This window comes from Aegilops tauschii, chromosome 2 (genome assembly GCF_002575655.3).
Source record: "Aegilops tauschii subsp. strangulata cultivar AL8/78 chromosome 2, Aet v6.0, whole genome shotgun sequence".
Lineage (NCBI taxonomy): Eukaryota > Viridiplantae > Streptophyta > Magnoliopsida > Poales > Poaceae > Aegilops > Aegilops tauschii.
Window position 1 is genome coordinate 627,865,982 of NC_053036.3, and position 142,406 is coordinate 628,008,387.

A 142,406-nucleotide genomic window follows, 5' to 3' on the forward strand; every position below is an offset into this window, starting at 1 on the left:
TGTTTTTAAGACTTCCATAAAAATCGCCTATTCACCCCCCCCCCCTCTAGTCGATATCCAGCTCTTTCTATATATATATATATATATATATATATATATATATATATATAAAATATTATAAACAACCGAATTTTAGAAAAGCAAAAAAAGTGAAAAAAAAAACAGAAAACAGGTTGGTGTATCCGCCGCACGTGGGCGGGCCCAAGTGGAATTTGCCTTCAGCGAGGGGTTCGCTCCTATCTCACTTAATGCGAGACATAGGGCACCCCGCAGAGGTGCGGCGCGCGCAATGCATTACGGCAACTCGTGCGACCCTATTTGGTCCGTCTCTACCCGTTTGGGACGAAACGGACACAGAACGTGGCCCAATAGGTGACCGCAAATGAACGAGCGTCCGTTTTTTGTCCGTCCACGACCCATTTCCTAGGGCCATGTTTGCGTCCAAACGGACAGGGTGCGGGCGTACGCGGGTGCTCTCTTTATCCTTCCTTAGCCCGCGCGTCGGTGAAAACCTACCCCTTCCCCTGCCATAGCCGTCGCCGCCCATTTTTCGGCCGCTCCGCCGCAGTCCAGGCCGGCTGCCCCATCAACCGCGCCGCATCCACAAAATCCCCCCACCCCACCCTCCCTCTTTCGGAGAAGTTCTTGCCGGCGTTTGTGGGCTTTCTTCGTCGCCGATGGTACTAGAGAAACCATGGCCGCCGGCGACGTCCATCGACCCCATACCGCCCTTGTCTCCGCTTCTACAGTCATGCTGCCTGCATGGGAGGCCGTGGTGCTCTTCATTGGCCGTGTCTCCACCACGACTGCAAGGTGTTCGACACTTCGCTCGCAAGGTACCATGGACAGTGAGGGCGAGTTCACCAATTTTATCATAAAATGTGTGATTAGCATAGTCATATGCAACGTCAAAATGACTTGGCTGAGCGAGCACATGTGCAATCCCGTTGGCAACCGGTAGATGTATCCGTTCATTTTCTTTTCGATGTATTTGTGACAAACTAAATTTGGTTGTAAACTTTGTGTTTTTTAGTTGGTTGTAAAACTATTTATTATTAGGATACTATGTTATTTATTTGGTTGTAAAATTGTATGCAATGTTTTTGTGGCCAAGAAATTGTTTACATTTGACCGGACGGACCAAATGCATCAACTGCCTTGAGCGCACTGCCTACGTTATCGCAAAAGAGGCCGGACGGCGCCCGTTTACGGACAGAATCCGTCAGTTTGAGGTAGCGTAGAATCGTTGGCCAATCATTGGTTCACGGGCAGGTGCTTTTGAACGGTCGTGCGCCGGTCCGGCAGCCGGCACCGCGGGGCCGACAGATTCCACAACGGATCTTGCGGCCGGGTAGATTTCGAGCTGGAAAAAAGAGATAGCAGACGATGCACTTGCACGGTTGCATTGCACGCCCAGCTTCCGCGCCCCACCGGGCCACCGGTCCCGGTCTGCTGCGCGCGCGAGCTGCTCCACCGGAGCAGATTCAGGGCGCGGCTTGAGTGCCAACAGGAAAAAGTTGACGGCGTCAGTGGCGTCGCCGTGGTGCGCGCGCAGAGGAGCGTCGCCACTTGGGCAACCGGCCAGAGCAGAGAGCACTCAACTGCCTGCCACGCACCCTGCCAAAGCTGTGCCAACCGCTGCGGCGTCAGCAAAAAGCGGCGTAATGGGAGCAGGCGGGTGGGTGTTCGTATCTGAACCTGAACCTGAACCCGCGTCGAGCAACTTCGCTTACCCAGCCAGCTCACAGTGTTTCCCAGTGGAGTCCATTCTCTAGTTTCCATCAAAAGAAGGAACGAGGAGAAACTGCCCCCATAGAGCTCAGCACAGTGCGCCCACACAGCGCGCACTCATCATCATCACCACCAACGGCACTCTGTGTCGGTCTCACACTGTCACACACTCTTTCTTTATACGTACACAACGGAAGAAAATTTATAGGAGGCCAAGGAGCACCACACTGGGCTGGGCGGCAGTGATGACGAGCACCGCTTGGTCGAGCAGCATGGCCAGCCTGACTGTGTCGTCTCCATTGCTGTTGCATCGCTATAATGCGACAGTAGTACTTCACCTCCCCCAAACAAAGCAAAATCTGAAAAGAAAGAAAGCTGGTCCTAGCTATGGAATGTACCGCCACGCCGCCGTCCCACGCCGCCAATGTAAAGAAAGACTATGCTTCCACCTTGCCGGTGATGCCGAGGGTGAAGTATATCAGCACCATCGTCCCCACGCTCGACCTGTCAGGGGGGCACAAACAAGGCAGGAGGAAGCAAACGGGTTAGAGAGCAGCAGCCATCAGTACCAAGTAAGTAGTATAAACGAAGTAAGACGAAAAACGCGGGCACAATTCGGTACAAGAAACATCGATATCCACCAATGTATATATATACAATCAATCTGTGCTATGGATCTATGAGCATGGTACGTCTCCCAGGACATGTCCTTGAACAAAATCTGTCCCATGAAATGCACAAGTAACCACTACTAGTTAATTCAGAGAGGAAAAGTGGCATCTTGGAATGCCATTGCTTGATCGCGATTGGACGGCGTTCCTGCTAGCTACTGACACAATTGCCATCGGGCAGTTCTTGTATGAATCATCGCATGTTGTATTTCTTTAATTGTTTTTGTTTATGCAGAGAATATTTATAGCATGCTATACATACGGCCTGTGTGTGTAAAAGCTCAGATCAAACCAGGGCAGACAAGCTTCAGCATAACAGAATGACAAACTCAACAAGGTGGGTGACTTACAAAGTTGCAAAGAAGAGAAGAATTCTCCGCGGATGAAACGCCGTGAGTCGATTAAATCTCTTGGACCTTCCTTCAACAGAGTCGGTCAGAACAGGTGCGGTGGCAGTGCAATGTGGAGTGACCAAAGTTTTGTTGTGCGCTAGCGGCAACTTGAGCTGCTCCAGCTGAGATGGCACAACTGCAGTAAAGAAAGTTCAAATAAATATAAGCACCAGTGGTTATTACTGTCGAATTGCGGCAGCAGTACTCCAGTACAAGAGAGGGGGGGGGGGGGGGGGGGGGGGACTATTGTTCCAAATCGGAAATTGACTCTGTGGATATATGCTTAAAGCAGTATACACAGGTTTGTTTGTCAACCATAAAATAGAAGTACAATTTGTTGTATCCTCACAGGATCAAGTCAATAGCATACCAGCTAACTGTGAAGTAGCAAAAGGAATTTCAGAAAAAGCTTTCTCACTTCAGAATGGTGCTTTAGAAATTAGGACATTTCCCTTTTTTTTCTGGTCTAGATTCAGGTTAATGCTCAAAATATGTATGTCCATGGAGCAAAAGCGGCTGGGATCGAAAGGATCTTGCAATTATGTGTCACAAAAGAATAGGATGTATGTAATTGTATATTGTATACCAATAAATGCAAAATTGTATAAAATACTCCCTCTGTCCCATAATATAAGAGCGTTTTTGACACTACACTAGTGTTAAAAACGCTCTTATATTATGGGACGGAGGGAGTAGTTCCTAAAAACTTAGACCAAAAAAACTGTAGTTTGTCACCTTTAATGACAACTTTTTTTGCCAAGTCATCTGGCTCCTGCTCTTCACCGCCCCTCCTCTCCATGCGGTTTGGACCCTTACGCGACAGGGCTCTCTGCAGGAAAAATATGGCAGGTTAAGACCCTTTCAAATAACTACTGAACCTTCGTGTTCGTTATGTAAATTAGAGGACATACGGTCATCTTTGGACTTCCAGTGCAGCATTTATCAGGTTGTTGAGGCAGGCCCTCAATATCCAATACCACATTTGCTGTTCTCTCCATGCTTGTGATCTGGCTCTGCAACAAAAGTCTGATCAATACAGTGGCATGTACCAAATCTCGTTTTATTGGCCATCAAGAGCTTGAAGCATACTAAAAGTACCCCAGCAACCGATATGATTACGGTGTTGAGTACCATCTAATACTGCACCAAATGGAGGGGTGCACTAACATGCCTGGCCTACCACTATCGGTACAATTCCATGAAAAGCAACCATTAATTTGCCAAAGCACCACCAGCCTAAATTCATCAAGGCACCAGACCCACGGCACTGCCGTACCGGGCAAACATGATTTCCAAGAAAAACTTTCTGATGTACCAGCTATGAAAATTTGCCAAAGCACCACCAGCCTAAATTCATCAAGGCACCAGACCCACGGCACTGCCGTACCGGGCAAACATGATTTCCAAGAAAAACTTTCTGATGTACCAGCTATGAAAATTTGCCAAAGCACCACCAGCCTAAATTCATCAAGGCACCAGACCCACGGCACTGCCGTACCGGGCAAACATGATTTCCAAGAAAAACTTTCTGATGTACCAGCTATGAAAATTTGCCAAAGCACCACCAGCCTAAATTCATCAAGGCACCAGACCCACGGCACTGCCGTACTGGGCGAACATGATTTCCAAGAAAAACTTTCTGATGTGCCAGCTACGAAAATTTGCCAAAGCACCACCAGCCTAAATTCATCAAGGCACGAGACGCACGGCACTGCCGTACTGGGCAAACATGATTTCCAGGAAAAACTTTCTGATGTACCAGCTATGAAAATTTGCCAAAGCACCGCCAGCCTAAATTCATCAAGGCACCAGACGCACGGCACTGCCGTACTGGGCAAACATGATTTCCAAGAAAAACTTTCTGATATACCAGCTACGAAAGCAAACGAAATTACTCCATAATTGTTTAGCACCTCTCAGCTACATCTCCAGCCATTACCCAATGAATGTGCAACCCTTGATTCTTTAATAACATCTTTCCCGAACTAATCCATTTTTCATACATATGCAAAGGAAAGGTGATCAGCCGACTCTGTAATAACAATACCCCTCCAAAAATAGCAAGCAGATGTGGTGTGTGTATCGACAGTGCTAACCTGCAGTAAATCGCCGTCCAGAAAAAGCATACCCCAGAAAAATATCAAGCTAGCACAACACCAACTACATTCATGAAAAAGGAAGCAAATAATAAATGAGTGCAACCTGAGTGAATCTAAAGGGAAAGAGCAAACGGGCAAGAACCACAACATGCCACCAACCGTTGAGTATTATATACATCAATCACAAACAACCTATGGGCATGCTTGCTTGTGAAACCTCCAGCTTTCCAACCGTGCAAGCAAGCAAGCAAGATCCCCTTTTCATGCAAGATTTCAAGCAGACAGGACAAGTGCGTGCATACAAAATGCAGGACAGGATCCACATTTGACACATGCTCCGGAGCTAATTAAGACTATTTTGGAGCCGAGCTTTCTTGGCTCACTGCGGCCACCGAGAATAAGGTGTGTAAACATGACACTAACAGCAGAAGTGTCACGAGGTGGGTCAGATCTGAGTGAAAGGTACCTTTCAACTGGCTTTCGTGTTCCCCTGGTTGCTTCGAGTCGAGATGGATGTGGATGGTCCCTGAGGTTTCTCCAGCCGGGTCTACAACTGGCTTTGTACTTGCGTTCCGAATTTTCCTGCAGATATGTGCCACAGAAGTTCAATACCATTTTTCCCGGCCATGAACTTGAAATGTATGCAGCAATCAGCAAAGAGCCAGAAGGGCCCAATATTTTATCCAGGTGAAAAGAAAAAGAGGGCCTGAAACTAGAGATTTCTTTTTGATCCGGTTCACTGAAACTAATAAAGAAAAAATGAATCAGCAAGAACACTGATGCAAATCCAGTTCACTGGTGGAGTGGAGGAACACAAAATTGGATCCTTTTTCTTCTAGCGGACAAAAGAAATAACCCCACAGAATCCCACCCTGCTGTCCAGACTCGAGAGCGTGTACAGAGGAAAACACATGCCTCAACTAATCTTCTACCTAACAATGCAGCCTCCGCGTCACCCCTGGCCTCTGAATCTCTGATCAACGGCAGTTAATAAGAACACTGACCACCTACTAATCCCCAAACCCAAAATGTCCCTTGGTTTAACCGCCGGCGACAAAGAGTCGGAAATCTCCGTCGGGCCGCCGTAAATCCGAAAGAAAGCGCAGGCGGGCGGGCAGGAATGCCGTCCGGTCCGGGGAGAGAAACTAGAAGGCGAAACCGGAATGAGATTGCGGCGGGCCGACGGGGGGGAGAAGATCAAGAGAGCACGTACCTGGTTCTGGTTCTGGTTCTGGCTGGATTCTCCTCGGATTGCTCGGTCGCGAGCTCCTGGCGGGGATCCGGATGACGCTGACGACTGACGCAGTCTGGGAGAAGAGAAGAAGCGGCAGGAGTAGCGGGGATGACGATGACGAGGGAGCTGTGGGGGAGGGGGAGAGAGGAGCGGAGGGGAGGTGGGGTGGTGGACTGAACTGACTGGTGAGTTGGGGGACTGGTAACTGCTCGATGATGGTGGTGGTTCACGAGGCGCGCGCAGGGGTGGCGTCTCGGAGGGTGGACCCAGTCCACGCACGGCACCAGAAGCGGGCACTCTGATCTAGCGGGGGCCTGGAGCATGGGGACCTGTGGACAGGGTCCAGGGCGTCGGGACATGGGTGGGGTCCTCTGCCATGTGGGCCCGCACACGGGGGGCGCGCGCCGAGTCTACGGTCAGCGGCGCAGGCCACGCAGCGAGCAGCGAGCAGCGGCGTGGCGGAACGGCCTCGCTGCGCGCGACTGTTGTCGCGTTGCCGGGAACGTGCATATCATCGGCGCGTCACGTGGACAGGCGATCGGCGTCGGCGTCCCACCGCGGCGCCACGGGTGCCTGCCGGTAGCGGACGACCGCGACCGCTATTCCCCCTGGCGCCTGGCCGCCTCGGTGACCGAGCGCGTGCGTGCCATGGTCGGGTCGTTGGCGAGCGTGCATGGGCAGCTGGACGAAGAGCGTGCATGGGCCGGCGTGGTTGGTCAGCTCGAGCCTCGTTGGTTGGTCCGTGCGACGCTCGCCGCCGCCGCTGCTCGGCCGGGCCGGTGACGGTGCCACGCACGCACTCGTCTCTGGTCGTAGGATGATGTGACGCGGAAGGGTTCGGTGGACACGATCTCGGCTGTATCACCGTGCATGCCATGCCAACCTGTACGTACGAGGTCCAATCGCGCGGTATCAAATGACCGGTATCTGTTTTCGCTCCGCTTTCGACCCATTCCGGATTCAACGTTGGACGGCATTTGCAGCCGAACAGACACATGCGGATGGCACGTGGCGCATGCCATGTCCTCCCTGGCCCGCCCGTCGGGGACACATGAGCCCTCTTTTTCTATTCCCCTCCCCGTCTCCGCCCCCCTCCCGGGCCCCACTCTCCTCTGGTCCCTAGCCGCCACCGCCGTCAATTTTCTCGTCCAGCACGGCCGCGAGCCCTCCCCCTCCACTTGTCGCAACCCCCGTTTCCTCGACGCTCGAACTATCCAACCACGGTTGTCTGATTTCAGCGCATCCCGCGGTTGGATTTGGAGCAGATCCGGCCGGATTTGAGCTCACCCCGGCTGCCGGAGGCCTCGTCATGCCATGGAGTGGCCGGGTACCGGACCGCACAGCCCCGACAACGCCCCCAGGCCGCATGGAGGTGTTAACTCCGCCTCTAACCGCTCGGATCTACCCCGTCGCCGGTTCGCCGGCAAATACGCCAACGACTGTCGGCCGGGCTCGGTGCTGGCCCAAATGCTCATCGGCGCACCGTTGCCGCTCATAAAAGTGCGACGACTGTCCACGAAAGGTCTTGCGCCGCATGTCTACAATGCCGGAACATCTCGGATGGGTTTCATCAAGTGCAAAAATGATGAGGTATGTGCTAGTTTAGCTTCGGTTGTGCTCCCGGTTTCGGCTTGTTTGGCTTACACTCAAATATTTATTGTGTAGGATGGATGCAAGTTTTGGTATTAGGAAAAAGAGTACATCGATCTATTTATAGATATTCGTGCACTTGTTGCTAGAATAGAGGCTAGAGATGAGATTAGATACGAAGAAGTAACATCTACTTCTTTAGACTCGAAGAAGAAAGAAGCATACAAGATCGAGACTCCGCCAGATCAACAATGAAAGCATCGAGAAGGCACTAATCCAACTTGCAGGAGTAGTTATGGATGTTGGATATCTTTTAAAGTGCCACTTGTTTTCTTTGGTCTTACTATTCTAGTCAAGATTTGAGGATGTACTTCAATGTATCAAAAATATTAAAGATGAAAATAATAATAAAAGTGTTGTAAAAAATGTATGCAGACGAGATGCAGCCGAAATGCGGCCGCACGTTGGGCGCACGGCCGGGACGCATCCGAAAATCAGGGCGGACGCGGCTCCATTACCATCCTAAACGGACGAAAAGCGGGCCAATGTCCGATTGGGGTCATTGGAGTTGGCCTCACCGTCGGTCGACTTCACTCACGGGCGCGAGATCGAGCCATGACCCATCCCACATTGGAGTCCGATGATGTGGGCGATGGGAGATGGACCATTGTAGGGCAGTACTGTACTGCACATTACCATGCATGCATGCAGTAGCGCCAAAAGAAACAGAACTCTCCATCGGCCACGATCGCCGCATCAGAAGTTGCGTTCGGGGACTGAAGAACGCACATGCGTGCCTGGTCAGCAAATACCGCTCCAGACACTGGGTTTTGGAAGCGTGCACGACATTTCAGCAGACCAAATCCAACGCCAGTTTTCTCCATCTGATGAGGCGCGAGTCGATCGATCACGGCCTCCGTCGCCCGTCGGCCGGACACAGCCAGCACGCGGGTTACTCTCTTTAAAACGACTCCAACGCGTCGACTGTCCGCGCACCTTTCGTTTGAGTTGAAACAGACACAAACTGTGGCACAACGAGCCGACCCAGACGGACGAGCGTCTGTCTTTTGTCCGCACGCGATCCATTTCAAACCTAAATTTTGAGCCCAGTTAACGTCGACGCGGAAATGAAGCGGACGCACGTGACACCCGCCCTTGTCCTCCTCCTGGTCCGTCAGTCGGTGGCACATTGGCCATTCCCCTCTCCATCTCCCATCTGCAGCCAACACCCGGCCACCCCCGCCATCGCCGTCATCGCCCAGTTCCGACCGGTGGGACGCTGCCTAGGCCGTCGTCCTCGCCCACACATCTTTCCCAGCAGCACGCCACACCCCCGACGGTTGAACTTGCCAGCCTTGATGGCTTGTGCAGCCGCCGCCGTAGCACCCGCCACAACCACGCCACCACCGCCCTCTGCCGCCGCCGAAAACGCTCCGAGCTCGGAGCCTCCGTCGCCATTGTCGCCTCCACGCCAACATGCCTGTTTGCCTGGACTGGGGGACGGGCGGTGCTCTTCGACGAGTGGCTTCTTCCACCACGCCCCTAAGCTGTTCAACGTTTTGCCCGCAAGGTACAAATGGATAGTGAAGATGAGTATTTTTTTCAACAACTTCATTTGTGATTCGGACGATTCGTCGCCGGACAATGAAGAGATGGTGGTTGCTGCGTTGGTCGTCCATCACCACATTCCTAGGCAGCGACCGATGTTTAGGGGCTCGATCCCGAGCCATGTTCCGGCGTTGAGTCGCAACAGGGAGAGGGGCCATTGCCTACTTTGGGATGACTACTTCGCGGCCGGTGATTAACTGTTCAAACACAAGTTATTCCGGCGGCACTTCCGGATGGCTAGACATTTGTTCAATCATATGCGGGAGGGGGTTGTGGCCTAAGATGATTATTTTGAATGCAAGTCGGATGCACTCAGAAAAGTTGGCTTCTCCTCTTTTCATAAATGCATCACACCTATTTGGATGCTTGCATACGGAATACCGGTGATCTTACTGATGAGTGCGTCCGCATGAGTGAGTCCACCTGCCTATATTCGATGTACAAGTTCTGCAAGGCTGTGGTGGCAGTGTTTGGTCCGGAGTACTTGAAAGAGCCAATTGCTACAGACACAATTCGGTTGTTGGAGATCATTGCAGCTAGAGGTTTTCCGGTTTTGCTTGGTAGCATAGATTGTATGCACTGAAAGTGAAAGAACTGTCCATCTGCTTGGCAGGGGTAGTATAGGGCCCAAGTGAAAGCTTGCACTGTCATTCTTGAGGATGTGGCTTCACAATATCTCTGAATTGGCACTTTTTTTAGCATGGCTGGCTCTCACAACGACATTAATGTGCTCCAGTGTTCTCTGGTGTTCGGAAGGCTTGCAGAAGGCAACTGCCCAGATGTCAATGTTGATATCAATGGCCACCACTACAACAAATGATACTACCTAGCTAATAGTATCTATCGTTAGTGAACTATCTTTGTGAAGACAATCCCCAACCCAGTAGGAGAGAAGAGGCAGGGATTTTCCTGAGCACAAGAAAGTGCTAAGGAAGGATGTGGAGCGTGCGTTTGGTGTTCTTCAATCTCGATGGAGCATTGTTCAATATCCTGCTAGAACTTGGAGCACCAAGTTGTGAAAGGTGATGATTGTTTGTGTGATCATGCACAACATGGTCATAGAGGATGACCGTTCAGATGAAATATATGACCAAGGGTTTCAATTTCAGGGTGAAAATGTTGTCCTTGAGCATGGAGGAGCGGCAACATTTGCACAGTTTACCCAATTTCATCATGAAATGCGTGATTGAAAAACTCGCATACAACTATAAGATGATTTGGTTGAGAATATGTTGGCTCACCTTGGCAACCAATACATCTATCGGCTCATTACTTTCAAATGTATTTGTAACAATTTAAATTTCATTTGGCTTGTAAACTATGAGATTATTATTTGGTCGTAGCATTGTGATATTTTAATTTGGTTGTGAGGCATAAGCGAACTTTGGGCAATGTGTTTATATGCAAAAATAGTTGTAGAAAATGGCCGGCCCGCAGACACAAAATGTGTCAGCGTGTTGGGCACACCAGATTCGGGCAAACGCCGACCCAAACAGATAAAAGTAGACAAACCGCGCGTCCGATTTGCGTCGACGCGTTGGAGTTGCTCTTACATGCTAATTAGGGTTGGGTCCTCATAGCATGAGTTGGGCGCCTTAAACACCCATCAAATGTCGGGCAGGCCGTCCGGTCTATGACCGGTAAAAAAACTCAACCCACCCGGGCGTCTCATACTGACCTCAAACGCTGGGGCGCGTCCGCCACGTCAGCCCGGCCCACCCCGACCCCACAAATATCCCCTCCGATTAACCATAGACCACAGTGCGCTCAGTCCAGTCCTCTCTCTCCGTCTACTCCACTTCCTAATTAGTCGCTTCCTCTTCATATCCGATCCATGCATGGCGGATGACCGCAAGAGCTCTGGCTCCGGCAAAGACGACGATGCGGTTGCTCTCCGCATCGCTTTTTGCGCTCACGTCTAGATCAGGGTGGTAGCAGCTCGCGGAGCGACCCGTCGTCACCCTTCGCTCATCGTTGTCCGGACCTCCCGTCCAACGCGTAGCACCGGTGGAAGCGCCTCCGACTCCGCCCAGTCCATGTACGCCCCCCCCCCCCCGGCCACCACATCCCATCTACCTCCAGAGGGTGTCCACGGGCACTGTTGGGTGCTTGTTGAAGGAAATATGCCCTAGAGGCAAAAATAAACATGTTATTTATATTTCCTTATACCATGATAAATGTTTATTATTCATGCTAGAATTGTATTAACCGGAAACTAAATGCATGTGTGAATACATAGACAAAACAAAGTGTCCCTAGTATGCCTCTACTTGACTAGCTCGTTAATAAAAGATGGTTAAGTTTCCTGACCATAGACATGTGTTGTCATTTGATGAACGGGATCACATCATTAGGAGAATGATGTGATGGACAAGACCCATGCGTTAGCTTGGCATAATGATCGTTGAGTTTTATTGCTATTGCTTTCTTCATGACTTATACATGTTCCTATAACTAAGAGATTATGCAACTCCTGAATACCGGAGGAACACCTTGTGTGCTATCAAACGTCACAACATAACTGGGTGATTATAAAGATGCTCTACAGGTGTCTCCGAAGGTGTTTGTTGGGTTGGCATAGGTCGAGATTAGGATTTGTTACTCCGTGTAACGGAGAGGTATCTCTGGGCCCTCTCGGTAATGCACATCACTATAAGCCTTGCAAGCAATGTGACTAATGAGTTAGTTACGGGATGATGCATTACAGAACGAGTAAAGAGACTTGCCGGTAACGAGATTGAACTAGGTATGAGGATACCGGCGATCGAATCTCGGGCAAGTAACATACTGATAACAAAGGGAACAACGTATGTTGTTATGCGGTTTGACGGGTAAAGATCTTCGTAGAATATGTAGGAGCCAATATGAGCATCCAGGTTTCGCTATTGGTTATTGACCGGAGATGTGTCTCGGTCATGTCTACATAGTTCTCGAACCCGTAGGGTCCGCACGCTTAACGTTCGATGACATTTGTATTATGAGTTATGTGATTTTATGACCGAAGTTTGTTCGGAGTCCCGGATGAGATCACGGACATGGCAAGAAGTCTCGAAATGGTCGAGAGGTAAATATCGATATATTGGAAGGCTATATTCGGACATAGGAAAGGTTCTGAGTGATTCGGGTATTTTTCGGAGTACCGGAGAGTTACAGGAATTCGCCGGGGGAAGTAGTGGGCCTTAATGGGCCATACGGGAAAGGAGAGAAGGGCCTCAAGAGGTGGCCGCGCGCCCCCCCATGGGCTGGTCCGAATTGGACTAGGAGGGGGCGGCACCCCCCTCCTTCCTTCTCCCCTCTTCCTCCTTCCCTTCCTTCTCCTAGTTGGAATAGGAAAGGGGGGGGGCGAATCCTACTTGGACCGGGAGTCCAAGTAGGACTCCCCCCTTTGGCACGCCCCCTCTAGGGCCGGCCTCCTCTTCCTCCCTCATTTATATACGTGGGCAGGGGCACCCCAAAGGCACTCCAAGATTTGTCTTAGCCGTGTCCGGTGCCCCCCTCCACAGTTACACACCTCGGTCATATCTTCGTAGTGCTTAGGCGAAGCCCTGCGCCGATAACTTAATCATCACCGTCACCACGCCGTCGTGCTGACGGAACTCTCCCTCGGCCTCAACTGGATCAAGAGTACGAGGTACGTCATCGAGCTGAACGTGTGCTGAACACGGAGGTGTCGTACGTTCGGTGCTAGATCGGTCGGATCGTGAAGACGTACGGCTACATCAACCGCGTTGATAAAACACTTCCGCTTTCGGTCTACGAGGGTACGTGGACACACTCTCCCCACTCTTTGCTATGCTTCTCCTAGATAGGTCTTGCGTGATCGTAGGATTTTTTTGAAATTACTACATTCCCCAACAGTGGCATCCGAGCCAGGTCTATGCGTAGATGTTATATGCACGAGTAGAACACAAAGAGTTGTGGGCGATAATAGTCATACTGCTTACTAGCATGTCATACTTTGATTCGGCGGTATTGTTGAATGAAGCGGCCCAGACCAACATTACATGACCGCGTTCATGAGACTGGTTCTACCGACGTGCTTCGCACACAGGTGGCTAGTGGGTGTCTGTTTCTCCAACTTTAGTTGAATCGAGTTTGACTACGCCCAGTCCTTGTTGAAGGTTAAAACAACACACTTGATGAAAAATCGTTGTGGTTTTGATGCGTAGGTAAGAACGGTTCTTGCTAAGCCCGTAGCAGCCACGTAAAACTTGCAACAACAAAGTAGAGGACGTCTAACTTGTTTTTGCAGGGTTGTTGTGATGTGATATGGTCAAGACGTGATGATATATAAATTATTGTATGAGATGATCATGTTTTGTAAAAGTTATCCGCAACTGGCAGGAGCCATATGGTTGTCGCTTTATTGTATGAAATGCAATCGCCATGTAATTGCTTTACTTTATCACTAAGCGGTAGTGATAGTCGTAGAAGCAATAGTTGGCGAGATGACAGCGATGCTACAATGGAGATCAAGGTGTCAAGCCGGTGACGATGGTGATCATGACGGTGCTTTGGAGATGGAGATCAAAGGCACAAGATGATGATGGCCATATCATATCACTTATATTGATTGCATGTGATGTTTATCCTTTATGCATCTTATTTTGCTTAGTACGGCGGTAGCATTATAAGATGATCTCTCACTAAATTTCAAGGTACAAGTGTTCTCCCTGAGTATGCACCGTTGCTACAGTTCGTCGTGCCGAGACACCACGTGATGATCAGGTGTGATAAGCTCTACGTTCACATTCAACGGGTGCAAGCCAGTTTTGCACACGCAGAATACTCGGGTTAAACTTGACGAACCTAGCATATGCAGATATGGCCTCGGAACACTGAGACCGAAAGGTCGAGCGTGAATCATATAGTAGATATGATCAACATAGTGATGTTCACCATTGAAAACTTCTCCATCTCGCGTGATGATCGGACATGGTTTAGTTGATATGGGTCACGTGATCATTTAGATGACTAGAGAGATGTCTATCTAAGTGGGAGTTCTTAAGTAATATGATTAATTGAACTTTAATTTATCATGAACTTAGTCCTGGTAGTATTATCATATCTATGTTGAAGATCAACAGCTCGCGATGTAGCTCCCCGTTTATTTTTATATGTTCCTAGAGAAACTAAGTTGAAAGATGATAGTAGCAATGATACGGACTAGGTCCGTGATCTGAGGATTATCCTCATGGCTGCACAGAAGTATTATGTCCTTGATGCACCGCTAGGTGACAGACCTATTGCAGGAGTATATGCAAACGTTATAAACGTTTGGCAAGCTCGATATGATGACTACTTGATAGTTTACTGCACCATGCTTTACGGCTTAAAACTGGGACTTCAAAAACGTTTTGAACGTCATGGAGCATATAAGATGTTCCAAGAGTTGAAATTAGTATTTCAGACTCATGCCCGTGTCGAGAGGTATGAGACCTCTGACAGTACTTTGCCTACAAGATGGAGGAGAATAGCTCAACCAGTGAGCATGTGCTCAGATTGTCTGGGTACTACAATCGCTTAAATCAGATGGGAGTTAATCTTCCAGATAATATAGTGATTGATAGTGTTCTCTAGTCACTATCACCAAGCTACTAGAACTTCGTGATGAACTATAATATGCAAGGGATGACGAAAATGATTCCCGAGCTCTTCGCGATACTGAAATCGACGAAGGTAGAAATCAAGAAAAAGCATCAAGTGTTGATGGTTTACAAGACCACTAGTTTCAAGTAAAAGGGCAAAGGAAAAAAAAGGGAACTTCAAGAAGAATGGCAAGCAAGTTACCACTCCCATGAAGAAACCCAAAGTTAGACCTAAGCCTGAAACTGAGTGCTTCTACTGCAAAGGAAATGGTCGCTGGAAGTGGAACTACCCTAGATACTTGGTGGATAAGAAGGATGGTAAAGTGAACAAAGCTATATTTGATATACATGTTATTGATGTGTACTTTACTAGTGTTTATAGCAACCCCTCGGTATTTGATACTGGTTCAGTTGCTAAGAGTAGTAACTCGTAGGAGTTGCAGAATGAACAGAGACTAGTTAAGGGTGAAGTGACAATGTGTGTTGGAAGTGGTTCCAAGATTGATATGATCATCATCGCACACTACCTATACTTTCGGGATTAGTGTTGAACCTAAATAAATGTTATTTGGTGTTTGCGTTGAGCATGAATATGATTGGATCATGTTTATTGCAATACGGTTATTTATTTAAGTCAAAGAATAATTGTTGTTCTGTTTACATGAATAAAACTTTCTATGGTCATACACTTAATATAAATGGTTTATTGAATCTCGATCATAGTGATACACATATTCATAATATTGAAGCCAAAAGATGCAAGGTTAATAATGATAGTGCAACTTATTTGTGGCACTGCCGTTTAGGTCATATTGGTGTAAAGCGCATGAAGAAACTCCATGCTGATGGGCTTTTAGAATCACTTGATGCTTGCGAACCATGCCTCATGGGCAAGATGACTAAAACTATGTTCTCCGGAACAATGGAGCGAGCAACTGACTTTTTGGAAATACTACATACTGATGTATGCGGTCTGATAAGTGTTGAGGCTCGCGACGAGTATCGTTATTTTCTGACCTTCACAGATGATTTGAGCAGATATGGGTATATCTACTTGATGGAACATAAGTCTGAAACATTTGAAAAGTTCAAAGAATTTCAGAGTGAAGTGGAGAATCATCGTAACAAGAAAATAAAGTTTCTACGATATGATCGCAGAGGCGAATATTTGAGTTACGAGTTTGGCCTTCAATTTAAACAATGTGGAATAGTTTCACAAACTCATGCCACCTGGAACACCATAACATAATGGTGTGTCCGAACATCATAACTGTACTTTATTAGATATTGTGCGATCTATGATGTCTCTTACCGATTTACCACTATGGTTTTTGGGCTATGCATTAGAGACAGGTGCATTTACGTTAAATAGGGCACCATCTAAATCCATTGAGACGACGCCATATGAAATGTTGTTTGGCAAGAAACCAAAGTTGTCGTTTCTTAAAGTTTGGGGCTGCGATGCTTATGTGAAAAAGCTTCAACCTGATAAGCTCGAACCCAAATCGGAGAAATATGTCTTCATAGGATACCCAAAAGAGACTGTTGGGTAAACCTTCTATCACAGATCCAAAGGCAAGATATTCGTTGCTAAGAATGGATCCTTTCTAGAGAAGGAGTTTCTCTCGAAAGAAGTAAGTTGGAGGAAAGTAGAACTTGATGAGGTAATTGTACCTGCTCCTGAATTGGAAAGTAGTTCATCACAGAAATCAGTTCCCGTGATGCCTACACCAATTAGTGAGGAAGCTAATGATGATGATCATGAAACTTCAGATCAAGTTACTACCGAACCTCGTAGGTCAGCCAGAGTACGTTCTGCACCAGAGTGGTACGGTAATCCTATTCTGGAAGTCATGTTGCTAGACCATGACGAACCTACGAACTATGAGGAAGTGATGACGAGCCCAGATTCCGCGAAATGGCTTGAGGCCATGAAATCTGAGATGAGATCCATATATGAGAACAAAGTATGGACTTTGATTGACTTGCCCGATGATCGGCAGGCCATAGAGAATAAAATGGATTTTCAAGAGGAAGATGGACGCTCATAGTAGTGTTACTATCTACAAAGCTCGAATTGTCGCAAAAATGTTTTCGACAAGTTCAAGGTGTTGACTACAATGAGATTTTTTAACTTGTATCGATGCTTAAAAGTCTATCCGAATCATGTTAGCAATTGCCACGTTTTATGAAATCTGGCAAATGGATATCAAAAATGCATTAATGGATATACTAAAGAAGAGTTGTATATGATACAACCAGAAAGTTTTGTTGATCCTAAAGGTGCTAACAAAGTGTGCAAGCTCGAGCGATCCATCTGTGGACTGATGTAAGCATCTCGGAGTTGGAATATACGCTTTGATGAGTTGATCAAAGCATATAGTTTTATACAGACTTGCGATGAAGCCTGTATTTACAAAAAGTGAGTGGGAGCACTACAACCTTTCTGATAAGTATATGTGGATGACATATTGTTGATCGGAAATAATATAGAATTTTCTGGAAAGCATAAAGGAGTATTTGAAAGGAGTTTTTCAAAAAAAGACCTCGGTGAAGCTGCTTACATATTGAGCATCAAGATCCATAGAGATAGATCAAGACGCTTGATAAGTTTTTTCAATGAGTACATACCTTGACAAGATTTTGAAGTAGTTCAAATGGAACAATCAAAGAAGGAGTTTTTCCCTGTGTTGCTAGGTGTGAAGTTGAGTAAGACTCAAAGCCCGACCACGGCAGAAGATAGAGAGAGAATGAAAGTCATTCCCTATGCCTCAGCCATAGGTTCTATAAAGTATGCCATGTTATGTACCAGACCTATTGTATACCCTGCCCTAAGTTTGGCAAGGGAGTACAATAGTGATCTAGGAGTAGATCACTAGACATTGGTCAAAATTATCCTTAGAGGACTAAGGAAATATTTCTCGGTTATGGAGGTGATAAAGAATTCGTCGTAAAGAGTTATGTCAATGCAAGCTTTGACACTAACCCGGATGACTCTAAGTCTCAATCTGGATACATATTAAAAGTGGGAGCAATTAGCTAGAGTAGCTCCGTGCAGAGCATTGTAGACATAGAAATTTGAAAAATACATACGGGTCCGAATATGGCAGACCCGTTGACTAAACTTCTCTCACAAGCAAAACATGATCACACCTTAGTACTCTTTGGGTGTTAATCACATGGCAATGTGAACTAGATTATTGACTCTAGTAAATCCTTTGGGTATTGGTCACATGGCGATGTGAACTATAGAGTGTTAAATCACATGGCGATGTGAACTATTGGTGTTAAATCACATGGCGATGTGATCTAGATTATTGACTCTAGTGCAAGTGGGAGACTGAAGAAAATATGCCCTAGAGGCAATAATAAAGATGTTATGTATATTTCCTTATATCATGATAAATGTTTATTATTCATGCTTTGTATTAACCGGAAACTTGATACATGTGTGAATACATAGACAAAACAAACTATCGCTAGTATGCGTCTACTTGACTAGCTCATTAATCAAAGATGGTTAAGTTTCCTGACCATAGACATGTGTGTCATTTGATGAACGGGATCACATCATTAGGAGAATGATGTGATGGACAAGACCCATCCGTTAGCTTGGCATAATGATCGTTCAGTTTTATTGCTATTGCTTTCTTCATGACTTATACATGTTCCTATAACTATGAGATTATGCAACTCCCGAAAACCGGAGGAATACCTTGTGTGCTATCAAACGTCACAACGTAACTGGGTGATTATAAAGATGCTCTACAGGTGTCTCCGAAGGTGTTTGTTGGGTTAGCATAGATCGAGATTAGGATTTGTTACTCCATGTAACGGAGAGGTATCTCTGGGCCCTCTCGGTAATGCACATCACTATAAGCCTTGCAAGCAATGTGACTAATGAGTTAGTTACGGGATGATGCATTACGGAACGAGTAAAGAGACTTTCCGGTAACGAGATTGAACTAGGTATGAGGATACCGACGATCGAATCTCGGAAAGTAACATACCGATAACAAAGGGAACAACGTATGTTGTTATGCGGCTTGACGGATAAAGATCTTCATAGAATATGTAGTAGCCAATATGAGCATCCAGGTTCCGCTATTGTTTATTGATCGGAGATGTGTCTCGATCATGTCTACATAGTTCTCAAACCCGTAGGGTCCGCACGCTTAAAGTTTGATGCCGATTTGTATTATGAGTTATGTGATTTGATGACCGAAGTTTGTTCGGAGTCTCGGATGAGATCACAGACATGACGAGGAGTCTCGAAATGGTAGAGAGATAAAGATCGATATATTGGAAGGCTATATTCGGACATCGGAAAGGTTCCCACTGATTCGGGTATTTTTCGGAGTACCGGAGAGTTACGGGAATTCGCCGGGGGAAGTAGTGGGCCTTAATGGGCCATGCGGGAAAGGAGAGAAGGGCCTCAAGAGGTGACCCCCCCCCCATGGGCTGGTCCGAATTGGACTAGGAGGGGGCGAGGCCCCCCTCCTTCCTTCTCCCCTCTTCCTCCTTCCCTTCCTTCTCCTAGTTGGAATAGGATAGGAGGGGGGGGCGAATCCTACTTGGATTGGGAGTTCAAGTAGGACTCCCCCCTTTGGCGCGCCCCCTCTAGGGCCGGCCTTCTCTTCCTCCCTCCTTTATATACGTGGGCAGGGGGCACCCCAAAGGCACTCCAAGATTTGTCTTAGCCGTGTGCGGTGCACCGCTCCACAGTTACACACTTTGGTCATATCGTCGTAGTGCTTAGGCGAAGCACTGTGCCGATAACTTCATCATCACCGTCGCCACGCCGTCGTGCTGACGGAACTCTCCCTCGGCCTCAACTGGATCAAGAGTACGAGGGACGTCATCGAGCTGAACGTGTGCTGAACACGGAGGTGCCGTACGTTTGGTGTTAGGATCGGTCAGATCGTGAAGACGTACGACTACATCAACCGCGTTGATAAAACGCTTCCGCTTTCGGTCTACGAGGGTACGTGGACACACTCTCCCCACTCGTTGCTATACTTCTCCTAGATAGATCTTGCGTGATCATAGGATTTTTTTAAATTACCGCGTTCCCCAACACTTGTGCCCTCGCCGGCGCCGGACTGGTTGAGCACACCCGAGTCAAGAGGCGCGCGCCGCACGGCACGAGGGAGGCGACGCATCAGCGAGGTACCGAGAAACCACGTGCGTGCCGGTCGACCCTGAGGACGCGCTCATCGCGTCCGTCCTCCGGCGCTCCCTGACAACGGCGGAATCTGATGTACAGTGGCTCCAGCGAAAGAACACCAAAGTGCTCCGGCTCGCCATCGAGTTGTTGTAGCGCGAGGCGTCGGTGGAAACGGCGGCGAAGGCAAAGAGGCACGCCGAGGAGCAGGAGCGCTAGCTCCGGAGGCTTGCCGGAGTGCAGATGGACCTGTCTGACTACGACAACGACGACGGGTCAAGCTCCGACAACAACGACGACGACTCTCCGGCGGCCGACGCCTACACTGATGTCCAAAGCAGTACCGCCGACCGCAAGGGGAAGGCGGCGGCCAGGGAATGGTGATTTCCTCGGCCATTCCTGCTTAATTAGGTATTTTCTCGTTTGCAGACGTACTATCATATTTTAGTTGTCCGATGATCGTTTATGCGTGAATTTTGTTCGATTTAAGTAGATTTATTGCTAGTCCATTGATCTACGTAGATTTATTTTCATACATGTATGTGTTGCATGGATACGAGGGATCGAATATAAAATATACGGATACAGATTCAAAATGAGAAGTGTCCGATCAATGCACGCAGACAAGTCCGAGCACATCGGCGGGGCGTTTGAGGTGCGGATTTGGTGTCCGTCTGTAGATGTCCCTACTCTCATGTACGTGGGGCTAGATCAAATTTACTGATTGATTGAGTCATCGAGCTGTAAATGCTCTCATGTACGTGGGGCTAGATCAAATTTCGTGATTGATTGATCCATCGTCGAGTGATTCGCCTCACGGGCTCTCTCGCCCAGGTCTTGGTTTGGCCTTATCGATGGGGTCAGGCTAATTTCACCGTGCGACTTTAAACGGACGTCCATTTTGTTCGGATTCTGTCCGTTTAGGTAGGGCAATGGGGTCGTGTCCGGGCGTGTCCTGGGATACGGTGGCCGTGCGCCCAGCGCGCGGCCGCATCCGTTTGCCCCATCATGTCCGCGTCTATTTTAAAAAGGAGCAATGTTTCAAATGCCAAGCCCTAGTTCATCAGACCAGCGGCCCCAGTTCATCATGCCGGCAACAGAGCCAGCGGCCTACACGTCCATCGCCGGCATCAGCCAGCGGCCGGCAACACAGCCAGCCTCCAAAATGAATAGTTGTCCTCGCCGGTAACACAGCCAGCGGCCAGCAACACAGCCGGCCTTCAAAATGAATGTTTTTCTCGCCGGCACACAACCAGCGGCCCAACGGGCGGGCGCCACCCATGCCAGCCTCCAAAAAACGGCCACGGCCGATCGGACGACCTAGTTCAAGCCGTCAGCGTCGAGCATCTCCTTCTACCTGGCCTCGAATCAGGCCCTCGTCTTCTTGCTCATCTTGGACAAGTCCACGCTCATGATCGCAAGGGCCACTTCCTTCGCTTTGGTGGCGGCATTGGTGGCCTCGATGTCGAGCTGCCTCTGCCTGGCCTTGACATTGTCGGCCTCGATGTCGAGCTGCCTTTGCCGGGCCGCCTCCTCCATGCCGATCTTCCTCCTGTTGGCCGCCTCCTCCATCTCAAGCTTCTTCCTTTGAAGGTCTAGGTATTGCTTCATTTGCTCGTCCTTACTTTGCCGCTTCTTCTCGTCTCTCACATCTTTTTCAGACATCATGCCATGCAAAGTGCCATGCAATGCCATGGATGAGGCATCACGTATGTCCTCAACCTTGGAGTTGGTCTTGCCCCTCGGCCTCTTCAACGCCTCGCCATCTCCACCTTCGGCGAACTTGGCCGTCTTCAGGCCTCTCTTCCTTTGAAGTTCACGGTATTGGTCCTTGAACTTCGGGCAATTGTTGATGATCGTCCAACAATGCGTAAGAGTGAATGGCTTGTCATTTGTGCCGGGCCTTGAATGCCTCCAAATATTGAAATGCCTACATCACATGATCAACAACAATTGAACATGCAAACATATACAAGGCCGAAGTCTCATGGCCGTAGCAAGGAAAGGACTAGGATGAGGAGAGCATACCATGTCCCCAACGCCGAGACCACTCACGGGCCGTGCTTCAACGCTCTCAAATGCGGCGCCCAATACTTGTTGCACTCTTGTTGGATGAACAACCACCTCTTTTGAATCGAGCCGATGCCACAGTTACTTGTAATTTGGTAGGGCTCAAACATCTTCCTTTCATGGAATGTTTTGTGGACTCTCGTCCAAAAAACAAGGCCCTTTTGTTGCACGCCCGTCCTCGGATCTTGGCTAATCTCCATCCAACATTGGCAAATCAACTTGTCCTCATCTTGTGTATATGAACCCGTGCGAATGCTCTTCCTCCTCTTTTGTGCTTCCGCTCTTTGGGTGAGCTCGTCGATGAACAATGGCTCGCCACTAATATCAACGTCATTGCATTCTTCTTCATCACCATCACCTTCGCAATAGATGTCATCGTCTTCATGCCACGAGTCACCATGGTCGTAGTCAGCACGGTCGTCGGCCTCTTCACTGGGGACGTACTGGGCGCGGCCATCCTGACTTTGGGTCTCGTCGGGGTCATAGGCACGGCTCTGCCCACCCTCGAAGATCACGTCCTCCATGTACTTGTTGTAGAAGGGGTCGTCGACCGGTGGCGTTGGTGTTGGCATTCCGTCAAAAAAGACGCGGGGGGACGTCATGGTGCCCGTGAACGGTGCCCGTGCTTGCTTTCTTTGCATCTCGACGGACGGCCGGTCGCCGCTGCTGGACCCAGGCGTGACATTGAGGTCGATGACGGCCGAGGGGCGCGGTGTGGACGGCGCGATCACGCCAACGTCCGGCGACCCCGAGAAACGGGTCTGGCCGTCGTGCCTTGGCGGAGGAAAGCCGGGCGACATGGGCGTGGTCCAGACGTCGGCGACTGGCAGTGCGGAGGCCGGGCGACCGACGAGCGTGTGCTCGCCGGGCCGACGACCGTTGCAGGGAAACCGGCCGGACGGCCCATGCCAAGCATGAGGAGGGCGTGCGCTTTGTTGACGATGTCCTCCTTCTCGTCGACCGCGGCCTTGCGCCGCGCGGCCTCCATCGCATTGCGCTCGGCGGCGAACTTGGCCGCGGCGGCATTGACTTTGACGACCGCTCTCCGGTCCCTCCTCTTCGCCGATTCCGCGTCCAACTTGGCGATCTCCTCCGGCGTGCACTCCGACCGCGGCTTCCTTGGCGCCTTGGCCGCCTTCTTTTTCACCTTTCCGGGCGGGTCGACGGCCAGGCCGCCGGAATTCGGCTGGGCGTCGGCCATGGACGGGGACGGGGGGGAGGGGTGGCCGGAAGGACGTTGGAGGGTTTGGGGGAAATGGCGCCAAATGGGGCGTGGGGGGGGGGGGGGTTGCTTTCTCCCACCGACAGGCAGGACAGGGGAGGACAAGCACGTGCGTCCCGCCCGTCCGCGCGATGTCCGTTTCACCCCAAAATCGACGCAAACTTGGGCCGGGGATGGGTCGAAAGCGGACACAAAACGGACAAAAGTCCATTTGCGTCCTCGCGCTGGGCCGTCTGATTTGTCCGTTTTACCTCAAACGGACGTAAAACGGACGGGGACGGACTAAGATGAGGTCGCGCGGTGGAGTTGGCCTCATGTGGCGCATTCGTCGCTAGCGTATCAAGTACAGACAAACCCACACCTGCCTGCCCGAGATGTTCCAAAACACATGACTGCATTTTAATTTTTTTTTCTTGCTTTTTTGAAAGGGCAACGTCCTGGCCTCTGTATACCTCGGCGAGGTGGCGACGAGGCTACGGTCAGCGGGGCGGAACGCTCTCGGCGCGCGCGTGACCGAGACGCGGCGTCGGCATCTCGCAGCGGTGCCGCCACGGGTGCGGCTAGCGAACGAGCGCGGCCGCTCCCTCCTGCCCGTCGCCGCGTGGCGTGCCCGCCTCGCCTCGGTGCATTGCATCGGTCGGGATCGAGTTGCTTCCGCGGCTGGGCTGGACGACAAGGCCGCACCCACCGCTTTTTGGCGCGATCCGGCCGGATTCCGTTAGCTTCGCCGGTGACGCCTCCCGCTCCGCCACCGTTTTCCAACCGACGGTTCCGGGTACGATGATGCGACGGGTCTGGTGGACGGTGCACAGTCCCAGATATTTCACGGCAGATGCCACTCGTGTCCTCCTGTCGGCCGTACGAGGTCACCGTCGGTCGACTTCGGTCACGGGCGCGCGGGCGCGCGAGATCCGCCTGTCTCTCCGTGCATCGACGCCCGGATGCCTGGCCTACACGTACAGGCGGCCACGTAGCCCTGCCATGTCTGGATCGCCGCGGCACGAGCGCGCGTTCGGGGTCAGGTGCTGTGCATCGCGACCTCTGCTAGCACCGGGCGTAGAACGGCATGCAAAACAGTTTGCTGTGTTCTTCGGGGCCTCGCGCTCGGTCCACCATGACGCTTTGGACACGGGATTTTGGAAGCGTCCACGCGTGCATATTAATAAGCCCATTAAATGAAAGATGGGCAACCATGAGATTGAGAAGATATTTGAGGCCATGGGAAAGACGACCTGAGCTAAAGCACACGGGGGAGAAGATGTGCGTGTTGGATTCCACGAGATTAAGTCGGGGGTTCTCGTTCCATGGCTGGGAAAAGCGAATGTGCTCTGAAGAAGAGATGAGACTTTTTGACCTGGTCAAATTCGTGAAGCAAATCCAAATTGAATACCTCAATCGAATGCGAGAACTCCAAAATTAGGGAGCACAGTAAATTAAAAAAATTGAATAAAAGAGCTCCTTGACATAAATAATATTGTTGACCTGGTCAAAATCAGGTGACTCAATTTCAAATTGAAGACCTCAATCGCCTGTGTGACATTTAAAATTAGGGAGCATAGTGTATTAACTAGAAGGGTTGGGTGCGCTTTGTTACGCCGTTGGTGTTGTTAGGTGTACATAATGTTTGTACTCCCTATATTTCAAAATATATTGTGTATTAGTTTTTAGAAAAATCAAACATCTTTAAGTTTGACCAAATTTACAGAGAAATATATCAACATCCATATATAATATCAAATTGGCATCATTCCATTCATCATGAAATAATTTTTCACATTTTATTTATTTATTGTTGGGAGTGTCGATATTTGTGGCACTAAACTTGGTCAAAATGAAATAAATTTTACTTTTCAAAAACAAGTACACCTTATATTTTGGAAGTGAGGGAGCATTTGGTTTGGCTAGTGGGGGAGAGGACGGAGTGTGCTTTTCATTTAGAGGCCGGAGTGGAGGAAGCGGATTAGGAGCACTTGGGTGCTCCCCCCGCCCTATATTATATAATAATTTAGTAATTAAAAAAACTCAAATATTCTGATACTTTTTTAAATCAAACATGACCAGGTATTATACTCGTATAAAAAGTTTGGCCAACGGAATGATTCTGGTTGACTTCAGGGAAAAAAATAATGACAACGATATAGCATGGATAGCACTTGTATCTAGCGTTTTTTGGCAAATCTTTGACTCCGGATATAATGAAAGTCATTCCCTATTTAATCTTTTGATACGAGTGCAATACTTGGTCATGTTTGATTAAATAATAAGTTTCAGGATTTTTCGACTTTTTTTAATTACTAATTATTATTTTTGAATATAGGGGCGTGTGGCACCCAAGTGCTCTTGTGTATTTTCGCTCGAGCAAAATGTTATACACTGCATGGTTTTGACATATGTTTTTTTTTTTGCGGTTGAGGTTTTGACATATGTTTGGAGGCTGTGTGGTCTAGCTTAGAGGCAAGCCAACCTCTGATCACTGTGGATGCCCACAATAGATGATCGCTAAGTAGATTAAAAAAACTAGTAAGACTTTAGCTAGATGGGAAAAGGCTGGCATTTTTTTTGCTAAATAAGGTAATAAGTAATTTACATAAAAATAATTCAAAGCAGGGGGCAAAAAGTAGAATTCACTATGAAAAAATATAGGGAAAAAAGTATATAACAAACTAATGACAACATTTATCAGATAATACTTGTTACTGCAGAGATGTGTTTCAGAGCATTTCATTTTTGAAAAAGAAACGGAAACATTTTTTGAAGTTTCAAAACACTCCAAAGATGTATTCTAAACTCAGTTATACTACAATATATGAAAGGAAGCATTTCGATCATACAAACAAGCACATAGCAATTCTATGCGCAACACTTATTCTTGATCAAGCCAGCAAGTCCCAACGGACATGAGTCCTGAGCATCACATTCTTCATCTGAAAAACTTTGAGAAGACACAAGGGAGATGGAACTGATTGCTACGGGATGCAATTTCATCAGTAACAGAGATAAGTTCCAGTGTTTTCTTTTCCATGTCAACAGCAGCTAACCATGCCACAGGGTTCCTTGGATCAAGGGTCAGCTTGGACATCATGTAGAGAACATCATCCTCAATACTCAGGGTGGGAGCGTAGCAGATCAGCTCGCTCAACGATGGCTCCTCCACCTTCTCATCGTCCCGTGGACCAGGGAACAAAGCAGAACATACTTCATCTGTCATGGGGATATCATCCGTGTCTACTTCAAAGCAGTCGTGCCAATCCTCTGAAGACAGCGTCCGGCTCCAGGATCTCGCCTTCCAGCCAAAATCCGTGCTGGCATAGCCCAAGCTCACACCATGGGCACTCCGATGGTAATCCACCTCGACGAGCCTGATCTGATCGCCGTCGACGCAGATAATGTCACGGCACGACGGCGCCGAGGATTTCCCGAACCGGTCCTCGTTGCCCGGCATAGGGTCGGGCAGCTCGATTAGACTTACAACGACGGGTTCTTCCTCGTTGTGGAAGCTGCAGAGCAGGATACCCCACCAGAGATCGACCCAGCCCAGAGAGTCTCGGCCGATGGTGATCACCTTATCGGTGCTGTGGTTCCTGATGGCGTTCCAGTCGGTGTCCCAGTCGAGGGCCAGCGAGGCTAGCTTCGTGCTCCAAGCTCCGGTCTTGGAGGAGTAGACCAAGAGCTCACACTTGAAAGCGTCCTCGATAACCCGGAGGCAGATGTAGGCGACCACTAGGTAGCGGGAGCCCTCGCCGCCGCCGCCCTCTGGCGGCGAGGGGCAGGATGCCGACCGACAGGGTGGGGTGGAAAGAGCGCGAAGGGAGCGGCAGGACCTCGAGCGACGAGTGAATTCCATGTTAGTACCACACTTCAACATCTACTCACGGATTGGTACCGCTATTTAAAAGTTTTGTAGTTTAGTACCAACTCAGGGCCTAAGTGTTGCAAAACGGTCAAAGTCACGTATAACAGTGTATTGACACTGTATCTGGCCGATGGGACCCCTGATGTGGCAAGTTCTTTTGCGAAAAAGACCCTTAGTTTATATTTAATTGCGTATATACATATACCCCTTGTTTGGCAGAAAAAGGTCCTGCCAAAAATAAAATATTCGCGGGAACCAGCCGCGACTCTAACCCACGACCAGCCAGCCAAACGCGGCTGGCGATCGCTACCGCTGCGCTACAGCACCGATCACGTTAAATACCACGCGTAAATCTTTGTATACTTTTGCCGTTCTGTTTTTTATAAAATAAATAAAAAGATTAGTTTGACCGCGCGATCCCGCAGGGATTAGAACACGCGCCGTTACGTTCGCACAGCGAGCTGGCTGCCGATGCACCACTGCATCATTCACGGCTTTACTGTTCGAGCCGTCCTATTTTTGTGTGTATATGTTTGTTTTCCGAATTTCTTTATCTTTTTTCCGATCGTGTGTATTCTTCGGGCCCTACGCTGCGTGTGTGTCGTATATTGAAAGAAGATATACATATACATACAACGGTTATTAAAAATGGTTCAATATATATAGGGTGAACGTTTTTATAATACGAAAAAAGTTCATCGTATTTTAAAAAATGTTCATCTTATATTTATACCTGCAGGGATTAGAGTTACTGCGTATATTTGTTGTATTTTTTAATGTACAGTTACTCGAAAAATTGATAACATGTTCTAAAATTATTGTGTTATCGTAATAAATTTTATAATACATGATGAACATTTTAGAAAATACATTTACAATTTTAAATACGCGTTCAACTTTTCCCAAAAATGTTTTGAACTTTTTTTTCCAAATGCACAAACACTTTATTTACCTTTCAGAGTAATTATAATTTTTTTGAACGTCAACCCAAAAACAAAGCGGAGACCAGCAGGTCTATTATTCAGACCTTGGGTATTCTTCAGACTGAACGCAGTGTGCGCAACGTATATTCAAAAAATTATACACACACATATATAGATATCGTATATTATAAAATGTTCAAGATATAAACGATAAACTTTCTATAATAAGAATTTGTATATTTAAATAAGATCATTGTATATTAATAAATGTTTAATATATATATATTAAAAGATGTGGTGAACATTTTTAATATGCGATACGCTTTTATACGATGAAATTTTAATATATGATGCAATGAACATATTTTTAATTATACAACGCGATGCACATTTTTTTAATGTCAGATAATATTTTTTATATCATATAAAAATCGGAACTGGTCGGAGTTTAAAGACGCATACGAACGAGTTGACGCATAGGATGCCGTGGGGCAGAGGCAGCAAGCGCGCACTGTGAACGACTCGGCGCGGATCGATTTCCGGCGGATGGGCGCGCGTTTTTGTACTTCGTAAAACAATCGAACGTTGAAAGGTACTCCCTTTGTCCCAAAATAACTGTCTTAACCTTAGTATAACTTTGTACTAAAGTTAGTATAAAGTCGAGGCATTTATTTTGGGGCGGAGGGAGTATAAAACTGTTTAGGCGTCCCTGTTGAAGCAATAGGAGCAGTAGCGCAGCGGCAGCCAGCTCCGAAAATGCCGAATGGTGGACGAGCACTATGAGGACTTTATCCAGTCCGTCTGTTTTACACATTGGCCAGCTTCATCACAGTATTTGCGGGAGCTGTCCCCCCTTAGACCATTCCCGCCCACGTATTCTGGTTGTCAGTGAGGGCGTTGTAGCGACATAATCTAGCTTTGTGTTGATGTACCAGGTACACTCGAGCATGCGCATGCAGCAAAAAGAGAGTCGCCCATGTGGACAGTATTTCGCCCTTGCACGTGACCCCCCGTCACTCTCATGGTTCAGTTTTGTACAGATAATCCTTCATTAACAGCATATTAGCGTGAGATGGACCAAATTCAATCAAAGAGCACCGGCTGTGGATTGTCAACGACTCTATATTGTAGTAAACCAAAGGAGTTTGCGGTTGGAAAATGACAATATCCCGCGAACTATCGTACTTAATCACAATTATGGCACCATTTTGGACATGTTTTCCCACCATTTTTTTGTGCCTCGGTAATTAAACACGTAATTTGTTTTTAGCAGCTAGACCATGTAGTTTGTTGGTTAGGTCCGTGGATGTCCAGATTCGCGATGGGCCGGATGGAACAGCTGCCATCTCACTGTTTTCGTCACGTCTCGACGTGCAAAAAGTTGCGTGAGGGCCCACCACACATCAATTCTATCCAGGGGGACTAGTCATCTCACGCAATTACTGCCTCTGCCGCCGAGTTCATCTTCTCCAACCATCCTCCTCCCACCCACCCACACACCAGAGAGGCAGGTAGAACGAGGCCGCGAGCTAGGAGGTAGAACTCCATGGTCGAGCACAGGAGCTGACACCCCCCGCCGGAAGCACTCAAATTATGCTTTGCCCTCTCACGGACCTGCTCCTCTCCAATCCAAGGCAGTCGATCCAAAGGTATGAACAGCATCTGTCTGATGCCATTAGTAGTGATTTAGCTGTTCTTCATCAATCTGAACAATGTTCATGCAAATAGGTAATGGCTTTTGTGGGGATGGATCCGTTTTCGCCGCCGCTGAATCCGCTAGAGTGGCGAACCAAGATCCAGCGAGCGAGGTTTCGCCAGATGAGTTGGACAGCGATGGCGATTGTTCTGGTGGCGATGGTGGATCCAGCGGTCCACCAGGAACACCAGCAATTACGTCTAGATTATCTTTACTCAAGCTAGGTTCTGTTATTAGCAAATTTTCAGATTTCAAGAAACAACTAGTCAGAGAAATAGGATTCGACGGGTTGCTTCAGATTAAGTCATGGCAAAATATAAATCTTAAGTACAACGCTTACCTCATGGATAGAGTAGATGTTGACAACAGCGTGATCAACCTGGAAGGCCAGGGCATGCTTGAGCTTACAGACGAGTCAGTTCACTCTGTTTTTGCAATACCACGCGGTGAGCTAGCAATTGGTCCAGAAGGTGTCGAACCGTCTGAAGCTTGCATTGAGTATACACGTTTCGCAGCTAGCATCAATGACAAAGGCACACACAGCTTGAAGGCAGCAGAGGCATACCTAATGCGGGACATCGCCGCCAACTTTAGAAAAATTGACATGGATTGTTTCAAAATTGCATTCGTCATCTTCGTAATTGGCCATGTTCTTGCTCCATCAGCCAAACATGATTACGTAACAATAGATTTCTGGGCTGCCTTGAGTGATGTTGACAAAATCCGAACATGGAACTGGTGTGGCTACATTTTGAAACATCTGTTCAATGCTGTAAGGAAATTCAAGTCAGATGTCATTAAACAAAATCCAACAATCCACATTGTCGGCTGCCATCTGTTCCTATAGGTACAAATGTTACGCACAGTGAAGCCTCTGTCATTAAGTTGGTTTTAATATTTTTTTGCCCAAGCTAACAGTTGTAGATGCATATGTTTTCAGGTGTTTGTGCTTGACAGCCTCGAGCTTGGCCAACTGAACAAACCACGCGGAATGTACCCAAGGATAGCGCTTTTTGAGCACGAGCCGATGAAGAAGATGATTGATATCACATCAGTAAACATGGGTGGAGGAGAAATATCATTTCACGGGGCATCGGTTAGTCCACGAAAAATCCATTATCGGAAGACATACTCATTTTTAGTGAGCAAGCCGTAATTGTTTTTTATTTATGTTGACCGGGTCAAGGCTGAACAAAACGTCAGCAAAGGTATTGTCTGCGCATCAACCGAGCTTGCAAATGAAAACATTCCGAGGCATTCTAATACGACGAAACGAGTCCAGATGCCATCTGCGCCTATTTTAAGAGGTACTTACAATAAAATTGGTCCACAAGATTTCTCAAACCACATACATACAAACTATCCATCAATAGTAAGTACACACATCGATCTTGATTTTTGCCAAGCATGTTGAATCATTTACCGTATACACTAATCACGACAATGCATTTTTGTGAACAGTCCGGTGAGAAGCTCGGGATACTTCTCCGTGAGCACAATGCTCGAGGTCTGGCAAACATTTCAGAGATGAGGCAGTCTTTCCAGTCATCAATGTTCACATTTGCGGACAAGCTCATCAACTGCATCGCTGAGAATTGTTCTTGTTGCAAGGCCAACGGACGTAAACAATGCATCCTGAAGAGTGAAAATCAAAACAGTTGCACCAACTTGGCCAACACTCCTATGCAAGAAAAAATAGACAATTCGTTTGTTACCCCTATTTGCAACAAGGTTTCTCCCAGGCTGGCTGGACAACTCCCAAACGACGGTTTGTTCCGAAAGAAAACCAATTAGTTTACATACAATGCCTAGTTCAACCTACACCCTTTAAAAGTAACAGTTTTGAGAATCATTTCCGACGCAGGTAGCTCGTCGGCCAATAGCTCCATTGCAAGGAAGAGGGGAGTTGTGTTCAGCCCGGCCATCCAGACGGAATCATCAAAAAAGGTGTATCTTCGGCTGGACGACCCACTCCAAGCAGTTTCCCATTCAGCAGTAGATACTGTCAACAACTCATCTCTGTCTGCGAAGCAAGACACTCGCCGAGAGGTTGCCAATACGATTTATTCATTCTTTGATGACCTGACTGCTAGCATAGTCACGTACTATGCCGAGCAACGACTGAGCTCTGGATATGTTACATTCGGAACTACAAACGACACCATGCCAGCCAAAATTCGGATAACAAAGTGCAACATCGCCCGCGACCCATGGGCAATCGGTTCAGTTCCGATGCCGCCGGCAGTCCCAGTCCTTAGAGCCATAAAAGATTGGTTGGCTGTGTCATCCACATTCGTCCTTGAAAGGTATTTTCATATAGATCCACTCAACATTTTCAATTTAGTATTTTTCACAGCTTTTTCTCACACCATATATGCGTTCAGGAAATGGATTATGCATCCAAAACCAAGACTCATACTGCTCGACGGCATTGAAATCCAACAACAACTATCAGGAAAAGAACAACTTAGTCATGAGATGTGTGCTGTTATTTTTAGGAGGCTTTCACAGATGGACAAGACCTATTCGAAGGACACTTTGACTATGTTTTGGAGGAAGTTTCTTGAGCCTGATTTCGCCGTGAGCTCCTACCAATAAATCAGTCATAATACATAGTTTCTTTCGGTATTATATCTTTTTTGTTTGTTAAGTCTGTTTCTTGTGTTTTGCAGACCCCAGTTTTATCTAATGCCGATCCATTGACCATCCAGTCGATCCGTGCAACATTTACAGAAGAAAACGAGTTTTTCAGCCCAGCCTCTAGTCGGATGGTGAACCCAAAAAATTAAACATCTAAACTAAACTATATTTTAACATAACTTGTCTCCTTACTATCTGTTTTTTGTGGCAGTGGCATATACCTCCACTCCTACCGGACGGATGGGCCGTCTACGCATTCGACATGGCCAGGCGAAGGATTTTAGTACTAGACCCGGCCGTCGGCCCATTTGGTTTTAGCAATAGAAGGATCAACATGCACACATATGTGTCTGACCTACTTCACGCTGCACTCTTCAGATGCATCCAATCTTTATATGATTCCTGGCACTGCAGTTCCGGAGAATGGACCCGTGCATTTCCTGTGATATCACGGGCATCCCTTGTCCATCGCTTCAATATGTGCTTTTCTGGTATCTTGCTCAACTTGAGCTTGATCATAACCTGCTGACACAAACACGATTTTAGACATCGGAACAACAATTGCACAGTTTACATGGCAAGATATTACATTTACCTTCAGTGCATGGCAGCAGACCATTCCAGAATGCTCGAAAATACCACACTCGCAGTTGAAAAAGGTCTTATCATCATCAACATCAACCTTGAATTGGACCTTGCTCCATTTCTCACGAGAGAGAGCATCCACATGAGTAAGAATGTATACCTTTTTTGGTACAGCAACATCTAGTTCATAAGCCCCTGCCTTGTAAAGAGCACTGCCAAATTGCTCAAACATTGCCCTGGTGTAAATCTTGCTAGCGTGCCTCTCAATTGGGAGATTTACTTTCAAAAGAACACCACTCTAAAAAACATTAAAACATACACACAAACAAGTGAGCATTGGGCAAAATGATCTGCATTTTGTTTTACTGGATGGAAAAAAACACTATCTTCTTGAAGGCTGGAACATACCAGAGCAGTCCGTTTCTCCTAGAAACTCTCCTCAGAGTCCCTATCGAACTGAAGCTTCTCGTATTGTTTAATGAACAAATGCATTGGGCACCCGGGTGGGACATAACTCTTAAGCATGTGATTGGCACTTTCACTACGTTGAGTGCTGGTCATTTTCGCGCAAAAAACACCTCTGAAATCCGCAGCGACTACATCCAATAAACAAGCGGATCTAATGAAACATTCGCCTAGAGGGAGATTAAGTTGCAGTTTAATTACCTCTTTTCTGAATCGCCCTCCGGCGGCACGAACAGGTCCATGGAGCCCTATCCAAGCTCTCGATCCGGAGGAAGAAGAGGAGGTGTAGAGAAGAGCAGCAGGCGTCGCTTGGATCTTGGTCGCTCAGTCTCGACCCCGAGAAAGAAGACGAGCTGGACAGAGGAGCAGCAGTCGTCGCTTCGACCTGGGTCGTCACCGACGGACCAACCCTGCTTTTGATTAATGAATAGCTGAACAGTTTGGTGTGGACAAGTTGTCCCACCACTTGGGTCACGTGATCTGGCAAATGCACCAAACGAGCTGCACAAGCACCACATCGCGCTGTTCGCTGGTCCAGCCTCAAAAGCACGAAACATTTGTTCCAAAGCGATACGCCTAAGGCCCCTACCACCTATCACTAGCGATAGAGCATGGGGGGGCAGCGACTTGACGTTTGCTCATCTCCAGGAATCCACCTACGGCCAAGATTAAGTCCACACAAGCCCGCGTCCACCGAAAAGTTGCTTCCCAGCCAGCTCGCGCTTCCAACGGCACGGCGAGGGTTCAAAACCCGGCAGCAAGCGCGTGTGTGGCTATTTTTGGGAAAATATTTTTTGCGGCTAAGACCTTTTTTACAAATAGAGGATATATGCGTGATTAAATAAAAAGTAAGGGTTCTTTTTGTAAAATAGCATGCCACATCACCCCCGACAGCGGGTCCTAGCGGTCAGATACATCGTTAATATGCGTCTATACGCATCTTTAACCGTTTTGCAACACTTAGGCCCTGAGTTGGTACTGAACTGCAAAACTTTTAAGTACTGGTACCAATCCGTGAGTAGGTGCTGAAGTGTGGTACTAACTGTTAGATGTATATAGTTCATTGTGTACATCCCCATTGTATAAGGGGCTTTTCTGCACTTTACCACATCTGTATATTTACTGGCCTTTGGCCCTCAGTAAAGTTAGTTGCTCACTTATCCAACATGGTATCAGTAGCCAGGTTCCTCTTCCTCTCCCGCACGCTGCAGCTCCGTGCCTAGCTTCCTCGTCGCCGGCCACCTCCTCCCCTGTCGCCGGCCACCTTCTCCGCGCCCGGCAGCCCTCCCTCCTGCTGCTGCTCTGTCCGCGCCCGCGTGCTCAGCCGCGACCTCCCCGCCTGGCCGCGCCCAGGTCGCGCCCTGACCGCGCCTCTGGCTGTCGCTGCTCCTTCCGGGCGCCCAGGCCGCGCCCCTGGCTGCCGCTGCCCCTTCCGCGCGCCCAGGCCGCCCTCGTCTGTTCCGCTACCCCCGACGCCTCCGCATCCGGCCGGCTGCCGCTTCTCCATCCGCTGCTGCAGGTGCAGCCCAGGGCCGGCCCTCCTCCTGGCCTCCCACTTCCTCCCGATTCCCCACTCGGGGCTGCATTGGGCTAGCGTGAGGCTCTCAGCCCCGATCCAGATCGGGGAGAGTTGACCCAAAAAAAGAGAGGAGAAAAACAGAGTTCCCTCATGTCTTCTTCGGGCTATGTTGCTTTTCCTCGGTGCTCAGTGATCTTCGATGACACCAACTACGCTGAGTTTGTGGGGTTCATGCACATCCATATGCGTGGTCTTCTTCTGTGGGGTGTTCTTTCTGGCGAGGTCCCTTGCCCGCGATGCCCTGTTGCGCCCGTGGCCCCAATCCCACCGGTGCCGCCGATACTTGCTGCCGAGGCTTCTCAGGCTGACATGGATGCAGCCAAGGCCCTTGATGATGCTGCAGTTGATGCTTATGATCAGCAGGTATCTGCTTATTCCGATGCTCTTTCGGTGTACCGCGATGATTTCTCTGCTTACACTCAGTGGTGCAATGACGATGCTCGTGCTGCTGCTGTTCTCACTGCAAGTGTCCTCCCTCAGTTTGCTTCGGAGTTCATGGGACTTGGCACAGTTGCAGCGATGTGGTCTTATCTTTGTCAGCGCTATCAGCCCTCTGGTGATGCTCTCTACCTATCTGTGGTGCGTCAGGAGCACGCACTCCAACAAGGTGATTCCTTTGTTGATGAGTTCTATTCACAGTGCTCTGCCATCTGGCGTCAGCTTGACTCTCTTCAGACAGTTGTTTGTGGCACCTATCGTTGCTGTCAGACTACTCGATCTGATCTGGAGTTTCAGCGGGTCCATGAGTTCTTATCTCGTCTCCGCTCTGAGTTTGAGCCCAGACGTGCTCACTTGCTTGCTCGTGGTCGTGTTCCTATCTCGGAGGTGCTTGCCGAGCTTCGTGCTGAGGAGACCCGCCTTCGCTCTGCTGGTGGTTCCGTCTGTGTTGGCTGCTCGGCTCACCGCTCCACCGCTCCTCCCCACACTTTCACGGGGGGTGGGTCGCCCTGCTTAGCCATCGACTGCTTTGCAGGGTGGTATTCCTATGGAGTGTCTCACTGGTCGTTCTCCTGACTACTCAGCTCTTCGTATATTTGGATGTGTGTGCTATGTCCTTCTTGCCCCACGAGAACGCACCAAACTGACTGCTCAGTCGGTTGAGTGTGTCTTCCTTGGATACAGCGATGAGCACAAGGGCTATCGCTGTTGGGATCCTGTTGGTCGTCGTTTGCGCATCTCGCGTGATGTGACCTTTGATGAGTCTTGCTCTTACTACCCCCGTCCTTCTTCCTCGAGCTTCTCTGTGGACGATATTTCTTTTCTTCTTCTCCCTGATACACCCTGCTATGTGCCTCCTGTTTCATCTCCTCCTCCTGCACCTCTCATTCCCTCTCCTTCACCACCGACACCATCTTCCCCATCCTCCACCTTCACCTCTCCACCATCCTCTCCAGTCCGTCACCCTATCTCACCGTGTCCTCTCCACTATACTCGTCGCCCTCGTTCTGAGGATGCTTCTCCTGACGCGCCTTCCAACTCTGGTGCACCTCTCTTCACGCCTCCCCCGGTTCATAACCTCTGTGCTCGGCCTCGCCCCCCGCCTGATCGCTACTCTCTTGCTCGGTACAGCCTCTCTGTTATTGCTGAGCCCACTTCCTATCAGACTGCCATGACTCTGCCTGAATGGCAGCTTGCGATGGCCGAAGAGCTTGCTGCCCTTGAGCGCTCTGGCACATGGGATCTGGTTTCCCTCCCTTCCGGTGTTCGTCCCATCACCTGCAAGTGGGTCTACAAGATTAAGACTCGCTCTGATGGTTCTCTTGAGCGCTACAAAGCGCGTCTTGTGGCCCGTGGTTTTCAGCGGGAGCAGGGACGCGATTATGATGAGACATTCGCTCCTGTGGCCCACATGACCACTGTTCGCACTCTTCTTGCTGTGGCTTCTGTTCGTCATTGGTCTATCTCTCAACTTGAGTTCAGAACGCCTTTCTCAATGGCGAGTTACGTGAGGAGGTTTATATGCAGCCACCCCCGGTACTATGCTCCTGACGGTATGGTATGTAGACTTCGTCGCTCCCTCTATGGTCTTAAACAGGCCCCTCGCGCCTGGTTTGAGCGCTTTGCCTCTGTGGTGACTGCCGCTGGTTTCTTGCCCAGTGATCATGATCCCGCGCTGTTTGTTCACACGTCTCCTCGTGGTCGAACAATTCTCCTTCTCTATGTTGATGACATGATCATCACTGGTGACGACTCTGAGTGCATTGTCTTTGTTAAGGCTCTCCTTCGAGATCAGTTCCTCATGACTGATCTTGGTCCACTTCGCTATTTTCTTGGGATTGAGATCTCCTCGACCTCTGATGGCTTCTACATCTCCCAAGAAAATATATTCAGGATCTTCTTGCTCGCGCTGCTCTTGGTGATGAGCGCACAGTTGTGACTCCTATGGAGCTCAACGTTCAGCTTCGCGCCTCTGATGGTGACTCTCTTCCTAATCCCACTCGTTATCGTCACCTCGTTGGCAGCCTTGTCTATCTTGCTGTTACGCGTCCTGACATCTCATATCCTGTCCATATCCTGAGTCAGTTTGTTTCCGCCCCCACCTCTGTCCACTATAGTCACCTCCTCCGTGTTCTACGATATCTTCGTGACACGATCTCTCAGCGCCTTTTCTTTCTCCGCTCCAGCTCTCTTGAGATCCAGGCCTACTCTGATGCTACCTGGGCTAGTGATCCCTCTGATCGACGCTCGCTGTCTGCTTACTGTGTCTTTCTTGGTGGCTCTCTTATTGCCTGGAAGACAAAGAAACAGACTACAGTTTCTCGCTCGAGTATAGAGGCTGAGTTGCGAGCCATGGCTATGTTGACGGCTGAGGTGATCTGGTTACGGTGGTTACTTGAGGACTTTGGTGTGTGTGCTACTACCTCGACTCCTCTACTGTCAGACAGTACTGGTGCTATCAGTATTGCGCGTGACCCGGTGAAGCATGAGCTCACCAAGCACATCGACGTGGATGCCCACTTTGTGCGTGCTGCTGTGCAGGATCAGACTCTCGCTCTTCACTATGTGCCCTCTGAGTTACAGTTGGCTGACTTCTTCACGAAGGCACAGACTCGAGCACAGCATGGCTTTTTTCTCTCCAAACTCAGTGTTGTTGATCCACCATGAGTTTAGGGGGGGTGTTAGATGTGTATAGTTCATTGTGTATATCCCATTGTATAAGGGGCTTTTCTGCACTTTACCACATCTGTATATGTACAGTAAAGTTAGTTGCTCACTTATCCAACACTAACATGCAATTAACTCTCGAGCGACGGGCTCCTGTGGCCGGCGCTGGCCGCCCTGTACACAAGTAGAGCCCTGCTTTACAGCTCTCCAGGACGATGTAGAGGAGGACCAGGTCGTCGACGACGCCGACGACGCACGCGTGGTGCGGCACGCCGTCGTCGCGCAGGCCATGGCACCGGATTGAGAACGAGGAGACGTCCGGCGGGTCGAAGAGCAGGAACGAGATCTCGACCTCGACATGCACCGCCGCTCCAGCGTCCTTTTCTAGTTTTACCAGGACCGTGGCGGTGGTTGCGGAGGAAGAGAATTCTCTGGCGGAGGCCAGGCTCCTCCAGCGGTGCATGGCGTCGCTGGCCAGGGTGTCGAGGAGGATCCAGTCGGGATAGGTCGTGGATGACTCCTCCTTGACCTTGTGCTCGACCGGCGGCGGCGCCGAGAGGTCGTCGGAAGACGAAAGCATGGTGTACGCGCGGATCTGGGATTTAGAGTGTTGTCCGGATATTTTTTGTCAGTTAAATAACGGAAATTAAGCCTTGACTGCACTTGGAATCGGACTCGTACTGTCCAAGTCCAACGGAGTCAACGTACTGTCCAAGTCCACGCGGTTGCCTCCGGCGATTCCCGGGCTTTTTTCAGTTTTCTCCTTTCCGTTCAATTTCTAGGTTTTATATTTTTATGGGTTTTTGTTTTCTTCTTGGCTTTGTTTCCAGTTTCCTTTTCTTTTCTCTTTCACCTTTTTCAGTATTTTCCTTTTTTTTCTGTTTTGTTTCAAGCAAAAACAAATTAAAAAAATTGAGTTGAGTGTTCTTTCTCGTGAAGCAGTTAGGCCATCTACAACACCGACCCTCAAACCGCCCGCATATATTTGAACCGCGCTGCTCGGATGTGTTGTGTCATCCAAGATGGATCTGTATCGATCCGTCACGTGGTTTGGATCATGTTTTTCCCACAAACTGAAATCAAACATGAGGGATTTTTTGGGAGCCCGGACATCCACCTGGTCAACAAAAGGTCGCTACGTACCTGATGCCAGCACCCTCTCTCTACTCCGTCTGTACATAATGGCAGAAAGCCACTGCTATTTGGCGGAAAGAGTGATTAAATTACATAACTAATGCAATGGAATGTACTAATATAATTAATGTTTTGTGGAAGCTATACAAATAGAATGGGATGTCGCGGAAAGTACATACTCTCTTCGTCTTTGAAAGAATGTATTTCCAACTTTGTTGAAAAGTCAAATTTTTATGTTTGACCGAATTTATACAATAATACACTAACATTATGCCATCAAAATAGTAGCATTAGATTCATGATAAAATATATTTTTCAGCATATACCTATTTGGTTTCGCAAATATTGATATATTTTTGCACAGACTCGGTCAAATTTTGAGATAGTTTGATCCTCCAATAAAGTTGAAAGTACACTTTTACAAGGACGGATGAAGTAGTAATTTGGCGAAAGCATGTGACTAATAATTCCGCATGCATGGCTTTTGGCAGAATGCATTTGTGCATGGCTGTTGGTGTTGGCGGAAAACACTTGTGCACATGATTTTCATTACTTAATTTGCATAAACTTGATCTTGTGTTGTTGGCAGAAAGCACAAATGCTTCGCTAGTAATTTCCTTAACTCGGCTTGAATTGTATGCCGATAGCGTTGATGACCGCCTTTCGCATTCGTGTCCGCGGCTGGTCCCGTGTCCGTGAACGGATGCAAGAAAATTTATGGGTCCGCCTTGGAGATGCCCTTAGCTAGCCGGTGAGCAGAGTTGCTTGTGTACATAGGTGCGTGCTGGCTTTAGTTTGGTTTGATAATTTGCTGCTATATTTTGAGAAGAATCATACATTTGTGGTCAGCATGCAGTACGCTTAAGTTCCCCGTACATTTGACAGGAACTTAGCCGCTGGGACAACCACCCTTCCCCCCTCGTCGCCGCCAATAGGCGCCGCCGGGCAAAGCCTGCATGGCGTCGTTGGTGGCGGGGGTGCTTAGTTGTTCCCTCTCGCTCGGGCTGTCTACCTGGGACAACTAGGTCAACGAGAGACACCGGGGTGGCGCGGCGAGCTGGCGATGGTCGGCGCAGAAGGTGTGACAGGTTGGCGCGGCGGTCCGCGTGTTAGTTGGCGTGGCATGACGAGGGTGGGCAGAGGCTGAAGGCATGACGACGAGTGTGCATGGTGCCCAAGTGCGGTTCTGCAGCGCGCGGACAGCGTCCCCTCGCAAATCTGCTAGGTGGCGGCTTTGCGAGCGGTGCCTTAGCCGTGAGCTGGGCGCCGGATCCGCAGGTAGCCGGGGTCAGTACTGCCGGGCCAGATCTGAGGAGCACAGTGAGCTGGCGCCGGTCGGTGAGACTGGCGCGGCCAGTTTGGCGCTAGTGGGCGCGACAGGACGAGGGGCGCGTGATGCATTGTCGTAGCCGGATCTAGGGCGGCGCGTGCGCGTGGTTCTCGAGCGCTGTTCCAGCACGGATCTGTTCCGTGTTGGACGCGATGAGCGCGGGCGGCTCCTTAGTCTTATATAAGGTTGAAAAAAATTCCAAAATTAAAATATGATCACGAATAAAAATGTGCATGAAAAATCAATGGACATTCACAAATTTAGTAACATGTTTGTGACTTTGGGAAAACGTTCACGTATTTTAAAAAGTGATCATATGTTTAAAAAAATGTTCATGAGTTTTGAAAATGTTCAAAATTCTACTATTTTTTATAAAAAAAGCTATAATATTTCTAGAAATTTGTGATTTTTTAAAGAAGGTTCGGGTTTTCAAAAATATTCCCAGTTTTAGAAAAGATATTCACAAATCCTATTTTTTTAACAAGACTGTTAAAAAAATTATGTTTAAAAGAGGAAAGGAAAAGGAAATACATAGAAAGGAAAAAATGAAAATTTAAAAAGGAAAGGAAAGTTATTGACGGCCCGATATTTTTTGGGAGCAATTGACGACCCGGTTTTGGCTGGGCTGGCGTGGGCGTGATCGAAACAGTTGGCCTCCCCGTCAGCCGGCATCGTAGGTATAAACACCCCGAGCCAGACTCCGTACACAAACGCCCCGCCCGCCGTATAAACACACCGAGCGTGACCCCGTATAAACACCCCGCCCGCCGTCAGCCTGCATCGTAGGAACCCTAATCGGTGCTACCTTTCCCTTCTCACCTGGAAAGATTGGCGGCGGCGAGTTAGACGAGAAGAGGCAGCGACGGCGAGAGGGAGATTGATCGAGGTGGCGATGGAGTACGTACCACCCAACGACCCGTCGTGTCCGACAGTGGGGAAGTTGGACGACTCGCCATTGCCGGCAGTGGTAACAAGACACGAGACACCCAGAAGCGCCCTAAGCGATTTCTTGCCCATCAAGGCAGAGTTGCAGAGGCAGACGAGCTTCCTCATCGACAGGGAATACGACGATGTCGTGATTCGGGTTTTCGTTGAGCTTGTATCCCGGGAGGCCAAAGCATGGATATGGACCGTGAGATCAAGAGGCGTGCACATGATATCTTTCGCCGCTTTTCTGGTCCCGTCCCGTTAGGGTTCAAGGTGAAGCTAGACGAGACGGTTGATGATGGGACAGTTGGTGATTTCGATCGCGCCGTGTCCGTGTTCGCCCGGCGCATATGTGTGCCTCTAGGAAAACTCACAGCTCTGCTCTCCAATGAAGAAAGAGAAGGCCAACACGAACAAATTCGGCAATTGTCTTTGATCTCAGAAATCATCCATGGTTTAAGGGCCACGCTGGGGATGCCACACGATGATGGGTTTTTGAAGCCCGGATCACCGTACGTCGACTCGGTGTTTCCGAGAGTGGTACTACGGTGGGGGTGCAGAAGCGCCCTCGTTGTATACTCACGCATCAAGAAAGAGCTGCAGAGGCAGGTGGGCGAGCTCATCTACACGGAAGACAATGGTAATGAGCTTCGGTTGTTCAATTATTACGGTGTATGTTCAGGAGCAAGCATGGAGGATGCAATCAGGACTAGTGCAACTAAAATCTTCACGAGATATTTTGGTCGCATCCCGCAGTGGTGCAAGAAGATGGAGGCTGAGAGGAGTGATGAGACGAAGGACGAGACAGATGATGAGATAGAAGGTTTCAACCTTAACGTGTCCTTGTATTGCAAGGACATATGCAGGCAGGTAGAAGAACTCCTAGGTCTGGTCTCAGTTGACAAAACTCCACAAATTGAGCAATTGCTTCGGATTGCATATGAGATCAAGGATTTCAAGCGCAATCTGGCAAAAGTGGGTTGGATGCCAGGGGAGGAGGAGATTGTGGCAGAAGGGATGGAAATCAAGGGAGAAGTGGTGGTCAGTGGCACCATAGTCACAATGACAAAGGTGATGAGCTTGGAAGAGAAACAGGAGGAGGAGATGAGCTCAGTGAAGAAACATGAGGAGGAGGACAGTGAAGAGGAGTCGGAGAGGGCAAGGGAGGACACTAGTAGAAAACAGGGCATTGGTTCGGCCCTCGTAATACCATTAATCCCAGTTCGCTCACGAACCAGGACCAAAGGAGGCAACTGTCCCGGTTTGTGAGCCCAGGGGGCCGGCCGGGCCACGTGGGCCATTGGTCCCGGTTCGTCTGGACCTTTTGGTCCCGGTTCCACGCACGAACCGAGACCAATGCGCCTCGCCCCTGGCCCATGACCATTAGTCCCGGTTTGTGCCTCTTCTTATAGGCTTCTTTTGAACATATATTTAACGTATATGATATATCTTATGGTACATTAAAGATATGATGCATTGAGAGTGTCCTTAGGGGACTCCCAATGCATTATATCTTAGACCATATATATGCATTAAATGTGAACTCAGATATAACCCCTCCAATATATTGTACTTCCTCCTTCCTATAATGTAGGACGTTTTTTGACACTAGTGTAGTGTCAAAAAACATCTTACATTATGGGACATAGGGAGTATCTTATTATTGTATCTAAATCCTCTCATTTAATGTGTTTTATGAGACAAAAAGTAAAAGTTGCATTGGTTTTTATGCTAAGAACTATATCTAGAATAAGATATGGTATCTCTCTCTTTTCTCATTAAATAGAGCGCTACATAATTTGTTTGCTTAGGCGCAATGACTAAGATATGGTCAAAGGCAAAGCATTGGGACTGCCCAAAGAGAAGTTGTATCTAAACACATATTTAATGTGCAATATATCTTAAGATATGATGCATTGGGAGTGCCCTTAGAGAAGTTGTATCTAAATACACATTCAATGTACATGATATAGGTTAAGATATGTAGCACTAGGAATGCCCTTAGAGAATTATTATCTAAAAAATATTTAATGTATATGATATAGCTTAAGATATGATACATTTGAAGTGCCATTGGAGAAGGTATATCTAAATCCTTATTTAATGTACATGATAGCTCGAGATATGGTGCATAGTATTTTGAGATATGATATAGCTTAATATATACCCAAGATTTTAGGAGTGCTCTACACTAAAGAATAGTCTGTATAATCTATAAAAGCAGTTGCTTCCGACTGCATCCACCAAAAGCACTTCTCTTCGATACCACGCGTGCTATTTGCCATGGACCACGGGTCCCCCTTCAAGGAGCTAGCATGCCTCAAGAACAGGAGGAATGCGGTAAACTGTCTTCCCCGCGACGCTATTCTTTGTGTGTTGTTGGCTGGGACTCCAGACTTGTTTGGATGCCACCGTTGGTCTGTATTAGTTTGCTATAGGTGTACCCTAGTCATGAGAGGGAGCCGTCCTCCTGCTGGTTTTCTACTTTTTGTCACTGTTTTATTTTGTGGATTTCTTGTTTTGGGGGATCAGTAGAATCATATGAGCAATGGTGATCGAAAATACTTATTTTCTCTTTCCTTATTGACCATTCTGTCTTAGAGGTTTCCTGCGTTGTTTCTCCTATAGTTGGTTGCGTCCATGGGGTTTCGAGGAGGGAATCCTCTTTCGTTACCCTGCAAAGCAAGCTGTAGTTGAACTTTTACCGGTACAATTAATGTCTATTAGTAGTTAAACTAATAAACTAGTAAAGTGATTGAGCTATTATATATATATGTTGTGCGGTGCAGGGTGGGTTAAACATGGTGACCATGGCCGCACTATCGTGGCCGCCATCGCGATGGCAACTGTTGTGCCAGTCACGAGCATGGGCATCACTGGTCAAGACCTAGAGTCGGAGGAGTCACTATGGGATCTCTATGAGCGCTGGTGCGCGTTCAACGAGGTGGCGCGTGAGCCCGATGAGAAGTTGATGCGCTTTAGCATCTTCAAACAGAATGTGCGCTTCATTCATGAGAATAACCAGGGCGACGCGCGCTCCAAGCTCGGACTCAACATTTTCGCCGACAAGACCCATGCCGAGCTACCCAAAGTCGAAGCTGATTGCACCTCGGCGGGCCACCTCCCGTACCACTTCGATTACATGCCTCATACCGCAATCACCAACGAGGACCTCCCTGACCGCGTTGATTGGCGGGACCACCACGCGGTGACAAGCGTCAAGAATCAAGGGCAGTATTGCGGCGCATGTTGGGCCTTCGTAGCCGCTGGCGCTGTGGAGGGCATAACTGCTATCAAGACCGGCAAGCTGGAGGATCTGTCGCCACAGATGCTCGTCGACTGCGACAAAGCTAACCTTGGTTGCAGATGTGGCGAGTCGTGGCGAGCCTTGGATTTCATAAAAAAGAACCGTATAGCGACAGACAGGGCTTACCCGTACGACGGCATTCAGCGTCGGTGCCACATGAGGGCGGATGGCCTTTCCCGCTTTGCTTCCATAGAAGGGTTCCATGTAGTATACGGCAGCGAGAGGGCCTTGATGGCGGCGGTGGCGATCCAGCCCGTCATAGTGGAAATCGGGCTCGACATATATTTCCACTATTACAGCGAGGACATGGGCATGTACACTGGTCCGTGCAACAAAACCATCACCCACGCCATCTTGGTGGTCGGTTATGGCACGGACGCATTCCTACGAAGATACTGGATCTTGAAGAACTCGTGGGGAACCAAATAGGGTCATGGAGGGTACATGTACATGGCGCGCGATGTGGGAGGCCCTCAGGGCCTATGTGCCATCCTAACCTTCCCGATCGTTCCGGTGTGGAGACCTAAGGTCTCAGCCAATCCCACCGATATCCCTAAGCACTCCTAGCTAGTGTAAGAATCTCTTCTTCGGTCAGCATCTGTCTAACTTATTCAGAGCAGATAACGAAGACTAGTCTATTTTACCATCAAAGTGCATGTGATGATCTGTACTAACAATGGATTGTGATCGTTAAGCGTGGCTCAGGGCTTCGATCGATATTCTTCCTTCTTCACATGCTTAATGAACACCCTTACTAGGCTCCTTGCTCATTGTTCTTCCTTGTTGCTTATAGCCGGCTGACATTTACATTTATCAATTCTACTACTCCCTTCGGTCCATATTAATTGTCGATGAAATGGATGTATCTAGACGTATTTCAGTACTAGATATATCATATATCTATTTGAGCGACAACTAATATGGATCTGAGGGAGTATTGTTTCTTGCATGTGTATTCCCGAAGGTTCAGTTTAAAGTAAGCTTCAGTAGCCCAGCTTTCAGGATCGGGTCTGTTTCTACTTGTATTGTGTTCTTGGCCTTGCATTTGGATTGGACTTGACTTTAAAAAAATTGCACTTACGATTCGAATGCAACTGATTGGAAGCTAGTAGTAGTAGCATTCTTTCTATTTTTGCAATGTAGCCATCATATATCGTCAGGATTTAGCAACAGTTCATAGAGTCAAAGAGGTAGTCTAAACTAATTTTTTAGTTGAGTTCGAGATATAATAGTAAATATCACATTTTATGTAATTTTCTAATTGAAAAGAATCATCAAATGCTGTCAATGATTCAAAGAAGAAAAATATGGAACATTAGATGATATTCAACTTAGGTACCATTGAGACATGATGACAATTAGAAAGATAGAAACATACATTGAGACTGTATTTCAGGCTCTTAGGTACCATTTCAAGCTCTTAGGTACCATTGAAGTTGAGGACATGTAAAATCATATGTAATAAGTTCCGGAGCTAAAGGAAATTTAATAAATGAATCAAAGTCTAAATGCAATGCTTTCATCAAGAAAGGAAGAAATATTCAGGCCTCAGGCCGCTTGCATGATTGGAACGGCTCGACTTGGACAGGCAACTTAGCCACTTAACGCGGCAAGTCATTTTCGCAACTACGTCTTCAACCATATTATGGTCTTTTACAGCTCACCCCAGGCCCAGGGTCGACCATCAGTCCTCAGTTGAAAGCAGCTGAAATGCTCTTTAACTAAGATCTATTCATGGCAACTTGGCCACTTGACAGCAATTCATTTTCAGAACTATACGACAATTCCATGTTTCCCTTAAGTCTAAGCAACTCGCCACAGACAGCCATCTATGTGGGAGTTGCACTCATCGTTTTCAACCATCGCCCCTCTGGCTCTTTTCCTAGTTTCTGCTGCAACGGCCAGTTTTCCGGCAGAAGCATAAAGGTTCTAAAGCAATGTTTCTGTCTCACACATAGTTTCCTGCAGGAGTTGACACAACATTTCCTTTTCTTTTGCCCACTCACGAGGACCAAAAGCCTTGCTAAAACTAGAACTACCCTAAACAACAGTCGCACTTATAAAACAAACTGAAATACCAGAAGCAGTACAGAGAAACTGAAAAAAAAAAAGATTCAATGGAAAGAAACCAGAATATTTTACAAGTGCCATTTTCAATTTGCCAAACAAACAGAGGAAGGCACAGCATATTGTAATGCTCCACGCGGAGAACAGCGGGCAGTCTTTATATTAGCATCCACCATACAGTTCATAAATTTTGTTGTGTCAATACATATATCACAAACAATATTGTCCTCACCATGAAGAGGAACTCAAGATCTAACCATACGATCCCTGCTACTGAATCTATCCACCTAATGACACCTGAGGTGGTACCAAGGAAGACGGTATAAGTTAAGAAAAAGGAGACAACTTATAAAGTTAAAAAAAAAACATTTGCACACAAGTTCCTGAGATAGAACCTGACAGGATCCGTGCCTGACTTGTTCTATGGATGCTCTTTATTTTCCCATTTTCTTCTGAGCTTGTTCACCTCCACCCTTATTATGACGTAGAGCATATCAAAGAACCTGTCGACCGCCACAAAATACGCGGCCCTCCAAGCCCTTGCGAAGAACAGTATGTTACAGACGGTCAAAAGACCGAAAGCGAATCCCGCTTCCGCGGTGATGTATGTCATTGCTGGCATTGTGGATACGGTATCGGTGACATCATTTTCTGTTTCTTCAAAAGTAGCCTTTCCGAAGCAGGGGCCATTCTGACTAAAGCATAGTGCAGCGTTGCCCACGAAACTCTCTTTTGTGAATGTGGAAAATTGGCCCCCTGTTGGGATATCTCCTGTGAGGTTGTTGTACGAGACATCAAACTTGGAGAGAAATGTTAGCTTTGTTAGAGATGATGGTATGAACCCAGTGAGATCATTGTGGGCCAAATTCAAGACTTCCAAGCTCGACATATTTGACAACTCATCAGGAATTCGCCCTGAAAAGTTGTTCCGGCTCAAATTCAGCACATGAAGCTTCACAAGATGGCCAAAGCCTGGCGAGACTGGCCCAGCAAGCAAGTTATTAGAGAGGATCAGCGATGGTGGGAAACTGCCCACACAGTTGTACTGCAAACCGTTGCCAGATGGATTCTTCTTAATGAATAATGGGAGGTCTTCTATTGATGCATGCTCACTCGAATAAGCACTCGAAATTAAACTCTTCATCTGTGTAAAGCTCTCAGGAAGCTCCCCACTAAGCGAGTTGTTTGACAGATCGATATAGAAGAGATTATTCAGATTACCTAACCATGGTGGGATCGGTCCACTCAACTTGTTCCACGAAATGTCCAGCACTCTCAGGTTTTTTGAGTTCTCCAGCCAAGGCTGGATCATGCCTGAGAGTGCACAGTTTGCAAGAACAAGCACCTGCAAGCTCTTGAACCCACTGATGCTGTCCATTGGCATTGTCTGACCACCACGGAAGCTCCGGGTAAGCACCAAACTCGTCAGTTTGGGCAGGTGCTGCAAGACCCGCAATGCCGATGACAGGTTGGTGAAGCCATTTTGAGCAAGCGAGAGGATCAACAGGGATCGCAAATGCTTAAAGCTCTCTGGTATCTCCCCATCAAGCAGGTTCCTTCCAAGGTTCAGTGTCCTCAACTTAGTGCACCACATGAGATCTCGAGGTATAGGACCACTCAGCTTGTTGATCCCTGCATCCAAAACGTTCAGTCTAGGCAGTAAACTGAAGTCAATGGCAATCTTGCCCGACAGCGAGTTGTTCCTTAGGTTGATCACTCGCAGCATTGCGCAACTCGACAGGGAAGCGGGCAATGTGCCAGTCAAAAAATTTGTCGCCAAGTTTAAGAACTCCAGCCTCCTCAAACCCCCAAACACATCGGGGATGACGCCACTGAACATGTTATATGACAGGTCAATATGCATAAGCTGAGACAAGTTACCCAAGTCCTTGCCGAGACTACCAGAGAACTGATTTTCCCGTAAGCTCAGCCTCCTCAACTCTGATATTGTGTAAAGGTCCTTGGGGAGTTTCCCAGTAAGGCCACTGCCATCAACAGAGAGCTCAGTAAGCATCTTGCACCGGCCGAACCCGGCACGGATCTCACCGGTGAACTCATTCCCAGAAAACCGCAAGGCCTTGACCGGCGCAACACAGAGTGCCGTGGTGTTGATGCCACCAGAGAAGGCATTGCTTGAGATATCAAGAACCATCAGATTCGTTGCGCCAGGGAACACAGGGTGCGGTCCCTTGAATTGGTTGAAGGATACATTCACCACCTCAATTGCGGGGTAGCCATGTTCACTCGTTGGGAACGCGCCGGAGAGCACGTTCATGCTGAGGTCGAGAATCCGCATCCTTGCTAACCGGCCAAGATCCTCCGGTGGCTGGCCACCAAGAGAGTTGCGGGAGAGGTTTAGAGTAACAAGGCCATCAAGCAAGGAGATCGCGGAGGAGATGCCGCCATGAAGGCCCTTGTTGGAGAGATCCAACCCAACAACCCTCCCAAGATCACAAGAGACGCCGGTCCAGGAACAGCACGCTGCATCGTTGGGACCCCATCCAACAAGCCTGCTGCCTTTCCTATCCAAGCCACTGGAAAAAGCGAGAAGCGCCTCCAGGTCAGTGGAGTTGCATGTCTGGTTCAGGGAGTGGCTGCCATGTGTGTGGAGCAGAAAGCAGATGAGCAAGCAGGGGAACAACCAGTAGTAGCCTCCCATCTTTAGCGAGAGCTGGTGGCGAAACTAGGAAATGATTCTGAAGGGCATGAACAATTTGGAAAGGACTTGGAGAAGAATTTCAGGCCAAAGTCCCACCTTTCTTGCAAAGCTGCATGAATTCAAGCATCAAGAACTCACGAAGATGACAAAAAGCAATTGTGAGAGCACTCCAAAAGAAGGAAAGGAAAAACCTGTTACCTTGGCGGCATCCTTGTCCAGAAAGCCTGATAAAAGAACATGGAGTAAGAAGGTGGTCTGGTCCTCTGGGAGCTCTAACTGGAACAAAAGTGATGGCCGAAAATAGTTCAGTTTGAAGCTTAACCACAAACTTTCTCGGTGCTGTTCTCGAAGTCAATGGCATTGGACAGCGTGTTCTTCACATAAAGACAGCTTCAGTTCCCTGTCCCCGTGTCATGAAAAAAATATGAATCCCAGCTCCACCACACACAAAAAAACTGATTTAGTCAAACTATATTATTTTAAAACAAATCACCTCTTCCTAGTACTTTCCATGAGTTTCCCCAATAATTGACTCAGAGACCCAATGTAAGTCCTACAGCACTTTGGGAGGGTCTGCCAATCATCTTTGGCAAGAGGCTGCGGCGGAAGTACAAAATGTTTCTGAAGCGCATGAAAATTTTCAAAGGACTTCAGAAAGAGTTCTGGGCAAAACTCATACCCCTCTTGCAAAGCTACATGAATTAGAACACCAAGAACACCAAGAACACAAAGCTGCAGTCGTGAGTGAACTCCAAAAGAAAAAAAACAGATCAATCTTTGCTTGACACCAAACTTTTTGGTTGCTGTTCTCGAAGTCAATGGCCTGCGCTACGTATTATTTACTTAATGACAGCTTTAGGCCCCTGTCTTCATTTGATTAACAAATATGATACCCCCCACCCCCTCTAAAAAATCTTAGTCAAACTAGATTATTTTAATACAAGTCATCCCTTCCTAGTAATTTCCCTGTGTTTCCCTAACAATCAGCTCAGCTCCCCAGTTTAAATCTTACAGTATTTTAGGAGGGACTAACTACTTCTACTAAGAGTAGGCCTGTATTATTTCGGATGAAGAATAAAAATTGAATAGTGCAAGTTACATATCACCATTAGCTAACTAATTTAAACAGTTAAACAAGTGTTGAAGTTAAATTTAGAGAATTTATCATTGCCATGTAAACAAGTATATTATGCTACTTCAATGCAGGTCATATCAAATTTCTAAGTTCCTATATGTAGCTACTGGATACAAGGATGGGGCTAAAGTATTATGTAAGATCCATATGATATGAAAACAAGAACTGTGTACTTGCCACTTACTTGTTTAAGCAATCAATCATCTACAATGAAACCATGATTCATAGTGAATTATGATCTTTTGGTGCAACATGAGCATGAGCAAAGTAGCAATCTGTGTTAAGAGAGCAACGATGGACCGAGAGGGTTAGCCAATTAGACGAACTCACTATGCTATGTTTGGATGTTTGCATTGGGAGCCTTGGCATTGCATTGGGTTGAATATCAATGTCACACTATATTGGTACTCCCTCCATTCCCTTATACAAGGCCACAAACTCAGATTACAGGTACCAAGTAAAATTTAATGGTTGTTTTACAAGTCAACTTTTCTTTTCGTTAACCGGGTTCATTAATACGCCTGTATGCATGCAAGAAAGGAATGGGAAGAAAGTAGCACAGTGTTATTATGACTACATGCATGCAAGTATTAAATAAGTTGCTAGTACGAGAAAACATCAGCCTCGATTACTGTTAGTGGCCTTGTATAGATGCAAAATGTATTTTTCATAGTGGTCAAATGTTTGGATGCTTAGATATTCGGAACATTGAGATTGAATGCCAATTTTTTTTTGTTTGGATGCTTAGATATTCGAAACACAGACTTGATATTGAGGTCGATCGAATGCCAAATGTTGTTTGGGTTGTCAATGTGAGACATTGAGTTGTTTGAGACTTTGCCGGGAGATGGAGCAAAGAGGAGGCTGGATGCTAGACAGGGGAGAGGGGAGAGGGTGGGAGCTCTAGGAAGAGAGGAAGGAGCCGGTCAGCAACACACCTGCGCTGGGCGGCAAAGCTCGGGGTGGAGGCACGCCGGTCGCCGGAGATCATGGTGGAGGCGGAGTAGGAGGGTGGCGCCGGTCGCTGGAGAGCTCTGGCGGTGGCGGGGCGGGAACGTGCCACCGGCTGCTGGAGAGCTCCGGCGGGGCGGGCAGGTGGCGTCGGCCGCTGGATCTTGGGGTGGAGACGAGGCGGGAGGATCTTGGGGTGCAGGCACGCCGGCCGCCGGGGCTCGGTGTGGAGGCGGGCGGGATGGGCGCCGCCGCCGTTCGTCGAGACGGGAGGTACGACGCTGGGTTGGTTCCGTTCGCGAACAGATAAGCACGCTATCATCCCAATGCCTAGCGATGTCGAGGACACAGGCTCCGAATTGGGCCAGCAGTTTTTTGCGTTAGGGACGGACCGCTCAATATCGAGCCCGAATGCCACGACTGGATGCCAAGACCAACCAAACGGTGGCTAGGTTAGAACTTCATAATTATTTAGTTGCCTCGATCAGGATATGTAAAGTCATACTGTATTTGTTAAGTTCTGAAACGAAACAAAATTCATGCTACCACCCACAAAGGAATATTCAGACATCAGTCAGCTTACAAGATTGGAAGGGCTTGACTGGGACAGGTAACTCTGCAACATGATTCCCTTAGTTAAAGCTGAGCATTCATCAGCTCATATCTTTCATAGAAGCAACCAGAACGCCTGGAAAATGCTTAGCCTGTAAACTCAAGAAGCCCTTGTCAAAATAATAGTAGTAGCATTCAACAAGCAAATATTTCTCCGATACACTAAAAAATAGCAACATGGGGCATCCAGCTACCTCTGTTCTAGAGAGAGAGAGAGAGAAAATTGTAGCTCAAAATTCTGTTGTTGATCACAGACAGACTGAAACGAAATCAAACAGATACATTGGTGTAAGACACACGATAGCATTGGCTCAAACTTCTCCCTCCTTTCTATGAGCAGACTCGAGAAATTGCCAGCTGGGACCAAAAGCCTTGCTAAAATACAATGAGGCAACCTTCAAAAATGCTAGGATTAGCCAAGACAACAGTCAGAAACAGAGTAAAGCAAGGCTTGTACAATTTTACAGAGAGAGAAAAAAAGATTCATGTGTTTCTTGGAGCCACCGAAGCCAATCATTCCAGAAATAATAAAGAGAAATGGAAAGAGAGATTTTGAGGAGAAAAAAGAAAAAAACAGTGTGAGAATCATCTTTGATCGATGCCCCAACAAACTGAGAAAGGGGAAAGCAGATTTTACTGCTCCACACAGTGACCAGTCTTCAGATTAGCATCCAACATACAGTTCTTAAACTTTAATGTATCAACACATATCACAAACAATATTGTCCGCAACATGAAGGGAAACTAAAAATCTAACCACAGGGAGCCCTGCTGCTAAATCAAACAAGCTAGTGACACCTGAAGCGGAAGCAAGGACCAAGGAAGAAGCTGCAAACTGAGAAAAGGAAACAGCACATGAAGTAAATAACATCTGCGCACAACCGTGTCTGACTTTCTTTAGGGATGAACTTTATACTCCCCTTCTCTTCTGAGCTTGTTCACCTTCACCACTGTCATGACATAAATCATATCAAAGAACCTAACAATCGTCAGAAAATATGCAACCCTCCAAGCCCTTATGAAGAACAGTACGTTCCAGACAATCAAAAGCCCAAAAGCAAACCCCACTTCCCCGGGGATGTATGTCATCGCGGTCATTGTAGTATCCATACCACGATGCTGTTCATTTCCTGTTTCCACAAAGGGAACCTCTTCAGTATAGGAGGCATTCGAAGAATGCAGAGTGCAGAATTGCCCACAAAATCCGCATTTGCGAAGGTGGAAAATTGCCCTCCTGTTGGTATATCTCCAGCCAAGTTGTTGTAAGAGACATCTAACTTGGACAGAAATGTCATTATCGTTAGAGATGCTGGTATGCTCCCACTGAGATCATTATGGGACAAATTTAGTGCTTCCAAGCTCGACATGTTTGACAACTCATCAGGAATGCCCCCTGAGAAATTGTTCCAGCTCAAGTCCAGTACATGAAGATTCACAAGATGGCCAAGCCCACGCAACACAGGCCCGACAAGCAAGTTACTGGAGAGGACCAGCGATGGCGGGAAGCTGCTGACATGTTTGTACTGCAAACCTTTGCCAGCTGAATTCTTCTTGAATAATAACGGGAAGTCCTCTATTGATGCATGCTCACTCAAACTATTACTTGAAATTAAACTCTTTATCTGTGTAAAGCTCTCAGGAAGCTGCCCACTAAATGAGTTGTTTGACAGATCGACAAAGAAGAGATTATTCAGATTGCCCAACCATAGCGGGATCGTTCCATTCAAGTTGTTCCATGAAAGGTCTAGAACTCTGAGACTCTCCAAGCTTTCCAGCCAAGGCGGAATCATGCCGGAGAGCGCACAGTTTGCCAAGACAAGCACCTGGATGCTCTTGAACCCACTGATGCCATCCATTGGCAAGGTCTCACCACCACATAAATTCTTGGTGAGCACCAAGCTCGTCAGTTTGGGCAGGTACTGCAAGACTCGTAATGCCGATGACAAGTTGGTGAAGCCATTGTCAACAAGCGAGAGGTGTGACAGGGACCGCAAATTCTTATAACTCTCTGGTATCTTCCCCTCAAGCTTGTTCATTCCAAGGTTCAGCGTCTTCAACTCAGCGCACCACATGAGACTGGGAGGTACAACACCACTCAGCATGTTGCTCCGTACATCCAGAATGTTCAGCCTTGCCAGTAAGTTAAAGTCAATGGCAATCTCACCCGACAGCGAGTTGTTCCTTAGGTTGATAACCCTCAGCGTTGGGCGGCTCGACAGGGAAGCAGGCAATGTGCCACTGAACGAATTTGAGGCGAAGTTTAAGAACTCCAGCCTCCTCAAACCCCCAAACACATCAGGGATGATGCCAGTGAATATGTTATATGACAGGTCAATATGCATATGCTGAGAGAAGTTACCCAGGTGCTCGCTGAGACTACCAGAGAGCTGATTTTCCCGTAAGCTCAGCCTCCTCAACTCTGATAAAGTGTACAGGTCGCTGGGGAAATTCCCAGTGAGGCCACTGCCATCAATAGACAGCTCAGCGAGCATCCTGCACCGGCCAAAGCCTGCAAGGATCTCACCATTGAACCCATTCCTGGAAAATAGCAGGGCCTTTACCGGCGTAATACAGAGCGCCGCCGCCGTGGTGTTGAATCCACCAGAGAAGGCATTGCTAGAAATATCAATAACTGTCAGGTTCATTGCGCCGGGGAACACAGGGTGTGATCCGGTGAATTTGTTGAAGGAGACATTCAGCACCTCAATCGCCAAGTAGCCACCTTCACTCACCGGGAAAACACCAAAGAGCATGTTCACACTGAGGTCAAGCTTCCGCAACCTTGCTAACTGGCCAAAAGCCCCTCCGGTGGCTGGCCGCAGAGAGAGTTGCCAGAGAGGTTTAGAGTCACAAGGCCATCAAGCAAGGTGATCGCAGGGGAGATGCCGCCGTGAAGGCTCTTGTTGGAGAGCTCCAACCCAACAACCCTCCCAAGATCACAAGAGACGCCGGTCCAGGAACAGCATGCTGCATCATTGGGACCCCATCCAACAAGTCTGCTGCTCATATCCAAGCCACTGGAAAAAGCAAGAAGCGCCTCCAGGTCAGTGGTGTTGCATGTCTGGTTCAGGGAGTGAATGACATGTACATGGAGCAGAGAGTACATAAACAAGAAATGGAACAAGCAGTGGTAGCCTCCCATCTTTGGTGAGAGTCGGAGGCGAAATTAGAATATGTATCCGAAGGGCATGAACAATATGGAAGGACTTAGGAAAGAACTCTCAGCTAAACTCACATCCTTTTTGCAAAGATGCATGAAATCAAGCATCAAGAGCAAGCGAAGCTGACAAATAGCAACCGCAAGAGGACTCCAAAATAGGGGAAACAGTTCCAAGGTTGACAGCAAACTTTCTGGTTGATGTTCCTTAAGTCAACAGCAATGGACAGTGTATTCTTTACTAAGACAGCTCCAGTGACTTGGTAAAACTAGATTATTTCGATATAAGCGGTCCCATCCTAGTACTTTCCCCGAGTTTCCCTAACAATTGACTCAGTGTCCCAGTGTATAGACCTATGCCACTCTAGGAAGGGTTGACTATTTCTACTACTTTAGGTACCGTAAGACTATGACTGGATTATTTGGGCAACAATAAACTGAATAGTGCAAGTTACAAATCAGCATTGACTAACTATGTTCAGTAGTGAAACTAATGTTGAAAACCATTTAGAGAATAATAGCAATGTAAATAGTTATATCCTGCTACTTCAATGCGGATCATGTCAAATTCATAATTACTCCACCTGGTGAATATATAGCTAATCTGCTAATGATACATCAATGAGGGTCTGTGCAAATTCTAACTCGCAACAAGATTCCTTGAAGTTTACTTATCACCTTCCTATTTTTAAGCAATCCATCAGTTAGCGATTAGCCCATGAGTCATAGTTAAATAGTGATTCCTTGGTGCAGCATGAGCACAACCAAACTATGCATATTGAATTAAGAGAGCAAAGATGCATAGATACGGTAACCCAATTACCAATTAGAAGAACTAGTTGACCCGTTGCGCCAAATGGCGCAGAGACTCTCTAAAGCCATGTTGTCGATGAAAATAGTTTCATTTTGCAAGGACATATTCGATATTGGTAGTAGAAAGCCCATGTGTTAAATCATGCTATATTGAAAATATGTTTATCACACTGAGAAATCTGAGTTTGAGAAAAATCATATTTGTATAGCATGCATAGACCAGTTAAGGAAGCACTTTTTCAGTTGAAAATATGGTTATCAAGCTGAGAAATCTGAGTTTTGGAAAATAAACATATTTTTATAAGATGTGTAGACCAGTTAAGGATGAATTTTTTTAGCAGTGTTTGTACCAAACTTTTATTTTCCATGTGCATGAAAAAAATCCCTCTCTGTGTCAAACATAGGTATTTGAAAAGCCCATATGCTACCTTGCCCGGTCCAAGAACAATTCTGTGTGTGGCCCATCCGGAGTAGAATATGAATATGTGACTGTGAGTGCATGTGATGTATTGATGTATCTTGTCAGCCATTTTCTGTTGTCAAACTCAGGTATGAAAAGTATGAGACGACCATGTAATGTTGCCTTTAAATATGATTATCATTTTTTGCAACTCTGCCCAGACTGAGTACCATGTTGTTTGTTACACGCCTAGGTGGGGTCAGTATGGTGGTAGTGAAAAATGATGCTCTATTGCTCATCTGTTTTATGAAGTGTAAAGCAGGCACTCACTATGCTACTCTTAAAGTTAATAGGTGGCTTACTTAGGGGTATTAACACCTTAGCCATAATGATGCAGCAATTTGTTAACATTCTGCACCCAAAAGATCATAAACCAACATGAAGAGAAGCAGCAATCTAACAACCTTACTAACTGAAGAACAAGTGCAAATGTTTATTTCTCATAAAAACAAACATTAATTAGTTCTGATGAACCCAATTATATTGTTACATACTCCCTCCGTCCGGTGAAGAGTGTACATCTAGGTTCAAAATTTGTCCACAAAAGAGTGTACTTCTATCTTCCCAATGTACTTTAAAGTAGGAAAAAATATTTCTCTCTCATCACATGGTAATCAAGACCAATAGCAATCTACACATGGTCTTCTTAATTTCTACATCACTTAGCTCATTGGAGGGTGGGTAATTAAAGAGAAGAGAGATAGTGGCTTGCACCTTTTCAATGCATTTTTTAGTCAACTCCATAATTTGTCCTAAAAATTTTAGATGTATACTCTTCACCGGACGGAGGGAGTATATGCATCAGTTTTTGTTCATACATAACTTTTGGTCGGCATGTATATTTCATAAAGCCACCATTCAGATCATGCAGTAACAAAAGAATGGTATGCTATTAACTCAATACGATATGCTATCTCTTCTTCTTTATAATCTTACATTAAAATCTGAATCTCGGGCAGCATGTATGTTTGTATTAGACGATGGGGCCTTCCTCCAAATAAGCATGTAAAGATAATAAGAACAGCACACATATGTTGATGGAGGCAAAAGGAAGCAGACCACATATACAAGTTTTAATGGATATCTAATCTACTCCATCCGTTCCTAAATATAAGTCTTTTTAGACATTTGAAATGGACTATAGCATACGGATGTATGTAGACATATTTTAGAGTGTAGATTCGCTCATTTTGTTGCGTATGTAGTCACTTGTTGGAATCTCTAAAAAGACTTGTATTTGGGAACGGAGGGAGTATTAGAGACCATGCCTAGTTGAAAAAAAAGCAACAAGCAAGCACAAGACGCACCAGCTTATGTTTTAAACCACTGCCGGTGCCATTGACATGCACAAGATTACATTACAAAGGTGTATAGCCTGTCGTATAGGCATCAGCGTTGATTCTAAGAATTGTATAGAATGATGTATTGGGAAACACAACAAATCTTGCATCCACTCTCAACAATGTTGCAGCCAGGGAGTTAACCATAGCAAGATTAAGACAAAGGAATGACCATATTAATGAAAGACAGGTTCTAAATGATATTAAGCCACAAGAACTTTGCCTCCTTGGACTGTAGATGCAAATTGGATCTGCAGTAATTCATTGTAATAGATGAGAAAAATTCGAGAGGATCAGAAAAAAGCTCTAAAGTTATTGAAATGGAGCTCGAAGCCTAACCATCAACAAATTGCATGCAAATTTTACAAAGCCTATATCGTAACTCATAACAAAGCATCTCACTATTTCTTATGAATCAGATACAATGATTATGAATCATGAACATATTCACCAGGGGTCAAGCAAGAACATATTTGCCGAAAAACAAAGAATGCAGCAAAAGGGGCCATGGACGCCATGCCGAGCGATCGCAGTAGACATGGATCGCGCCACCACAATGCCCTTGACACCTAGGATTTTAGCACCTGGGAATATATAAAGAAAATCAGAATAAAGGTGAATCTATTCTGAACTCGAAGAAACCAAAGTGTGACAAAATAAAGGGGAAGCAACAATTCTCCTCAAGAAATGGTGCTGATAGGTAGAACATATTCCTTTTCATGTACTGTGGTGGAAGAGTTGCAGAAGAAATCAGGCTCACCTATCTTGGAAGGGTCCGACTGCTCTAGGGACATCAATCCGCAATATCTCCAACCACTCAGAACCAAAACAATATGCCCTATCTTCAGTTCCAGACTTCCAGTCCACGGAAACTGTATGGGCCTAAATTAATCTTCAGCGAACATGGGAAATAATAAATAAGAAAAATGATTATCCCTGGAAATGCAATACATGTTGCAAAACAGTCAAGATCGTCTGAAAAAATACACATCTTACCCTGCTGCTTGCACTCCTCGACGACCTGCTCCTTCTCCCCGTCGTTGGCCGCCTCCCCTCCCCTATAGCCACACCCCATTGCGAAGGAGCACTGCTGCTTGCACTCCTCGATGGCATGCTTCTTCGCCCTATTGTTATCCGCCTCTCACTCCCAACAGCTCCACCCCAAACAGCGCAAGGTCCCAATTCATATTCAGAGCTATTTGAAAAGTTTTGGTCCCAAATATAGTTTTCACTTTTAGTCCCAACAAAAATATAGATTTGTTCTGCATGTAATTTACATGACATGACGATGCCATCAACATATCCATCCATTACAACATGAACATTTAAAAAAAATCTGCAGAAAACAACTGGATATATAAGGGAATGAACTAAACCGAAATAAAAAAAAACATGGCAATCTCTTTGCATAATCTGGAATGCAAAAAAGCATAGCTGCCAACTCAAGCTCTAAATTAACCCAGACCTTTGCTACTTCTAGTAATTGTAACTATAACCGATAAAAATTATCATCTGAAAAGTCAAACAAAATTGTTCCCAGTTCTCAATTGAATGCCCATATCCATAAAACTGAAATGCTTCACAAAGTATGAAAATGCACTGAAATGTGATAATGCTTTCTAGTACTCACTGCCTAGAACTCAGGTGATCTAAATTAAAAAAAAAAAATAGGTAAAGCAGATGAAGCTAGAATTGGGCGATCATCTTACTTTTTTTTGTAGGATATCTGAACATATCTTTGAAGCATAATCTCTGAACATAAACTTTGGACAAACCAATGATATGAAAGCAAGCATTGGAATCAAATATGATCTAAGCAGTTGAAAAAGAACGGAGGGAGTATCTAATAACATAGAGATGCTATTAATCAATATAACTTAAATGAGCATGCTATTTTCGCAGAGATTGGTTTTTTTAGCACGTGAACTAACCATAAAAAAAACATTGGTTTTTTTAGCACGTGAGCTCCCTTCGGGGCACTGGACCAAGCAAACCACAACAACTCTTAATCTCCTAAGAGCAGGAGCCTAACATACTTTCATAAAACCACAGTCCAGATTATACAGTCACAAATAAACGCTTTGGTTTTCGACTGGCACAATTATTATTTTCCCCTACCGCAAGCCTCTGCCGGCAGCTTTAAACTGAACCAGCAAGTTAACATGTGATTTATTTACAAAGTAATGATATAACAGCCTAATTTCCCAAGGGCAAGAGTCCAATATACTTTCAGAATGTACAGTTTCGATCATGCAGTTAGAAATATACTATACGGTAGTAACTCTACGTGACTTGTTGCTCAATTATCTTTAAAAAACGAAAAATCAAGAATACGGCTAATTAATAATTTAGCACGTCATTTATGAGTTCCTCCACAGCCTCCTTTGTCCTGAAAATTACACAAAGAAAAACCATGCTTTTCTAATCTGAAGCACCCTTTCATGGTCAGGCTAACCAATCTTTACAGAGCGACATACACAAACAAAAACAGGAAGGCAGAAGGGATTTTTAGGTGGGTTACAATCTTGAAACAGGTAGTTCACCTTCCATGAATAAATGCGAACAAGCCCTACAAGGAAATGCCCTGATAACTTCAGAGCAATTCGAACCTGAGGGGACATTATGCACTCTGAAAAAAGCACAAAACGTGCATTAGTACACAAGGTAAAAAACTTACAGAAAATGAAAATGATAGTGCAGAACTACCAAATTTAAACACAAAGTCCTGAATGTAGGATTGCAAGGTGGCCATGAACGCCACCTGTCCACCACCTTTTTCTTTTAAAAGCCATTTGCTGCCTACTAATAAACAACAAGTAGAAGAAAAAAAATGTGTTGCCCAGAAAACATGCTATTATCAATATGTAACCGACCCTATTTGCTTTGTCTATCGTTTGACTCCGGCAACTCATGGGCGACTCTGCCCCCTAGCCGCCACCATACCCCGTTGATTTTTCACCGCTACTATTGACCTGATACGGTTTCACTGCTACTATTGACCTGATACGGTACGGCTGTCAAATCCAAAAAGTTTGTAGAAGACTTCGATGCATTGTTTCTACCAAAACATGTATGCAAGGCATAAAGTGATCTGGTGCCTTTTCTAGGACATACTGTAATGTAAATTTGTAAGAGAATGTGGTATAAACACAAACTGAAAGCTTTGTTAAATATACTTTAGAAGAGACCATATTAACAGAGAGCATGGTTATTGCCATGAGATCAGGCTAGTCTACTTATCAAGGATCCACATTATACATATAAACATATCTTATCATAACATGCTAATATAATGTATCTTCTATAAGGCACATATATCTTTTCCTGAACCACATTCTACAAGATAAAAATGAGTACCCTATTTTCATTGCCTGCACAAACATGCCTTCACCCTGTGAGGCCAAAATAGCCTCTAAAGGCCGAGACATTGGATTTGAAATATAAGGATAATTAGATTTAATGCGCGTAGAACTCCAGCCACATTAAGTTCAGAAAGAGAGAGAGAGACTAAGAGACTAAGAGACAGAGACAGAGACAGAGTAACTAACGGTGCCAAATCCTAACTTACCTTTATTCCTTGGAAGAGTCAATGTCCCCTCCTGGGCCCAGTGCTGCAGCCGTGGCTCCCTCCTAACCTGCTGCACTGCTGCAGCTGTGGCCCTCCTCCTAAACAACGATGGATCGATATGGTTACCCAATCATAAGAAGTCACTTAATTTAGAACATCAGCATTATTTAGTTGTCTTGATTGATAAGGGTATGAAAAATCATATGTACTAAGTTCAGAAACCAAAGAAAAATAATTAATGAGAGAGTCTAAATGCCCGGTAACATTAATGTGTAAACTCAGGAAGCTTACATGATTGGGAAGGGCTTGACTGGGACAGGTAACTGTGGTTCATACGGCCATGCCCTTAGTTAAGGTGTACATTTTTGTCTTCTGTTAGAACAATTCCAGTATAATCTCTGGGATGTCTTACTCTGTCTCCTTTAATATTCAGCAGCGCGTGTCTTTCCTAGAAGCAGCGAGCACACCTGACAAATGATTAATGTGTAAACTCAAGAAGCCCTTGTCAAAATAATCTACTCAACAATCAACATCAATTTCTTTGAAACACTAAAAAAGGGCACCACAGGGCATTTAGGTATCTCTGCTCTATAAAATTATAGCTCAAAATTCTGCTGGCGATCACAGATAGACTGAAACAGAACCAAACAGACATATTATGCAAGAGACACCAAAGCATCGGCTCAAACTTCTCTATCCCTTTTGATAAGCAGACTCGAGCAATTGTTTGTCAGCTGATCAATCCAGTGCTTAGTATGTACCTAGTCTCTGGCGGAACCAAACATAAGTCGGACTTATGCTTGTTACTGTGTTACTTCCACCTCGGTAACTTGTTTGATGCAGTTTGACTGTAAACCTTCTTTGATCCAATGGTGGTAACAGTGCTAAGTTGGAACCTTAAATTGATAGATTGTCCCTTGATAAGTAAACCTTCTCATTTCTTTTGCTTAGCTGTTACACCCAAATTCTTATTATAAGCCAGATTAGTAGCCGTGACAGAGGAAAGCAGTCAAAACCGCTTTTAAGTTCTAAGCAAAATCTGTTCATGGCAACTTAGCCACTTGGTAGCAGATCATTTTCACAACTATATTTTCAATCATTAGGGTGGCCCTTTCCAACCTTCAGCACTGCAGAGAAGACAAGCACCGTATTTTTAATCTTAATAACTCACCCGAGGGTCCTTATCAATAATCAATCCTCAAAGGAAAGCAAGTCAAATGCTCTTTCACTGAAATATATTCATGGCAACTTAGCCACTTGAAAGCAATTCATTTTCAGAACTATACAACAATTCCATGTTCCCCTTAAGTCGAAGCAACTCGCCACGACAGTCATCGATCTGAGAGTGGCATTCATCATCTGCTGAGAACACATGAATCGTACTTTTTATCTCGATCCAGCTCAGCCCAGGTTCCTTCTCAACCATCATTCCTCTGATCTTTTTCCTAATTTCAGCTACAACGTCCCATTTGCCTGCAGCAGCATAAAGGTTTGAAAGCAATACATGTGTCGACATATCATCTGGGTCTTGCGCGAGTGCCTGTTCAGCGGCATGAATACCAACAGACAAATCATTTAATGCTACGCAGGAACTTAGCAGAATTCTCCATAGTTCAGGACATTTCTTGGCAAATGGGGATTTCTGCAGTAAATCAACTGCTTCCTCCAATAAACCTGCCCTACCCAACAAACTCACCATGCTAGTATAGTGCTTGAATCCTGGCATAATACCATCCGTCATCATACAAAACCAGTAGAACTTCCCTTTCTCAACTAGTCCACAGTGGCTACATGCTGAAAGGAGGGAGATGTAAGTTACATGGTCAGGTTGCAGCTCATCACGAATCATCTCACCAAATAACTTAAATGCCATTTCTGAATTGCCGTAATTGCCATATCCCCCTATCATGGAATTCCAACACTTTAAATCTCGCTTTGGTATGGTGTAGAACACCAAATGGGCACCTTGGAGAGCACCATTTTTAGCATACATATCAAGCAGGCTTCCGGAGGCACAGATATTCCCTTCATAACCACTTTTTACCACTTGAGCATGGAGCATCTCTCCTTGCTTAAGACCTGCAAACTCTGCTGTGGAGTTCAAAGCACTGCTGAGAGAGAAGCTGTCGACCTTGTACCCTTCCTGAAGCATGCTAATGAAATACTTCAAGGCTAATTCAGCTTCGCCTGACGAAGAATGGCCTGCAACCATCTCGGTCCACATAATTACATCTTTCTCGGGAAGGGAATCGAACAAAATTCGTGCTGAGCCTGACTCCCCATTTGTAAAATACATATTGATCAATGTATTACCTACAAAGACACTGGTCTCCAACCCAGCTTTGACCACTTCAGCATGAAGTGGCATTCCACTATGCATTGCAGGTAAAGCAGCAGCAGCAGACACCACAGCTGCAAATGTATACTCATCAGGGACAACCGGTTCGCCAAACCGCGCATCCTTGAGCCGTACAAAAGCATCCATGGCACTCCATCCATCCCCAGTACCAGAGAACCCAGCAATCAGAGTATTCCATGACACCAAATCGGGCGTCTCAATCCTGTCAAACACATGCAACGCAGTGTCCAGATCACCGCAGCCGGAGTACATGCCGAGCAGCGCATTCTGCAGCGGCGTGTCAGGGTCAAGCTCCTCCGACTTCACCACCCAGCCGTGCAGCACGCGCCCCCCGCGGCTATCCCCAGCGCGTGCACACCCACTGAGCACCGACGAGAGGGTGCTCTCGGTGGGTGCCAGCCCACCCCTCACCATGCTGCAGAACTGCCCCAGGGCACGCCCGAGGTAGCCATACCGCACGCTGCAGTGCATCGCGCAGTTCCACGCGACCACGTCCGGCGTCGCCATTTCGTCGAACACCCGGTTGGCGTCCCGCGGCGCCCCGCACTCTGAGTACATCTGCAGCAGGGCGGTGGGCACGATGTCGCTGGCGAGAAAGCCGAGCGCCGCGGCCTGCGCGTGCGCCAGGGCTCCCGCGCGGCCGTCTCGCAGCTCGCCGGCGGCGCGGAGGACGGCGCAGAGGCTGGGCGCGGTGGGGCGGAGCCCGGACGCGCATAGCTGGCCGAAGAGCCGGAAGGCCTGCGGCGCGTGGCGCGGGGCCCCGCGGGAGAGGGCCGAGAGGACGGTGTTGAAGGAGACGACGTTGGGGCGCGGCGCGGAGCGGAGGAGCGCGACGGCGTCGGGGAGCGCGGAGAGGCGGGCGTAGAGCGCGAGGAGCTGGTTGACGATGAAGGTGCCGGGTGTGGGCGCGGAGGGCGTCGAGGAGACCACGAGGAGCGCGTGCAGCGCGCGCGCGCGGCGGAGGACGGCGCGGCGCGGGGAGCTCGGGCAGGAGCGGTGCAGCGCGTCGGCCGCGGCGGAGAGCGCCGGCTCCAGCGGGTGGAAGCCGAGGCGCGACGGGTGCGGCGGCGGCGGCGGCATTGGTGGAGCGGTGGCGGGGTCGCGCGTTTCATTTCGTAGCATAGCGACCGGTCGCACCGTAGGGAAGTTCTCCTCGACTGCAGCAAAGAGCAAACCATGCTAAAGATTTCGAACTTATAAATCAAGATTGAATTAATAACATGGTGTGGTTCCTAACTTAAATTCAAACTAGTTTTAGCGTATTCAATTTTTGCATACAAGCATGACCAAGTTCTAGCATATTCACGCGAGATCGAATCGTTTTCATGAGAAGAATACGCGACCAACCAGGCAACTGAAAAACCCTAGCAGCCACCCGTCCTTTGCCCCTCTCGCCGCCACCAGGGCACGTCACCAGGCAAAGCCCGCACGGTGCCTGCCACGGCGGGGAGGTCTAGATCGAGGAGTCCTATTGTGGAGGCGATGCAGGGTGCTCGAGCGGAGGCCTTCATTGGGAGGTGTGCGACGGCGTCGTTGGTGAAGTCGGCGGCAGCCGAAGGGATCCAGCATCTTCATCAATGGCCCGCCCTGGATGGGTCATCAAAGAAGAGGGTGTCGGTGCATGGTTTTGTACGACGACAAGCTCGACATCAGACACGGACCAGTCGTACAACGACATAGGTGATCTTTCGAGGTTTTCTTCAAGGAGTCTTTGTGTTTGGCTTGGGATGGCAAAACAATGACGTTGTCCCAGTGTAGGAATAATGTTCTCCTTGTTCTATCCCGTTCCATTGGTGTGTTTTTCACCGGCAGAGGGCGTGTGGAGATGTCTCTCCTACGGTGTTATGAGATCCGATCGGTTTAGGTTTTCGGTGGACCCGTCTGAATTTGACCAGCTTTCATAGTCTTTGAGGTTTCTACACGACCTTGTCGTCGTTTCTTTCTCTGGGCGGCGTTTTGCTTCACATATCGGGGCCGTTAGCGATTTTCTTCTACGAGCTCCTGGGTTTCAAAAAATTTGCTCCGCTGATGCCGAGGACCGGAGGCGGTATTGAGCTATGCTCACGCGTGCCGCCGGTGGAGCGGGAGGAAGAAAACTCCCCCTCCCCCCATTTTTTCATAAGGTTGTGTTTCTAAGGATCTGTGATACTTAACTTATTGCATTAGGCCTTTGCGCAAAAAAAAAGGTTCTAGCATATTCAAAATCCATACCACTTGGTTTGGTAAATTTTGTGAAGTGATGGGAGTTTAGAGCACGGAGTTTCGGTGGGATTAGATATATGATGTGGCTTTTCATTCCCTCATTTTTTGGCATACGGTGGAAATTTTGTGGGGACATTTGAGGAAGAAGTTTAGGAAGTTTATCGTGTTTGGTGGGTGAGAATTGATAAGAGATTAATAAAGTGATGAAAACATAATTGCGGTCACCCGCAAAAAACATAATTACAATGAAGGATCAATATTAAACCATAATTTATTTCATTTCTCACCCTTTTAAAAAACAAGTAGGACCTTCCCTCTGATGTTTAATCTTTTTTAATTCACCTAAATACCCCTCCTTATCTTTCATGTCCACTAAATCAAGGAAAGAAATGATCAGTTGGCAGTTTTCTCCCATATCCGTTGACGGCTAGGGTAAACTACCCCCCCCCCCCCCCCCCCGACTTTGCTGGCGAGCCCGTGCATTCAGCTCCCCTCTGGCTGCCGCTCCGATGGGCCGTGGCGGGGAGGGGAATCCCGGTGCCTCAGCCCCGGTTAGTAGTTTTGGTTAGGATTTTTTAGTCCTCGCAGGTGTGGCGCTCGGGCGGATTGTTCCGCTTTTACTTCGTGTTTGTCTTTCGGGCTCCGATCCTCCTCGCGTTTGTCCATCCAAACGTATTCAACGGAGCTCCTGTGTAGATTTCTGCTGTCTCCTTGGGGCGGTGAGGTTAGCGTTTCTCACCATGTGGAGAGGTTTTGTTCCAGGTGTTTCAGGTCTACTCAAGGGTTCAACACCGACGATTGCAGTTCCAAGGCGTTGGTCCTTAGGGGCACGTTCATGAAAACTTCCCAACTATCATTGACAAGGTCAAGCCGGCTGCGATAGGGGAGCAGCGACAGTGGCGTGTCGGCGGCTTGTCTGACGGCAATAGTGATCGTTCAGTGGTCTCGGAGTCTCAATGTAATTTTTATTATGTTTGAAATGCTTTGTACTTCTATGAACTTTGGTAATAAATATGGATCATTTTCACACACAAAAATTGAACGAAAAACCGTATACACCGGCGTACACTCCCCCGATTGATGGAGCTTCTCGCGTTGCTGATATCTACTCCCTCCGTTCCATATTAGTATTTTTTATGAAAAGATCAGATCTGTTATAAAATTTCACCGAAAGTACAAAGTATTTCAAAGAGCCTAATCTCTTACTACTGGGAAAAAAATCATATGGATTAGTTGCATGAAAGAACAACCTATATGAATTTTGGACGATTCACTGCTTTGAATCGAAAAAAACTATGTACTCCCTCCGATCCATATTATTTGTCGTTCAAACAGATGCATCATGTATAGAGCGACATGTAATATGGATCGGAGGTAGTATTAGAAAAGGACCCCAGAATAGCCAGATAACGTTCGTTGTGGGGCACGGCAATTTCCTATGTTTTCTTGCGGCAAATTCTTCAAAATCACATAGCAATTTCTTCACAAACGCACGATAACTTTTGGGAAACAGAGGAATTGCTGCGGGGATTGCCGTGTTCGCTTGAAAGAGCTGTCATCCTCCCAACACATTGCCGCGAAAAACATTCGTGTTGCTGTGCATCTTAAGCCAACTTTCGCTTAAATAGCATTACCCTTAAAAATATATAAGTTTTGAAAAAAAAATTGATGAACTGTCATTGCGTAAAAATCTTTGAACGAAGAGGATTTTTCTTTTTCAAAGCACCGAGGCCACTCCAGCTCGGGGCCAAAAGCAGAAGAGAATGCTCTTCCTTGCCCCGCGAAGAAGATAAGCACAGGTGCTACAGGTCGCCGCGCCTCGCTGGCCCCGGTCGCCTCACACGACTCCGCGCCCCCCCTCCTCCTCCTACTCCCCTGCCAATCCGGCGACCCCCCCACCCACCCCACCTGATCGGCCGCCTCCCCCAGGCCCCTGCGCCACGCAATCGAGCCCAGGCCCCGCCCCGCAATGCCGGGCCTCGCCGCCGCCGAGCAGGACGCCGTCTCGCTGGTGCGCCGCGTCGCCCGGGCCCTCAACCGCCGGATCTCCGACCTCGTCGCCCTCCTCTTCCGCCACAAGGTAAGCGACCCCGCCCGCCGGCCTCCCCTCCCCCTCCGCCCGCCCCACCCGCCCGTCCAACCCTAACCCTAGCTGGCTCTGTCGTGCAGAGCGCGGGGTCCTTCGGCGCCGTCGCGGGCTTCGCCATCGCCGTCGTCTTCGCGTGGAAGTTCCTGCGCTCCTCCTCGACGCCCAGGCCCCGCCGGCCCGCCGCCCCCAAGCGGCCCTCGGCCGCCGGCTCGGCCGCGCCCGCCCCCGACGGCCCGGCCGAGCCCGCCGGCGACTCTGCGACGGTGGGTCATCTGCTCCGTGCTCGTGTTGCCGTTGTTTGGTGTGCGTGGGGGTTTCGGTTGCTGACAGACAGGGGTTTGCCTGTGACTGGCAGCTGACGACGCGGCAGATCGTGGCGAGGCGGCTCGGTGGGTGCAGAAGGGTATGTTCTCTTCCTCTGATTCAGTCCTCTTCGGTGCTGGGTCGTATGAAGATCAGATATGTATCGGACTTACATGGTGCAATGGCAATGCTGATGATAGATGATGCACCAAAAGGGTGATTTGTGCCTATAGGATATTGTGTTTATAACATAAATAACACTAATAGTTTTCTCCGATGGCGTTGGTGGTTGGAGTTCACGTTAAATAGTGTACTAAATGAAAATATCTAGGATCTATGGAAAGACGCTTCAAATGCATTGGCCTTACCTAGTGACCACTTGCTGTAATCATGGAACAGAACCTCTATCGACTTATTATGATGGTTACATTTCTGTGCATAGCGTACACTGCCGAGCTCATGGCTGGCACATTAATATTATGTATTTACATACATCCCACATGTATTTTTCTCTTGTTTTGGTACCTAATTGAGAGTACAATGAAATCTGGCATTTCAAGTTTCAACCATGGCAATAGTTAAATGATTTAAATAGCTAACCATACGAGACCACAGAACAAAATGCGGAGAATACCATAGAGTGTGATTAGTTCCTAGGACCCGGTGTAGAGGGACAGTCCCATAGGATGCAAAAATCTCAGTGTTTGGTTGACCAGGTGGATAAATCAACCTTGCCAACCAGATGCAAGATTCATTTGGGAGTTCCCAGGTCAGTAGGTCAGGCTTGGTGGAGGCGCCCATTTAGATGTAACTCAGGCATCTCTTTGTAGATTAGATAGTTATTCAACTATAATTAGGTTGGCATGAGCGTAGATTGAGTTTTGATAAGGGCCACTAAGAAAAAGTGAAGGCATAATAAGACATACCGTACTAAAGTTTGGCGTAATATTCTTTCTCAACTCCAGGGGTTATCCAACTCATATCAAGGCAACCAGACAACCTCTCCCCAGGACCAGGTTGAGCACAAAGCTTTTAGAGGGAAATGTAGAGTGTAAACTAGGCAACCCCTCTTGCATCCTAAGAGCCCATCCCTTGCTCAACCGCTAAGCTCTTGTTGTGGCCCTGATGCTAGCTGGCTCCTGGCAACCATTCACACCCATAATGATATGTGCTGACACACTTTAAGAATATTTCTAATACTGGTGATGCTTGAAATGAATAAATTATATTATGATTTCTTATAATAGTTTTGCAGAAATTCATAAATATTGTTCATGTAGGTCACTTGCCAACTAATCGGTATTGTATTTGAGGAGAAAACTCCCGAGGAGCTTCAGGTGCGATTTGTATGTTCTTAAGGTATTTATGCATCCCTCCATAATTTTTTTGCTAACTATCTGCTATCTGTCTTTTATGTCCTTGATGCAGAACCATGCCACTGTTAAGCCCTCAGTGGTGGAACTACTACTAGAAATATCCAAATACTGTGATTTTTATCTGATGGAAACTGTACTTGATGATAAGAGTGAGGTATAAATTTCATAGTGCATCCTTGCATCTCTTTGAAGTTTATCATGGACAATTTCTTGTACCCACACTTTAAGTTAATATTCCTTTGAATATGAATTTGACTATTTCTTAAGTATGACTGAGTGACCCGTAACTGCAGGAGAATGCTCTTATGGCTCTGGAGAATGCCGGGCTTTTCAAGTCTGGTGGCTTGATGAAAGAAAAGGTGACGACTTTGCATCAGACAACGCTATTAATTAAACTAATTCATTTGTTTCCGTTTTCTCGTGTTCCTCTACCACATCATTTCAGTGTTGCGGTGAATCATGTTAATATTTATGGATGACTCGCTTTAAAGTTTTTTCTCCAAAAATCATTGTTTGATAGGATAACTGTTGTTGATAGCAAGGGCGGAGCTTCGTTGGGGCTGAACCGGGCCATGGCCTGCCCAGGAATCTCGTGATTATTTTTTATACCTATCCTTTGCTTCGTAGCCTACTCGGCCTAGTTACGATCGATCCAAGTCTCGAGGTTTGGCACGAGCGCACACACTAGCCACTAGGAGCAGCAACTGCCAGCAGGCTACGCCGCCACCTGCAACTCGCGCAGCTCAGATCTCGCCTCGGAGAGCCAGCGCCCATCCCCCTTCCAGGCTCCCAAGTCCCACCTTCGGCCCTTGCCGGCGCAGATCGCACAGCCTCCTCGCCGCTAAATACACGCTTCCTGCTGCCTGCTCCACGGCTCTGCCCGCCTTCCCGCGACCTCCCCATGGCGCCATCCTCCCTTCGGCCCTTCCTTCCAGGCTCCGGCCTCCACACGGGCCAGTTCTGGCCCTGGCCGTCGGGATGCTGCCGCTGTGCAGCCCAGATGCGTCCGACCCTTGCCTCCTCTGACCACTGCGCAATACACTGTGCTAGCAACCAACTAGATTCGCCGGTCAGCTGTTGAGTGCCGACGCTGAGTAGAGCTCACTCAGCTCTATGTTCACCTCCTGATGACGCTGCCGCTGGGTAGTTTCTAATTATCTCCAGAGCAGCATGCTTTTGTTATGAATCGAGCAACATTAATGCATTTTATTATCAATTCATATGTAGAAATACACGATAAAGATATATTTTTCCTTTGTTCCTAACGCATAATATTTTTTGATAAGTGCATTTTAGTGTATGGAGATCATTGAAACGAGGCATAATAAGGTAGAAGATGAGTCTCTTAGTAGTAACTTGTTTGCTAACATATATGATGAAAATTGAATGAGAACAAAAGGGACCAAGGAGTGACTAATGCCTACAAAAATTTGGGCTCTTCCTTAGCTTGGCCCGCCCAGCTTTTTCTTTCAAGCTCCGCCACTGGTTGATAGAATAAACAAAATGCATGGCATATGGATATATGGTACTCCCTCCGTTCCTAAATATAAGGTTGCATATAGAACATATAATTTGACAAGGTTGCCTGTAGTTCATACATCATAGAAAGTTGTTTCTTTAGTTGAACTGTTAGTTCTGCAAAATTGGTTGAATATACTGTTCAATATTTGGTTAACATGGGAACATTTTTCCCCAGTGTATATTTGGACACTGCGTTGCTTGGGATGCATCTATATTCTTGATCGAAACATGTGTATGTTTGCAGGTACTCTTTTGCAGCAGTGAAGTAGGCCGAACTTCGTTTGTTCGACAGTTGGAGTCGGATTTCCACATCGACGCAAGCCTCGAGATAATTTCCCAACTATCTGTATGTTGCATCTTCATTTCCTCCTGGGACAGGTGTCCCTCGTCCTCGTGTGTTATTCAAGTCTGACATGGTCCCTTTTCTTTCTTTTGCCACCAGCGGTTCATTCGGTGCCAGCTATTCGTGTCCTCCATGGAAGGAGGGCAGCTCGCAGCCAATGTATTTAACTCCCCGAGCCTGGAGCAGTTCTTCTCTTGAGAAGGGCACCAAAACAGAAGGGGTTCACACTCTATAGCGCATCCGTTCTAGCTCCGAGGTGTCAGGCAATTCCGTGATGCCAGCTTCGCAGAAGAACCTCAGGATATAAAGTGAGGCAGGCAACCACTGCTGCTGATCATGTCACCGCAGCTGTCGCTGGTTCATTCAGTTGGCCTCGTAGTTGTGCTGTAGTTAATAACAATGGTAAGTTAGACTCATGAGGTTGTTGATCATGGCAGTGTGCCGAGGATGTTGTAAATCGCATGACACAAAGCACTGTCCTCTATATAAAGAGAAGTTTCTTCACTGGAGCTTCTGCGGTCGAATCGGCTTGTGTATGTAACTGTGGATGATGGTAGTATCTGCATTCATATTCCACTGAAGTGTACTGAATGAGAACTGACTAAATTTGACCGTGCTGCCCAGCTTGTCCCAGGGGTTTGAGAGTTGTACCGCTGACCAGGTTTTTCTTTAAACGCCGGATCTTTGCACGAACTGAAACAACAAACAGAAAGATTGAGCAGAATGCGCATTTGACCGAACGGTTAACTTTGTCATGTTCTTGTTGCCAAACTGTGGCAAAAGGAATAAAAAGAAGGTCTTGCTCATGTTTGGCGAAAACGACTAGTCTGCATAGGTGTGGCATTTTTGCTAAAACAGGTGTCTCACTCTCTTAACAAACAGTAACCACACATCTAACCTTTGAACGTCTAATTTAATGACTTCCTGACTTGTGAAGTAACCAGGCACGTAGAAGGAGTTCACCCACGGCTGTTGGGAGATCTCGTCTGAAGCCCAATTCGAGCACATTGCTGCTCAAATAAAGTGTTAATCAAGCCGATATGTGTCAGGTGTACACTGCACATTGCGTCTATGATTGTGTTGTGGTTGGATGGTTAGAAGAATACTGGTATCCTCAGCCCACCAGGATTAAGTCCTGATGTTTGATTTTTATTTTCAGAATTTCCAGTGATGCGCGTCCAGTGGGAGGAGATGTTTCCGTTGACTACGAGGCGCCTACAGCGACTTTGTAAAATCTACTCCCCCGTTCCTAAATATTTGTCTTTCTAGAGATTTCAACAAGTGACTATATACGAAGCAAAATAAATAAATCTATACTGTAAAATATGAAATATTTAAAAAGACAAATATTTAGGAACGGATGGAGTAGATGATATGACGGGTCAATCTCTCGCAGGTGCTGATAGGAATAGGGTGTATGTGCGCGTTTATGGGATAAGTGCATGTGCGTGTATATATATATATATATATATATATATATATATATATATATATATATATATATATATATATATATGAATGCTTGCGTCCTTGCTGTGTCTTAAGAAAAAACTTTGTCAATCAAACCAGCTTGTAGATTGTGCCAGCACGACGACAAAAGTCACACGTACACACCGTGGCGACGGCGACCCCGCCACGACGCCTTCCATTCCCTTTCCTTCCCCAAAAGCGCGCCTCCACGCGCACGAACCAATCGCAAATCCTTTTCCTCTTCCTTCCTTCCGCACCTTTCCTTGCCTTCGTCCCGACTACAATCTTCCGGGGAGAAGAAAAAGGAAAAAAGAGGCGAACCGCGCGCGCTCACGGGATCCGCGGCAGCCAGCACCGTCGCCTCTTCCCGCCGATCCGCCCCGTCCCGCCCGATCGGCATGGCGGACGGGGACTCGGCGGCGGCCTACGCGCCGCCGCGGTCGCCGCTCCCGCCCGAGACGCCGTCCACGCAGAAGCGGAGGCAGCGCGGCCTCGTCTCGCGGGTCTGGAAGGGCATCTTCGGCCGCCGCGAGGACGTCGAGAAGCTGCTGCAGGCGCTCTCCAAGGAGGAGGAGGCCCTGCGCTCCCGCGTCCACCGCCGCGCCCGCGCCTCCCGCGCCTCCGCTCACAACGTCCTCGCCCTCGCATCCGCCCTCGAGGTAGGTCCCCCCTCCGCCCCCCCTCGTCCCCAGCCTCCCACGATCTCCTTCGATTTTACCGCAGTACCGTGGGTCGATTCTAGCAAATGATCCTAGATGCTTGGTTGGTGCCCAGCGAATCGATCCCGTACAGGGGAGGGGTGGAATCTGCGCTCACCGGGTGTTCGATTGGTGATAGTACATCGTTGCGTGCTACCACGTTGCTGGATTGCGCTGTACTCTCGCGCAATTTCACGTTGCTTCAGCTTCTGGTCCAGGGGGCAGCGGCTAGGCTAGGTTGATCAACAATCCGTTCTATCGTCTGTGCCTGGGACGGATGAATGGGGAATTCCGTGTCGCGTGACGAATCATATGTTTTTGACACCGTGCAGGCCGTCCAATTTAGTGATTGGTCGTTTCATCGGACGCGTACAATGTTGTGGGACTGTGCTGAAATCTCCCCTTCTGGTTGATGCCGTTGCAGCTGTTGCATGATCCAGCTTCCAGGAGGAGCAATTAGCTTTATAACAATTCACTGCTGCTGCTAATTAGGCCCGATTGTGTCGACGACACAGCCGTATAATTGCCGCGATACTGGACAGGGGGAGGGATGGAATCTGCACGATACTGCAAGCCTTGTTTTCGAATTTCATTTTAGTAATCGATTCGTTTTGTTAAGAGGTGCGTGCTAGCATGGTATGAAATCGTGCTATATTGTCGCGCAATTTAGCCGTACGGCGACTGATGCGTTGCTTAGCTGCTAGGATAGGTTCATGAACAGTCTATTCTATCGATGACAGGGTTATATATTTTTTCCCCTGGAACAGATCGCGGCTGTTGGACATGCGATTATGACTACCAGATCCCCAGACATCCCCTGGCAGATGAGGGCAGCCCGGGTGCTGCCCATGTTCTTGGTTCCTGCTTTAGCTGCTCTCATCTACTCAGCTATTACAAGCATTGCGAAATTTCGTAAGTACATTTGCCTCTGCATCGCTGTTTTTCTCGCAGTAGTTTTGTTGTTGCAGATGTTATTTTGGAAAGGTCTATGTGGGGCTTAAGCCCGCTGTTGCAGATGTGAATGTAGCATTACGTATTATTGGTTATCCTTTCTTGTGATCATTGGAATAAAAAGGAAAGCCAGTTATATAGTATTAGACTGATATGTTTCGCTTAGTTCTTCAAGTTGGCAATCCACTTGAATGGTCTAGTTGTATAGATGTAATTGACACTTAATTAATTGCTTTTGTTAACAGCTTAAGTAAGAAAAGGTGTATGATTACCATGATCAAGGTTATTATTTTTTGCTAATATGGTTAACCTTTCATGTTTAAATTGTGATGGACGTTACTCTGTCTTGCAGTTGATAATAGAGATCAACATACTCTTGAAAAGCTTCGTGCTGAAAGGCAGGCCAAGATTGATGAGTTGAAGGAGAGAACAAACTACTACACTACCCAGCAACTTATACAGGTGGGTTGTCACCGGCCATTTACGATCTTTCTATATGCAGAGTTGTATTGGTTAGTAGTACTACTTAGTGTATGGGGAAACCTGTATTATGTTCCTTGTTTTTTCCTCTCATGAGAACGGTGTATGTATGTATTACTGACTCTTCGTTTTCGTGATACAGAGATATGATCTTGACCCTGCTGCAAAGGCGGCTGCAGCAAGTGTTTTGGCATCTAAGCTGGGCGCAGATTCTGGATTGAGAGTCTTTTTGGGAGATGAGTCGAACGTGGATGGAAGTAAAAGTAATGATCAGCACGGACAGACTTCTGGCCTGAGGCAAAGAAAACCAGCCCACTCAGGTCATGGCTCTGGACCGACCCATGCCTCTGAGCCATCAGACGGCTCGAGTATATATGATGGTAACGAAAGCCCCACTGCAAATCGGACTGTTGAGCACTTTAGAGGCCATGCTGGCAATGATGGCGGATGGCTCGCACGGGTGGCCGCTCTGCTTGTAGGGGAGGATCCAACACAGTGCTTTGCACTAATATGTGGCAACTGCCATATGCATAATGGTAGGGTACTTGTTAACCGTGTTTCTGTCTGTAGACCATCATGCTGGTCATGTTCTCTCTACTGAACCATGTTTCAATGTTGCAGGCCTTGCGAGGAAAGAGGACTTTGCATTCGTTACATACTACTGTCCTCACTGCAATGCTCTCAACGGATCGCGGCAACAGGAGGACGGTGAAATGGTGACTCCTACCGACCGCTCCTTTGGTAACAGCGTCCAAGCCGGCGCCAGCCTTGCGGACTCGGGCGTCAGCAGTCCTGTTGGGAGGAGCTTGCCGACCGTTGAAGAACTGCCTGCAGAAAGTTCTGGTGCGAGTAACTCAACGATCGCTGAACAGCCTCGAGCAGAGAGTTCTTCTGCCGCAAATAACTTACCACCAACTGTTGAAGTTCCACCCGCCGATCAGCTTGCCAGCTGAACTTTCTTCTTCTGAAAGAAATGTGTTCGCCAGTTCTTGCTTCCGCGCTAGTTGCATCGTGAGATGGCGTACCAGAGCTTTGGACGCAGATTCTTGTGCCTACCACCACGGCACCACCTATGCATATAGATGCGGATTATTGGTGTGTTGTGCTTGAAATGGATTGTTCCACTTGGTGCTGCTAGGATACTAGGGTGATGGATGCCCATTTGCCGGCATCTTGTCCAGCTGCTTGAGTGATGGGTTGCTTTGCTTCTCTTGAGTGTATAGCTTTCTTTCTCTTTTGGGAAGTTGAATTCCACACCTTTTGTAATACATTATCAGTCATGCAATGTGTAGTATCAGTTTCTCTTTATGTAAATGCTGGTTTTGGAATATGTTTTTTTTTTACCTGGATGGGTATGGAATATGTTCAATGTTACGTACCAAAGTAGGGCTGATAAGCCTCCAGTGTTTGGGTTAGGAGTGCTGTCAATTTTTGAATTTCTGCTTTGAAATCCCCAGCGTTTGGGTTATTCAATTTTTGAATTTGTGCGTCGGCCAACATCTTGTGTGAATATGTGAAATAGCAGCATTGGGAAAAATTCACAAGTATAGGTTGGAAGAAAAGAAAGCTTAAACGCTATCGGAAGCCGTCAGTTGCTTCATCCATGGGCATACGTTGAGTAAGGTGTAGCGTTTCTTCACATTTTGTGTAGATAGTACTGCATTGCATAGAGCCACTGCCATGGAATAAAGATGACACTTGAGAATTACTAGAAGAGAAAATAGTGCAACTCTTGTCAATAGTTTGATAATTCAGTCACGTCACTCCTACATTTTCTGTTCTCATCCTTCTCTCTTTAGCTGTTGAGCAATGACCCAAATAGCTAGAAGCCTAAACTAGAGGAGGGCATTTATGCAAAACTAGGATACCCCTTGAAAAGGAACGCCCCTCGCTGCTTTGCTTTTACCAACACGGCACAGCGTGTATCAGGGCAAGGCTCATTACTGTACAGGGTACAAACTGGAACAAGTAAAAAAATGCAAACGCACGGTAGCCCTTTCGAAAAATGTATTCACGACCAATTGGGGAAAACAAAACACGGAAATGCCTCCGGCCATCCAATATTTACAGTCACTTCGCTGTAGTCCCGAATCAAGTATCTGGTTGGTGGTGTTGTGGTTGATGGGAGGAAGGGCAGTAACCCCCGCTCGCATACCCTGCAAAACTGCAGAATCCGCTCCTTCCAAACACGCTTTCCCGAGCTTCAGCTGGAAGGGCAGGGAATGATCTCAAGGATGTACGGCAACTATTCCTGGCGCTCCGTCAGTCAGTATAACAGCCTGTAGGGATTCCTAGCAGCACCGGTGGGGATCCGAGGGAAAGAAGCTGAAGCCGTCTATCTGTCCCTTCTTCTTTCGGCGCATGCCACACATTAGCTTCGAGGCTCTTCCTTCATATGTGAGGTGTGTGCTGCGCTGTAAGATTGGACCTTCAGGATAGAAAAACAACACCAATTGCTTAGTTGAGACATCGTTGTTAGTTGTTACCGCTCGAGTGCATACATATTTTTAGCACCAGAGCACAAGGAAAAGTGTTGTGCATATGGCGAACCTCAACGACGATTGCTAGGCCGTGTGTTCTTACCATTCTGTCAACTTGAAGAAGTGAATTAAGCTTGTCTTCGTGTGCTAATTCTTGCAGAGGAGGCATCTGACCCATGATGCCAGGCGTCTCGCTCATTCTGCAACAACAATACGAAATAAATGTTAAACAGAGGAATAAGCATAAGCGAGTTACTCGGCATTCACACATTACCAATGATTTATGAGTTAATATGTAAATTTTGTAAACTACCATATTTGAAATGATCACATCCTGCTCTAGAACATTATACGAGATCATTAGATCAGTAAAAGGAAGATCTCAGGACAGCAACTGATTTGTTAAATAAACTTAAAAAGATTCCAAAGCCACCACTACTTATTTCACGATGCCACAGCAGGTCCTTTGGCCACTCAGTGCGAGTGATATGATACATTCATATTTATAGAAGAACGAAATGGCATTGAACATGTTGAAGTGAAGCAGATGATATTTAGTGATATTTGTCCTTACCTAAGAATATGTTGCAAACGATACTGGTGAAAGGCCAATGAGCAATATATGGAAAATGGCACATATTACAGAGCTTTACCTGCTTAAAATTGTTTTGATGTTGCTATTTGTCCGAAGAAAGAGATCCATGTTCTCCCCCGTCTGCAAATAAATCAGAACTTCAGGCATGAAATAAGTAACATAATGTGCCCCCGTCACGCTCATTGTGTTCTTTTAAGCTGTGAAGGCTGGCAATGAGAGCGACAAGTTCCAACATACAATAAATGTTAGCCTGTATTAGTACTTAGTGGCAGATGACATTTTCCACATTCTCTCCTCTATTATTGATGTTTTTGATGCGGTACACCCATCCCAACCTTTGAAGGCACAACCACAGCCCCATCATATTTCTTCACTGAACACAGAAGTTATCTAAGAAAAAGGAAACTCGAACATTGACAGTGCACCCAAAACAAAGGGCACTTCTGTAGCATATGTTGATGATGCATGCAATTTAAATATGTTATGCGGCACCAATCAGGTATACATGTTGTGCTACTGCCAAATATGCTTATATAAATATTGTGATTCAATTTTTCTGAAGATCCTAAGAGTAGTGCACTATACCAGCAATATGATCATGTTCAATTTTTTGGTGGAAGGACTAGTTGTGAAAACAAATAGCCATGAGAACTTCACTGTGTAAGATGTAAAACCAGTAGGCGGGCACCATGTGCTCCCTGACTGACACTTGGGGTACTATAAAATGAAGTTTAAGAGCATGAAATGGGAGGTATATGAACAAACATACCTTGAATGTTTCAATATTTGCAGCAATCTGGTTAAGCAATTGATTGTTTTCCTCCAGGAGCTGCTGGGTTGCACTGTCCACAACAGGAGCTGCTTCAGAACGGAACAGAATGAGCATCTTTAGAAGAAATCAGGATAACAACTGAGATTGATGGTGAATTTCTATGTTATTATTATATAACTGCTTTACAATGAATATAAATGAGTTCCCTCAGATGAAAAAGGATCATAATAGTTAAGCACAACAAATTAAAGGAGAGACATTTTATTAGATACCTCCAAAGGGCTGTACTGAATCACAATCAAGTACAAACGCAATAACAAAAAATAATGTAGAAAACAGTCTAATTTACATATCTCCAAGTGGTGTAAATTGTTAGATTGCTTTTTATCATACTGTTTGTTTGTCCATCCATGGCAGTGGTATGGAGGATATGCCGATATGCTAATTAAACTTTTGGCTAAGTTTAGAGTTGAGAAGTAGACTTTTGTTGAGAATGTACGCAGGTGTGTGCAACGTAGTGAAATCTTTGCCTCCTACAAGGACATGCTAATAAGTATTCCATCCCTATAATTTAACACAACTACATGAGCATGACAAACCTTCAGGACATCTCTCATAAAAAAGGGATCCATAATCCCATGTTAAAAATGTTTAGCTCAAAAATATTGCTACTGGCTTGTCTTCTGTGCTGCTGCTTTTTTCAGTTCTATATTGGGATCTAGGAGATGCAGTCTAAATATAGAGACGCACCAAGTGAAGGCATCGCAAGGTTGCTTCCAGATGATGCTTGTACTAAGTACTAACTACAAAGTTAACAAGCAGAACATCAAGAACTTAAGCAAATAAAATATGTTTCGTATTTTAGGAGATCATCAATTTCCAATCAGATCATAACAAGAGTATCTGAAGAGAATGGTGAAAAATTCACAAAAATTGTTGTAACTCCACAAAGTTGATGTTTGAACCATGTAGCCCAGGAAAATTTCAGAGAGATACAGTGAGGCTAGCTGGTTTCAAACTCTAATGATATTGCTATTTAACAATTCTGGACCACTGATTCAAGCCTTAAATAATCAGACAAAGTTAGGATGGTACTGAGAAATACCAAACAATAGCAATAGAACAGATAGAAGTTAGAGATATGAGCTAACCTTCCTTGGGAACTTGACACTGCTGGTTTGGATTTTCCATCGATATTGAGAAAGGGGTCAAGTTGTTGGTAGGCGCCATGTGAAAATTAGCCATCGGGGCAGATGCAAACATTTTGTCCTGCATTGGCTGTCAAAAGACCTTATCAGAAAGTACATGATTGGCACTAGGAAAAGCAATAAGAGAACACCACAAGACAAAAGCTATACCAACCAGGAGAGATAGTGATGTAAATGATTGAGGACCATAAACAGAAAAGTACCTTCATATCTCTCATCTTTTTCCCTGTAAAAAAACCTTCTGGTTTCTTCCTTCTATCTTTACCCTGTAATAACAAACGCATGTCATCAGAACATAATGGTTTATGTGCATGTGCTGTTATACTGATATACATCAGACAGAAACCACGGCATGCAGTTCAAAAGGAAGAGTCCAAAATGCCAAGCATCACAATACTATATCTAGGGGAATCACAATGAACACTAGCTTCTCACAGAAAGAAGAGACGTGAATTTTTGTCCAGAACAAGCCATTATTACTTTATTACGCCCTTAACTGGCTGTGTGCATTCTATGGACCCAGAGGCCGAGGGAGGGGCTCTTCCATTATATAACATACACCCCTATAAACTTCATCCAGGCGTTGGTAACTCACCATCTATTAGAATATCTAAAAGTAACATATCCTTCAAGTTACCTATTCGCAGGAGATGTATTTACAGGTACAGAATATCAAGACACTGGCTTGGGTAAGGATTCATAAAAACACTCACAAGAGAAAATGATAATAGTGTGAGGGAAAAAAGAAAATAAACTACGAAAAAGGCTTAAACTCCTCTCTGGAAGGCAAAAAGAATAGTAGAGCTAGAGGTTAGCAGGTTTGTCCAATTTTAGTACACGTCTAAATAGATTATTAAGAAAATCAAGATTGACGTTCTCACACTAAGTGCAGAACAAGACCAGTAAGAACGCACTACATTAATATCAGAACAGAACACATACAGAAAATAGATGCTTAGACATTTGGAAGAAACTTACTGCAGCCCACCAGCATCGCAATGCAACATCCCTGATGGTTCTGTTGGGCAGCATAGCCGCTATCTTGATGTACCTCATGATATTAGGTTCACGAGCATATCTGCAATTGCCAGTGAAGAAAGAATTAGAACCTCAAAGGAAATGGCTTGTTTCTTAGAAGCAATTCTCAAGCCAGATGGTGACATTTGACATGGTTCTCTTTCTTTCTAGGATTCCTTTGACACAAATTCATCGGCTAGAATTTGGTGAGCTCATCGGCACAATCATAGAGCACTCAGGTGCGGCTGTTAATGCTTATGGTTGAAAGAAACCAAGTGCAGTTCCACAGTAGGCCAAATAACGACGAAAGCGACGCTATAGCAGATGCGCTGGGTAGTGCTGCTAGAAACTGAAAAGGTAAAAAGGTTCAGTTGCACAAATCCTGCTTTAGACTTCCTGACTGATGCTCCATTAACTTAAGCACACCACATGGGGTGGAAAAGAAGCTTGCCGCATAACCAAATTGGCAAACTCCATCAGCAAAAGGCGATACGGCAGTACCGGCAACAGGAATTCAGCAAGAGGAGGGGCGGCGAATCTACCTGGTGAGCCCTTCGTTCAGTATATTCAGCTCACGGTCGCTCCACTCGGAAGGCGAGCCGGTGACGAACTTGTACTTGGACGCGGTGGTGCCGCCGCCGCCGCGGGACGCGCCCCCCGGCGCGCTCCTCGACTGGAGGACCACCGGCACGTTGCCAAACACACCGCCGTTGTTGTTGCTGTTGCTGCTGCTGTGGTTGTTTGGAGAAGAGTGGTACAGGCCGGCGGTGCTGCTCGGCCCGCCGCTCATGCTGACGAGCCCCATCCCGGCGGTGCTGCCGCCCATGGTGACGTCGCTGGTGGAGGACTGGAAGGAGAGCATGTTGTTGGGGTGGTGATGGTGATGGTGGTTGTAGACCGAGGCGGCGGCGGCGATCCCCTGGTGGAACCCCATGCTGGAGTCAGCGGCCATGGCGCCCGGGGGAGCCAGCTGGAATCCCCGATCTAGGCGCCCACGGACGCGCCCCGAATCCTCCTGCCGCCCAATTCGGACCGACCTGCACGAAATCGAGCCGGGAGAGATCAGCCGCCGCCAATTGGACGAAACAAGCAATCCGGTCAGAGATTTCGCTCCTCCCCGGAAGAGAAATGGAGGTGCGCGGCACCAGAGCTTCGCTCGCATTCCCGGCCCCCCGAGGAGGAGATAGGATCTCCAGCGGAAGCCGAGGAAGGCCACGGAGGCGACGGCGAGCCGCGAGAGCGAGGCCCCCACCCCCCACTAGCGCGGCACGACCCGGCCAGCCCAACCACCCGCACAACAACAACAGCAACCGACCAACCAACTGACCAGCAACAAACCACGCCGAAATCGGCCCGAACCCCACGGCCAACAGATTCAATCAACGGAACCCGGCGACTCACCTGCCTCCGGCGGCGGCGGGCCACGACCCCCCGATGCAATGGCGCGAGGCCCTCCACAAACCCGCACCGCCGCGCGGCGCAGCGCAGCGCAACGACCTCCGCGAATCCCGACGCAGCCGCCCCCGCCCCCAAACCCGCACCGCAGCAGCCCAATTCGAACCCCCAACTCCGCCCTCACCAACCCGGCCGCCAACCCGACCGATCCCGAACCTCGCGCCGCCGCCGCCGCACGCGCGGCGGACCGGATCGGATCGACCCCGCGGAGGCCGCGGCGAAATCCCTCTGGGTTTGGGTTGGGTTGGGTTTGATCCAGGCGGGCAGGCGAATCCCGTGGTGCTCTGCTGGTTTTTTCTCCTCCTCCCGCAGCCGCCCTGGGTTCCTTCTTAAACAGAGGGCGTAGCGCCCTACTCTACACCACCAGCGCTAGCCTATCACGCCCATGCCCCCGCGTGGCTCCGCCCGGTGAGATGACCCTCCTGCCCCCGCCTGCTTCCGGGCCGCGCCACTCGGCTTGGCGGGCAAAGTGTCGCCCTGCGAAGCGCTCCGGCAGGCGCGATGCGCGGATCCCCGCCGTCGGGCGCGCGGACGGCGGGGACGCGGTGGGGTATTGGATCGGACGGTGGCGGTGGGGTGGAACCGGGCCGGATGGGCCGCCTGTCTCAGCGCGCGCGTGGGCCCCGGCGAGGGGGAATCTCTTGCTGGGATCATCTTTCCTCGCGGAATCAACCCACCAACGGCGGCACTGTACGCGGAACACTGTTGGTTGGAGGTGACGTGTGTGCCGCTAGACGGACGTGGCTCGCTCGTGCTCGGTCGATTACAGGTGGGCCCGGGGTGGGTTTTCATTTCGCTGGGGATGGGTTTTTCTCGAGGCTGGTCCGGTTCTTGGAGGGCACACTTCTTGCCTATTCAATTGCGTTTTTTCTTTTTTCTCTTTTTGCATTGTATGGCAAAAAAAAGTTCCAGTCTTGAAGGTGGGTTTTCGCGCCCTAAAAGGATACAAACGATGATCTTCTCGAGACAAAACGATAGGTGACGAGACCGCGGACATGTTACGAGCTTGTGACAAGTGAAAGGTTTGATAAAATTTGGTTTCCTGTTTTTTCTCTCTATATACGTATATGTCGTGGTTTATGTGACGTGCGTCCTACTGGATAGAGAGAAAAAAAAACTACGGTGGAGGCTAATGTCGTGGTAGCATTTATGACGCACCGAGGCAACCCACCCAACCTTTCTCCGGAATCTTTGCAGCTCCAATATAAAAAGGAGAAGCGCTATCTAGCCAATACACGCCATAATTCTAGGAACAACGGCTATGTAAAGTGTTGGTATGTGGACCATGAACATCTTTATATATATATACAAAAGACTTGTAAGCTAATGGAGTGCAAAACAATAATTCAGGAGGCAGGAAACAGACATATGAACGCCATCACAATTCTTTTTTTTTAAGACTGGTCCAGTTCCTGGCGAGGTGAAACACGTTGGAGGGAGCATTCCGACCCTAAAAAAACCATGATTTTTTTGTTTCATTCTGGCGTCGAGCAACTTGGTTCAAACAATATAAATTAGTACCATATATGAACGAGGCTGCATTAGGACAAAACATTTCATCTTCAGAATGTTTTTTCGTGCTGTGAAAAGAGTGCAATTGATTAATTTTTAGGATGCAACAGGATATGAGTACATCAACATGTTATGAGTTCATGGCAACAAAAAACTTTGGTTTGCTATTTTTTTTCGGTGCATCATGGTTCGTATGTTTTATGTGCTCCTAGATGGAGGAAAACGAACAATGGTGGAGGTTATCATTGTCACTTGGACTCGCGGCAGCGTTTGTAATAGATGGGCACAACCAGGCCAACTTTTGTCCGGAATCTTTGCCGCTCCAATATTAAAAGTGGAAGCACCAGTCGATTGGCACCTTAATTCTTGGAATAACGGTCTCGTAAAGCATCAATTTGCAGATTTGGGGTACGCAGCTCGCTCGTGCTGGGTCGATTATAGGTGGGTCCAGGATGGATTTTCATTTAGTTGGGGATGGGTTTTTCTCAAGGCTGGTCCGGTTCTTGGAGGGCACGGTTCCTGCCTATGAAATTGCGGTTTTTTGTTGCATAATTATTATGGCGGTGAGTAGCTCGGTCGAGACCCCGTCAAAGTAGGACAAAAAAGTTCCGGTCTTTAGAATGGATTTTTGGGTCCTAAAAGGATACGAACGAGGGTCTTCTTGAGAGAAAATGATAGGCGATGAGAACGAAACATGCTATGAGCTTGTGATAAGTGAAAGGTTTGATAATTTTGGTTTCCTATTTTTTCCGTATGTGTCGTGGTTTATGTGAAGTATGTGCTCCTGGGTAGAAAAAAAACACAATGATGGAGGCTATTGTCGTACTAGCATTTACAACACACCGAGGCAACCAACCCAACTTTTCTCCGGAATCTTTGCAGCGCCAATATAAAGAGGAGAAGCACTATCTAGCCAATACACGCCTTAATTCTAGGAACACCGGTTTGTAAAGTGTTAGTATGTGGACCGTGAACATCTTTATATCCACAAAAAGCTTGTAATCTAGTGGAGTACAAAATAATAATGCAGGAGACAAAAAGCAGGTATACGAACCACATCACTTATTGTTTGAGACTGGTCCGGTTCTTGACGCGGCGAAACACATCGGATGGAGCATCCCACCGTAAAAAACTGTAATTTTTTGTTTCATTCTGGCCTAGAGAAACTTGGTTCAAACATTATGAATCGGTACCATATATGAACGAGGCTGCATTAGAACAAAACATTTCATCTTCAGAATGTTTTTTCGTGCTGTTAAAAGACTGCAATTGATTAATTTTTTAGGAAACAATAGGATACGAGAACATCAACATGTTGTGAGTTCATGTCAATGAAAAACTTCTGTTTGCTAATTTTTCTGGTGCATAGTGGTTCGTACGTTTTTATGTGCTCCCAGATGGAGGAGAACGCACAATGGTGAAGGTTATCATTGTCACGGACTCGCGGTAGTGTGTGTAGAAGGTGGGGACAACCAGACCAACTTTTGTCCGGAATCTTTGCCACCCCAATATTAAAAGTGGAAGCACTAGTCGATGCGCGCCTTAATTCTTGGAATAACGGTCTCGTAAAGCATCGATTTGCGGATCAAAGTTATGTTTATCTAAAAGCCATACTTAAGCCAACGGACATGCGTACAAAATGATTCAAAATAGAGAAAATCCCACATATGAACCGCATCGGAAAATTTTCAAGGGAAAATGCACACTGGCCGGCCCAATGCTAGTTTTTGGTAAGGTGTGCAAAAAACATATCCGTAGGCGCAAGGATAAAACAGCAACAAAATTCACTTATGGCAGCCACTGGCAGAAGGGGCCCACGGAGCTATCCGGCTCCATGATGTTGGCAACTGGGCTAGGCAACACGGACGGGACCGTGGTGGCCCGGGCACGCGCACGTGCGATTCTCTAGCTTTCGGTGAAGCATCAGGCATCCAATGGAAAATCTCCACGTTTCGTCCGCTTGTTGGCTGGAAGAGGCGGTGCAAACAGTTGGGGACCTGGCCCATGGGAGCAAATGCTACACGGACACGGCAGATTCCACCACCGATCAGTGCAGTGTGATGGGCTACTAATTAATCTCCATTTAGGTCAAATGCTGGACTATGTGGCATACAATTACGTCCTTTGCATATTTAGCAATGCTAGCATAGTACGACAATGTAATGTCCACGGCTGCCAACGTTTTAACTAGTGTCTCTCTGACATGGATTCCCATGTGGCACCGCTTTTCGCACAAGCGAGATTGTGTGATTTCTGTTGCTTGACATGGGTGCGTGTGCGTTCATCTTTTCTTTTTTGTTAGAACCATGCTATACGGACGACAAATATTGCAGGATTCCTGCTCGACAATGTTAATCCAGCTGCACATGCATGGGAGTAAAAGGGCAACTACCGCTCGATTAGCTGGTCGTCCAGGGATTGGTATCGCGTGCCGAGCATTTTCGTTTTTGTTATTGCCAAGGTATGATCGATGTACAAATGTATGTAAATTCAGATTTACTAATTCTCATCTAGATGAGAATAACAAATTCTCATTTAACTCTTACACCATTTTATTAGAAAAATCCGCACGAATCTTCACGTAAAATCAAATGGTGTAAGAGTTAGATGTGATATACTCCCTCCGTCCCATAATATAAGAGCGTTTTTGACACGAGTAATTAATTCTCATCTAGATCGATGAGAACTAGCAACACCCATGTCACCCTTTTTTTTTTCTTTTGGTACAAATTTTATCTCACAAGTCTTTCGACATCCCACCAACCTAGCGTACATATAGTACTACTCACTGCTGGTCAATCAATTACTTATTTGCTCTTTGAGATGAATTTTGTATGTGGTTTATATCTACCTCTCCCACACCTAGGCTGACACGTTTTTGAGTCAGCATAAACAAACTAGTTGTAGAACTTCGTTTTCTCCCTTAATATATTTCACATGCATCCCTCCTTGCAAGGTTGGAAGAGAAAAAAAAAGGTCTACGCATAATATATATAATATAAGTATACGTATAGGAGTCTATTTTTCTGGGTCAAGTACAAAGTCTTATGTCCGTGGAGCTAATTATAAATGCACAAGTTGAAGCATCTGAGGTAGCCAATCATAGAAGAATAGGTCCCATGTCTCAAATGTGCACAATAGAAAGGCAAAGTAGAGGAAAATCTCCTTTGTACCATTTCATATGGAAACTAGAAGTAGAACAAGATGACTTATTTCATATATATTTTTGGCGTCAAACCAGTATTCGTGCGTTTGAGATGTACGGCTAAAGGCCCTTGAGATTTCCGGAAAAGACTTGTGAATGTTTAGTTGAGCATATGTGCTCCCCTTACCACAAGAATCCGCGAGTACCATCAGTAACAAAACAAAAACATTAGATGCACCATTGCTCCTAACTAGGAGGATGCATGCATGTAACTCGATTGATCCAGAGATGGAGGCGGCACCACCACCTGTCGGACCAGCCACCACATGCATGATATGCACATCAGTAACATCATCAAAGCAAAGCAAAATTTATTTTGCTTTGGCATGTCGCTGAAAGCTCGGGGAGATAGACCGAAAGAGATGTGCGCGCACCGGTCCGCGGATACCGTGACTCTTCCCCTGTGTGGTTCACCATGCGAAACCATGGCGGGCGAAAACGGACGTCAAGGCAGCCAACCAGCCTCTTTGATTCTTCCTTCTGCCAGTGGGACGGAAGCTTCTTTGCTACATGTTCCTATGGAGATTAAAACAATCTTTCGTACTACTAACAACTCCTTAGAGAAATGATTAGAACCTAACCACCCGTAGCATGCGTGTTGTACTGGTACGAGACAGCAAACGGACAAGGCAACAGAAGACACCGCAAATCGCATGCTAGATCGCAACTAGGAGTTAATTATAGAGTACTAACTACGCTAGTGTTAATTAGCGAGCGGTAGCTTTATCTCGCATATGTGCACACGCACAGCGAGCGAGTGGCTCTTATTTTTCTCCAGATAGAGACAGAGACTGAGAGAGACAGGGACTGACAGTGATCGTCGATATGTGATGCACCAATTACTTTCGGCTTAGCCTAACAACTATCGTTCACATGGGCTGTCACTTTGATATATGAATCGGTCAGGACTAAGTTAAGTTAGAATGAATTGGCCCTATGCATGTTGCCATGCTCGCTGTCGAGTACGGATAAGCCTGCTGGGGATTAGGCTTCGCTGATGGCCGGCGATTGGTCGATCAGAGCTAGCTTGGCCGTACTCGAAATCTCGGAGGTGACGCTGAGCCATTGATTTTTTTTTATTGGTTACCGCAACAAGAGAGAGCGCTTTGGTGTGTGAGTGTGACCCGGTGGGTGCATGGGGTGGCCTGCATGCACGAAGAAGAAGGCTTCTGCTTTCAACAAGGTTGAAGTTGGGACGGCCTGCATGCTGATGATTGTTACTCGGCTCCTGAAAACTACTAGGGAAGAGAACACTAGTTATTTCTATTAGCATGACATATTAATGGGCAAGTTATCATGAATTTCAACTGAAATTCCGCATTCCGAACCTATATTCCTACGCCGCAGGCATGCCGAAATTGTCAACCATGTTTAAAGTACAGTTGTACGATCATTAGTACTTGCCTTGCACATCGATCACCAGTATTTTGTAGTAGTATAAGATTTTAGTTGAAAAAGACAGGACTTGACCTAACCTATTATTGCCACCGCACATGACGTGAGAGCCGGCCACCCAGAGCCCCTCGCCTCGCCTCGCCTCACCTCAGCAGGCGAGCAACGAAGCCACACCAGACCCACATTGATTAAGCTAGCAGTGAAGAGATTAGCCAAAAAGCGCTCGGAACAAATATCTTAAATCCAATAGACAAACACCCAAAGCGCCGGCTCCTCGATCGATCCCAACGGCAGCAGCCAGCAAGGAAAGTGAGTTGGAATGCAGATACTAGTTGCCGGATAGTTGCGCGCCATCATCATTGCATTAGCGTGAGTGCCTGGACAAAAGCTAAGTATCACTACTAATTAAGCTTTGTTAGTGGCACCAATCATTAGTCATCACGTAGGGTTTAAGGTTGACCATTGCACTGGCAACAATTAACATCCTGATCCAGGCCGTCAGGCTGCGCGGACTGCCGGGATGCGGCGGGGGAGGGTTTTTTCTCAAGAATACTCCGGTTCTTGGAGGGAACAGTTCTTGCCTACAAAATTGGGTGTTTTTGTTGCATTACCGCGGTGGGCAACTCGGTTGAAACGTCGTTAAGTAGGACAAAAAAGCTCCAGTCTTTAGAGTGGGTTTTTGGGCCCTAAAAGGATACAACTGATGATCTTCTAAAGAGAAAACGATAGGCGATGAGACCGCGAACATGTGATGAGTTTGTGACAAGTGAAAGGTTTCATAAATTTGGTTTCCTATACTTCCCGTATATATCGAGGTTTTTGTGATGTATGTGCTCCCGTATAGAGAAAAACACTACGGCGGAGGCTACTGTCATGGTAGCATTTACAACACATCGAAGCAACCGACCCAACTTTTCTTCGGAATCTTTCCAACGCCAATATAAAAAGGAGAAACACTATCTAGCCAATACACGCCTTAATTTTAGGAACAACAACTTAGTAAAGTGTTGGTATGTGGACCATGAACATCTTTATATATCTACAAAAGGCTTGTAAGCTATTGGAGTACAAAAAATAATTCAGGAGAAAGAAAACAAATGTATGGACCACATCACAATTCTTTTTCGAGACTGGTCCAGTTCTTGGTGAGGCGAAATACGTGGGAGGCAACATTCCCACCCTAAATAGCCGTGATTTTCTGTTTCATTCTGGCGTCGAGCAGCTTGGTTCAAACACTATGAATTAGTACCATATATGAACAAGGCTGCATTAGGACAAAACATTTCGTCTTCAGAATGTTTTTTCGTGCTGTGAAAAGAGTGCAGTTGATCAACATGTTACAAGTTCATGGCAACAAAAAACTTTGGTTTGCTTTTTCCCCTGGTGCATCATGGTTCGTACGTTTGTGTACTCCTAGATGGAAGGAAATGAAAAATGGTGGAGCATATCATTGTCACGGACTCGCGGTAGCGTTTGTAAAAGACGGGGACAACCAGACCAACTTTTGTCCGAAATCTTTGCAGCTTCAATAATAAAAGTGGAAGCACTAGTCGTTGCACGCCTTAATTCTTAGAATAGCGGTCTCATAAGGCATTGATTTGCGGAGCAAAGTTATGGTTATCTAAAAGCCGTACTACAAGGCAAAGAACATGCATTCAAAATGATTCAAAATAGAGAGAATCCCACATATGAAAACGACATCGAATTATTTCAAGGGAAACTATACACTGGCCCACCCAATGCTAGTTTTTCATAGGAGATGCAGAAAACATATGCATATGCGCGAGGATAAATCGCCTACAAAATTCCTTTTATGACAAAATCAGCAACAAAATTCACTTACGAGAGTCACTGACGGAAGGGTCCCGCGGAGATACCCAGCTCCATGACGGTGACTAGGAGTACTGGCTGTGTTCCAAGAAAAAAAAAAGTAGTAGTACTACTGGCTCTGGCTAGGCAACACGGCATGCATGGTGGCCCAGGCACGCGCACGTGCGATTCTTTTGCTTTCGGTGAACCGGCAGGCACCCAATGAAAAGGCTCCAGGTTTCGTCCGCTCGTTGGCTGGAAGAGGCGGTACAAACAGTCGGGGACCTCCTGCATAGGAGCAAATGCTACACGAATACCACAAACCCCACACGATCAGTTGGAATGCCATTAATTGACTAATTAATCTCCATTTCGGTCAAATGCTACTCCCTCTGTTCTTAGATACTACGTATAAGTTTTTTTAGAGATTCCGGTATAGATTACACACGGAGAAAAATGAGTGAATCTTTACACACGGAGGAAAATGAGTGAATCTATATTCTAAAATATGTCTATATACACCTGTATGTAGTTTAGATTGAAATCTCTAAAAAGACTTGTATATTTAGAAACAGAAAGAATAATAGGAAGACAATGTAACGTACACGGCTGCCAACATTTTGACTACTCCTGTCTTGCTCACATGGATTCCCATGCGCCACCAATTTTCCATCCAGAGAGATTATAAGATTTCTGTTGTTTTTTTCTGAGGGAATGAGATTTCTGCTGTTAATATGGGATGGAGGAAGTATTATTTTCTTCTTATTGCCAATGTATGGTTGACATACACATTTATGTAAATTAACGACCGTTCCTTATAAAACATCCTTATCAAACACACGTATATATTATTATTGGAATCACCAATTTTTCTTCAGTTTGTACTAGTTTTGTGTCGCGAGTCATTGGACATTCCACCAACCGAGCATCCGTATGATACACTCACCGCTGGTCAATCAATTACTTATTTGCTCTCTGAGATTAACGGCATCTTGATTAATTATGTCAACGCGCAAGTAGGAATTTTGTATGTGGTTTATATGTACCGCTCCAACACCTAGTCCGACACGTTTTTGAGCCGGCATAAACAAACTAGTTGTTGAACTTCGTTTTCGCCCTTACTATATTTCACATGCATCCCACCTCACATGGTTTAGAAAAGAAACAGGGGAGTTTTAACATTATTTTCGGCATAAGTATGCGTCAAGGAGCATTATTTTTTTAGGTCAACTACGAAGTCTTATGTCCGTGTGGTTGCTGCACTTATTGTCATACTGTTGATCAACAACAGTATGCGTGCCTAGCTAGCTAAATGTAAATGCACAAGTTGAAGCTTCTGAGGAAGCCGATCAGAGAAGAATAGTTCCGAGGCCTCAAATGCGCACAATAGAAATGCAAAGTGCAGGAAATTCTCCTTTGCGCCCATTTCATAGGAAAACTATAAGTAGAACAAAGTCACCTATTTCATATGCTCCCTCCGTCCGGTTTTACTTGACGTTGAAATGGACGTATCTAGACGTATTGACGCTGAAATAGATGTAACTAGACCTGAAATACGTCTAGATACATTCATTTCAGCGTCAAGTAATTCCAGACGGAGGTAGTACATTTTTTACGTGAATACCTACATTTATGCGTTTGGGATGTATGACGAAAGGCTCTTCAAATTTCTGGAAAAGAATTGTCAATGTTTAGTTGTGCATGGGCTCCACTTCCCGAATACAACCTCCCTTCCAAATTACTTGTCAATTTGTCTTCCAAGTAATTTAGGACGAAGGGAGTAGTAGTTTGGCACATAAATCCGCAAGTACCATCAGTAACAAAAGAATAACATTATATGCATCATTGCTCCTAACTAGGAGGATGCATGCATGTAACTCGATCGTTCCGGAGATGTAGGCGGCACCACCACCTGTTGGACCAGCCACCACACGCATGATATGCACATCAGTAACATAACCAAAGCAAAGCATTTTTTTTGGCACGTCGCTGAAAGCTCGGGGAGATAGACAGAGAGATGTGTGCGTGCCGGCCGGCGGATACCGTGACTTTTCCCTGGTGTGGTTCACCGTGCGAAACCATGGCAGGCGAAAGCGGACGTCAAGGCAGCCAACCAGCCTCTTCGATTCTTCCTTCTGCCAGTGGGACGGAAGCATCTTTGCTACATGTTCCTCTAGAAACTAAAACAATCTTTCGTACTACTAACTACTCCTTAGAGAAATGATTCGAACTTAACCACCCGTAGCATGCGTGTTGTACTGGTACGAGACAGCAAACGGACAAGGCAGCAGAGGACACCACGAATCGCATGCTAGATCGCAACTGGGAGAAGTTAATTAGTACTTTCACCGTCTCAAAATAAGTGTACTAACTATAGTACAAAGTTAGTACAAAGTTGAGTCACTTATTTTGGGACGTATGGAGTACTAACTCAACTACACTAGTGTTAATTAGCTAGCGGCAGCTTTATCTCGCATAACACAGCGAGCGAGCGGCTCTTATTTTTTTCGAGATAGAGACAGAGACAGAGACTGAGAGAGACAGGGACTGACAGTGATTGTCGATATGTGATGCACCAATTACTTTCGGCTTAGCCTAACAACCATCGTTCACATGGGCTGTCACTTTGATCTATGAATCGGTCAGGACTAAGTTAAGTTAGAAGGAATTGGCCCTATGCATGTTGGTATGCTCGCTGTCGAGTACGGATAAGCCTGGAGGGGATCAGGCTTCGCAGATGGCCGGCCATTGGTCGATCAGAGCTAGCATGGCCGTACTCGAAATCTTGGAGGTGATGCTGAGCAATTGATATATTTTTTATTGGTTACCGCAGCGAGAGAAAGCGATTGGTGTGTGAGTGTGAGTGTGACCCGCTGGGTGCATGTGGTGGCCTGCAGGCACCAAGTAGAAGGCTTCTGCTTTCAGCAAGGTTGAAGCTGGGACGGTGTGCATGCTAATGATTATTACTAGGTGCCTGTAAACTACTAGGAAATATATCTAAGTTTGGAGTGAGGGAAGAGAACACTACTTATTTCTATTAGCGTGGCAAAATGGTTAGGTTATCAAGAATTTCAATGGGAATTCCTGCATTCCAAACCTATATACGCACGCCTCTGGCACGACGAAGAATCGTTAACCCTATAAAAAATACATATGTGTAAAATATATGAGCATCAGTACTTGCATTGCACAAGCACAGCTCATGGGCACGCGAGAGACAGAGAGAGAGAGAGAGCACATCGATCACCAGTATTTTGTTGTAGTGTATAAGATTTTAGTTGAAAAAGACAGGACTTGACCTAACCTATTATTGCCCCCGCGCATGACGTGAGAGCAGGCCCACATCGATTAAACTAGCAGTGATTAGATCAGGGAAAAAGCGCTCAGCACAAACATCTTAACTCCAATAGACGAACACCCAAGGCGCTGGCTCCTCGATCGATCCCAACGGCAGCAGCCAGCAAGGAAAGGAAAGCGAGTTGGGACGCAGATACTAGTTGCCCGATAGTCGCGCGCCATCACCATTGCATTAGCGTGAGTGCCTGCGCAAAGCTGAGTATTACTACTAATCAACCTTTGTTAGGCCATCACGTCGGGTTTAAGGTTGACCAAAATTGCACTAACAACAGTATTCCATTGTTGGGGCGAGCGGCAGCCTGACCGGCGAGAAACGTACGATACTCCTGACGGCATATACAGGAAACTGAAACGGCCGGTGATACATACTGGCAAACGAAGATGCTGGTAGCTAGTACATCCAGTGTCTAATTATCGTTCCCCAACACATCATGCAAGTAGTTTCTCTCCTCCTCTTTCTACATCTCCGGCAGCAAGGCAGGCCACGAGTTCTTATTCTCCCGCGGCCGGTGGGCGAAATGAGCACGGACGGGTACGTGAGATGCTTCTCGCTTTACTTTCGAAGAGAGGAGGAAACTGATTCTAAACCACTTCCCTGTAGCGACAATATTCCGATCCTACAAGGTTCTTCTTTACAGAAAGAAATACATTCTATTCTATTGTTCGCCAGAAACGGAGAGGTGATCGACCAATCAATTGTTCGTGTTGACTTAAGCGTGATCTGGTTCCTCATTCCTGCACTTGTCGCAATGATATTCGGGGCGGCTTTGATTCGCCAACCGTTTGTGCCGGGGCATTGTATATTGCGTATATGGCCAGGGGCATCTAGTCCATGTTTTCAGTGTTCCCTAATCCTCACCGGCTTAGTCCTTAGCATTCCATACGCCTTACTGATGCAAAAAAGACAGTACTAATGCCATAGGGTTTAGATATGCTCACTTGTACCGGTCAATCAATTCATTTTTTTTTTGCTCTTTGGTATTAGTGGCATCTCGATAAACCATTGTTAATGCACGAGTAGGAATTTCGCATGTGGATCGTATCTACCTCTCCCACGCCTAGACCGACACACACTAGTAGAAAAAGGGTTATTTGTCCCGGTTCGTAAGGCCCATTTGTCCCGGTTTTTGAACCGGGACTAAAGGGTCGTTACTAAAACCCTAGGCCTTTAGTCCCGGTTCTTACACGAACCGGGACAGATGGGCCTTCACGTGGCCGGTGCGGCGAGCCCAGGCAGGAGGCCCTTTGGTCCCGGTTGGTGGCACCAACCAGGACCAATAGACGTCCACGCGTCAGCAGCTGAGGTTTTTTTTTGAAAGGGGGTAGTTTAGGGATTTTGGGGGGTTAATTTAGGTGTTTCATATATTGTGTTAGCTAGCTAATTAATAGAGAGAAGTGTCCTCTCTTATCTCCGTGCTTGGTCGACGTTATGTACTATACGTACAGAGAGGACTCGGCATGCTAGCTAGTAAGCAAATGAAGGAAACAGAAGATCGTCATGAACATATGCATACAGAGAGAAGTGATATCGACCTCTCCTTCTCCGAGAGATTGGTCGAACAACAAGTTTTCGTATATCTATCCGACGCTACTGGCTACATATATATACAATATAAGATCTCTTACAATATAATCCTCTAATTATATATGAACTCAGGGTCCACATGGTATTCTCCGTCTTTATCGATCACGTGGACAAGAAAGAATGCCGCCAATTCCTCTTGAATTGCTCGCATCCGATCTGGTGCTAGGAGTTCATTCCGCATCCGAAACATCTAATTTGAAGAAGGGGGTCAATACATATATATGAATAAATGAAACTCAACACAAATGATGGTAATAAAATAAAATTGTGAATATTATTGTTTACGCACTTCATATTGTTTGTCAGAGTAGCCCCGCTCACAGGTCGTGTGGCGGATGGACTCGCAAATGTAGTATCCACAGTAATTATTCCCGGCTTCCTGCCACAACCACTTTACAAGAAATAGAGGTCAATCAAACTGATAAGCAAGCATGCTAAATGGTATTGATGAAACTAGCGCTTGAATCACTAGGGGATGCGCGGAACATGCTAGTAGTACTTACTTTTGGGTGTTTAAATTGCAGCTTCTTCGGCAGTCCCAGAGCTTTTGAGGTGAATTTTTTCTAAACCCTGCGAGACAAAGAAAACAATTACTTGATATCAGGAAATGAACAAAGTTGCCGATATGGTGCGATAATGATCGATTTAACTTAATTACTTCTCTAGCATTTCAGTCATGTCCGCATACTCCTGGGGATCTTTTCGTCTCGAGTCTAAGACGGTTACTAGTCCCTGCTCAAGCTTAATCTCTAGGAGAATATAGTGGAACCTGCGCACGCATGCATAACTCATCAATTACATTACTATAACCTCGAGTAATAAGGGAAACCGAATATGCACAAGACAGTAACAATCACTTGAAGTTGTAAGGAAAGAGTATTATAGCTTTGTTTTGATTTAATACGAACGATTGTAGCAACTTGGCCTCGGTATCTCTGGCCTGAAATTCAACCATATATGCATCTATGAGATTTGTGTTAATGAACCCAATATCACCGATTTGTCTTTTCTTCAATTCGGCGATCTTCAATGTGCATAATATAGTGAGGATAATTAAAAATACATGCAATGAAAGAGCTGACCTATATATAGAGACTTAATGACAGAAGTAGTACTTACAAACAGTAGCAAGTGACCGTTAATTTATCGAGGGCATGTTGATTGAAAAACTGGAAGAACTCCTCAAATGGAACATTCAACAGATCAATTCCAATGAGGTCATGCTCCTCTTTAACTCTCAGCGTCAAAATATTCCTCCCCCCAGACTCTTTGCAGGTTTTCATGTACCAATCATGGAATCTTCGCATCATCGTTGTTAGAGATCTTTCATCTTTGACGAGAGGCTTCCCGTACTCGTATTTCTGTTCGTCCACCTCCAAGAAATCATAATGTACATCGTCGGGCAACTAATCTCCAAGATTGTTATAACCGGGCACCATCCTCATATCATTAGCGGCGATATCGCTAGACACCTTGAGCGGGGGGCACGATTGGTGCGCTTGTTCGCCGAGCTGGGCAATTTTTTCCCAGCTCATCGTTCTGCTAACCTTTGATCACTGATAGTACTTCCCGACCGCTCTGCTTCGATAAATGACCTTTCAATAATGCGCTCATAGTTGCCTTTCGGCGGAGACTTTGGTGGTTTCTTCAGGGCATCCAAAGTGCGCTTCGCTTTCACCGGATCTATCTTCTCCTCCGGAGGTGGATGTTTCTTTGCTTTCACCCCTTCAAAGAAGTTCGTCACTTGGGCTTGACAGATCTCCGCGTTTTCCTTCTCGGTCATCTCATATGGTAACTTCTCTAGAGGCTTGAGAGAAGAACCGAATCTGTATTGCCTCCCGCGTCTGGCTGTACTGCTAGACGCCGGAGCAGACGGAGCGGCTGCGGCTGTCTTCTTTCCTTGCTTATGAGGCGGAGGAGAAGGACTATGACGCTCCAGAGCAGCCGGAGCGGCGGCGGGTCTCTTCCGCCCTTGCTGACGAGGCGGAGAAGGAGGAGGCTGGCTGCTCGGGCGCGCCGGCGCAGGCGGAGAAGGAGGCGGAGTGCCGCCACGCGCCGGAGAAGGAGGCTGAGTGCCCTGATCACTCGCCGGAGGAGGAGGCGGAGTGCCCTGACTTGCCGGAGGAGGAGGAGGCGGAGGCGTCCAGTTCGGAAGGTTGATGAGCTCCTTCCGCCATAGGCATGGAGTCTTTAGAGAAGAACCCAGCCGAGTCTCCTCTTCACCCGTAGGGTGGTCAAGCTCGAGGTCCCCAAATCCGTCCGTTATTTCATCCACCATCACCCTAGCATATCCTTCTGGAATCGGCCGGCAGTGATAGGTTGCGCCAGGTTCAGGAGGTGCAACAGAGCCAACAGCCGCATTGACTTTCAATTTCATCCATTGCGTCATAAGGTGGCAATGTTGAGACTCCGTGATAGCATCCATGGGGTAGCTAGCAGGAGCCGTGAAGACAGGCTCCTGCTGAAGCAGCTCGGTGGAAGCCACGCTGCTTCTCCGCTGAGATGGCGGGGTAGCTTTGGGGGAAGCTTCGGCTGGTCGTTTGCTGCGATCTGCTTCTCGTTCCTCTATCGCTTGTACCCTTGCGTGCAGCGCCTGCAGTTGGGTATGCTCCACTTTCTTCCTCCTCTCCTGGCATTTGTAACCGCCTGCATCCGGAAACCCAGCCTTCCACGAAACGGAGCCTGGCGTGCCTCGTGTCCGTCCAGGGTGCTCAGGATTCCCGAGGGCCATTGTGAGCTCGTCGTTCTCTCTGTCTGGAACGAACGTCCCTTGCTGCGCTGCATCGATATACTCTTGAAGCCTCGTGACGGGTAGTCTCAGTTGCTCGTTCGTCCAAACGCACTTCCCTGATACAGGGTCCAAGGTTCCGCCAACCCCGAAGAACCAAGTCCGGCAATGGTCTGGCTAGTTCAATGTCTCTGGTTCGACCCCTTTATCAACCAGGTCATTCTCAGCCTTGGCCCACAACGGCCGGGCTTTGAGGTAGCCACCTGACCCCGTGCGATGGTGAAGCTTCTTCTTCGCATCATTTTTCTTTTTTGTCGCTGACATCTTCTTACTCTTTTCCGATGTCTTGTGGGCCACAAATGCGGGCCAGTGATCTCTGATCTTCTCATACCGGCCGGTGAATTCTGGTGTCTTTTCTTTGTCGACAAACGATAATTTCAGCTCATTCTTCCACCTCCTGAATAGTTCTGCCATCTTCTTAAGAGCATGGGACTTGATCAATTGCTCTTTAACTGGCTTCCCCGGATTCTCCTCTGGTGGTAGGGTGTAATTTGCCTTCAGCGCGGTCCAAAGATCATATTTCTGCATATCGTCGACATAAGACACCTCAGGGTCTTCCTTCTTAGGCTTAAACCATTGGTGGATGCTGATCGGGATCTTGTCCCTACCAAGAACCCCGCACTGAGCAGCAAATGCTTCCTTTGTCCGGATGGGTTCAATCGGCATGCCATCGCGCGCGATTGCTGTGATCTCAAACCTTTCATCCGAGCGCAACTTTTTCTTCGGGCCTCGTCTCTTTACCGAAGTTGTGCTCGATCCGGAGGGCTAGAAAAAAGAAGAAAGACGAGAGTTAATTAATATGTGTACATACCAAAACAATGAATGCATCAATTAGCTAGTCAGCACAGGCTTAACTAATATATATACCTGGCCGGACTCGGTTCGGTCACCGGAGCCGTCATCATCATGTCCTTCCTCCTCCATTGTTTGATCACCGTAGCCTGCTTCTTCACCCCGTCCTTCCAGACCATCGGTGTCGTTGAGAAACGACAAGACGACATCACTTCCTTGTGCGATTATGTCCCCCAACACCACTTCCGTTGCTTCGTCTCGGGGGTGCTCCATAATTTCTGCAAATATTTACAACATGGCAATTATTATTCAAACATGACAGATGGATATATTAGTGGCAAACGTAGAACTAGCTAGCTAATCACAATAAGGAATCATATTAGTGACCTCGACGCTGCTTCTCTAGGGTTTGGGGTGGCCTCGGCAACGCTTCAAGGGTTTGGGGTGGCCTCGACAACGCTTCAAGGGTTTGAGGTGGCCTCGACGAAACACTCTTTTAACTTGGTAAATTTGGGTGGCCTCGAGAGAGTTTGTCGGGTAGGGGCGCGGCGGGAAGGGGTAGGAGACCGACATCGTTTTTTTCTAGGGTTTGGGTGTCCTCGAGAGTTTTGGTCGAGCGAGATGGCCGGGGGGTGCTCCCGTGGTATAAGTTATCACGGTCGAGAGGGGGTATATATATCGATCGCCCCTCATGTCGAAGTTATCCGGGAGGGGGTTATATCGACAACGACGACATACATACATGGGAAAATAATGTTATCGGGGAGGGGGTATATCGACCCCCCCTCGTGTTGAAGTTATCGGGTGGGGGTATATCGACAACGACATACCCGATAAAAAAATAAGAAGACGAAAGAAGAAATAAAAAGAGGAGAAGAAGAAAGGAATAGAGGAGAAGATCAAAGAAAAAAAGAGGAGAAGAAGAAAGGAATAGAGGAGAAGAAGAGAAAATAGAATATTTTCTATTTTTTCTTCTTCTCCTCTATTCCTTTTTTCTTCTCCTCTTCTCTTTCTTCTTTTTTCCTCTTCTTATTTATTTCTCCTCTTCTTCCTCTCCTCTTCTTCTCCTTTCTTCCTCTTCTTATTTTCCTTTTTCCTCTCATTCTTTTTCTTCTTCTTCTTTTCCTAGCTAGATATATAATTTTTTTCTAAAAATGTAACTTTTGCATATATAAAACTTTTTCTTCTTCCTTCTATTCCTTTTTCCTAAATATATAAAACTTTTCTAAAAATGAAACTAACCTAAAATGTACTAAATCAGAGAACATATATATATAGATAATTTTTTTCTAAAAATCTAACTTTTGCATATATGTATACTTTAAAACATCATTACAATTGAAAAAAATACATACATACATACAAAAAACATGTAAAAAATATATACATACATATATGAACATACATAAAAAAATACATATATCTAAAAAATACATACATACATATATGAAAATCTAAAAACATGTAAAAAATAGCATGTATAACTAAAAAAATAGCACGGCGGCGGCGGGGCCGGCAGAGGCGCGGTGCTCACAGAGGGAGGAGCGCGCAGCGGGCGGCGTCGGGGCGAGCAGGGGCGCGGGGAGTGGCGCGGCGACGGCGTCGGGGCAGGAGCGGCGCGCGGCGGGGCAGGGGCGGCGCGCGTCGGGGCAGGGACGGCGCGCGGTGACGGCGTCGGGCGAGGGCGCAGGCGACGGCGAGGGCGAGGGCGCAGGCGACGGCGAGGGCGCGGGCGACGACGGGCGCGGGCGATGGCGACGGGCGGTGTCGGGGCAGCCTGGCAGCATCGATGTGCTCGGCATCGTCGGGGGCAACTGTGGTGATGAACTCTGCAAAATTGCTAAGTGCTACTTATATACCAGGAGCATTGGTCCCGGTTCGTGGCACCAGCCGGGACCAATGCCCCCTTTAGCCCCGGTTGGTGCCACTAACTGGGACCAAAGGTCTCTTTTCAGCAGCCCAAAGGGCGGGAAGCAGAGGCCTTTGGTCCCGGTTGGTGGCACCAACCGGGACCAAAGGGTGGGCATTGGTTCCGGTTGGTGCCACGAACCGGTACCAATGCACCCCTTTAGTCCCGGTTGGTGGCACCAACCGGGACCAAAGACCTCTTGCTGCCCGCGTCGCGGCCAAAAGTTTAGTCCCACCTCGCTAGTTGAGAGGGTTCGAGAGTGGTTTATAAGCGCTGCTGCGCCAACCCTCTCGAGCTCCTCTCAACTTCAGGCTTTCGGGCCTAATTTGTCACGATGTGCTTCTGGGCCTTCCGGGCCTCCTGCGGGCCTGAATCCTGGCCCAGGGTTGGGTTTCTAGTCGTATTCAGGCCGTGGTGGCCCAGTGGGTGGCACTTTTTTTTATTTTTTGTTGCTTTATTTATTTTATTTTGTTTCTACTTAGAACAAAAAACTTACTGTTGCTATTTTTATTTATTTTATTAAAGTTTATTTTGTTTTTACTTATTTATTTTATTAAACTTTATTTTATTTTATTTTATTTCTACTTACTTATTGTATTAAATTTTATTTTATTTTATTTTGTTTCTACTTATTTATTAAATTTTTTTTGTTTCTTTCTGCTTTTCATGTTTTGAACAGAAAATACTTTGATAATTTTAGTGGCATAAATTTTCCATAATTTTAGTTTAAAAATACTAGAGGTTTATAAAAGCTTTTTAGTTGATTCCTTTTGCTATTAGAGTTTTATAAAAGTTTTTTAGTTGATTTTCTTTTTGCTATTAAAGAATATTATAGTTTTGTTTTAGTTGATCATAACAGAATGTTTTAATTGATTATTTTTGAGCTAAATGATGTGGCTTTTTAGTTGATCAGGGTTTCAGACGAAAACTCATGTGTTACAAAGGGATTTCATTTTTTGAACTTATTTGAACTCCAGACTTTTTGTGTGCTCAAAATGCACCATTCAAAGCCACATCATCAATTTTCAACCCTTTCTGACTTCATTTGTTATTTTTCATGCATTTACTGATTTTTTTGAGATATAAGACCCTGAAATTCAAAAGCATTTCAAATGAACTCTGAAAAGGTTGAAAGCTGGCATGGTATCATCATTTCACCCACATAGCATGTGCTAAAAAGTTGAGAGGGTTACGGCAAAAACTAGATGCACTTCGTGTACAAAATGGACAATTTCTTTCGAAGTATCAGGGTTTCATACGGAAACTCATATGTTACAAAGGGATTTCATTTTTTGAACTTATTTGAACTCCAGACTTTTTGTGTGCTCAAAATGCACCATTCAAAGCCACATCATCAATTTTCAACCCTTTCTGACTTCATTTGTTAATTTTCATGCATTTACTGATTTTTTTAGCTATAAGACCCTGAAATTCAAAAGCATTTCAAATGAACTCTGAAAAGGTTGAAAGTTGGCATGGTATCATCATTTCACCCACATAGCATGTGCTAAAAAGTTGGGAGGGTTAGGGCATGGACAACACATAAAACCATTCTGCTTGTTTGCCTCAGCCACTTCGAGAAACATAATTATGTGTGTCTGTATAGATAAGTGATAAGTGACCAAATCAATAGTAGTTCATCATCACATTAAAACCAAAGTACATACATAGTTCAAATTGAACAACATATAGCTCTCCAGAGCATCTAGTTAAACCATACATTGAAACTATGTAAAACCTTTCAATGCAACAACAAATGCGATCATAATCACAACCAAGGTAACAATTGATCCAACGGCATAATGATACCAAGCCTCGGTATGAATGGCATATTTTTTAATCTTTCTAATCTTCAACCGCATTGCATACATCTTGATCTTGTGATCATCGACGACATCCGCAACATGCAACTCCAATATCATCTTCTCCTCCTCAATTTTTTTTATTTTTTCCTTCAAGTAATTGTTTTCTACTTCAACTAAATTTAACCTCTCGACAATAGGGTCGGTTGGAATTTCCGGTTCAACTACCTCCTAGATAAATAAAATCTATGTCACATTGGTCGGCATAATTGTCATAAAAAATAAATGAACTAAATAGTTATAAAAAGATAATATATACCACATCCGAATCATAGACAGGACGAGGGCCGACAGGGGCGGATACCAAAACCATCGCACTATATAATAACAAGCAATAATAAAAGTAAGAAAATTAGACAAGTATCTATCTAAAGTGAGAATATTTTTTCTTTCAGAAAGAAGATAAGAACAAGAGGCTCACCACGGTGGTGCCGGCGACGAGATCGGCGCAGGCGATCGACGGCAGTGAAGACGGGGACGGGACGTGACGGACCGCTAAACCTATGCAAACCTCGGGGGAAATGGAGCTTGGAGATCGAGCTTCGAGAGGAGAAAGCTTAACTAGTGTGGCTCGGGCATTTCATCGAACACCTCATGTGCATAGGAGGTGAGCTAGAGCACCCAAATGCCCTCCCCTCGCCAGCCAGAAAAAACAGAGCACTGTGTAGTGCTCTGCTGCGGCGGTGGGGTATATATAGGCAGCTCATTTGTCCCGGTCCGTGGCTGGAACCGGGGCTAAAGCTCAACCTTCTGTCCCGGTTTGAGCCACGAACCGGGACCAATGTATGTGAGCCAGGAGCGAGGCCCATTGGTCCCGGTTCGTGCCTAGAACCGACACAAATGGGTCTAGACGAACCGGGACCAATGCCCACGAGGCCCCGGCCGGCCCCCTGGGCTCACGAACCGGGACGTACGCCCCTATGGGTCCTGGTTCGTGACTGAACCGGGACTAATGGGCTGGCCAGGCCCGAACCAAAGCCCTGTTTTCTACTAGTGACATTCTAGAATCAGCATAAATAAACTTCTTTTTGCGACGCAACATAAATAAACTTGTTGTAGAACCCCTCTTTTCTCCCTTGATCTGTTTCATATGCATCCGTCCTACATGATTTGAAGAAAAAACCTAGCTAGCCAAAATAAAATATGACAATGCGTATTAGTTTTCTTGGTAAAGTACAAAAATATATGTATGCGGTTCTTGCACTTCTTGGTAAACTGCAAAAATGATGTTTTTTAACATGCCCCCTCTTACCTCCCTTTTCACATGAGAGGCAAGAGTATAAAATAGATCTGAACCATTGCATTAAGTCCCGGGGTTGATTAACTCTTACCTTCTTACCTCCACTGTGAAAAGAGGGGGTAAGAGGGAGCATGTCAAAATTGCTCTACAAAAATTATATGAAGATGAAATAAGGTTCTCCCTGTCTAGCCCCCGTCTCCGTGTGTGTCTAGCATCGTCCGTGGGCGTGTGTAGGTGTGTCTCCGGTAGATCCATCCTTGGTGGATTTTCTCGGATCTGGTCGTAATTCGTCTATGTTGTGTGTCTTCAGGTTGGAAAGTCGTATACATGGCATCTAGAAAGTAAGAAACTACGAAATGGCAAAGCCAATAAGATCCAAGGAAATCAACAAGGATATGATCCACCAGGCAAGTATGCATTGAGGGGGAGTGTTGAGAAATGCAATGCATACTTGGAAGGTTCTAGAAATATGAAGAAGACTTCAAGAAGCTTCTGGAATATTACGGAGTATTTCATGAGAAAGGAGGATATTTTGGAAGAAGGTTCTAGAAGCTATATGAATAACCATGGTGGAGAGATTTAGAGATAACTCTAGAATTATGGAAAGTTCTAGAGAAAGATATTTTGGTGTACTAGGAAAAATGTAGAAACTAGATACTTGCCATGGACACTCTAGAATAAACGTTGGACATGGTTCATGGCAAATAGTAGAGAAATCTAGAAATAATATATTTGTATGGAGTTCTCTAGAATTGTGTTATAGGGCTTGGATGGATGTCACTTGGCAAACATCCAACGGTGTTGTAATAGGGGTCTCACCCCTCCCATGTTTGTAAGAAAAGAAAGGAAGAGAAAGCTATGAAGTAAGAGAGCTACCAAGTGAGAGAGGTAGAGATGTCATAGTAGTGAGAGGTAGCCACATATAAAGAGTTGTACCAAGATTATAGTTGTGAATAATACAGAGTTGAGTTACCCCATTGTGAGAGTGTGATATCTCAAGTTTGTGAAGGTCCTCAAGAGTGTGGGTACTAGAACTACCATGCAACGGGTTCCTACAATTCATCTCGGAGCTGACGTTGCCCTGGATTCTCAACAGCTGGTACCAGAGCCAGGTCATCAGGGACCAACAAGAGGAGGAGTAAGAGGTGAGTGCTGGGCACTTACATTGATTGGAGTCACTAAGAGGCGCTAAGAAGAGACTCTGTTAGAGAACAATCTGGGACTATGAAGCTCGCTAGTCCGAGACTAAGCGAAGGGCGCAAGGCGTCAGTTGAGATGGCAGATCTCATGAGCGCGGGAAGTGGCTTGAAGAGACCCAATAGCCACAATTATGGCTATTGGCAGACATGCATGGAGTCATACCTGCAGGGCCATGACCTATGGGAAGTCGTTGCAGGCACTGAGGCTACTCCTCCAGAGAGTGCAGAAGCCTTGCAGAAGTGGCGCATCAAGGTAGGCAAGGCCATGTTCACACTAAAGACCACAATTGAGGAGGACCTAGTGGAGCATATTCGAGATGCGGACACACCGAAGGTGGCTTTGGCAAAGTTGTTCTCAAGAAAGAATGAGGCGTGGCTCTATCTCTTAAAAATATGAGCTCGCAGGTATCTCACAAGGCACTCTAAGCATCAGCCAGTACTTTACAAAAGTAAAGAATATTTGTCATGATATCTCTCAGCTTGATCCTGAAGAGAAGATAAGTGAGGCAAGGATGAGAAGGATAATTATCCATGTCCTAATACCAGAGTATACTGGGTTTATTGCCGCGGTGAGAGGATGGCATACTCAACCATCTTTGGTAGAGCTGGAGAATTTGTTGGCTAATCAGGAGGCGTTAGCTAACAGGATCACCTAAAAAGAGACAAATAGTGTCCACTAAGAGGCCGAGAAGATGTGAAGGAGAAGTGGACAAGAAGTGAAAGGTGGTGCCCAAAGGAGAGCAACTACTCGAGGGGAGCTCAAAGAAGAAGAGAAGACGATGAACATGATTTAATAAATGAAAGAAGAAAACGAGGTGAGTGGTGCTACCTCTTGAGCACAACGTTGGTTTTCCCTTGAAGAGGAAAGGGTGATGTAGCAAAGTAGCGTAAGTATTTCCCTCAGCTTTTGAGAACCAAGGTATCAATCCAGTAGGAGACCACGCTCAAGTCCCACGCACCTACATAAACAAATAAGAACCTTGCAACCAACGCGATAAAGGGGTTGTCAATCCCTTCACAGCCACTTGCAAAAGTGAGATCTGATAGAGAGGATAAGATAATATTTTTGGTATTTTATGATAAAGACTAAAAAGTAAAGAAAGCAAAATAAATGGTAATAGAAATAACGGGAGATTAATATGACAGAGAATAGACCCCGGGGCCATAGGTTTCACTAGTGGCTTCTCTCAAGAGCATAAGTATTACGGTGGGTGAACGAATTACTGTCGAGCAATTGATAGAATTGAGCATAGTTATGAGAATATCTAGGTATGATCATGTATATAGGCATCACGTCCGTGACAAGTAGACCGACTCCTACCTGCATCTACTACTATTACTCCACACATCGACCGCTATCCAGCATGCATCTAGAGTATTAAGTTCATAAGAACAGAGTAACGCTTTAAGCAAGATGACATGATGTATAGGGATAAACTCAAGCAATATGATATAAACCCCATCTTTTTATCCTCGATGGCAACAATACAATACGTGTCGTTTCCCCTACTGTCAGTGGGATCGAGCACCGCAAGATTGAACCCAAAGCTAAGCACTTCTCCCATTGCAAGAAAGATCAATCTAGTAGGCCAAACCAAACTGATAATTCGAAGAGATTTGCAAAGATAACCAATCATACATAAAAGAATTCAGAGGAGATTCAAATATTGTTCATAGATAATCTTGATCATAAACCCACAATTCATCGGATCTCGACAAACACACCGCAAAATAAGATTACATCGAATAGATCTCCAAGAGAATCGAGGAGAACTTTGTATTGAGATCCAAAGAGAGAGAAGAAGCCATTGATACGTCGCCAACGTATCTATAATTTTTGATTGTTCCATGCTATTATATTATCCTTCTAGGATGTTTTATATGCATTTATATGCTGATTTATATGATTTTTGGGACTAACCTATTAACCCAGGGCCCAGTGCCAGTTTCTGTTTTTTCCTTGTTTTTGAGTATCGCAGAAAAGGAAAACCAAACGGAGTCCAATTGACCTGAAATTGGACGGAGATTATTTTTGGACCAGAAGAAGCCCACGGAGCATAGATGGACCAGAAGAGTCCCGGGCTGCCCATGAGGGTGGGAGGCGCACCCACCCCCTGGGCGCGCCCCCTGCCTCGTGGACAGCCTGGAGACCCCCCGACTTCTTTTCGACGCCAACACCTCTTATATATACCAAAACTTCCAGAACATAACCTAGATCGGGAGTTCCGCCGCCGCAAACCTCCAGAGCCACCGCAAACCAATCTAGACCCGTTCCGGCACCCTGCCGGAGGGGGGATCCCTCTCCGGTGGCCATATTCATCATCCCGGCGCTCTCCATGACGAGGAGGGAGTAGTTCACCCTCGGGGCTGAGGGTATGTACCAGTAGCTATGTGTTTGATCTCTCCCTCTCGTGTTCTTGAGGTGGTACGATCTTGATGTATCGCAAGCTTTGCTATTATAGTTGGATCTTATGATGTTTCTCCCCCTCTACTCTCTTGTAATGGATTGAGTTTTCCCTTTGAAGTTATCTTATCGGATTGAGTCTTTAAGGATTTGAGAACACTTGATGTATGTCTTGCATGTGCTTATCTGTGGTGACAATGGGATATCACGTGATCTACTTGATGTATGTTTTGGTGATCAACTTGCGGGTTCAGTGAACTTATGCATAGGGGTTGGCACACGTTTTCGTCTTGACTCTCCGGTAGAAACTTTGGGGCACTCTTTGAAGTTCTTTTTGTTGGTTGAATAGATGAATCTGAGATTGTGTGATGCATATCGTATAATCATACCCACGGATACTTGAGGTGACATTGGAGTATCTAGGTGACATTAGGGTTTTGGTTGATTTGTGTCTTAAGGTGTTATTCTATTACGAACTCTATGATAGATCGAACGGAAAGAATAGCTTCGTGTTATTTTACTACGGACTCTTGAATAGATTGATCAGAAAGGATAACTTTGAGGTGGTTTCGTACCCTACAATAATCTCTTCGTTTGTTCTCCGCTATTAGTGACCTTGGAGTGACTCTTTGTTGCATGTTGAGGGATAGTTATATGATCCAATTATGTTATTATTGTTGAGAGAACTTGCACTAGTGAAAGTATGAACCCTAGGCCTTGTTTCCTAGCATTGCAATACCGTTTACGCTCACTTTTATCATTAGTTACCTTGCTGTTTTTGTATTTTCAGATTACAAAAACCTATATCTATCATCCATATTTCACTTGTATCACCATCTCTTCGCCGAACTAGTGCACCTATACAATTTACCATTGTATTGGGTGTGTTGGAGACACAAGAGACTCTTTGTTATTTGGTTGCAGGGTTGCTTGAAAGAGACCATCTTCATCCTACGCCTCCCACGGACTGATAAACCTTAGGTCATCCACTTGAGGGAAATTTGCTACTTTCCTACAAACCTCTGCACTTGGAGGCCCAACAACGTCTACAGGGAGAAGGTTGTGTAGTAGACATCAGCCATCTTGCTAATAACTTTGGACCCGAAGGTCTAAGGTAAACTACTCACACATCATCGGAGAGGCTATGGTGTCGATGTAGAAGCCCTCCGTGACCAATGCCCCCTCCAGCGGAGCACCGGAAAAGGCCCCAAGATGGGATCTCACGGGTACAGAAGGTTGCGGCGGTGGAAATAGGGTTTCGGCTCCTGTTCTGTTGGTTCCAGGGTATATGAGTATATATAGGCGAAAGAGGTCGGTCAGGAGAGCTACGAGGGGCCCACGAGGGTGGGGGGCGCGCCCAGGGGGGCAGGCGCGCCTCCCTGCCTCGTGGCCTCCTCGTTGATTGCTTGACATCCACTTCAAGTCCTCTGGATCATGTTTGTTCCAAAAATCACGTTCCCGAAGGTTTTATTCCGTTTGGACTCCGTTTGATATTCCTCTCCTTCGAAACACTGAAATAGGCAAAAAAGCAGCAATTTGGGCTGGGCCTCCGGTTAATAGGTTAGTCCCAAAATTGATATAAAAGTGTATAATAAAGCCCAATGAACATCCAAAACAGATAATATAATAGCATGGGACAATCAAAAATTATAGATACGTTGGAGACGTATCAAGCATCCCCAAGCTTAATTCCTGCTCGTCCTCGAGTAGGTAAATGATAAAAACAGAATTTTTGATGTGGAATGCTACCTAGCATAATTCTCAATGTAATTCTTTTTATTGTGACATGAATATTCAGATCCAAATGATTCAAAATAAAAGTTTAGTATTGACATAAAAATAGTAACATTTCAAGCATACTAACAAGTAATCATGTCTTATCAAAATAACATAGCTAAAGAAAGCTTATCCCTACAAAATCATATAGTTAGGCTATGCTTCATTTTCGTCACACAAAATACTCCCATCATGCACAACCCCAGTTTCAGCCAAGCAATTGTTTCATATTTTTTAACGCGCTTCAGCTTTTTCAACTCTTATGCAATACATGAGCGCAAGCCATGGATATAGCTCTATATGTGGAATAGTGTGGTGGTTGTGAAGAGGACAAAAAGGGAGAAGATAGTCTCACATCAATTAGGCGTATCAACGGGCTATGGAGATGCCCGTTCATAGATATCAATGTGAGTGAGTAGGGATTGCCATGCAACGGATGCACTAGAGCTATAAATGTATGAAAGCTCAACAAAAGAAACTAAGTGGGTGTGCATCCAACTTGCTTGCTCACGAAGACCTAGGGCATTTTGAGGAAGCCCATCATTGGAATATACAAGCCAAGTTCTATAATGAAAAATTCCCACCAGTATATGAAAGTGACAACATAGGAGACTCTCTATCATGAAGATCATGGTGCTACTTTGAAGCACAAGTGTGGAAAAAGTATAGTAACATTGTCCCTTCTCTCTTTTTCTGTCATATATTTTTTCTTTTTTTCTTGGGCCTTTTTCTCTCTTTTTTTTCTCTGGCCTCTTTTTATTTATTTATTTATTTATTTATTTTAGTCCGGAATCTCATCCCGACTTGTGGGGGAATCATAGTCTCCATCATCCTTTCCTCACATGGGACAATGCTCTAATAATGATGATCATCACACTTTTATTACTTACAACTCAAGAATTACAACTCAATACTTAGAACAAAATATGACTCTATGTGAATGCCTCCGGCGGTGTACCGGGAAATGCAATGAACCAAGAGTGACATGTATGAAAAATTATGAAAGGTGGCTTTGCCACAAATACAATGTCAACTACATGATCATGCAAAGCAATATGACAATGATGGAGCCTGTCATAATAAATGAAACGGTGAAAATTTGCATGGCAATATATCTCGGAATGGCTATGGAAATGCCATGATAGGTAGGTATGGTGGCTGTTTTGAGGAAGGTAAATGGTGGGTGTACGATACCGGCGAAAGTTGCGCGGTATAATAGAGGCTAGCAATGGTGGAAGGGTGAGAGTGCGTATAATCCATGGACTCATATTAGTTATAAAGAACTCATATAATTATTGCAAAAGTTTACTAGCCCTCGAAGCAAAGTACTACTACGCATGCTCCTAGGGGAAGGGTTGGTAGGAGTTAACCATCGCGCGATCCCGACCTCCACACATAAGGAAGGCAATCAAAAGAGCACCCCATGCAACAAATTTGTTACATAACTTTTACCATACGTGCATGCTACGGGACTTGCCAACTTCAACACAATTATTTCTTAATTTCATAGTTACCTAACTAGCATGACTCTAACATTACCACCTTTATATCTCAAAACAATTATCAAGCATCAAATTGATCATAGTGTTTAATGCACTTTCTATAATAGTTTTTACTATACCCAACTTGGATGCCTATCATATTAGGACTAATTTCGCATTTAAAGAAAATTACCATGCTGTTTAAGACTCTCAAAATAATATAAGTAAAGCATGAGATATCAATGATTTCTATAAAATAAAACCACCACTGTGCTCTAAAAGATATAAGTGAAGCACTAGAGCAAAAACTATATAGCTCAAAAGATATAAGTGAAGCACACAAAGTATTCTAATAAATTCCGAATCATGTGTGTCTCTCTCAAAAGGTGTGTACAGAAAGGATGATTGTGGTAAACTAAAAAATAAAGACTCAAATCATACAAGACGCTCCAAGCAAAACACATATCATGTGCTGAATAAAAATATAGCCCCAAGTAAAGTTACCGATAGACGAAGACGAAAGAGGGGATGCCTTCCGGGTCATCCCCAAGCTTAGGCTTTTGGTTGTCCTTGAATTTTATCTTGGGGTGCTTTGGGCATCCCCAAGCTTAGGCTCTTGCCACTCCTTGTTCCATAATCCACCAAATCTTTACCCAAAACTTGAAAACTTCACAACACAAAACTCAACAGAAAAACTCATAAGCTCCGTTAGCGAAATAAAACAAACCACCACTTTAAGGTACTGTAATGAACTCATTCTTTATTTATATTGGTGTTAAACCTACTGTATTCCAACTTCTCTATGGTTTATAAGTTCTTTTACTAGCCATAGATTCATCAAAATAAGCAAACAACACACGAAAAACAGAATCTGTCAAAAACAGAACAGTCTGTAGTAATCTGTATCAAACGCAAACTTCTGGAACCTAAAGAATTCCACCAAATTAGGAAGTCCTAGATAATTTGTTTATTGATCTACTGCAAAAAGAATCAACTGAAAAGCACGTTTCTGTGATTTATGAAAACTAATCTCGTGTGCACAAAGTTTCTGTTTTATACAGCAAGATCAAACAACTATCACCGTAGATTATCCTAACGGTTTTACTTGGCACAAACACTAATTAAAACACAAAAAAGAATCTAACCAGAGGCTATATCAAAAAAATTATTACTAAACAGAACAAAAAAGGAAGGAACTAAAATAAAATTGGGTTGCTCCCAACAAGCGCTATCGTTTAACGCCCCTAGCTAGGCATAAAAACGAGGATAGATCTAGGTATTGCCATCTTTGGTAGGCAACCCATAAGTGGCTCTCATAATGGATTCATAAGGTAATTTAATCTTCTTTCTAGCGAAGTGTTCCATGCCTTTCCTTAACGGAAATTGGAATATAATATTCCCTTCCTTCATATCAATAATTGCACCAATCGTTCTAAGGAAAGGTCTACCAAGAATAATAGGACATGAAGGATTGCAATCTATATCAAGAACAATAAAATCTACGGGCACATAATTCCTATTTGAAACAATAAGAACATCATTAATCCTTCCCATAGGTTTCTTGATAGTGGAATCCGCAAGGTGCAAGTTTAAAGAGCAATCATCAAATTCACGGAAACCTAGCAAATCACACAAAGTTTTTGGAATCGTGGAAACACTACCACCCAAATCACACAAAGCATAGCATAGCATTCATGATCTTTAATTTTAATTTTAATTGTAGGTTCCCACTCATCATAAAGTTTTCTAGGAATAGAAACTTCCATCTCAAGTTTTTCTTCATAAGATTGCATCAAAGCATCAACGATATGTTTAGTAAAGGCTTTATTTTGACTATAAGCATGAGGAGAATTTAGCACGGATTGCAACAAGGAAATACAATCTATTAAAGAGCAATTATCATAGTTAAATTTCTTGAAATCCAAAATAGTGGGTTCATTGCTATGTAAAGTTTTGACCTCTTCAATCCCACTTTTACCAATTTTTGCATCAAGATCTAAAAACTCCAAATTATTGGGACGCCTTTTAACTAAAGTTGACTCATCTCCAGTCCCATCATTATCAAGATTCATATTGCAAAACAAAGATTTAATAGGGGACACATCAATAACTTTTAGATCTTCATCTTTATTCTCATAAAAAAATTCCGGTTTAGCGGCCATCTTATTAACTAAGGTGGCCTGCTTATCCGAAATTTCAGCTATTAATTTTTCAAGATGAGCAATCTGAGATTTCAAACCATAGAATTCCTTAGACATATCATCAAGCTCTTTATTCATGTACACCATAAAGCCTTTTTGTTCCTTGGCTCGTTTCTAAAGAAATTATTATGCTCAAATTGTAAAGTCATGAAACTTCGGACGTTGCTTTCAATCTCTTCCAACCTTTTAAGGTGAAGATCACCAAATCTAGGCAGGGCCATAGGGGCAACAGGCAACAAGAGGCAAGCGAAAAAGAGGCGAACGGAAGAGAGGGCGAATAAAACGGCAAGGGTGAAGTGGCGGAGAGGAAAACGAGAGGCAAATGACAAATAATGTAATGCGAGGGGTAAGAGTATGTGATGGGTACTTGGTATGTCTTGACTTGTGCGTAGACTCCCCGGCAACGGCGCCAGAAATCCTTCTTGCTACCTCTTGAGCACATCGTTGGTTTTCCCTTGAAGAGGAAAGGGTGATGCAGCAAAGTAGCGTAAGTATTTCCTTCAGTTTTTGAGAACCAAGGTATCAATCCAGTAGGAGACCATGCTCAAGTCCCACGCACCTACACAAACAAATAAGAACCTTGCAACCAACGCGATAAAGGGGTTGTCAATCCCTTCACGGCCACTTGCAAAAGTGAGATCTGATAGAGAGGATAAGATAATATTTTTTATATTTTTAGGATAAAGACTAAAAAGTAAAGAAAGCAAAATAAACGGCAATAGAAATAACAGGAGATTAATATGATAGAGAATAGACCCGGGGGCCATAGGTTTCACTAGTGGCTTCTCTCAAGAGCATAAGTATTACGGTGGGTGAACGAATTACTGTCGAGCAATTGATAGAATTGAGCATAGTTATGAGAATATCTAGGTATGATCATGTATATAGGCATCACGTCCGTGACAAGTAGACCGACTCCTACCTGCATCTACTACTATTACTCCACACATCGACCGCTATCCAGCATGCATCTAGAGTATTAAGTTCATAAGAACAGAGTAACGCTTTAAGAAAGATGACATGATGTAGAAGGATAAACTCAAGCAATATGATATAAATCCCATCTTTTTATCCTCGATGGCAACAATACAATACGTGTCGTTTCCCCTACTGTCAGTGGGATCGAGCACCGCAAGATTGAACCCAAAGCTAAGCATTTCTCCCACTGCAAGAAAGGTCAATCTAGTAGGCCAAACCAAACTGATAATTCGAAGAGACTTGCAAAGATAACCAATCATACATAAAATAATTCAGAGGAGATTCAAATATTGTTCATAGATAATCTTGATCATAAACCCACAATTCATTGGATCTCGACAAACACACCGCAAAAGAAGATTACATCGAATAGATCTCCAAGAGAATCGAGGAGAACTTTGTATTGAGATCCAAAGAGAGAGAAGAAGCCATCTAGCTAATAACTATGGACCCGAAGGTCTAAGGTAAACTACTCACACATCATTGGAGAGGCTATGGTGTTGATGTAGAAGCCCTCCGTGATCAATGCCCCCTCCGGCGGAGCGCCGAAAAAGGCCCCAAGATGGGATCTCACGAGTACAGAAGGTTGCGGCGGTGGAAATAGGGTTTCGGCTCCTGTTCTGTTGGTTACAGGGTATATGAGTATATATAGGCGAAACAGGTCGGTCAGGAGAGCTACGAGGGGCCCACGAGGGTGGGGGCGCGCCCAGGGGGGATAGGCGCGCCTCCCTGCCTCGTGGCCTCCTCGTTGATTGCTTGACGTCCACTCCAAGTCCTCTGGACCACGTTTGTTCCGAAAATCACGTTCCCGAAGGTTTTATTCCGTTTGGACTCCGTTTGATATTCCTTTCCTTCGAAACACTGAAATAGGCAAAAAACAGCAATTTGGGCTGGGCCTCCGGTTAATAGGTTAGTCCCAAAAATGATATAAAAGTGTATAATAAAGCCCAATGAACATCCAAAACAGATAATATAATAGCATGGAACAATCAAAAATTATAGATACGTTGGAGACGTATCAAGTGCTTCAATTGTGGAAAGAAAACCCATCTTGCTAGGGATTGTTGGATTCCAAAGAAGCGCTCAGAAGAAACTGTGGCTACTACCATGAATGTCGTCATGGAGGAATGTCCAAGTGAGGAAGAATGGGATGCTGAGGCAGCAATCTGCATCGAGGATGACGAAGTTTATTTCATGGAAGACCTCATGGACTGTGGGCATCCATCAACTAGTGATGTGACCCATGAAGAAATCGATGAAAAAGAAGAAGAGTGGGATGCAGAAGGTGGCTTCTCCACGGAGGTGTGGAGTCAAGAACTCATTAGGTGAATCTTTAGTATTTGTACATTATAGTGAAGAATACCTAGAAGTTCTCGCCAATGGGAAAGAGGATATTGAGTGAAAGGAGATAGAGCATGTACCCTCTAACGGTGAGAAGTCACAACAGGTAGAGCACAACAGACCTATAGATGGAGCATTGATTGATCAAGAAGATACACTCGTGTACATTGAGGAGGAGGAGAACCTACAAGGTTTGGATCCTCATACACTCAAGAATCTTGATCTGATCAACGTGGATGACATAGAGGATAACGTGGAATTTTGGAGATCAAGGCCACCGGATCTCAGGTATGCTAATGTTGCACTTGCTCAAATTATTTTACCATATGAAAAAGAGTCAACAAAGAAGCAAGTGTGGGCAAAGACAAAAAAGAAAAGAAAAGCAAGTCGCTAGGAAGTTGCATGACAAAAAACAATGGTGCAAACCAATTGAAAGGAGAGTCGTATCCATGGCATGTAGTACGTGAGAAACTACGAAATGACAAAGCCAATAAGATCCATGAAAATCAGCAAGGATATGATCCACCAGGCAAGTATGCATTGAGGGGGAGTGTTGAGAAATGCAATGCATACTTGGAAGGTTCTAGAAATATGAAGAAGACTTCAAGAAGCTTCTAGAATATTATGGAGTATTTCATGAGAAAGGAGGATATAATGGAAGAAAGATCTAGAAGCTACATGAGTAACCACGGTGGAGAGATTTAGAGATAAAATCTAGAATTATGAAAAGTTCTAGAGTAAGATATTTTGGTGTAGTAGGAAATATCCAGAAACTAGATACTTGCCATGGACACTCTAGAATAAACGTCGGACATGGTTTATGGTAAATAGTAGAGAAATCTAGAATAAGATATTTGTATGGAGTTCTCTAGAATTGTGTTATAGGGCTTGGATGGATGCCACTTGGCAAACATCCAACGGTGTTGTAATACTATAAATAGGGGTGCCACCCCTCCCATGTTTGTAAGATAAGAAAGAAGAGAAAGATATGAAGTAAGAGAGCTACCAAGTGCGAGAGGTAGAGATGTCATAGTAGTGAGAGGTAGCCACATATAAAGAGTTGTACCAAGATTATAATTGTGAATAATAAAGAGTTGAGTCCATGTTAGCAGTTTACTAGTTTTTAAGACCCTTTTTATTCTTTTGTTGTTGAATGCTATGAGTTTTGGTTGAATAGAGTTGCATCTGTACTGGGAAAAAAATTAGACATTAAATGTTCGCCCCGGCTAACTTCAATTACGGGGTCCGCCACCGCTGCTACATAAAGCTACATTCTTAACTCCTTAGAAAATAGGGTTAGAACTTAACCACCCATAGCATGCGTGTTATACTAATACGAGACAACAAAATGACCGAGCTCAAAAAGACAGGACAACATGTTGGAAATATGCCCTAGAGGCAATAATAAATGGTTATTATTATATTTCTTTGTTCATGGTAATTGTCTATTATTCATGCTATAATTGTATTGTCCGAAAATCGTAATACATGTGTGAATGCATGACCATAACGTGTCCCTAGTAAGCCTCTAGTTGACTAGCTCGTTGATCAACAGATAGTCATGGTTTCCTGACTATGGACATTGGATGTCGTTGATAACGGGATCACATCATTAGGAGAATGATGTGATGGACAGAGACCCAATCCTAAGCATAGCATAAAAGATCGTGTAGTTTCGTTTGCTAGAGCTTTTCCAATGTCAAGTATCTTTTCCTTAGACCATGAGATCGTGCAACTCCCGGATACCGTAGGAGTGCTTTGGGTGTGCCAAACGTCACAACGTAACTGGGTGACTATAAAGGTGCACTACGGGTATCTCCGAAAGTGTCTGTTGGGTTGGCACGGATCGAGACTGGGATTTGTCACTCCGTGTGACGGAGAGGTATCTCTGGGCCCACTCGGTAATGCATCATCATAATGAGCTCTATGTGACTAAGGCGTTGGTCACGGGATCATGCATTGCGGTACGAGTAAAGAGACTTGCCGGTAGCGAGATTGAACAAGGTATTGGGATACCGACGATCGAATCTCGGGCAAGTAACATACCGATTGACAAAGGGAATTGCATACGGGATTGATTGAATCCTCGACACCGTGGTTCATCCGATGAGATCATCGTGGAACATGTGGGAGCCAACATGGGTATCCAGATCCCGCTGTTGGTTATTGACCGGAGAGGCGTCTCGGTCATGTCTGCATGTTTCCCGAACCCGTAGGGTCTACACACTTAAGGTTCGGTGACGCTAGGGTTGTAGAGATATGTGTATGCGGAAACCCGAAATTGTTCGGAGTCCCGAATGAGATCCCGGACGTCACGAGAGGTTCCGGAAAGGTCCGGAGGTGAAGAATTATATATAGGAAGTCAAGTTTCGGCCACCGGGAAAGTTTCGGGGGTTACCGGTATTGTACCGGGACCACCGGAAGGGTCCCGGGGTCCACCGGGTGGGGCCACCTATCCCGGAGGGCCCCATGGGCTGAAGTGGGAGGGTAACCAGCCCCTAGTGGGCTGGGGCGCCCCCCCATGGGCCTTCCCCCTGCGCCTAGGGTTGGAAACCCTAGGGTGGGGGGCGCCCCACTTGCCTTGGGGGGCAAGTTCCCCCCTTGGCCGCCGCCCCTTGCCCTAGATGGGTTGTGGCCGGCGCCCCCCTCCCAGGGGGCCTATATAAAGTGGGGGGAGGGAGGGCAGCTATATCTCAGCCTTGGGCGCCTCCCTCCTCCCCTGCAACACCTCTCTCTCTCGTATAAGCTCGGCGAAGCCGTGCCGACATCCCGCTGCAGCCACCACCACGCCGTTGTGCTGTTGGATCTCCATCAACCTCTCCTTCCCCCTTGCTGGATCAAGAAGGAGGAGACGTCGCTGCACCGTACGTGTGTTGAACGCGGAGGTGCCGTCCGTTCGGCACTCGGTCATCGGTGATTTGGATCACGGCGAGTACGACTCCGTCATCCACGTTCATTGGAACGCTTCCGCTCGCGATCTACAAGGGTATGTAGATGCACTCCTTTCCCCTCGTTGTTAGTATACTCCATAGATGCATCTTGGTGAGCGTAGGAAAATTTTAAAATTATGCTACGATTCCCAACACAACAGAGGACACCACAAATCGCACGCTAGATCGCAACTGGGGGAAGTTACTCAAGTTAATTCTCTAAAGTAAAGTTAATTAGAGAGGGAGTGACAGCTTTATCTCACGTATGTGCGCACACACAGCGACATGCACTCTTTTTTTTTCCTCAAGAGAGACAGGGACTGACAGTGATCGTTGATATGTAATGTGCCAATTACTTTCGGCTCAGCTTAAACAACCATCATTCACATGGGCGGTCACTTCGATTTAGTATGAATCGGGCAAGATTAAGTTGAGTTAAAAGGAATTGGCCTTATATGCATACTTGCATGCTCGCTGTCGAGTACGGATAAGCCCGTAGGTCCGCAGACGCCCGGCCATTGGTCGATCAGAGCTAAGCTTGGTCGTACTTGCTCTGAGGTGACGCTGAGACATTGATATATTTTTGATTGGTTACCGCAATGAGAGGGCGAGCGATTGGTGTGAGTGTGAGTGTGACCCTGTGGGTGCATGTGGTGGCCTGCGGGCACCAAGTAGAAGGCTTCTGCTTTCAGCAAGGTTGAAGCTGGGATGGCATGCATGTTGATGACTATCACTTGACGCTTGGGAACTAGTACTAGATTGAGACATTTATTTTGGGACGGAGGGAGTACTCAGTTTGGATCGAGGGAAGAGAATAGTGAAGTACTTGTTTCTATTACGGTAACAAAATGGGCAGGTTGTCATGAATTTCAGTGCAGATTCCTGCATTACGAACCTATACACATACGTCGGTGGCACGATGGAATCGTCAACCCTGTATAAAATACATATGTGAAATACTACGATCATCAGTACTTGCCTTGCACAGCTCATGGGCGCGCGCGAGAGAGAGAGCACATCGATCACCAGTATTTTGTAGTAGTATAAGATTCAGTTGAAAAAGACAGGACTTGACCTAACCTATTATTGCCACCGCGCATGACGTGAGAGACAGACACCCAGAGCCTCCTCACTGATTAAACTAGCAGTGATTAGATTAGGGAAAAAGCGCACAGAACAAATATCTTAACTCCAATAGACAAACACCCAAAGCGCTGGCTCCTCGATCGATCCCAGCGGCAGCAGCCAGCAAGGAAGGAAAGCGAGTTGGGATCTACTACCAGATACTAGTTGCCGGATAGTTGCGCGCCATCATCATTGCATTAGCGTCAGTGCGCAACGCAAAGCTGAGTAGTAATTAAGCTTTGTTAGTGGCACCAATCATGGGTCATCACGTAGGGTTTAAGGTTGACCACTGACATCGGCGACGGAGAAGGAGAGCCATCGGCCGGGATGCATGCTAAAGTTTTTTTTTTTTGAGGGATGCATGCTAAAGTAAACCGCACGCAGCGGCGGCACAGATGAGGATTCCACTGTTGGGCCGAGCGGCAGCCTGACGGGCGGGCAGGTGCAGCGAGAAGCCAAAATTTGGCGGTGGAAACGTACCTACTCGCACAAGAGCGTACGTTGTACGAATACGATACTCCTGACGGCATCTACAAGAAACTGAAACGGCCCGTGACACATACGTACGTATTGGCAAACGAAGATGCTGCTAGTCATGCAAACCGTTTCCTCCTCTTCTCTTGTACATCTCCGGCAGCGAGGCGGGCCACAAGGTCTTATTCTTCCAGGGGCAGAATGAGCACGGCCGGCCGGTACGTGATGCTTTGCTTCCGGCCGGCTTTACAGTCTGCAGGCAGATCGAATAATTTCGAAGACCGGTGGAACCTCCTGATTATATACTAGTACTCCCGATAAGCACAAATCTTGCTTGGGTCGCATGGGAGTGGGGAATATACGCTAGCGATAATATTGGGATCCTACAGCGTTCTTTACATTCTATAGTTCGCCAGAGACAGGGAGGTCGACCGACCAATCGGTTCATGTTGACTCTGAAAGCCTGATCTGAGATTCCTCATTCCTACACTTGCCGCAATGATTTGGGTGGTTTACATTTGCCAACCGTTTGTGCCATGATGAATTACCATGACGTGTGTTGCCGCCACCACTTACCAAGAAGACGATACTGCTACATGACAGTTAATGTAAAAAATCCATGTTTGCCTGCATTTTAACAAATGTCTCGCCGACATGGATTTCCATGTTGTCCCCAATTTTCAAGTGAGTTTACATGATTTCCACTACTCGGCAAGAACGTGTGAGGTGTACAGTTCTTACTTTCTCGCTATTGCTAAATTACAGTATTTTAGGTCTGCCTCATCGTTGTCGGTGTACAAAATTAGGGGCTCTCTTTTTGACCCCTTTACTTGTGCACGGGCAGTCAGAGCCACGCGCCACGGCCGCACGTAGCAGGGCAAAGGAGGAAAGCCGGAGAAAAGCCGAAGCACAAGACGACCAAGACAACTCCAAGATCAGAGATACAAGGAGCAAGGGGGGCGAGGTGGACTCCCCCGGCAAGATCCTTGCCGGGACGGCCTCCGCGGCCCCGGCAAGAGCCTTGCCGGGGCAACTTGCCCAAACACCAGCAGAGTGAGCCACCCTTGAGCCCAAAAGGTTCCAAACGCCGCCAACAACTGTACTGGACCTAGGGCTCGGGAGGCACCTCTGCGGTGGCATGCAGATCTTTGTCAAGACCATGGACATATGAGATCAGATGAGGACTAGAAGACGGCGACCCTCAGCAGGATTCTAGCCGAGGAAACCCACGAGACCCCCGGCAAGCGCCTTGCCGGGGACGACTGCAACGCCACGGCAAGACCCTTGCCGGGTCACCGGCAAGGCCCTTGCCGAGGGCGTCAGCAGGGCCGCAGCCAGGCCCGTGCCTGCCAAGACTCCACCGCCATCCCCAAGCAGCTGCTAGCTCGACCAGCTGGGTAGGCACCTGCGTGGCGACGGGCGGCTTTCGAGCCAACTCAGCAAGCACTTGCGTGGTGGCATGCAGATCTTCGTGAAGACCCTGCCACCGCGCCACCTCAGCTGCCTGCCTGCCTAAATGGCGCCGCATGCATCGCTGGCCTGGGCGCGTGTCGAAGCAAGGCGAGGCGGCGACGGACGGGACGGGCCTCGTTCCCGTCCCCGATAAAGCTAAGGGACACCTAAGCGATGCATTAAATGCGTCTTGTCCTATAACACGGGCGATAAGCTCGCAGCACTGTAGGCCTTTCCACCTCATGTGTGCCACTGTGACAGCCCCTTTCGACTATAAAAGGAGGCCCATGGCGTACTGGAGAGGGATTCGGCTCTTTTGAACTACGCAGCCACCATAGCTAGTTCGAGAGCTCAAGAACTCTCTCAAATACACACCAAAGCAGGACTAGGGTATTACGCACCTTTGCGGCCCGAACCTGGATAAACGATTCTGTGTTGACTGTTAATCCTGCTATTCTCACAACCCCGCGCCCCGCCAACCGTAGTAGGGATTCTTGTGATCCCATAGGTGTCTTTCCCACCGACATCTTTGGCGCACCAGGTAGGGGGGCGCAATTGTGAGAATCTGGTTTAGCAACCAGCTTAGCAGTTCCTCGTGGCCATGGTTTCTAAGGAAGAAGACGGCCAAGAGGATGGCGCCGCCTGCAAGCATGAAGGGCGCCAGTTCGGCGACAAGGAAGCTAAGTCATGCCGGACTTTAAATATTTCCTTTTTATATAAGTTTATTCCCCTCGGAGATCTCGTTCTTTGTATAGGAAACCTGCACGCAAAGGGGCCCTCCCGCAATTGGCAACACCCTTGTTCTGTTTCGAGTCCGCTCAACAGCTCAAGCGACCGCGTCGAGAGTGGTAGGGTAGCCTTCCGCAATTGGCAACGCTCTTGATTCTGACTCGAGTCAATCTCGATAGTTCGAGCGGCCGCGTTAAGGGCGGTAAGGTGGTTCGCCCGGCAGCAAGCACACCCGGCAGGCCATTGGGGATCCGTCCTCAAGACGCCGCCCTGGGTTTACGCGCCGGCAAGCCTACCCGATAAACGTAGGGTGGACATACAAAGAGAGGTTGAACAGGAAAATAACATGCATCATATCAAAAGTACTGCAGAGTTATATTACATCAATTGCCGTCGCGGTTCTAACTAAAGATAGAAATTGTTTTGGTCATGAACCTGCAGCGACGATAAGAAACGGGGTGCCTAATCCCGGCGATGGCCCTCCAACCTCTGAATTCCGTCGATACCGCTGATGACGGGCTTGATACGCTCCTTGAGCGGCGCGAGGTCAGCATCCTCCGGCGTGAAGTCGAGGTCGGGATACCAGTACGCCACCTTGGTGAGGACCTTGGTCATGGCACCCCGGCAAAGCTTCCGGGACTCATCGGCCAGGGAGGCCGCCCGGTTGGAGTGAAGCTGCTCCAAGGCCCCGAGGACGCCCTCGAAGAACAGGGCCAGCTTGACGTTGGTAGTCCCGCTGCGCTCTGGGGCGTACCTCACATTTGGCATCCCCATGGTAGCCAGCTGCGAGGTGATCCTGCCAGCGACGTCCACGAGACGGCCGATCCAGCGGTTCACACCCCCCACAGGGGCTTGAAGCAGTCCCGGAGTTCAAACACGTTGACTATCGAGGGGAAGTAGGCGAGCTGGGTCCGTCGCGCCGCCTGCTCACTCTCCGGCGGCTCCGTCGCCCCGACATCTTTGGCCACTCCCTTGCCCTTGGTGAATTTGGGAGCCATGGCGGCGGCGAGAAGCGAGGGGCGGAGGATAGCGAAGACGCAGCGGCGGCGAGCAAAGGAGAAAAGCTCGAGAAAGAGGACGAAGGGGGGAGGCGGCGGCTCTGAGATTGGAGAAGACGCAGGAAGGGGGGTAAAGTGAGCAGCGCGCCCGCGGTTATCCCTTTTTACGGGGAAGGCGCGGGCCGCCTCCTTTCCCATTAACTGCGACGTGACGCATGCGTGCAGGAACCGCATCGCGCCTGACCCCCACGTCACGCACGACCCCCCACATCACGCGTTCAACGTTGGTCGTGGGGAAGCACAGCAGACGAAACAGTTACTGCGGTAAAATCAGCCCCACCTACCCGCGCACCGTTCTGGGCCTGGCCCAACAACGTGTCGCACTTACGTGTGGCCCAAGCCCCGGGGCTCCTGTCGGTGTACAAAAGTAGGGGCTCTCCTTTTGACCCCTTTACTTGTGCACGGGCAGTCAGAGCCACGCGCCACGGTCGCACGTAGCAGGGCAAAGGAGGGAAGCCGGAGAGAAGCCGAAGCACAAGACGGCCAAGACAACGCCAAGATCAGAGACACAAGGAGCAAGGGGGGCGAGGTGGACTCCCCCGGCAAGATCCTTGCCGGACGGCCTCCGCGGCCCCGGCAAGAGCCTTGCCGGGGCAACTTGCCCAAACACCAGCAGAGCGAGCCACCCTTGAGCCCAAAAGGTTCCAAACGCCGCCAACAACTGTACTGGACCTAGGGCTCGGGAGGCACCTCTGCGGTGGCATGCAGATCTTTGTAAGACCATGAACATATGAGATCAGATGAGGACTAGAAGACGGCGACCCTCAGCAGGATTTTAGCCGAGGAAACCCACGAGACCCCCGGCAAGCGCCTTGCCGGGGACGACTGCAACGCCACGGCAAGAACCTTGCCGAGTCCCCGGCAAGGCCCTTGCCGAGGGCGTCAGCAGGGCCACAGCCAGGCCCGCGCCTGCCAAGACTCCACCGCCATCCCCAAGCAGCTACTAGCTCGACCAGCTGGGCAGGCACCTGTGTGGCGACGGGTGGCTTCCGAGCCAACTCAGCAAGCAGTTGCGTGGTGGCATGCAAATCTTCATGAAGACCCTGCCACCGCGCCACCTCAGCTGCCTGCCTGCCTACATGGCGCCGCATGCATTGCTGGCTTGGGCGCGTGTCGAAGCAAGGCGAGGCGGCGACGGACGGGACGGGCCTCGTCCCCGTCCCCGATAAAGCTAAGGGACACCTAAGCGATGCATTAAATGCGTCTTGTCCTGTAATACGGACGATAAGCTCGCAGCACTGTAGGCCTTTCCACCTCCTGTGTGCCACTGTGGCAGCCCCTTTCGACTATAAAAGGATGCCCATGACGTACTGGAGAGGGATTCGACTCTTTTGAACTACGCAGCCACCATAGCTAGTTCGAGAGCTCGAGAACTCTCTCAAATACACACCAAAGCAGGACTAGGGTATTACGCACCTTTGTGGCCCGAACCCGGGTAAACGATTCTGTGTTGACTGTTAATCCTGCTCTTCTCACAACCCCGCGCCCCGCTAACCGTAGTAGGGATTCTTGTGATCCCATAGGTGTCTTTCCCACCGACAACCATCGACGAATTCATGTATGTAATTTAACCAAATTTTTTTAAAACACAATTGCTAACCGTTTCGAGAAGAATATATGCTCTAGCCATTCTTATAGAACATTGTTGTATTTGCAACCTCCCGCTTTTCTATGCTAGTTTTATGTCAGTCATTGGACATTTCACCAACCTAGCATCTGTATGGTATGTTCACCCGTGCTTCCTCTGAACGGGTTTATTAGATCCTCTCATATTTGGGGCCAAATTTCAACCATAGATTTGACTTGCAAAACATAATTTTATATACCCCAAAAATCATATGTTGGATTCATATTTGAAAGAAGTTTCTAATGGTACTATTTTTGCTATATATAACTTATAGTTTATTAGTTAAATATAAGATCAACATTTGACCCAAATACGAGGCAGTGCATTAGATATTTTTCTTAGCAAGTGTAGCGGACTCATGTGTGCACTTTTGTCACAAAAAAAAAATCTTGTTAGAAACATCAAATGGTCGCACGGTTCTATCAAAGTTTTGAGTAGTTCGAAGAAAGAATGGATGCAAGTAAAAGACGCAAACACAAGAAAGAGAGATAGTGGTAGTAAAAGAAAATTGCATCCATGAGTGACCGCATCTCCCAAACCTCGTGGAAAAGAACCAAATCCCACCACATGATCTAGAAAAATGGAGCATCCAATCTTTCATCTGCCTAGTTCATGTCTCCAAGATTCCACATTGCTTTATAGACGTTGACATACATACATATCCTATGGTGTACCATTTATCGAGAGCGGTATATTCCCCTCAAAACTTTATGCACCTAATATTATGGAACGGAGGGAGCACCGACAAAGATATGGGTATGTCAAGGGGTGGGATGCCCCCTCCCAAACATGGGCCAGTTTATGAAGAAACAAAATTTGGGTAGGTTTAGATTTGAAATTTTGTAGCCTTTTGATCACCCCCAAGTACCCATATATTGTGTTTCGCCCCCTTCTCCCCGCCAATTTTTTTGACCTTTTCGCCGTCGAGAGAGTAAAGAAAATTGACTGGTTCCAATTATGTACGTTGAAACCTACATATGAAGTATGCACTGGTAACGAGTAATTGCTTTTCCAAGCCATTCTTTTTGTTATTAAAATGCCAAAGGCCATATATTAAGTAGCACAAACTCTTACAAAAACACACCTTATAGAAATTTAAAAATACATCCAAATTCTTGGGTGTGAAAGTTTTCTTCCTCCTACATCCACCGGCGGCGCACCATGAGCAAAGCTCTATACCACCTCTGGGCCTCCATGCCAGCGAAGAAAACCGGGCTGGATGGGTCGCCTCAACGCGAGGCCCTGGCAAGGGGGGACCTCATTGGGATCATCCTTCTGGAATCAGAAACGACACTGTACCCGAAACAGGTGATGTGTGTATTTGCTAGGGGGGACGTGGTTCGCTTGTGTTGGAGATTCTGGGGGTTGACTATAGGTGGGCCCGAGATGTTTTTCTTAGTTGGGGATGGGTTTTTCTCGAGGCTGGTCCGGTACTTTGAGGGAGCATCTCTTGCCTATGAAATTGTGACTTTTTGTTGCATTGTGTCAGTGGGTGACTCGTTTGAAACGCCGTTGAGTAGGAAAAAACATTTCATCTTTATAACGTGTTTTTGGCTCTAAAATGGTTAATAAAAAGCTTGATCTTCTCGAGGACATGATCAGATATGAGAATGCTAACAGGCTATGAATTTGTGACAGCTGGAAGGTTTGATTAATTTGGCTTCCAATTAGTTTTTCACACATCCTAGTTTATGTGATGTATGTGCACTTGGATTGAGAAAAACACAATGGTGGAGGGTTATCATTGTCGTGGTAGAATTTACAGCACACAGAGACAACCGACCCAACTTTGCAGCTCCAATCAGAAAAAGGAGAAGCACTATCTAGCAAATACACGCCTTAACTCTAGGAACAACGGTTTTATAAAGTGTTGCTATGTAGACAATGAGCATGTACAAAATCTTGTAAGCTAATGGGCATGCATTAAAAAAATAAGGAGAGGTAAATCAGACAAATGAACCACATCACAAATTCTTTTCCGAAGCTAGTCCGTTTCCTGGCAAGGCGAAACACGTACGGACCAGTCCGTGGACCGATGGGGTAGTGCGTTGGATGGCATACTATGGCGTATACGGAAGGCTTGAGGGTCTGCGTTGAAGATACCCGTATTACTAAAGTATGATGATTCATGTCTTTCTCATCATCGATGAACTCATGTATATTGTGCAAGTTTTATGTCACAAGTCGTTCGACATCCCACCAACCCAGCATCCATATGATACACTCACCGCAGGTCAATCAATTACTTAGATGCTCTTAGAGATTAACGGCAACCTGATTGATTATGAAATGCACAAGTAGGAATTTTGCATGTGGTTTGTATCAACATCTCCCACAGCTAGACCGACACGTTTTAGAGTCATCATAAACAAGCTAGCTCTAGAACTTAATTTTCTCCTCAATACATTTCACATGCATCCCTCCTTGCAAGGTTCAGAAAAAAATAGGATCTAGACACAATAGAATATGAGTATACGTCAACGTGTATTATTTTTCTGGGTCAACTACAAAGTCTTATGTCCGTGGTTGCGGCACTTATTGTCATTCTGTCGATCAACGGTATGCGTGACAGCGTGAGTAGCTTGCTAATTGTAAATGCACAAGTTGAAGCTTATGAGGTAGCCAATCAGAGAAGAATAGGTCTCAGGCCTCATATGTGCAAAATAAAAAATGCAAAGTAGAGGAAACTCTCCATTGTATATACCCATCTCGTGCGGAAACTAGAAGTAGAACAAAATCACTTATTTCATATATATTTTCGTCGTCAAACCTGTATTCGTGCATTTGAGATGTACAGCAAAAGGCTCTTGAGATTTCGGGAAAAGGATTGTGAATGTTTAGTTGAGCATGGGCTCCACTTACTAAACAGTACTCTGGCACATGAATCCGCAAGTACCATTAGAAACAGAACAAAAACATTGGACGTATCATTGCCCCTAACTAGGAGGATGCATGCATGTAACTCGGTCGATCCGGAGATTGTCGAACCAGCCACCAAATGCATGATATGCACACCAGTAACATCACCAAAGCAAAGCAAATTCTATTTTCTTTGGCACGTCGCTGAAAGGTCGAAGAGATAGACAGAAAGATGTGCGCGTGCCCCGGCCGGTGGATACCGTGACCTTTCACATAAATTCACCCGGCTAAACTGTGGCGGGCGAAAACCAACGTCAAGGCAGCCGGCCAGCCTCTTCGAGTCTTCCTTCTGCTAGTGGGATGGAAGCATCTTTGCTACATGTTCCACTGGAGATTAAAACACTCTTTCGTACTAACGACTCCTTAGAGAAATGATTAGAACTTAATCACCCATAACATGCGTGTTGTACTGGTACGAGACAGCAAACGGACAAGGCAGCAGAAGACACCGCAAATCGCATGCTAGATCGCAACTGGGAGAAGTTAATTAGTACTATTCTTTTCTATATAGTTGATCAAAATTTTAAACTTCTACTTCGAACAAAAGATAGATGTACATTTATTCATGGATGGAGGGGGTATTAACTAGTGTACTAGTGTTAATTAGTGAGCGGCATCTTTATCGTGCATATGTGCATAGACAGCGACAAGCTCTTTTTTCTTTTTCTTGAAGAGACAAAGACTGAGAGAGACATGAAAGTACATTATTTTCGGCTCAGCTTAACAGCCATCATTCACATGGGCTGTCACTTTGATCCATGAAACGGCCGGTATTAAGTTAAATTAAAAGGAATTAGCCCTATGCATGCTCGCTGTCGACTACGGATAAGCAGCTGGGGATCTGGCTTCGCAGACGCCGGTCATTGGTCGATCAGACCTCGCTTGGCTGTACTCGAAATCTCCGAGGTGACGTTGTGCCATTTGATATATTTTGATCGGCTACCGCAACAGGAGAAAGTGACTGGTGTGTGTGTGTGTGGCCTGGTGGGTGCATTTGGCGACCTGCATGAAGAAGACGACTTCTGCTTTCAGCAAGGTTGAAGTTGGGACGACATGTATGTTGGGGCGAGTTTGGTTGCCTGCATCGAGCCCAACCAGGCCCGCGCGGTGCAGCATCTTTTCGAACCTCGGTTGTTTGGTTCCCCGCATACACTGTTGAGCCCGTATAGCACGGTTCTTAAAGCATCCCTGGGTCTGGCCCGTTGAGAACAGCCGAATCAGCAGTATCCCGAGAGCCAGACCCGAGTGATGCAGAGGCGCACGTGGGTGGCTCTCTGGAGATGTGTGTCTCGAGTTAATCCCTCTCTCTCCCTAATCCTCAATCCCCCTCTCTCTCTCCCTTCATGGCCCACTTGTTCTTCTCCTCCGCGGCCAGCGCCACCCGCAGCTCGCCGCTAACCCGCTGCAGGTCGTGGTCGAAGCGGCCCCTCGACTTGGCGGCGGCGACGGCGACGGCGCTGGCCTCGACCAAGCCTTCGCCGGCAACGAGCAGGGTAGCAAGATGGCGCAGATCCACGTCGAGTCTGTGCAGACCGCCGTTCCGATGCATGTCGCGCTGGACCTCGGGCGGACGCTGCCCATCGCCGTGATCGGGCCGCCGATCGCGGCCGCGGAGCTGCAACACCGGTTCCGTGCGGTGCTCTACTATCGCGACCGGCTGGAGGGCGAGGCGATGGCGCAGCTGGAGCAGGCCGCGTGGGTTCAGGAGGCGCTGGCCGCGGCGCAGGCCGACCACCCGAAGATGGCCGGGCGGCTGTGGCGGCGGCACGCCGGCCGCGACGAAGGGCCGTGGGACTGGGACGTGAAGCTCTGCGACACGTGCGTGCGGCTGCTCATGGCGTCGGTGGACACGACCTTGACCGCGTTCCTGGAGATGGAGGACGTGAGCCACAACGGCCTCACGGGCGAGGTCCCAGAGGCGCTGGCGGCGGCGGGGAGCCTGTACGTGAACAACAATAAGATCTCCGGCAAGGTCCTGGAGGCGGTGGCCCGCAACATGTTCGATGAGCGCATGACGACCTTCTACGCGCAGCACAACTTCCTGACGGGGTTCCCGGTGCCGCTGACGCCGCTACCGGACTCCACGGCGCTGTGCATGTCCTACAACTGCATGGACCGCCATCCTCCTCCGCGGCCGACGGGTGCCCCATGATCGGCGGCCCCCTGGAGTCCAGGCCCGCGGACCAGTGCCAGAGTAGGGGAGGCGACGGCCGAGCCTTCGCCGCACGCCGACGCGCCGTGCGCTGACAGGCGGGGCTCGGTCGTCTCGCCTCGTCCCGTCTCCGGCTCCCGCGCGGCACGGCCACACCGAGCCGGGCGCAGCCACGGCCACGGCGGCGAGCCGGGCGCGGCCACGCTCGCCGGGAGCTAGTGGTGGGCACGATGGGCAGTGGAAGCTCCGGCACGCTCAAAGTGTTTGACGAAATGTCAAGCCCACCTGATGGCTGTTAAGTTTTGTTGTTAACGTTGGTAATCATATGCATGTATGCAACCAAATGCCAGGTAAAAATTGCATCTCGATGACAAGACCCCTAATGCAGGCAACCAATCAACTTGTCACCTACGTTTTTGGCCCAGTTTTTCCTTACCGAGGCCCTGCTCAGCCTGGCTCGTTTTTGCTCTCCTAGCCAGGCCCGGTGGAGAAAGTAACCAAACACGACATTGATGATTACAGTGGTTGGGGCATATGCCATTGCGCGCCTTCTGTGAAGAAGTTGTGTGCTCGTTTCCGCTGGACATGCGAGTCTTCACCTCCATCTAATTTTTTTCCTCACGTTCACCTCCAAAAAATAAATCTTTCTCAAACAAAAAACCTCACCTCCATCTAAAAACATTTCTCACCTCGCCCGACCAGCAAGCGCCACGTGGAGGTGCCCAGCAAACGCCCAACGTTTCCTCTTAGTGGGTTTAATATAAGCTGGGACGACGCGTGGAAACTACTAGAAAATATATCTCAGTTTGGAGCGAGGGAAGGGACCCCTACTTATTTCTGTTAGTGACAAAATGGGCAGTTTATCATGAATTTCAATGCAAACTCATGCATTCCGAACCTATATACGCTGCTGTCACGATGAAGACGAAGTCGTCAACCTTGTGTAAAATACACAGATCAAGAAAATAGTACAATACAGTGCTACGACCATCAATACTTGCCTTGCACAATTCACAGGTGTGTGAGAGAACACATCGATCACTAGTGTTTTTGTAATATTATTAGATCTATAGTTGAAAAGGACATGACTTGACCTAACCAGGCCAACTGGTGAGCCCGCCAGCGCCTCCTCAAATGTGGACCATAGATTGTTTCTCAAAAAAAAAGAGAGTGGACCATAGAATTGCAAAGTGGAGAAACCTATTTTTCACAAGTCCATTATGAGCACTGTCATAGAGAAGGAAATTTTGTAGCACATGAACTGGCGAGGATTGCTAGATTTCTCCTCCTGGTACTTGGTTTGATGAGGCACCTAGTGCCATTGCCTCTATGCTTGTAAATGATGCTACTTTGATTACCACTTAATAAAGGGGTTTTGAATTTTCAAAAAGAAGTGGAGAAAATTCTCCACTGTGCCCATTTCATAGGGAAACTAGAAGTAGGAAATAATCACTTATTCCATATACATTTTCGTCGTCAAACCACTATTTGCGCGTTTGAGATGGACGATGGAAAGCTCTTGAGATTTCGGGATTTTTTTTTGTCAATGTTTACTTGGCCGTGGTTTCATTTACCAAATACTCCGCTGTATGAATCCATAAGTCCCGTCCAAAACATAAAAAGGGTAGACATAGCATTACTCCTGACTAGGAGGATGCACGATTTTTTAAGGAAACCAGACGTTTATTATATAAAGTTGGAGATTACAACATGCATATGACTCAGTCGATCAGGAGATGAACGCGCGAGCACAACCCATCCGACCAGCCACCACACACAGGATATGCACATCAATCACATCACCAAAGCAGAGCGAAAGCAATTTTCTCTCATTTTCTTTGGCACGTCGCTGAAAGCTAGGGGAGATACAGATGTGCGCGCACACTGGCAAGCGGATACCGTGACTTTCCCCCCTGTGTGGTTCACTATGCGCAACCGTGGCGGGCAAAAACAGACATCAAAGCAGCTAGCCATCCTCTTCGATTCTTACTTCTGAGAGTGGGATGGAAGCATCTTTGTTACATGTTCCTCTGCAAATCAAAACACTTTTGTACTAACAACTCCTTAGAGAAATGATTAGAACTTAACCACCCATAGCATGCGTGTTGCATGAGTGGCGGGACAGATACAATGTACTAGAATTACCAAGACAACGGATGGACAAGGCAGAAGAAGACACAACAAAACCTCATGCTAGATCACAACTGGGAGAAGTTAATTGAGAAGAGTATATTGTTACAATTAATAAGCGGCAGCTTTATCTCGCATATGTGCACACACACAACGACATGCTCATATTTTTTTTCTTGAGATAGAGACAGAGACTGAGAGAGACAGGGACTGACAGTGATCGTCGATATGTAATGCACCAATTACTTTTGTCTTAGCTTAACACAACCATCATTCACATGGGTTGTCACTTGGGTATGTGAATCGACCATGATTAAATTAATTGAAATGGAATTAACCCTATGCGTGCTTGCATGCTTGCTGTCGACTACGGATAAGCCTGCAAGGGATCACACTTTACAGATGACCGTCCATTGGTCCGAGTGAGCTTGGCCATACTTGAAATCTCCGAGGTGACGCTGAGGCATTGATATATTTTGATTGGTTACCGCAACGGGGGAAAGCGATTGGTGTGTGTGTCAGTGTGTGAGTGTGACCCTAGGGACGGAGTTGGCATATAGGCATTGGGGTCAGTTGACCCAATGAAAACCCCAATGTAATTACTAAATCCTTCATTAACTTAGTACAAATTATTGTTGATTTATAGAAGATGACCCCACTGCCATGGATATGGCCACATCAACCTTTTTCCCAGCTTCGTCCCTGTGTGGCCCGGTGCCAGTGGGTGCATGTGGTGGCCAACATGCACGCGAAGAAGACTTCTACTCTATATAAGCTGGGACGGAGCTTGGAAATTACTAGGAAATGTATCTCAGCTTGGGGCAAGGGAATCCTAGTAGTCTATGTTAGCGTGACAAACTGGGGTAGGTTATCATGAATTTCAATGGAAATTCCTGCATTCCGAACCTATATACGCCAATGGCACGATGAAATGGTCAACCTTGTAGTATAAACCAGATACATGAAAAATAACACTACAGTAGTACGATCATCAGTACTTGCCTTGCACATCGATCATGAGCATTAGTTTTGTAGTATAAGATTTAGTAGAAAAAGACAGGACTTGACCTGCCGTATTATTGGCACCACGCATGACGCGAGAGCCCTCACCTCACCTCAGCTGGCCAAGAAATAAGCCAGACGGGACCCCATCAAACTAGCGATCAAACTGATGATGATGGAAATAAAATACTCGTAAAGCACGGGTAAACAAACACCTAAAGACCTGGCTCCTGCATCGATCCCAACGGCAGCAAGGAAGGAAAGCGGGTTGGGATCCAGATAGTTGCCGGATAGTTGCGTGGCATCATCATTGCATTAGCGCGAGTGCGCAACGCAATGGCGAGTACATAATCAAGCTTTGTTAGTGGCACCAATCATGAGTCATCACGTCGGGTTTAAGGTTGACCGTTGCACTAATAACAATATCGGAGGCCAAGAGCCGCCGGCCGGGATGCATGTGAAAGTACACCGCACGCGACTGAACTGGCGGGCGGCTCGACGGGCGACGCTACTGGAGCTAGGGTGGGAGAAAGGTGATCGTCCATCGGCAAAAACGATAAATTTAACCTATAGTACAAAATGAACCGTGCGGCCACTAGTGCAACGCCTAGACACTAGGCGCTACACTAGCGCCTAGCTCTCAGGCGTTATACACTGACTTAGCATTTTTCAGACAGCCCGGGATGCGACGATGGTCAGACGTGTAGCATTTGTCAGTCAGGCGCTGCACGGTGTAGTGTGACGCCTTACTGTCAAGGGTTACATAAAAAGGTCAGCCGGATGAAATTATTTTGCCAACAGTTCATTTTGTGATATTGTTTCGTCCATTTATCATAACAGTGATTTTTGCCCCGTCCGTGGCCGCGCGATCGTGCAGGCCACACGCGATGAGCATTCCACTTCCAGGGTTGGGCGAGCGGCAGCCTGACGATCGGGCAGGTGCAGCGAGAAACGTACGTGCTCGCAGAAGGATGGACGTAAGTACGATACGCCTGACGACGTCTACAGGAAAATGAAACGGCCCGCCGGTGATACGTACTGACAAGTGGTGAGTGACCAAATGGTACAGGGAGACGTCGAACAGGGGCCCGGCTGGTCAGGACCCAAATTAAGCCGATCGACGACGTGCGTTTCCGCTGCCGGATTTTGTCCATGTCCATCGACGTTTGGCTCGTTGCGATGGCCGATTGGCTTGTCAATGCGCACACTGTTGCCGTCCAGTCAGTGTCTAATCATTCTTCCCAACGTGTCAATATGCAACCAGTTTCCTCCTCCGCTTCTTCATCTTCATCTCCGTCCGCAAGGCGGGCCACGAGTTCTTATTCTCCCAGCAGGCGAAATGAGCACGGACACCGGTACGTGAGATGCTTCCGTCTCTACAGTCTGCAGGCAGATCGAATAATTTCAAAGAGTGGAGGAAACCAACTACTCCCCTGTACAAATGTTGCTTGGGTCGCCTGGGAGTGCTAGCTAGCTACCAGCCATAATATTCGGATCCTACAGCGTTCTTCTTTACAGAAAAGAAATGCATTCAATTGTTCGCTAGAAATGGGGAGGTCGACCAATCAATCAGTCGTGTTGACTCGAAAGCTTGATCTGATTCCCCATTCCTGCACTTGTCACAATGATTTTGATTTTGGTGGTTTTTGGCGGCTTGATTCGCCAACCGTCTCTGCCGGGGCATTGTATATTGCATATATTGACAGGAGCATCTGGTTCATGTCTTTAGCGTTCTCTTGACCTCACCGGCTCATGTCCTCGGCATTCTCTTTAGCTGCAAATAAATAAAAAATCTAATGCCGTAGGGTTTATATATGCGTTTAGATATGCTCATTTGTGCCGGCCAATCATTTTTCTTTTTAATCTTTGGTATTAGCGGCATCTTGCTAAACCGTCTTAATGCAAGAGTAGGAATTTTGCATGTGGCTTGTATCTACCTCTCCCACACCTAGGCCGACATGTTTTAGCATCATGTCATAAAATATAAACATAAATGATAAATATTTGACATCAGATTTTCATGGCAACTTATATTGACGTGAGGATAACAAATTTAGTTCACAAGCACGACAATTTAGTGGGGGGAAAAACTGAGGCAGATTTACCTTGCTCGTCTACTAAACTTGCCATTCTCGGCAAACATAATTTGCCATGAAAAACATTCGATTCACCATGCCTAAAAATCTAACATTCCCTACATATTCGGGTCCAATATAAAAAAGTGTACTTTCTTCTTGGTATGGTAAGCAAAACGAGCCAAGCACTCAAGATGGCATGAGGGGTGGTGGTGATGGGCCGGGATGGGGCCTTCACTTTGGAACTCGTCCGTGGGATTACGAAGGTGTACCAAATTCAATGGACACAACTAGAGCGCGACGGCTCATTGAGCGATGCCCGTAATCACCGTTCACGTCACACCATGATATTGATGCAGGCCGTCGTCATCATGATAGCAAGCTAGGTACATATGCACATATTTATTCTTTTCAAAAAAAAAACATATGCACATGTTTAAGAAGGCATCATATACCTAGTTAAATAAGGCAGAGCATTATATATTTTTCTTGGAGAGTGTAGCGGACTCACTGACATGCGTGCACTCCTGTCGAAAGATCTTCTCTTGTGGGAAACATCGTATACATGCACGGTCCTATCAAAGTTTTTAACAAAGAATGGATGTGAGTAAAAGGCGCTAACACAAGAAAGAGAGATAGTGGTAGTAAAAGAAGATTGCATCCATGGACGACATGATCTACAAAACCGGAGCATCCAATCTTTCATCTGTTTGGTTCCTGTCTCGAAGATTCCACATTTCTTTGTAGACGATGAATTGCGTACATATCCTATCCTATGGTGTACTGTTCATCGCGAGCGATTTATACCATTGCTTCCAGCGGTGTCTATTTCTAACCTTGTTCAGTAATGAAAAGTGAGTGTTACCATGTGCGTACGTTGAAAGCTACAAATAAATAATGTGCTAGTAACAATCTTTTTTGCAACAGATTCAGAAGTAACCAGTCACATATTTTTGCACAGTGCCACCGTTCTGTTGATCAAACAGCGAGGCATATTCAGTGCTTCCTTGCATCAGACACCCCCAGATTGAAGTTTGTATGCAGACCATTTGCAGCATTTCATTGATGCATGTGCCATGTTCTACAATAATTATTTATACTAGTAATGCCGTTCTATGTTAATTGGTTATTACCAGCTAGCCAGGCTCTTTTCTTCTGTCTGCATGACACGCAGACGACGTTTTGCAACTTTGCGAGCAACTTGGCCCCGCCCCGACACCGGCACTGTGCGACACGCAGCTGGAGCAACTTAGGGCATCACCATTCTGCTCTTGGCAATGACCATGCACATTCCATCCGGTGGGTAATCTCCCCTATCGACGCACAGCTCGTTGCCTGTCCGTGGACAGTGCGTTCATGTGTAGCTCGATCTATATTCGATCCGAACATGTAGGCGCCCCGGCGCCACTACATGTAGGATCCCTGCCTGCCTGCACACCAGTAATAACATCTCCAAAGTAAAGGCTCTTTCTTACCTTTGGCACGGCGCTGAAAGCTCGGAGAGATGCACTCTCGACGCACACCGGCCATACATGACGAATGATACAGTAACTTTTGGGCTGTATGGTTCACCGTGCTAGACCCTACGTGGCATGCTGCAGCCTTCGCCACACGCACGAAAATAACCTTGTCAAAGCTCGGAGAGATGCACTCTCGACGCACACCGGCCAGCGGAAGCATCTTTGTTACTTGTGATTCTCCGTGCAAAAGCAGCCGGGATCTCTCGTAACCCCTCCCTAGAAAAACAGTTGGAACTTAACCACCCGTAGCATGCGTGCTGTATGAGTGGCCAGGCAGATACAATGCGCTAGCAATACGAGACACAGCAAGCGGACAAGGGTTGAGAAGACATGACGGGAGAGTAGGTTGCAACTGGGAGAAGTTAATTAGCTAAACTATCATTAATATGGGACCGATCAAGCGGCAGCTTTATCTCGCGTCTGTGCACACATACAGCGACAGCCTCTTTTTTTCTTGGAAAAGAGACAGAGACTGACAGTGATCGATGTAATGCACCAATTGCTCTTAAGGCTGGTCATGGTGGGGAGTAACTTATACTAATGTCATGCATATGACGCTAGTCTAAGTTACCATCTCCATAGTGCAAAGTAACATAGTAGTAGTGTCATAGATGGCCTCATTTATTAGCTCATAGACTCATTTTGCCTCGGGAAGCGCTATGTTACAGGAACATATTATGTTACCACAAGCACCTCTTTCCTCATTAAATACGTGCCACATAAGCAAAATTATCTAGGGATGTGTTAAGTTACTACCTAAGTTACCCCACTATGGCTAGTCTAATTATAGCTTAAGCACCATCACATGGCAGGTCACTTTGGGCCTGCGAATCGACCGGGATTAAACTAAATTGTAAATAATTAGCCTATGCACGCTCGCTGTCGACTACGGATAAGCAGAGATCAGAGGCATAGACGCCCATTGGTCGGAGCTCATCCTAGCTCGAAATCTCCATGACGACGTTGGGGAAATTCAATAGTGATCTAAACGCTCTTATATTAGTTTACGAAGGGAGTAGAATATACCAGCAACATTTGATATTCAGATTGATTCCCGCAATGAGAGAAAGCTGCTTGACCTGGTGGGTGCATGCATGTGCTGCCCTTCACAAATAAGAAGCCTTGTGCTTTGAGCAAGGTTGAAGCTGGGGCGACACATGCATGCTGCTGATGATTACCGTACCTGGGAAGCAACACAACTTAGCTTGTTAGGCTGGTTGTAATGGTCAGGGCCGTCTCCAGAAATTCGGGGCCCCAGGCGAAAACCAAAAAGAAGGGCCCAAAAGTTTGAACAGTTCCTATAATAGAAGAATTAATATGCATAAAGCACAGTCTCATTTTATTATATAATTTCAAGTCTGTTTTATTTTGTACAATATTTAGACATATATCAAACATGCATGCTAAAAAACAGTAAATGATAGTGCAACAACAAACTAACCTCATGTTCTACCAAAGAGGAGCATCCATCTAGTCTTCGTGAAAGAAAATCTTCAATGATATCTTTATACTTAATCTTTTCCAAGATATTGTTTTCAAGTGCTGTTGTCGCCAATCCGTTGAGTATTATCTGCAACTCCTTCATCGATAAAATTACCATCATCAAACTTTTCCATCAGGAGGAGTCAACATCTGCTGCATTATCATCACGACCATTATCAACATTCACATCTGCAGTTTGATTTTCAAAATCAAGTTGAGTGTCTCTCACAATATATCCATCAAGGGCATCCGTTTGAGATTGAGCCTCAACAAGCCACTACATGCATGATATGCACATCAGTAACATCACCAAAGCAAAGCAAAGTCTACATGCATGATGTACGCCCGGCGGCGGATACCGTGATTTTTCCCCTGTGTGGTTCACCGTGTCGGTCTCTTCGATTATTCTTTCTGCTAGTGGAATGGAATCATCTTTGCCTCTAGTTCCTCTGCAAATTAAAACAATCTTTCGCCCTAACAAGTAACAACTACTTAGAAAAATGGGTTAGAACTTAACCACCCGTAGCAAGCGTGTTGTATATGAGTGGCGGGGCAGATGCAGTGTACCAGCAATACGAGATAGCAAATGGACAAGGCAATAGAAGACACCACAAATCGCATGCTAGATTGCAACTGGGAGAAGTTAATTTAGTAAAGTACTACGTATATTGTTACAGCTCATTAGCGAGCGGCAGCTTTTTCTTGCGTATGTGCACACACCCGCACCATGACAAGCTTTTTCTTTTCTTAGAGAGAGATAGAGACAGAGACTGAGAGAGACACGGATTGACAGTGATCGTGATATGTGATGCACCAATTACTTTCGGCTTAGCCTAACAGCTACCATTCACATGGGATGTTACTTTGATCCATGAATGGACCGGGATTAAGTTAAATCAAAAGTAACTAGCCCTATGCATCATGCTCATTGTCGACTACGGATAAGCATCTGGGGATCATGCTTCGGAGATGGCCGGCCATTGGTCGATCAAACCTAGCTTGGCAGTACACGAAATCTCCAAGGTGACCCTTAGCTATTGATCGATATATTTTGATCGGCTACCACAACGAGACAAAGCGACTAGTGTGTGTGAGTGTAACCCGGTGGGTGCATGTGATGGCCTGCATGAAAAAGAAGGCTTCTGCTTTCAACAAGGTTGAAGCTGGCACGACATGCATGTTGATGATTTATCACTATATATACATAAGCTGGGACGGCGCGTGAAAACTACTAGAAAATATATCTCGGCTCGGAGGGAGGGATGGGACCCCTACTTATTTGTGTTAGCGTGACAAAATGGGGCAGGTTATCATGAATTTCAAGGGAAATTTCCTGTCTTACAAACCTATATATGCCGCCGGCATGACGGAATTAAGAACCTTGTATGAAATACATATATGAAAATATAGTACAGCGGTACGATCATCAGTACTTGTCTTGCTCAGTTCACACATCACCAGTATTTTGTAGGAGCACTGCTACACACACGATAAATTCATGCACGATCGGCGCACGACAACACATCTGCATCCTTGGGTTGCCTCGTTTCGTAAATCTATGTGGCCCAAATCATGTCGTGTGTGGATCGGGATCGTGTGCACAGCACTTCCGATTTTGTAGCATAAGATTTTGTTGAGAAAGACATGACTTGACCTAACCTATTGTGTTTACCACCACGCATGACGTGAGAGCCAGCCGGAGCCCCTCACCTCAGCAGGCCAGCAAAGAAGCCACACCGGACCCTATTAAACTAGCGATCAACTGATGACTCCTGAAGCACGGATAAACAAAACCAGAAATCGCTGGTTCCTGGACCGGCCCTAACGCAGCGAGAAAGCGAGTTGGGATCCAGATAGTTGCCGGATAGTTGCGTGACATCATCATTGCATTAGCGTGAGTGCCTGCACAAAGCTGAGTAATTATGCTTTGTCAGGCTGGCCATAGTGGGAGTAAAATAAGTCTACAACATAATAAATTCAACCAACTATAATACTCCCTCCGTTCCTTTTTATAAGACGTTTTGGACAGCTGACATTGAGCTGCTTTGTGCTCTGTCTGAATTGTCGAAACGTCTTATAAAAAGGAACAGAGGGAGTGCTATTTCTATGATATTTTGTATTATGCATGACACTAGTCTTAGTGGCATCAGTCATGAGTCATCACGTAGGGTTTAAGGTTAACCACTGCACTAACAACAATATCGGAGATGCTAGTAGCTACGTCTAGTGTTTCTCCAACACGTCATGCAAATAGTTTCCTCTTCTTCTAAATCTCCGGCAGCAAGGCGGACACGAGTTCTTATATTCTCCAAGGGGGCAAAATTAGCACGGACAGGTACGTGAGATGCTCCCCGCTTTACATTCCGCACGCAGATCGAATAATTTCAAAGACCGGAGGTAACTGTTTATATACTACTCCCAACAAGCTTAAATGTTGCTTGGGTTGCCTAGGAGTGGGGAATATACGCTAGCTAGCTAACTACACTAGCGATAATATTCATCCTACAGCGTTCTTCTTTATAGAAAAGAAATATATTCTATTGTTCGCCAGAAATGCGGAGGTTGACCAACCAATTCGTCGCGTTGACTCCAAAACGTGATCTGATTCCCCACTCCTACAATGTTTCGGGTGGTTTAGAATGGATTTCATTCACCAACCGTTGGTGTCGGGGCATTGTACAGTGCATATATTTGTTTTTCAAAAAGGGGAGTCCCCGACCTCTACATCACAACATAGTTCAAAAATGCACGCCTCGATATCCAACCATAGTTAGTCTACAGTTTAAAAAACATATCTAATCTATATAAAGCAAGCCAACAAACCATATTTAATGTAGGTACATATACACATACACACTTAATAAGGCATTGTGGCCCCTTGATAGATGAAACGGTGCATTGTGAGTAGCGAACGGACCGACATGTGGGTACTCTTGTCAATTTTCTTGTGAAGAAGCATCAAATGGCCACACGATACTATCAAAGTTTCGAGCAGACCGAACAAAAATGAATGCGAGTAAAAGAAGATTTCACCCATGTATGACCGCATCTTAAGTCTTATTCATTCCCTACAACAGGAGGAGGACATGATTGAAGGGCATGAGCAACTTAAGTCTTATATCACTAGTTATTATAAAAATCTATTCGGGACTCCTCAGGAAGGAAACTTCTCGATGGATGAGTCTCGAACAGATGACATCCCCCAGGTTTCTGATGCGGAAAATAGCCTTCTAACAGCTCCATTTTCTGAGGAGGAAGTTAGAAAGGCAGTTTTCCTAATGGAGCATGACAAAGCACCGGGTCCAGATGGTTTTCCCGCTGAGTTCTACCAGAACTTTTGGGAGGTTATCAAACATGATCCCCTACTCTTGTTTGGCTGCCTTCATGCTGGTCAACTAGAGTTGTTTCGCTTAAACTTCGGTGAAATTATTTTAATACCTAAGGTTAATGAGGCTGAAAGGATACAGCAATATCGTCCAATATGCCTCCTTAATGTTAGCTTTAAAATCTTCACTAAGGTAGCGACTATTAAGCTCAATTCGGTTGCTGAACATGTGGTCCGTCCTTCTCAAACTGCTTTTATGCAAGGCAGGAACATCCTAGATGGGGTTGTTGTCCTTCATGAAACAGTTCATGAATTGCATCAAAAAAAACTGAATGGGGTGGTTCTTAAAATTGACTTTGAAAAGGCTTCTGACAAAGTCAAGTGGTCTTTTCTTCAACAGACTCTCAGAATGAAAGGATTTTCTGCAGAGTGGCGCACAATGATCCATAGTTTTGTGGCTGGAGGTAGTGTTGCCATTAAAGTCAATGATGACGTTGGCAACTATTTCCAACCGAAGAAAGGATTGCGACAAGGTGACTCAATATCGCCCATGCTATTCAATATAGTGGCGGATATGT

General features: G+C 46.4%; 8 protein-coding genes and 1 pseudogene across 21 annotated transcripts; 4 read left to right on the forward strand and 5 right to left on the reverse strand.

Moving 5' to 3' along the window:
- Positions 1-1,750: 1,750 nt before the first annotated feature.
- LOC109732750 (uncharacterized) lies at positions 1,751-6,386 on the reverse strand. 3 transcript variants are annotated; one of them, XM_020291936.3, is made up of 7 exons: positions 6,107-6,386; positions 5,360-5,475; positions 4,891-4,954; positions 3,706-3,807; positions 3,530-3,623; positions 2,753-2,930; positions 1,751-2,235 (listed from the first exon to the last, which is right to left on the reverse strand). In XM_020291936.3, exons 3-7 carry the CDS (start codon positions 4,918-4,920, stop codon positions 2,169-2,171), a joined length of 471 nt encoding a protein of 156 aa, XP_020147525.1. In that variant the 5' UTR covers positions 4,921-4,954; positions 5,360-5,475; positions 6,107-6,386; the 3' UTR covers positions 1,751-2,168. The 3 variants fall into 3 exon arrangements, with proteins under 3 accessions (XP_020147525.1, XP_020147529.1, XP_020147526.1); XM_020291940.3 differs by lacking the exon at positions 4,891-4,954 and having other exon boundaries at positions 3,706-3,801; XM_020291937.3 differs by lacking the exon at positions 4,891-4,954.
- A 23,209-nt stretch (positions 6,387-29,595) lies between these two features.
- LOC109732754 (uncharacterized) lies at positions 29,596-33,081 on the forward strand. Its single transcript, XM_040400101.3, has 9 exons — positions 29,596-29,794; positions 29,874-30,688; positions 30,782-30,937; positions 31,028-31,213; positions 31,303-31,609; positions 31,706-32,147; positions 32,226-32,421; positions 32,514-32,612; positions 32,693-33,081. Exons 3-9 carry the CDS (start codon positions 30,833-30,835, stop codon positions 33,008-33,010), a joined length of 1,653 nt encoding a protein of 550 aa, XP_040256035.1. The 5' UTR covers positions 29,596-29,794; positions 29,874-30,688; positions 30,782-30,832; the 3' UTR covers positions 33,011-33,081.
- A 10,751-nt stretch (positions 33,082-43,832) lies between these two features.
- On the forward strand, positions 43,833-46,124 carry LOC120974756 (KDEL-tailed cysteine endopeptidase CEP1-like). The gene has a single exon (XM_040401163.3). The coding sequence runs from the start codon at positions 44,380-44,382 to the stop codon at positions 45,340-45,342; it is 963 nt and encodes a 320-aa protein (XP_040257097.1). The 5' UTR covers positions 43,833-44,379; the 3' UTR covers positions 45,343-46,124.
- Positions 46,125-47,105: 981 nt separating this feature from the next.
- On the reverse strand, positions 47,106-52,104 carry LOC109732758 (uncharacterized). Of its 3 annotated transcripts, XM_040400104.3 has the most exons (5): positions 51,713-52,104; positions 50,133-50,260; positions 49,838-50,039; positions 47,376-49,748; positions 47,106-47,277 (listed from the first exon to the last, which is right to left on the reverse strand). In XM_040400104.3, exon 4 carries the CDS (start codon positions 49,637-49,639, stop codon positions 47,402-47,404), a length of 2,238 nt encoding a protein of 745 aa, XP_040256038.1. In that variant the 5' UTR covers positions 49,640-49,748; positions 49,838-50,039; positions 50,133-50,260; positions 51,713-52,104; the 3' UTR covers positions 47,106-47,277; positions 47,376-47,401. The 3 variants fall into 3 exon arrangements, with proteins under 3 accessions (XP_040256038.1, XP_040256036.1, XP_020147536.1); XM_040400102.3 differs by having other exon boundaries at positions 47,106-49,748; XM_020291947.4 differs by lacking the exon at positions 50,133-50,260 and having other exon boundaries at positions 47,106-49,748.
- Positions 52,105-53,234: 1,130 nt separating this feature from the next.
- Positions 53,235-55,479, reverse strand: LOC109732751 (phytosulfokine receptor 1-like; annotated as a pseudogene).
- Positions 55,480-58,419: 2,940 nt separating this feature from the next.
- LOC109732756 (pentatricopeptide repeat-containing protein At3g50420) lies at positions 58,420-65,149 on the reverse strand. 3 transcript variants are annotated; one of them, XM_073509343.1, is made up of 6 exons: positions 62,437-65,149; positions 61,967-62,142; positions 61,676-61,773; positions 59,104-60,736; positions 58,868-58,999; positions 58,420-58,691 (listed from the first exon to the last, which is right to left on the reverse strand). In XM_073509343.1, the coding sequence occupies exon 1, from the start codon at positions 65,112-65,114 to the stop codon at positions 62,925-62,927; it is 2,190 nt and encodes a 729-aa protein (XP_073365444.1). In that variant the 5' UTR covers positions 65,115-65,149; the 3' UTR covers positions 58,420-58,691; positions 58,868-58,999; positions 59,104-60,736; positions 61,676-61,773; positions 61,967-62,142; positions 62,437-62,924. The 3 variants fall into 3 exon arrangements, with proteins under 3 accessions (XP_073365444.1, XP_020147534.2, XP_073365443.1); XM_020291945.4 differs by having other exon boundaries at positions 59,104-59,443; positions 60,651-60,736; positions 61,967-65,149; XM_073509342.1 differs by having other exon boundaries at positions 61,967-65,149.
- A 2,830-nt stretch (positions 65,150-67,979) lies between these two features.
- On the forward strand, positions 67,980-72,392 carry LOC109732759 (peroxisome biogenesis protein 22). Its single transcript, XM_020291948.4, has 8 exons — positions 67,980-68,316; positions 68,406-68,588; positions 68,681-68,728; positions 69,909-69,965; positions 70,057-70,158; positions 70,298-70,363; positions 71,770-71,871; positions 71,968-72,392. Exons 1-8 carry the CDS (start codon positions 68,206-68,208, stop codon positions 72,064-72,066), a joined length of 768 nt encoding a protein of 255 aa, XP_020147537.1. The 5' UTR covers positions 67,980-68,205; the 3' UTR covers positions 72,067-72,392.
- A 1,161-nt stretch (positions 72,393-73,553) lies between these two features.
- Positions 73,554-76,781, forward strand: LOC109732760 (uncharacterized protein At2g24330). Its single transcript, XM_020291949.4, has 5 exons — positions 73,554-73,997; positions 74,804-74,948; positions 75,340-75,449; positions 75,610-76,003; positions 76,089-76,781. The coding sequence occupies exons 1-5, from the start codon at positions 73,737-73,739 to the stop codon at positions 76,418-76,420; spliced, it is 1,242 nt and encodes a 413-aa protein (XP_020147538.1). The 5' UTR covers positions 73,554-73,736; the 3' UTR covers positions 76,421-76,781.
- Positions 76,782-77,172: 391 nt separating this feature from the next.
- On the reverse strand, positions 77,173-83,460 carry LOC109732761 (uncharacterized). 8 transcript variants are annotated; one of them, XM_073509344.1, is made up of 9 exons: positions 82,941-83,460; positions 82,082-82,576; positions 81,501-81,600; positions 80,726-80,788; positions 80,466-80,592; positions 79,312-79,400; positions 78,601-78,662; positions 78,051-78,147; positions 77,173-77,895 (listed from the first exon to the last, which is right to left on the reverse strand). In XM_073509344.1, exons 2-9 carry the CDS (start codon positions 82,489-82,491, stop codon positions 77,839-77,841), a joined length of 1,005 nt encoding a protein of 334 aa, XP_073365445.1. In that variant the 5' UTR covers positions 82,492-82,576; positions 82,941-83,460; the 3' UTR covers positions 77,173-77,838. The 8 variants fall into 8 exon arrangements, with proteins under 8 accessions (XP_073365445.1, XP_073365447.1, XP_020147543.1 ...); XM_073509346.1 differs by having other exon boundaries at positions 80,466-80,583; positions 82,941-83,385; XM_020291954.4 differs by having other exon boundaries at positions 79,312-79,403; positions 82,941-83,380.
- Between the last annotated feature and the right edge of the window lie 58,946 nt (positions 83,461-142,406).

Coding starts and splice junctions, on each gene's coding strand:
- LOC120974756 (XM_040401163.3), top strand. CDS start 44,380: ATGTTGTGCGGTGCAGGGTGGGTTAAACATGGTGACCATGGCCGCACT.
- LOC109732754 (XM_040400101.3), top strand. CDS start 30,833: ATGTACCCAAGGATAGCGCTTTTTGAGCACGAGCCGATGAAGAAGATG. Junction 31,214..31,302: donor ATACAAACTATCCATCAATA/GTAAGTACACAC, acceptor TTTTGTGAACAG/TCCGGTGAGAAGCTCGGGAT. Junction 32,148..32,225: donor TCCACATTCGTCCTTGAAAG/GTATTTTCATAT, acceptor ATATGCGTTCAG/GAAATGGATTATGCATCCAA.
- LOC109732761 (XM_020291950.4), bottom strand. Junction 81,601..82,081: donor CTGAACGAAGGGCTCACCAG/GTAGATTCGCCG, acceptor TGGCAATTGCAG/ATATGCTCGTGAACCTAATA. Junction 80,789..81,500: donor TGCGATGCTGGTGGGCTGCA/GTAAGTTTCTTC, acceptor TTGTTATTACAG/GGTAAAGATAGAAGGAAGAA.
- LOC109732759 (XM_020291948.4), top strand. CDS start 68,206: ATGCCGGGCCTCGCCGCCGCCGAGCAGGACGCCGTCTCGCTGGTGCGC. Junction 68,589..68,680: donor CCGCCGGCGACTCTGCGACG/GTGGGTCATCTG, acceptor TGTGACTGGCAG/CTGACGACGCGGCAGATCGT. Junction 69,966..70,056: donor AAACTCCCGAGGAGCTTCAG/GTGCGATTTGTA, acceptor TCCTTGATGCAG/AACCATGCCACTGTTAAGCC.
- LOC109732760 (XM_020291949.4), top strand. CDS start 73,737: ATGGCGGACGGGGACTCGGCGGCGGCCTACGCGCCGCCGCGGTCGCCG. Junction 75,450..75,609: donor CTACCCAGCAACTTATACAG/GTGGGTTGTCAC, acceptor TTCGTGATACAG/AGATATGATCTTGACCCTGC. Junction 76,004..76,088: donor CAACTGCCATATGCATAATG/GTAGGGTACTTG, acceptor TCAATGTTGCAG/GCCTTGCGAGGAAAGAGGAC.
- LOC109732758 (XM_020291947.4), bottom strand. CDS start 49,639: ATGGGAGGCTACTACTGGTTGTTCCCCTGCTTGCTCATCTGCTTTCTG.
- LOC109732750 (XM_020291936.3), bottom strand. CDS start 4,920: ATGCTTTTTCTGGACGGCGATTTACTGCAG. Junction 3,808..4,890: donor TGGACGGCGATTTACTGCAG/GTTAGCACTGTC, acceptor CTTTTGTTGCAG/AGCCAGATCACAAGCATGGA. Junction 2,236..2,752: donor CTTCTCTTCTTTGCAACTTT/GTAAGTCACCCA, acceptor CCCCCCTGACAG/GTCGAGCGTGGGGACGATGG.
- LOC109732756 (XM_073509343.1), bottom strand. CDS start 65,114: ATGCCGCCGCCGCCGCCGCACCCGTCGCGCCTCGGCTTCCACCCGCTG.